This window comes from Theropithecus gelada, chromosome 4 (assembly GCF_003255815.1).
Source record: "Theropithecus gelada isolate Dixy chromosome 4, Tgel_1.0, whole genome shotgun sequence".
Lineage (NCBI taxonomy): Eukaryota > Metazoa > Chordata > Mammalia > Primates > Cercopithecidae > Theropithecus > Theropithecus gelada.
Genome location: NC_037671.1, coordinates 59,934,397 through 60,078,575, shown reverse-complemented (window position 1 = coordinate 60,078,575; position 144,179 = coordinate 59,934,397). Strand labels below are relative to the sequence as shown.

The 144,179-nt window shown below is 37.4% G+C and overlaps 1 pseudogene; it reads left to right on the top strand.

Annotated features, from left to right (window-relative positions):
• The first annotated feature begins 46,349 nt into the window (after positions 1–46,349).
• Positions 46,350–123,346, top strand: LOC112622594 (annotated as a pseudogene).
• The last annotated feature ends 20,833 nt before the right edge of the window (positions 123,347–144,179 follow it).

Here is a 144,179-nt window from a genome sequence, read left to right as displayed (position 1 = left end):
ATAAATTTCAGAATTTTTTTTTAATTTTTTGAAAAATGACATAGGCATTTTGATAAGAATAGCATCGAATCAGTTAATTGTTTTGGGCAGTATGGCCATTTTAACAATATTGATTCTTCCAATCCAAGAGCATGGAATGTTTTTCCATTTGTTTGTGTCATCTCTGATTTCTTTCAGTGGTGTACTGTAGTTCTTGTTGTATTGATCTTTCACCTCCCTGATTAGCCGTATTACTAGGTATCTGATTCTTTTTGTGGTTATTGTGAATGGGATTGCATTCTTGATTTGGCTGTCAGCTTGTATGTTGTTGGTGTATAGATGTGCTACTGATTTTTTATGTCGATTTTCTATCTTGAAACCTTACTAAAGTTGTTTATCAGTTCTAGGAGCCTTTGGACAAAGACTATAGGGTTTGTTAGGTGTAGAATTATATCATCTGTGACAAAAGATATTGTGACTTCCTTTATTCCTACTTGGATGCCTTTTATTTCTTTTTCTTGCCTGATGGTTCTGGCAAGTACTGTGTTGAACAGGAGCGGTGAGAAAGGGCATCCTTTTGTTCCAGTTTTCAGGGGGAATGCTTCCAGTTTTTGTCTGTTCGGTATGATCTTGGCTGTGAGTTTGTCACAGATGACTCATTATTTTGAGGTAACTTCCCTCAATGCCTAGTCTGTTGAGTGTTTTTAACATGAAGGGATGTTGAGTTTTATTGAAAGCTTTCTCTGTTTCTATTGAGACGATCATGTGGTTTTATTTTTAATTCTGTTTATGTGATGAATTGTATTTATCGATTTGCATATGTTGAACCAACCTTGCATCCAGGAACAAAGCCTACTTGATTGTGATGGATTTGTTTTTATGTGCTGCTGGATTTGGTGTGCTAGTATATTGTTGAGGATTTTTGTGTCTATACTCATCGTAGGGATTGGTCTGAAGATTTTTTCTTCAGTGTGTCTCTGCCAGGTTTTGATATCAAGGTGATGCTGGCCTCATAGAATGAGTTAGGGAGGAGTCCCTCCTCCTGAATTTTTTGGAATAATTTCAGTAGGATTGGTACCAGCTCTTCTTTGTATGTCTAGTAGAATTCAGCTGTGAATCTATCTGGTCCAGTGCTGTTTTTTTGTTTTGTTTTGTTTTGTAGGTTTTTTAATTACTGATTCAATTTTGGAACCTATTATTGGTCTATTTGGGATTTCAATGTCTTCCTGGTTCAATCTTGGGAGGTTGTATATTTCCAATAATTTATTTATTATAGATTTTCTAGGTTGTGTGCATGGAATTGTTTGTTAAAGTCTGTGATGGTTTTAGGTATTTTGGTGGGGTTGGTTGTAGTTTCCACTTTGTCATTTCTGATTATGTTTATTTGGATTGTCTTTCTTTTTTTTTTTTATTAATCTAGCTAGCAGTCTGTCAGTCTTGGTTATTCTTTTGAAGAACCAATTTTTTATTTCATTAACTTTTTTGTAGATTTTTGCATCTCAATTTCATTCAGTTCAGCTCTAATTTTGGTTATTACTTTTCTTCTCAGAGCTTTTAGGCTGATTTGCTCTTATTTATCTAGTCCCTCTTGTGTGATGTTAAGCTGGTAATTTGAGAACTTTCTAACTTCTTGATGTGAGCATTTAGTGCTATAAACTTTCCTCTGAACACTTGTTTAGCTGTGTCCCAGAGATTCTGGCAGGTTGTATCTTTATTTTCACTAGTTCTGAAGAGTTTTTAAATTTCCATCTTAATTTTATCGTTTACCCCAAAGTCATTCAGGTGCAAGAAGTTTAATTTTGGAGAACTTCTTGATATTGATTTTCATTTTTATTGTGCTATGGTCTGAGACTGTGATTGGTATGGGGTTTTTTTTGGTTTTTTGTTGTTGTTGTTGTTGAAAATTGTTTTATGGATGAGGATGTGGTTGATTTTAGAGTATGTGCCATATGCAGATGAGAAAAATGTATATTCTGTTGTTTTGGGGTGGGAGAATTCGGTAGATGTCTGTTAGGTCCATCTGGTCCAGTGTCAAGTCCCAAATATCTTTGTTAGTTTTCCACCTTCATGATCTGTCGAATGCTTTCAGTGGTATGTTGAAGTCTCTCAGTATTATTGTGTGGTTATTTAAGAATTTTCATAGGTCTCTAAGAATTTATTTTATGAATCTTGGTGTGGTTGGGTGCATATATATTTAGGATAGTTAAGTCTTCTTGTTGAATTGACCCTTTATCATTATATAATGCCTTTCTTTGTCCTTTTTGATCATCACTGGTTTAAAGTCTGTTTCGTCTGACATAAGAATAGTAACCCTACTCTTTTTTGTCTACCGTTTGCATGATAGGTATTTCTCCATTCCTTTATTTTGAGCCTATGTTGTCATTGCATGTGAGATAGGTCTCTTAAAGACAATGTAAAATTGGGTCTTGCCTCTTTATCCAACTTGCCACTCTGCCTTTTAAGTGGGGTGTTTAGCCCATTTATGTTCCAGGTAAGTATTGATATGTGAGGATTTGACCTTATCATCATGTTTTTGGCTGGTTGTTATGTAGACTTGATTGTGCAGTTGCTTTATACTGTCAGTGGGCTATGTTCTTAAGTGTGTCTTTGTGGTGACAGGCATCAGTCTTTCATTTCCATGTTTAGCACTCCCTGAAGGACCTTTTGTAAGGCAGGTCTAGTGGTAATGAATTCTCTTAGCATTTGCTTGTCTGAAAAGGATTTTAATTCTCCTCCACTCATGAATCTAGTTTGGGTGAAAGTGAGATTCTTGGATGGAAATTCTTTTCTTTAAGTATGCTGGTTATAGATCCCCAGCCTCTTCTGCCTTGTAAGGTTTCTGCTGATAGCCTGATAGGGTTCCCTTTGTATGTGACCTACCCCTCTCTGTAGCTGCCCTTTTTTTTCTTTTGTGTTGACCTCGGAGAATCTGATGATTGTGTTTTGGCAACAGTCATCTTGTATAGGATCTTACAGGGGTTCTCTGAATTTTCGGGTCAATTTTCCTATCGAGGTTGGGGAAATTTCTGTAGACTACATCCTCAAATACATTTACCATGTTGTTTGTGCTCTCTCTATTTCTTTGAGTAATGCCAGTGAGTCATAGGTTTGGTCTCTTTACATAATCCAATATTTCTTGGAGGTTTTATTCATTTAAAATTAAAAAAAAAAATTTTTTTGTCTGCCTGTGTTGATTGGAAGAAGTGGTCTTTGAGCTCTGAGAGTCCTTCCTCAGCTTGGTCTATTCTGCTATTCATGTTTCCATTTGTATTATGAGATCCCTATAGGGAATTTTTTATTTCCAGATGTTAAGTGTGCTTCTTTCTTAAAATGGCTATGATATCTTTCAGCTCTTGATCATTTTACTGGTTTCCTCGGATTGGGTTTCAACCTTATCTTGGATCTTACTGAGTCCTTGCCATCCAGATTCTGAATTCTATATCTGTCATTTCACCCATTTCAATCTGGTTAAGAACTACTGCTGGGAAGTTAGTGTGGTTATTTGGAGGCAAGAAGACACTCTGGCTTTTAGAGTTGCCAGAATGCTTGCATTGGTTCTTTCTCATCTGTGTGTGTTAGTGTTCCTTTAATCTCTGAAGTTGCTGACCTTGTGAATGGGGCTTTTTGCTTTTCAATTGTTTGTCGTCCTTGAGGGTTTGACTGTGGTATAAGTTGGGTTTAGTCAATTGGCTTCATTTCTGAAGACATTTATCTCATGTCTTCAGGGGGCCAGTGTTTAATTCAGCATTCCTGGGCTGCATGTTCTAACACTGGAGCCTGGGACCAGGACCCAGGCTTTGCTTTCTGGTTCCTCAAGGCCAAGCAGCAATTGCACTGGAGGGGAAGAGATGTTCCCAGTCCACTGACAATAACATTCTGATAGGAGTTGTCAGTAAAAGTGTTCTGGCAGGACGGCAGGTGTGCCACGGGAGAGTGCATTTCAGCAGAGGTCCTGGATGAGTGTGTACCATAGAGGCAGCTGCAGGCAACTGTGCACTAGTGCAGCGGTGGGATGGGAAGAGTGTGGGTGAATGCACACCAACAGGGTGGTCGATGAGACCCAGACATGTGCACGTGGGTGGAGTAGCAGGGGGCCCTGTGTGTGTGTGAGCCAGTGGGGCAGCGGTATTTCTGTATGCATGTGTGCACACACTGACAAGGTGATGAGGGGAGGTTGCCAGTGTGTGCGCGCCGGCAGGGTTCCATCTGCAAAAGTACTCTGATGGGATAATGGGGGCTGCTGGCAAAAGAGCTATGGCGGTGACCACAGGCAAGCATTTTGGCAGGGCACCTGAGGCTGTACTGTAAGCAGGTGCATCCAGACAGGGACCCTGGGAGAAGCCAGCAGATAGAGGGGGCATTCAGATCAGACTGGCTATGTCCACTGGGCAAGACAGCCCTGCTCTCTCCAGGTCTGACAGCTAATGAAAGCTAAAGCCAACTAAAGGAGTATGGTGAAATTTGGGGGATGAGGAACGGCTATGCTCCACCATAGCCATTCCCGCACCAAACCCTCTGGGCTCTGTACATATTGAAGTTCTCTTTCTGCCAACTCACCAGGCAATTCTCCCTCCAAAACTCAAAATGTCCATGGGGGTTGTTGGGTCTCCACAGCTAGAATCCTGGAGGTCTGTGGTAAGAGTGGGCTGTTCCACATCTATTTCACTTACCCCTTCCCCAGGATCCGCTCACCGCAAGGAATGAATTCTGTTACTCTGCAGCCCTGTGTGGCCTTTCTAGCTTTTTCCTCTTTCAGCCTAGGATCTGTATCCTCCCTCTATCCAATCTCAATGGCTTTCCTTCTGAAGACCTGTTTAGAGTATGCTGGTCTACTTGATGGGCTAATCTCTCTCAATGGGAGAAACTCTTCCTGGCTGCATCTAGTCAGGCATCTTGGCTCTTCCCTCAGTAATTTTAAAATGCTAAAATATCCATCTATATTATTTTTAACTTTTCAAGACTGAGCATTGGCAATGAGTTCAAATGAATTTCAGTTTTTCATGACATTCATTCATTCCAGAATTTTATTCTGATATTCATTCAGGATTTCCAGCTAGATCTTTATCCCACTTTTAATTTTAAAATATTACTCTGGATTTTTCTACATTCAAAGTAATGAAAACATTATGAAATGAAATGAAAACATTACATTACTTTGAATGTAGAAACTCTTCAGATTCACTTTAGAACTCTTTAGATTCACTAAGAAATATCTGCAAACATCTTAGTGTTTATTTCCTACAGCTAACATAGTAAAGTATCACAAACTGGGTGGCTTAGAACAATGAAATTTTTTGTCTCATTTTTGGAAGCTAGAAGTCTGAAATTAAGGTGTTGACAGGGTCATGCTTCCTCTGAAATCTGAAACAAAATTTGTCTAGTCCCACCGCCTTAACTTTCCTGTTTACTCTTGATAATGTGGAATTTTATAATTTTTCTGCTTTATGTTATATCTGGACTGGCTGTAGGTCAATAATATTGATCTAAAGATAAATCATAAAAATCATACACACAAGAGAAAACATATTCTTTTCAAGCATACGTTGATCATGTACTAGTTCACAAGTAATCTCAACAAATTTCATAAAATAGACATCATATGGAACATTTTTCCTCTCTTAAAACAATTTTATTAGAAAACAAAATTATTAGAAGCAATTTTATTATCTTACAACAAACTTATCTTAAAACATTACTAGAGAACTAACAGTGAAATGAAAATAGAATAAAATATGTTTGAAACTAAAAACACATTCTCAAATAACTCATGGGTTGCACACTTTTTAGAGCTGAACAATAATCAAAAATATATATCAAAACTTGTGATACATAGATGAAGTGGTATTTAGAAAAATATCTATATTGTTAAGTTTATAAAGAAATATTTTTCTGATCTTTGTCAGTGACAAGGAAAAAAAAGAAATATTTTATGTGTTTCATGTTGGCTCTTTTCTCTGTACTAATTTTTGAAAGAGAGTCTATCTGTCTAAACTGTATTTTTCCATAGCCAAGATGTTACATTGTCTTTTTTCAGTCTCTTTTTCCATTTGAGTCATGACTGAATCCACTTCTCAGATTTATACTTGGAAGTCAGGTTGAGGAAAAAAAAAATGTACTTAGGGTTCCATTTGAAGGTAAACTGAATTAATCTGTCTTGCGCTTTGTGGAGATTCTTTCCAGATGTTTGCTTTAAGTTGTCCCTAGATCTTAATATTAGGTGTGGTGTATTTTCATGTTTTCCTATGTTTGTATAAGTACTTTAGTTAAAAGATAGGAAAGGCAACATTATGAAATGTTAACAAGTGCCATTTTAAAAAAGAAATCTTGTTGGTTCTTCATTAGCTTTTGAAGTGATGAATATATGAGTAAGGTATACTATGAATATACCTATGCTGTATTTTGACAAAATTTAGACAGAATTCAGGCAAAGGTAAGGTTAGTTGAAGTCCATAATCACTGCTTTACTTGCTTTTGTGCTGGTTTCGTAATTTGCTTACAGAAAGAACCTTCCTTATTCTTTGTGCGCCTAAGTGACTGATACTCCAACAATACAATTTCCTGCTCCCATTTTACCTTAAACAAATATCCTTTAATCTACTTCCACTCCTAAGTTTGCAGATTTTTAAATATGCTTATTCAGTAAAAGCTTGAGCAGACCAGACAACCTCAAATAACATGCTAAAGAAAAACTGAAAGTTTAACCCAGGAGTTTCCCACATTAAAAACTAATATAAGGATTAACAAACCTTGTCTCAGACTTTTGAATCAGAATTCCAAGACTGGAATTTTGAGATCTATAGTTTCAAAAAGTGATTCCGATCTATATCCCTAGTTGAAAAAAAAAAAAATCACTGCTTTAATCTGTTACATGCAAATTAACTAATTAGTTAGGTGAGTAGTTTCTAAATGACATTCTATCTGGCTTGATTTCTTAAACACAGATTACTGCAGTGCAACTGAAACACTTTAGAGGTTCAACAGAACATGGTGAAAATCTTTCACTGTCATTTGTTAGACTTGTGCCTGGAGCAAGTCACTGACTCTCCCTGAACCTCAGTTTTCTCATGGAGATAGTATCTTCTATGACCAAGGGTTTATTTAATGGGTTACCATCTTGTTGTCTAGGAGTTCTGGATGGAAACTCAATGCTGAACAAAATAGATTACAAGATCCCAAACATTCTAAATGGAATGACTTGCTAACTAGCCAAAGCTACTTGAGACATAAAAGGCCACACACAAGACAGCATCCATGAGTTACTCTGACAAGAAAGAGGATTTATTTGAAGAGATTTTTTAGACTAGTAGGTATGACCCCAACTTCCCATACAGCTTCTCCCTGATGCTATGGCCTCACCCCCACAGTCCTTGAAGGAGAGGATCCTATTAAGATGTTTTTGTCCATGCTCCTTAAAAGTCAGTTCTGGTTATTAGGAAACACCCTTGTTCTACTGTTTGTGAAACAGGAGCATGCCCCCATTGCAACCCACCAAAGAGATGTGAGATACAATAGAACAGACTGGAAATATAGCAGTAAGAACAAAAAAGTATTTTTAGATTATACCCTACTGAGTAAGCTACTTTATATACTAATTATATATTTAACCCATATGACCCATTCTGTCAGCTTTGGGTACGCTTACGATCATATTTCACTTGAGCACCCTTCTGCCCTAGTAAACAAAATCTAGCATCTTCTCGAGGCTTCCACATCCCAGAATTGGCAAAGAGCCCTGGGATCTTATTTAGTTCAAAGTGGGAGATGGAAGCGATCAATCTTCTACATGCTGAATGGAGAGATACTGAGTGTGACACACCTGCTGACCTTGTTTCTTTCTGTTAGAGTGTTACTGACACTGTTGCCTGGTACCAAAGTTGTAGATCTTTCGAAAAAGCTTTGGACCCTATGCTTAGCCATTGTTCTCCAAAGCCCAGTATCTTCTAATACATACAAAGTACAGAGAGTAATACAGTTATAATAATCAGTCAGTAACTGGTAACTCCTCCTTGAACTGCATGTTTCGGACTATGATGCACATGAGATATAAATGTATCTGTTGACATGATGGAACACAACACTAGACAGTTTACAGTTTGTCAAACTGTACAATGGCAAATCTCAATCATCTCATCTGTTAATTGACTGCTTAGCATGGCTCACTTATGTTAAGTTTCTTGGGATTAGTTACATAGAAGTGGCTTTTTTCCCCCATAAACTTCTGATCTTAGCTTTCCTTTTTTTTTTAGGTGCACACCGCCTTTTGATAATCTCATATAATCCCACGGCTTTTAGTAGCACTTTTAGGCAAATAACTCAAATTCATATCTCCAGATCAGTCCACAGTTCTTTGCTCTTGATACCTATCTTATGCTGCCTATATTTTCCATGTTTGTTAAAATAATCTCAAATATAATGTGTCCAGGTTTAAATTTCTGAGTTTCATCCTACAAACCTGCTCTACCTCTATTGTTTTCATTTAGTAATTGGTGCCCTGTTTCTACTAAGCTTCTCACACAAGCAAACACTTTTATATAAACTACATCATCCTTTGCCTAGAATACTCACTTTATTTCCTTTCTTGACTACCTTCATCCATTTTCCACATTAGTACCCAGAGTGATTTTTTTAAAAAGAGATTAACTGTCCTGGCTTAAAACCTTTTATTGACTTTCCATGACACTTAAAATAAATCTCAAAATCTTGACAATGTTTTTAAGGCTCTGTGTTATTTGACTTCTGAATATTCAACATAATATCTTTTCATCTTTCTCTTTGTTCATTTTTTGCAACTACTGTATCTCTCAGACAGTAAGGCACTAATCTTGTTTCCACCTCATGGCCTTTGCACTTGCTTTCTGTTGTGCCTACAGCTATTTTCCCCGGCACCCTGAGCTCCTCTCTCCTTACTCTTCACCTAGTTCACGCTAATCTAGCAAGTCTGTTTAAGTGTTGCTTTTCCATTGAGACCTTCCCTTTCACCTTCCCATTATTCTCTCTCATCACTCATGCATACCTTTTAGAACTTATTGCACTTTTAAAATTTTCAGTGTTTGCTTCTTTAGTGCTTATCTCCCTTACCAGATAGTGAGTTCCATAATGATAGTGATCATGTCTGTTTTTGTTCATTGTTGAATACACAGAACCTGACACAGTGCCTGGCATAACCTTCTAAATTAATGAATTAATAAAGAGACCATGCATGGAAGTAGGAGCAAGATATGCAAAGGTTTTTTCTACGTAAGTGCTTGCACGGGTGAAGGGACTGATCGACAAGATAGTAGTTTGCCTCTACTCTGCAATTTATGAATCTACACCTTTCCTTCTCCTTGTTGCTAACTTTCCTGTTTTGCAAAAAAAGTCTATAATTCGCTGTTGCTGTTTCTGATAGCTGTCCCACCACCAAGCCATGATTTCTGCTGCTTGTCTATTCTTCCTCTTCTTTCAAATTGCATAAAAAATTCTTGCTGAAGCCACAGAAATAGAAAGCATAATTGCAATAATGTAATATTGTTTTATGTTGATGAAATGGGAAAAGAGACAATGGTAAAGTGATTAAAGCCTCGGGCAGTGATTCTCAAACTTTAATATCTAAGTGTTTCATGGAGAGCTTGTTAAAAGAAATAGCTATTCCTGAACTCCTTCTCAAAAGTTTGATTCAGTAGATCTGATTTGGGAGAATTATAAAAAGGTCCCCTGAAATGGGTGAGATTTGGTGGAAAATGAGAGTGAAAATCCTCCAGAGATCAACTTTACATTAGTTTTATTTTCTTCAGTGAGGAAAGCTTCCTGTGTGTCACAGTAAAGTTGGGAACCTGAAATTCTGTTAGGATTATGGAGCACTGTCTCTTTTAAGGTGATGGCTGGAGGACACCTTGCAAACATATAAATGGAGAAACCCTGACTATCTTGGGAGAAAGCAGTTTCCAGACCTGGAGTGAAGTGTGGTTTACTTGGCAAGTTAGGGGAAGTGAGGTTTTGTAGCCCCTAGATGCAGGATACTAGAGGGCATCTGGACCCGAGGCTTTGGGTACTGGCTTGTATCCCCAAATATATCTGGGGGATAAACTGAAAGGCTACACACCCTCTGGGGATGTGTAGGTTGCAACATGTGCTACGTTGGGGTGCTCTAGTTACAGGCTGGCAGGCTTAGCAGGTGTCTACCTATTATGATTTGAGGCAAAATGTGAAGGTCTCACTGTAAAACAATATGTTTTTCAGAGAATATCTGACATACCACCTTTGTTAACACATACAGGCAGAAGTTTAGAGTTTCAGGAACCTTAGAAATTATGTGGGACAGCTTATGGCCCAGTAAAAAGATTTCATTATACCCTTTCTATTACATCTTTCAGTTGAATACCCCCAGTGATAGGAAATTGAGAATCTACTAGGTTATTTAATTAATTTACTCTTAATCTTATATTTTAATATCTGGTATTTAACATTTTTTTCTCATGATTTTTGTATTCAAATTGTTCTTGGCCATTTTTTTCTGGGTCATATAATCTTTCTGATAAGCTTCAACATTATTTTGTTAAGTTCTAAATTTATACATTAATTTAGGGAGCTTTGAAATATTTGCAATATCTCCATTTTCATTAAAGGACATGCTTATATCTGTTCATTTGCTTATCTTCTCTCTCTATATATATATGGTTTTATAGTTTTTTATTTGCCCTAGAGATTTATTGCTAACTTTTTATTCCATTCTGTTAGTAGGATCTTCTATTTTGTTTTCTAGTTGGTTACTGCAAGAATATATATGAAAGCTGTTGGATTTTGTTTTTTGGGGATTAGTAATTTATTCTGAATTCCAATGATATTTCATTTAATCTTCATATACTTATTATCCAGGTGAAATAAAAAAAATACTTTAAAACAGATTTTATCATTTTCAAACATGCATTTCCAGCTTTGTCACATTGGCTAGAACTTCTGAAACATTTAAAATAAGGATTTACCTTTTCGGTAATTATACCATTCATTTCTGATTCCTGCATTTTTGCATTGATTAAAACATTTTCAAACTGTACATCAAGTTTTTGTTTTGAGGTAGATGAATTTGGGAATATTTTAAACTGTGCTATTGACTCTACCTATTTTATCTCTCCTACATTGTCTAAAATTACATGATTTATTAATATTATTGTTGTTATTCCTATTCACAAAATAATAAGATGACAGCAAATCAAATTTCAAAAAGCGAATAAACAAACTACAATTCCATTGCTCATACATATTAACTATTAGAGTTGGGGGGATATTTCTTTTCTGGTTTTGATTGAATGAATACCTATTTTAGTTTTACATATGGTATTGTTGAAATCTTAATGGCCTTAACATTATAATTGCAAAAATGTCTTCCAAATATAAAAGTTCTTGTGTTAGACAAGGGTATCTAATTTTGAAAACTGCAGTTAATTAAGGGTACACAAAAAAGGATAATATATGATAGATATATTACATTTGTATCTAAAAATTAAGTGACATAGGCAATAATACCTAATTTATATTTAATAAAACCACACTGCTACTTCAAAGTAGCTTTATTTGTATTTTAAAATATGCTTTTCATAAATATTATATTCTCTATGATAGAATAGGCTAACCTTACATTCTCTGTTCTCATAAAAGATTCACAATTCATAGTGAAGACTCTCGCGGCTCGGGGAAGCTTCCCCACAGTAAGGAGTGGATGCAGTGTCAGGGGCACAGTGGAACCGGGCCAGTGAGAAGCAGTCGCTGTCACTGTTGTTCATGCCCTACAAGGCCCTGAAGAGCTCCCCAGGCCACCATTCTCTGCTCCCCCGAACGACGGACAGGCCTGGAGGCTTCGGTCCTGCCTTGGTGTAGGACGTTTGGATGTGGGAACACCTGCCTGAGGCCTACAACGCTGTGGCAGCCTCCCTCCTGCGGAGTGGCCCCGCATCCTGGAGAGCCACTGGCCTTTTGGGCCACAGATTAAGAACTCGAGGCTGCGGGGGAGTATGGAAGATGGCTGCCTGCAGTGCGAGGAAGGCACTGGGGAAATGACTTCTCTGAACATTAAATTGTAGATCCAAAATTGTTAGTGATTCTGGTGATTTTGTCTTGAAGTGTAAAACGAAGCAAAGCTCGATATTTTAAACTTTGGAAAGCCACAAAATTGGGCTTAACATGTTGAGCAACAATTAGAAACGAAGTGAAAATACATAAAATGCATAATTACTTTCTGGAACCTTCATAGTAGGTGTTTTTATCATGCTAAGCACAGATAAGAAGAGTAAAAACAGCAGACCAAAGAAAAGAATACCCATCTCATGTCTAAACAATTGAAATTAACCCTTTAAGATTAAACTGGCCTCAAGGTGTTCAATGCATAATAACAAAAACAAAAGTCTGTATCACAAACTGGAGCCTGAAATTAAGGGGAAAGTGGAACAGAAATGTCGCTATAGTACATATTAGTCTGCCTCTCCTGTGTCTCCTTTGTCTTCTGCTTCAAAAGTCTGTTGGACTGAAATAATGCAACCAGTGTGTTCGGTGGTGATGATGCTGATGATAACAATGACCACGATGAGGACAACAATAGTAACAGGACTAACAGCGAAAGGATATCTCCTAACCCAGACAATTTAGCATGTTCTTCCCTAGCACCATTCTCTGGAAAAGAGAAGCAGTACTAAATAAAAAGAACCTGAAAAGCAGAGCATAAAGCATTCCCACAGGTTCAGAGTTAAAGACAGTTACATTTCACAGGAAAGCAAGAATCAAATGACCAGTCTGCCAATTCTATTGCCAACACACCTCTAAAAGGTCATAAAGTTATTTCTCCAGAAATTTTAGTTGATCCAGAAGTTCCTTTGAAGATGTCATTTTAAACTGCAGAAGTACACTAGTAGGAACATTCTTCTATTATAGAGTCTATAATTTTTTTTATTTAGACTTTATCAGGATTCAGCTAGAAGAACCAAAAAATGATCCTGCAGATATTACTTTAAATGTCTCTGGCCAAACTAAATGTGAATGATGTAATGTCTGAAAATTACCAGTAGTGTTTCTGCAGATGGTACCAGCAGTTTTCAAAGGCTGGGACTAAGTCTGCAAATGAATAGGGATAGAGTTTAGAATAATTGCAAAGGAATAAATAGGTTAACAATTCAGGAAGAACAAAATATTATTTTAACTTTTCAAACTAGCTTTAATCCTCTAGCAAATATAGTATTTGAAAGTATTACTAACATTAGTATAATGAGGAATATGTCTAATTTTTCTGGGAAAATTCTCTTTCAATAAGCCAATAGCAGATGTGTTGCCTGTGAAGGAAGCATCAAAAGAAGGCGTATGCAAAACAAAAATTTGAAATGTGTACTTTGAATCTAAAATACCACTTTGAAACAAATGAGAATCCAATGTTTTGATAATGACAAATCAACGAGAGAGCCAGGCTGTTTCCATTAATCCTATAAAAATATTTGATAGTATACTTACTACCTCCAGCTAAGGGAGACATCTGTTACTAAAGAGGACCTACACTGCCTAAATGAAGGAAAATTTCTTAATGATATTATCACAGATTTTTATTTGAAGTAAGTTAATTTGCCACTAAGCTCTTAGCAAATATAGATAGATAGAGAGAGAGAGAGAGAGAGAGAGAGAGAGAGAGAGAGATGGGGTTTCCCTATGTTACTCAGGCCGGTCTTGAACTCCTGGCCTCAAGCAATCTGCCTGCCTTGGCCTCCCAAAGTGTAGGATTATAGGTGTGAGCCACCGCACCAGGCAGTTAGCAATCTTTAACTTTCTATCATATTATGTATATTTGCTTTCTGGTGTCAAACTGGATTTTGAATTCTAATACTGCCACTTACTGTGTGACATTAGGGAAATTGATCTGTCTCTACCTGTGTTTCCTCATTTTAAAAATGCAGATAAGAATAATAGTATTTACCTAAGAGGGTTATTGTGTGAATTAAATATGATCATACATGTAAAGTCCTAGGGAAAGTACCTGGCACACATCAAGCATTCAAAAAATGCTAGTTTATTATGTTATTGTAATATTGTAAGACTTTAGAAAATTGTTACCGCCCTAGCTTAGGTAATAATTTGTTAAGCATGTACAAAAGTATGATTTCATTAATTTCCTTCAATAAAAAATATTCTAAAGTGCCAAGAAAAAAAATCATATCATCACCATCATCATCACATCTAAAAATATACTTACTATCTTATGTGGGAAGTATGCTTGCAGCTAATCAAAAACAGCTATTAACAGTTATTAAGCCACGGTACAAGTTATAAAAAAGAAGAATCAGAACTCTGTCCTTGCACAAAAGTAATTGTTATCTGATTAATCAAAAGATCATTACTAATAACCTCAGCACTCCCCATAATATTTAAGGCACAATTTAATACAAACATGAATAACTGGGGAATGCAAATTTAGTTTTGTTATAATTAAGTTCTGCTTACAAATTTAAGGTCAATTAATTCTTGTCTACATTGTCAAAACTGCCAACAATTTCACAGGTTTCTATGAGGCGAAGACAGGTTTCTATGAGGTGACAGAGTATGGTAAGTCAATAATGGAATAGCTATGCTGAAATCTTGCCTGTTTGGTAGGGGAGACATTAACATAAAAAAATCAAATTTGCAATTCACCAAGAAGAACATGGTTTGTATTGTAAAAGGAATTTATTATATTATACTCTAATAGATCTGTAATTTTTCCTTTAAAAAGAAAAGATGAACTACATTTTAGGGAAAATGTGGCATTAATTAACAAAGAAATTGAAAGAAATTGTAACACACCAGGTGAAGTCTGAAAAATTCAAAAGATAAATCTGTCCACAAATAACTTAAACTCTTAAGTCAATGACAGAAGACAAGGAAGCATAGGGAAGCAATTCATTATAAAGTTCACAGCAAATTTTTTTTTTGTAAAGCTAGGAAATATAAATAACCAGTTCTCTCCCTCAATTTCTAAAATCGTACTCAAGCAGTTATATCTCAAAATCTATTCTTACTAGCTTGTTGGAGCTTTCCACATAGTTTTATTTTACCAGTTTAAAAACACTGATAATGTTTTTGGAGGCCTAGGGAATATTTCCCCTTTGCCCTCTGAAGGTTCACTGAAAAATCAACTCACAAAAAGGCTATCAAGTTACGGTACATGTTTTAAAGAAGGAGATTAATTGGAGTCTCCGCCTTTTGTGAGTTGAGTTTTCAGTGAACCTTCAGAGGGTGAAGGGGAAATAGTCCCTTTGCCCCAACTATTGGGCACTGTGAACACGATGACCAAAGCTCTGCTCTTCTGGAAGCCTCAGTGAAGACAATCCAGGACCCAACGAGTTAGCATAAGAGTAGGAATTTCTTACCAGACAGGCTCCCACTCTCTCTGTGTAATCCAGCTGAGAGGATGGCGAAAATCACCTTTCCTCTGCAAAATTTTGATTAATAAGAGAAAAACAATTGTGTAACTAGTCTTGGTGTAGCGATTCTGATGTACTTTTTGGTACTTGCAATGTTAATATTTGTATTGTTTGATCCTTTTCCTCCCAGAAATACTCATTGTATTTGTTTTTTTGTGTTGTTATGCCATAAAGAGGGGTACCAAATGAGGGTCCCTCTCATCGTATTTTACATTTTTGAGAGTTTGACTTGTAACCTTGTGGGAGCACTCTCTCTTGGTCTTGCCATCCAAGGAGTGTCATTTTCAGGTCATGTCAGGTGGCCAGTCTGAGAATGGCCCAGAACCCGAGACTTTTTGTTCCAAGTGTGTCAAGCTCTTAGGAGAGTCTGTCTATTTTAGCCTATTTGGGGAAAATTTTGAAATTGCTTCTTCACTGAAGAGGCTATTGGATTGAGTCATTATTGGAATAAGTGCACTGTTGGAAAGTCTAATTAATCAGTGGAGAAAAGATGGATCCTTTAAATTAGAAAGCTTCCTGAATTAAAAAAAAAAGAAGAAGAAGAATTTTAGAGATCGCTTATTCTAAACAATTGACGGGAAGATTTAATTAGAAGAAAGGCACATAATAGTAGAATGGCTAGCCTTTGAAATTCTCTTGACTAAATTAAAGAGCAAAAATCTGACCTAAAACAAAGTTAAAATCCTTTGTATTCTCAAACCACCTCCTTTAGTTTCCCCATGGGAGTAACAATAAAGGCCACTCCACTTTGTGACATAATAGTTAAAATTCTGTGCTCTAACTGCCATGGCCTGGGTTCAATTCCTGTTCAGGAAACCATTCTCTCTTGATTTTTGATATTTGTGTGGCTTTTAAGTTTTCAGGGTACCGATTTGTTATTGATCCTTTTCCCATCCATGGACAGCTTTTGATTTTATGTCCTTTTCTATCTGTGGAAGGCACACAAGGTTTTTTGGCCTTTTTTGTGTAGATAGGCATCTGAGAAGCTGAGACCCTAAAAAGGATTCTAGAGAAAGTTTCCTATCTTTGAGCTGTCTTTAGGATGATTCTGGATAGTTAAGGCTTGACTTTAAAAGGTACCTTTGGTTTAAAAAAAAAAAAGTTCATAAGCCAGAAATATCAGTAGTTTTTCCTGTATAAAACCTGACAATAAGAGACTTAAAAGGAATTTTTAAGAGCTCTGTGATTAAAAGTTAATTAAGTGAAAACCTAACATTCAACATATATATATACACACACACATAATGTATATGCACACATAAATATACATACATAAATATATACATATATACACATACATATATACATACAAGGCCTTTCTGTTCTTTCTCTTTGAATTCTGTTTTTGGAAATTTTATTTTCAGTGGACTAAAACCTTTTTTTTTTTCCTTAATTATGTGCTTGGTCCCTCTGTTTGCTTCCTTTCTTAAAAATTGTTCTTCCTCTTCCTTACTCCTCCTTTCTCTTTGCCACCTTTGGTACAAATGAAAAGATCCAGAGAATTCTAATGACTTATACTCCTTAAGGAACTCAGAAAAAAGCACCACCCAGCCCCTTTGGAGGGCTCTTCTACTTTCTTTATTATAGAGTTTTAGAAGTCATAGACAGTCTCCTGTCAGGTCTAAAACTCTGCTCTTTTGCACTGCATTAGCTGATCTCTTTGACTATGGAGAGTACCAGAAAATTACTTTGTACTGTGAAAAAAATAAACCTTGACCCTTGTGTGTGTGGTGGCTGGCAGGTTACTGGTAAGGGCTGCAGTTGTTTACAGTAGTTTCTACTACTGGGGTTACTCTTATCTTTGCACATTTAGATAAGAAAGGATGCAGTTTAAACACTTAGAGAAATGTCTTTGTAGCCAAGTACACTGTGAAAGCTTTGTACGGCTGGGTCACGTGGCACTTCCCTCTTTGAGGGGTTCTGGGTTCAGTGTAAAAGTAAAATTCTTGATTTTTAAAGTTTAGATGTTCTGCCTTCCAATTCTGCCTGCTTTTCACATATTTAAATTACTAGGTCCTAAAAACTGCAAATGTTTTGTTTGCCCTGTTTCTTAATGGGCTCAGCCCTGAGTTCAGTGGTTTAGTTGGAAAATATTAAATTAAAAGCTACCTATCTAAATGAAATTGATCTCTTTATGCAATCCTCTGGTAAATTCCTATGACTTTGTGTTACTTTGGCATTCATTTTTAATCTTCCTCAAACTAACACAACTAAACACTTTCTTGAAAAAGTTCAAATTCTCTCTCTTTGCCTTGAGATGTAAATGTACTGCCCCTTTACTCTAAACTTGCTAAGGTCTTCAGCCACAACTTGTTCATTTACAGAGGCACAATTTAATCCCACTGTCCTTTTAAAGTGGTGAGTTTTACCTGTCTCTTGGCTAAAATTTTAAAAGCAAAACTATAATATCTTTATTTATGTTTGTCTCTATCTGTGTGAACAGGGGTATATGTCTGTCTATATACTGTCTATGTGATATTAAATTGACTTATAAATAAACAAGTTATCACAAACTAAGTAAAAATATTAGTTACTTTTTCAAGTTCATGTGACTTTACTAATCTTTGGTAAATAAAGATAGTTTTTAAGTTGTTGGTAAAATAAAAGCATCTTAAGAATCTAGGCCAGGCGCGGTGGCGCATGCCTGTAATCCTAGCACTTTCGGAGGCCAAGGCGGGTGAATCATGAGGGCAGGAGATCAAGACCATCCTGGCTAACACAGTGAAATCCCATCTCTACTAAAAAAGAAAATACAAAAAATTAGCCGGGTGTGGTAGTGGGCGCCTGCAGTTCCAGCTACTTGGCAGGCTGAGAAGGGCATGAACCCGGGAGGCCCAGCTTGCAGTGAGCCGAGATTGCGCCACTGTACTCTAGCCTGGGCAACAGAGCAAGATGTGGTCTCAAAAAAAAAAAAAAAAAGAATCTAATATAGACATTTTTGCTTGAATCTACTGGTTAGACAGGTTTATACTGTCTCTACTAGATATTTTAAGGTAATAAAACTGTTGCTTTTATTATATATATAACAAATTACACATATATATATTTTTAAATCTGTGAACTTGTATTTTGGAGTTCAACCATGGGTCATGGTGAGGCCTAGGGATGACACCCAGTCTGTCCTCTGGTCTGACTGTGCTTCCTGCCATGCTGGGATAATTAGATCCCCTGAGCATTGTCCTTTGTCCTGGGTTCTGCATCTGATACACGTAATTAAAACTGCTTACTTCCTAGATTTTTCAATGAAAATAAGGGTTACCAAGAATTAACACTGTATTTCATATATGTAATTAAACCTACTTGATATGAGAGAAATAATTCTACATGTAAGTGCATTTTAAAAGTTGGATGTGTTTTTTAAAATAAAAAGATAAGAAGACATATGAATGTGGTTTTTGTTAAAAGAAAAATAATTTTCTCTAATTAAAAAATTATAATTAAAAAATGTTTTGTTTTAAATTTAAAAATGAAAAATAAAACTAAATATATATTAAAAGTTCAGGAAATTAAAAGTGAGAAGAATTATAAGAGGTTTTAAAGGCTTATAAAAATCTTACATAGTCAAAGTTGATTGGGATTAGATGGATTTGTTTATAAGATTTTAAAATTAGCTTAACATTAACAATATGCTGATACAAAGGTAAAATTTGTTTTTCTTTTTTGAACAAGTTTTTTTTGTAGTATTAGTAATAGTTATTAAAAGATATTTGTTTACCTTTTGAGTAAACTACAAAAAAAGAGGGCAAAGAAAGAGAGATAGATTCAGTGTTTGCCTCATGGTATCTTTATTAGGTCTTATGATTGTTTGGGAAACTGAGTCTTCTATCAAAGACTAAAGATTGCTGTTTTTTGAAATCTTTGAGTTATTGCTTTGACTAAATGAATGCCTTATTTTACAGAGTGACCTGTGACTCTATACTGAGCAACTGTCTTAAACCTTTGATATTTGACTTGATAAAGTCAAAATCTCAATTTCTAAATACAGTCTTTTTGATCTCAAGCTAATTTTTTGGATATTACGGCCCCTGGAAGTCCAAGAGAGTAATACAAGATTTGGTATATTAAAAATCATATAGGAATGTCAAATAAGAAATAGTATCTAACTTTTGGGGAGGTTATATTTGTATAAATATGTTCTCAATATGTGTTCTAAAATTGTATGTGATTCCTAAAATTCTGATAATATGCATTAATATGTTATCAATAATTATTATATTAAATTGTTGTATGCCACAAAAATAGCCAAATTTTCCTGTCAATTGTGTTTTTAACCATAGCTATTCTAAGACTTTTGTCATCCACAGACAATTATTGTTTTATTTGGATTCTCCTCAAAAAGTAGTGTATAATCAGATACAGACAAAAACTTGCTTCTTTTTTAAGGAAATTCATGAAAGGACTTTTAGGAGTACTCTTAAATACAGTTTTCTGATAATCTTGGAGATCATACCATTGGACTAGCAAAAAACTTCCAGGAGTCTAGTTGAAAAACTGGTGCATTCATGAGGATTGCTAACCCACCATCAAGCTGACAAGAGTTAATTACCTGGGACTGAAGTGATAAAGACCTGAAATAATTTTTTGTGAGCTTTTTGTTTGAAACATTGCTGATTCTTTTCATGCTTTGTTTAACCAAGTCCAGAAAAATTTCCTTTTTCCTTTTGAACTGTTTATAGCTTACAACCAATTGGGTAAAGTATACTTTCGTAAGCAAAATCTGAAGAATTTATCTTTCTCTCTACTTTATTTCTCCAGAATTTGGAAACTATTTGTAAATATTCTTAATTTATTGGCTGGGCACAGTGGCTCACACCTGTAATTCCAGCACTTTGGGAGGCCAAGGTGAGTGGCACATCTAAGGTCAGGAGTTCCAGACCAGCCTGGTCAACATAGTGAAACCCCATCTCTACTAAAAAAGTACAAAAATTAGCTGGGCATGGTGGCAGGTGCCTATAATCCCAGCTACTCAGGAGGCTGAGGCAGGAGAATCGCCTCAGGAGGTGAAGGTTGCAGTGAGCCGAGATTGCACCATTGTACTCCAGCCTGGGCAACAAGAGTGAAACTCCATCTCAAAAAAATAAAAATTACGGCAATAATTATCTGCTTTATAACAAGATACAAATGGAGACACTGGTTATTTCACCAGTGCATAACTAAAATGACATATTTTCAAATATGCTCAGACTGCTCTGAGAAATTGATATTGACTTTATAGGGCCAGTAAGAAGTTCCTTGGAAAGACTGTTCTGGTACCTTGTCTACATGGTTTCTTTACAAGGTAAATACGGAACGTCACTTTCTGACAGGCTCAAATTATTTTGGCACCTTGAGAGGGAGGAATTAAACCAATTTATATCGGTATTTATAGGTACAGTCTGGCAAATCTTTGGCTTGGCTTTTTAGCCTTGAGGCCTGTAAAAGACTAATCTGAGATTTCTTTTGAAAAAGTTCCAGTAAAGCCAACTTAAAAAGAGCCTATATTGTCTAATCACTATTCTCAGTGAACTTCACATATACTATCAAGCCAAATAAATAACTAAAACTTATTTTCCAAATAAATTTGTCCTACTATTTGTCTTGGGTAGAAACGGGGGACTAGAGAGAGAAAAATTGTGTTTTCAGCAGAAAACTATAGTACACCCATTATTAGAGTCTAGCCTTGTCCATGGCTTTTTAATGTTTATTATTTGCCTACAAATTTGGACTGGACCTTGAATTCATTCATGTCTACAAGTATTTAAACTAATATTACTAATATTTCAAAATTTCTTTCCATTTTTCTGACTTGGAATCACTAAAATTAAAAACACTTATTCCTGAAGCCCTGGAAACTGAAGCCAGAAAATTTGATATAAACTTTGAAAAAAAATCATCACAGGAACTTAATATATGAACAGACTCTGTGCTAGTTGATATACAGACTGCTGAGAAAGCTCACTGGAACACCTGATGCAAACTACAAACCAGGAAAAATGTGTCAGGTTGCCACTATCTGCTCTCACTTCCTGAAGATGCTTCAAGCCCAACATCTAAAAACCTTCATGGTTGGCTGCCATCTGGACTCAAAAAAAGAAAATGAGTTTATAGTTTGTTCTAACCACTAATATTTGCTTTTCTTTTATTTCCATAAAAATATCTCTTAATAAATACCTGGTTGCTCAGATCATATAGAGGCCTTACTTTGGTGGACGCCCATCTACAACATTACTGCCTGAAATGAAACACAGATGTTAACTGTTTAATTGGACTGGCCTATTCATGGGATTGAAAGATTGATTCAGCTGCTTATAAGACGGTCCACCAACTCAATTTCTGGACTGTAAACTTCTTGGAGAAGTTTCAGACTGGGTAGTCTTGGGACTCAGAAAGCAATACCCCGAAATGAAGGCCTCAGAATCACCCTCAAAAGAAAAAATTTTTCCCTGTCCTTCCCCTGCTGTCCTGTCTCTAAGTCCCATTCTCCCCCAAAGCTAGACATGGAAATTAGAATCCTTCTTCCCCAAGGTGGGTTACGGAAACCAGAATCCCTTTTCCTCAAAGCCAGCCAGAGAACCTAAATACATTACTCTAACTTTCCCTCTACCTTTCTGTGTAAAAACTGGTCATAAAAATTTATCTGACCTACCTTATTTGACTGTAGGTCATAAGACGCTCCCACTCAAGAGAGGTACAGATCTACACTCAGAGGAAAAAGTGCATGTTCAGAGAGGCCAAGAACAAACTGGACAGACAGGCCTTCCTGAGTTTCCCCACTCAGTATATTAGCATTAGATCACACACATTTTGTTCAATTACATTTCTACATGGATGTGCATATTTTGTTGAACCTAAGCATAAAAATGAACAATTTTCCCTGTATGTTTGGGTCTTCATTCTGAAGACTTCTATGCGTATACATTAAATGAATTCGGATGCCTTTTCTCCAATTAATATGCCTTTTTTGAGTTGATTTTTCAATGAATCATCAGAGGGCCAAGGGGGAACTTTCCTTTTGGCCCCTATAGTTTAAATTTGGTAAAAATCACAGGTGGAGATTTTTTTTATTTTTGTTTCATATGTCAAGCACTAACTAGTCTCTTTTTGTTGTTTAATTTTGTTTTGTTTTGTAGCGTTTTGTTTCATTTGCTACCTAAAAGGCTTTGTCAAACCAAGCATTAGAAGGTGATTTCTACATTTTCTAGGATACCACATGTATCAAACCATTTTTAAGTTATCAAAACTGTTAAGAGGAAATAAGAGGTGAAATCTCCTTTTAAGCTACCATCATAAGTTGTGACCACAACCAAAAACCAATGTATCTTAAAGTCCCTTTGGTCATCATAGTCTTCTCTGTCCCCTATATCTTTATTCTCACCATAGGTAGTATTGGCTATGGTTTACCTTTTTTCCAATGATAAAAATACTTACTTCAAGGCATCTATCTTGAGACGGTATAAGCAAAAAAGGCTTAATATTCAGTGGTCTAGATTGCTGGTCTCCAGAGAAGAAACATGCCTAAAGTCTTCACTAATGTTAATGCATCTGCCTCTAAGGGAGAAGGCTCACAGAGATAGGACCTACTGCAATCACTCTAGAAAATGCCTCCTTGAATTTGAAATCAGTTCTGTTCATCAGTGACCAACAATAATAAGCTCAATCACAGCGGGTGTAGAATAAATAGAAACTAAAGTATCACCAAAAAGAGAACAGACCTGTGTCCAGAATACAGAGTCTACCTTGACTATAATGGTTCATTGTTAAGAAAAATCATTGTCATATGAACAAGGAACTTAACAGCAAGCCTAAACCTAATCTCAACCAACCTTTTTAACCTATAATCAGGAACAATAAAAAAAAAAAAAAAAAAAAAAAAAGCCTAAAACATGAATATGGCAAAGTGAATATTCTGACTTCTCTTGCAGGTGTATGTATAAAAAACCAAGTAAAGCTACTACATCAGTGTCCTTTGTTTAATGACCCCAACTGGCCACATTCCATAGTATAGGGAAGATAATGGATCTCAAAGGTACAACCAAAGGTAGCTTAAACCATCAAATTCACTACTCAAAGCGTAGAAACCTGTCCCAGATCTTTTATTTATTTATTTATTTATTTATTTATTTTTTTTTTGAGACGGAGTCTCGCTCTGTCGCCCAGGCTGGAGTGCAGCGGCGTGATCTCAGCTCACTGCAAGCTCCGCCTCCCGGGTTCACGCCATTCTCCTGCCTCAGCCTCCCGAGTATCTCGGACTACAGGCGCCCGACACCTTGCCCGACAAGTTCTTTGTATTTTTTAGTAGAGACGGGGTTTTACCGTGTTAGCCAGGATGGTCTTGATCCCCTGACCTCGTGATCCACCCGTCTCAGCCTCCCAAAGTGCTGGGATTACAGGCTTGAGCCACCGCGCCCGGCCCCAGATCTTTTAAAAGCCAAGCACATCCAGTTCAAGGTAGAAGATTACAGGCTTGTAAAGTCTTACACACTAGATGATGTTACTTATGAGAGAGACAAATTAGGAAGATTATCAGGAACTCTCACCATGAAAGACTAGAAGTAACTGAAAAGATTCAAAATATACTAAGAATAAAATACCAAAAAAAAGGAAAAATGAATTTTTAAAAACTAAGAAAAAAACCAATTTCCGAGTAAGAATAAAATAATGAGTTAAAAATAATGAAATACAAGATGAGATTTAAGTTGGGAAATCTCCATACCAATAGAACTTTTAAAACTGAAAACAGGAATGCAAAAGATGTCATGAATTTTTTAAAATTTGAGTTTAAAAGTGGAAAATTATGTGGAATTAAGGTTTAGAAACAATTAAAGGCTTGAAAAGAAAAGTGAGTAATAGTAAAACAATAAAAAAGGAGTGGAAGATTCTTTTGAAACAATGAAAATAATATGTTAGAAAATCAGAAAAAAGTGAAATAAAAAGAAATTATACAAAATTAACATAGAAATAACATATTTGAAATGCTGTTAATAATAACCAACATTTCTTGAGTGCTTTCTGTGGATAAAGTTTCTATTTCTTCTTGTATATACTATAATTTCTACTCTCTGAATGTTGTTCTTAAGTAACCTTTGGCTTATTACCTTTATTGTCTCCTCATTTTTAGAATGGGGATAATAATGGTATCTCCTCATATGGCTCTTGTAAGGCTCAAATGAGTTAACTGCTATAAAGAGCTTAGAACACTGAGCAGCCCAGATTCAAGAGAAGGGAAAATAGATTCTATCTCTTAATGGGGGAAGTGGCAAAGTCACACTGCAAAAGAGCAGGTGGGATGGGAGATGTTGTGGCCATCTTTGGAAACACAATCTGCCACAGCAAGAACATATAAGAAATGTATAGCAGTGGTTACCAGCAGGAGTGGGTGAACAGAGTGTGAGATGGGTAAGAGGAAGATAGAGGAAGAAATACGTAACTTTTTGTGTACTTAAAAAACTTTTTTTGAGCTAACTTTAAAAACCTGTTTAAAATAAGCCATTTTTTTAAGTACAACAAATGCTTATTAAATGGACATGTTTTTCCTTGAGTTTATTGGCTTCATTTTTTATGCTCCCTAATCTCCATGCCCAGAGAAAACCTCCCTTCACCTTCAAGTTTACATGTCCAATACGATAACTAAAATCCCACCAAGATATTCTTGCATGGTTGGCCCATTCTTTTGGAATTACATCATAGTTCAATTATCAATACCACAGTGTGTCTTCATCCTAATATACTTGGTACATTTCCTATATAAGTTGAGACAGAAATTTAGGAGCTTATAATCATCTTCTTTATAAAATAATGTCATATATTTTTATAAATAATATGTATAATTTTAAGATAAAATATCTTCATGCTTAAATGAAACATATTCTACAACAAACATATTGCCACTATATGTTATTAGTGTCTGGGAAGATTGATGCCTATCTACCTTTTGCTCAGGTAAAACTTTAAAAAGAGCCCCCTTTTACATTTACAGAGCTTCCTAACACATTTTTCGTACTTTTAACCTGTAGAATTCAGGGTAATCCTAGCCTTCCTCTGCTCCCAAAACTTATGAAACAAAACATCAAATAGAAAAACACAACAGTTCTCACATTCCTTTCAGGGTAACAGAGTGGCTGAGCTTTGTTATTACTCCCTAGATAGTACTAGCTTCTGTCCTCCCAAAGCCACTTAATCCTGCTCAATTCAAAAATCAAGTCCTCCGGGACAGCGAGCAGAGCCTGTGAGCTCATTCCAAGGCCTGTCATTGTCTTTTCCAGCCCTGCCTCCCAACAACCTCTGCTGATTCCAGTGCAGGGTTGGATGACACACGTTTTGATAGCTGGATCTCTGAGTCATACTTTTTTTTTTTTTGTCAGAAATCCCCTTAACAGGCTTCCTAAGGATGCCATGGAGAAAAGTAAGCAAGTAGAAAATCAGGCTGAATAAGCAACTATTGCATAACAGAGTATGTTCCATAGGATCCATATCCAGAAAAATCAGGGTTTGCAATGAAAGCCCACTTTCACTTTTTAAATAATATCTGAAGTCACACATATGCATTCTGACTTTAGCGACATCATGTTATCCTATTTCAGAACATAATGAATTGGTATATTAAATGTTAACATAAATCTTCCAGTTCAAGTAGATGTACAATGTCATTAGTATGTACAATGTCAATAAGTATGCTGAGGAAAAGTTTGGGGGACTTGGGGGGTTTTTTTTGAGACGGAGTCTTGCTCTGTCCCCCAGGCTGAAGTGCAGTGGTATGGTCTTGGCTCACTGCAACCTCTGCCTCCAGGGTTCAAGCAATTTTCCTGACTCAGCCTGCTGAGTAGCTGGGATTACAGCCATGTGCCACCATGCCTGGCTAATTTTTGTATTTTTAGTAGAGATGGGGTTTCACCATGTTGGCCAGGCTGGTCTCAAACTCTTGATCTCAGGTGATTTGCCTGCTTCAGCTTCCCAAAGTGCTGGGATTACAGGCATGAGCCACTATGCCTGGCTGGGGTTTTTTGTAAAAGAAAAATAACTCATTAAGAGTGATCGCTCAACCTAAAGATGTAAGGAAAAGTCATTAATATATGCAAAGTGTGATCATTCAATAAGGAAAATGACCTCTATGTGTGGCCTAAGAAATTCTATGCTTCACTTTGTGGTCATATCTACCACAGCTGAACTACTGTCCCATCTACAGTATCTATCCCTTTGAATACTTTTCTTTAAGTGAATCTCATTATGTTCAATACCTAGGCCAAATCAACCACTGAAATGTAAAACAATTTTCCCACATTTTCTGATTGGTGCATTTTACTGTGACAAATATTGCATCCAGTGTTCAGTTGCAGCAACCAGTAATGTAAAAATCTTTATCCATGTTCCACACTAATCAGGATGCTTAATGGCTTTTAAATATATGCTGATGCAAGATCATGAAGTCCCAAAAAGTTCATAAAGTAATTTTTCCCTTTTCTTTTTCTTCTTTTTTTAAAAATAATACTAACCCTCCAAGTTCAAACAAACAAAATTCCATCAAAACATTCTCGAAAAAAAGCCATGTTATCAACCATTTGTTAGGTCTAAATCATATGCCTATATTATCCTCGCCACCTTGAAAATAGACTCTTTAATAAACACAAGATGAAAAATAAATAGGTTAACCAGGAGAAAGGTCATGCCTTGTCTGTTGTAATACGGTCTGATCACCCAAGATGATTGATTTCTTAAAAGAATCCATATCCATGACTCTTATAGACATTCTGCCATCCTGCAGCCATCTACAAGGTAGCTTGTACTTCTAAAGTTATTGAATCCTTGTGGTCCTCTGAAGAAATCAAGAAGTTCAGTAGTCTCACTTTTTTTTTTGGAAAATAAATTTTCTCAGTCTCTCTTTTTTAAATAAAAGCTGTAAAATGGAAGTGTTAAATCAGTATAATTGAACAATACCACCTAATTTTGCGTATCTTCAATACCATTAGCTCCATTCTGGAAATAAAATCAAGGAAAAAAAAAAATCAAGGCAAAGGCCGGACGCGGTGGCTCATGCCTGTAATCCCAGCACTTTGGGAGGCCAAGGTGGGCAGCTCACGAGGTCAGGAGATCGAGACCATCCTGGCTAACACAGTGAAACCCTGTCTCTACTAAAAATACAAAAATTAGCCGGGAGTAATGGCAGGCACCTGTAGTACCAGCTACTCGGGAGGCTGAGGCAGGAGAATGGTGTGAACCTGGGAGGCGGAACTTGCAGTGAGCTGAGATCACACCACTGCACTCCAGCCTGGGCAACAGAGCGAGAGTCCGTCTCAAAAAAAAAAAAAAAAATGCTGATTTCTGCATGCCCCTTTCCTCCACCCTCACTATCTGCCCCCAGATCATTGACTCAATTACAGGGCTGGAGGTCTTGTTTCCTAACTACCATGATTTTAATGGTTAACTATGTTTGGCAGCCATTATTCTTTACCATTAAAACTGAAAAGTCTCTGCAGAGACAACAAGCTACAAATACAGAGAAATATGAAGTATAGGCAATAAGAATCTGCTATAAGACTTTTAATTTTAATTTCCTCTATATTTCTAGCAACTTCCAGAATATGAGGATTCATGGACATCTCTAAAGTTTTGCTACTAATCAATAGTCAATATAAACCTATTATTTAAGCCTTAATTTTAGGAAAGTCAAATATATGCCCTTATTGCACAACAGTTCACTCAGAAATTTTATAATAATAATTTAAATTGATTTCTGGGAAAAAAATTTTTGCTTTGTCTTCATCTATAAAAGGTCATAGAAAGCATTAATAGATTTTGATACCATTTTCGTAATGCTAAAGGAACAAAAGCTGAATAGCACTTTGACAAAAAAAAAAAGATGTGATGCTCGCACTACAAGAGAATTCAAAATCTGCTTGATGGCCAAAGGATACATAATATGTGAATGGAATACATCCAACATTTTAAATGTCTAAGCCTCACAACATAAGTTGGAAAGAAGAAAATATTATCAAGAAGCTTTTGAGCATAAGAAAGAGTCTTTATTTTACCTATTCCCAAATACACTTGCTGATTTTACACAATGACACAAAAAGAGACTTAGGATAAAAATGTTAACACACTTCTAGCTTAAGAAGTCACACCTACTGATAATAGCCTTTGTAAAAATAAACTTGAATAGCTCAGATACATTTCAAAAAATTGATAAATCCTATCCTAAAGATGGTGTTACCATCAATTGCTCCTGCAAATAACATCAGGGGGCCCTTTGGTGTCTCTAAAACATACAGGCACTGCTTCTACCCATGGCATATGGCTTCAAAAGTTAGAAGGCAAATACAAAATACTTAGAGAAAAAAATAGAGAAAACAAACTGTTCCATATTTATTCCTGGATTGGGGGAAACCATTGCTATCTTTCCCAGAGTTAAATATATTACACCCTAAGGTTTTAAAAAAGTACTTACAAAGAAATTAATTCTAATCCTGTAACTGTAGAATAGTGATTTCCAAATTTATGTAATAAACAAATCTTTTTAATTATCTAAAATAAAGGAGAAGTAATCATAATTTTTGTTTTAGATGTTCTCCCTCTCCAAAACAACATCCCTAATCTCTTTTATGCCCATTTTTCTTGAATCAGTTTTTTTCTAGGATCAATTACATTAGTAAACATTTCCACTTTCCAACAGCATCAGAGCATTTGTAGCTGCATCTTCATTAGAACCATCTTGCAGTTTACACGCTAAGTTCTAAGGTATTTTATCAGAATTCATTAGATCCACAAGAGACTGATAGAATTTCTCATAAATGTTACCTAATGGGTTCAACACTATACCTCAGTAAACGCATATTTGAGTTAGCCTATACTTTAAGCAGCTTAACTAGAACTTAATTGCTGGACTTCTCTTCCCCAAAAAGTAATCCTTAACAGAATTCATACAGAGTAGCAGAGTTAAATGAAGTGATTCTGAAAAGTCATTGGGAATCATAGATACCTTATTTAATTGAAGACCTATTAGGATTTCTTGACTATGACACTTTGTCTTTGTATCTATTACCATAAAATAAAATAGTACTCACCTTAAATAGATACATAGATTTTTCGGATTATTAATTCATACTATTTAAAAAAAGAGTTGTCTCCAAGATGGCATTCTGTCTCTCAGGGGGTATACAAGACAATCCATATGAGTTGAAAAGAAAATATTTAAATTTTTATTCACTTTATCTTCAAAAAAAGACAATTAAGCTTTACTAATTTTCTAGCATTTAATATTCAGATGAACACTCACATCCTTGCCCATCCATGTATCACACAGTCACCATCACATATGGGAGATGAGGTGTACTGGGGGAAAAAGTTGCTCCACAATATGGAGGAGTTAAAAGTCGTGTCTCACTCGTGCATTTCCTTTTGGTGTAGTAGACATATTGTGCTTGAAATGTGACTGGCTATTCAGATTTATAGATAATTTTCTAGTTCTAGCTAAAGGACTCTCCTAAACTAGACAAGTAGTTTAAAAACATTCCTCCAAAGACCACAGATTGAATATGATACTAATAATGTAAACATGAATTAACAGTAAATGATAAAGCTGACACTTGTCTTTACATAAAATTTTCCTTGTAAGAGAAAAACAATAATAATTTGGTAGCCAAAAATAATTTTAAGGTATCAAGAGGACTATTTAAAATAGGAATTTAACTGTTAAAATGACCCTACCACCCAAAGCAATCTACAGATTCAATGCAATAACTACCAAAATACCATTGACTTTCTTCACTGAAATAGAAAAAAAATACCGACATTTGTATGACACCACAAAAAACCCAAAGAGCTAAAACAAGCCTGAGCAAAAAGAACAAAGCTGGAAGCATCACACTACCAGACTTTAAAATACACTACAAAGCTACAGTGACAAAAACAGCATGCTACTAGCATAAAAACAGGCTCATAGACCAATGGAACAGAACGGAGAACCTAGAAATTAATCCACACACCTACAGTCAACTATTTTTTTACAAAAGCAACAAGAACATTCATTGAGGAAAGGACAGTCACTTCAATAAATGATGCTAGGAAAACTGGATATTCCTATACAGAAGAATAACATTAGGCCCCTACCTCTTACCCTATACAAAAATCAACTAAAAATAGATTACAAACCTAAATGTAAGATGGAAACTATAAAACTACTAGAAGAAAACACAGGAGAAACTCTTCAGGACATAGATGTGGGGAAAGATTCTATGAGTAAGACGCAAACACATAAGCAAAAAAAAAAAGAAAGTCAACAAATGGGATTATATCAAACTAAAAAATTTCTGCACTGCAAAGAAATCAACAGAATGGAAAGATAACCTACAGAATGAGAGAAAATATTTGGAAACTATTCATTTTACAGGAGATTAATATCCAGAATATAAAGGAACTCAAACATCTCAACAGCCAACAAAAAAAAAAAAAAAAAAAAAGCCAGTGTAAAAACATAGGCAAATGATCTGAACAAACATTTTTCAAAAGAAGACATACAAGTAGCCAACAAGTATACGAGAAAACATTCAACATCACTAATCATCAGGGAAATGCAAATCAAAACCACAATGAGATATCATCTCACCTCAGTTAGAATGACTATTATCAAAAAGACAAAAAATAACAAATGCTGGGAAGGATGTGGAGAAAAGGAAATGCTTGTACACTGTTGGTGGGAATATAAACAACTACAGAGAACAGTATGGAGGTTCCTCAAAAAACTACAGGTAGAACTACCATTTAATCCGGCAATCCCATTACTGGGCACTTATCCAAAGGAAAGGAAATTAGTATTTCAAAGAGACATCTACAACCCCATGTTTATTGCAGCACTATTCACAATAGCTAAGATAGGAATCAACCCAAGTGTCCAACAACAGATGAACAGGTAAAGAATATGTGAGGACAGGCACATTGCTCATACTTGTAATCTCAGCACTTTGGGAAGCCAAGGTGGGCAGATCACTTGAGGTCAGGAGTTCGAGACCAGCCTGACCAACATGGTAAAACCCTGTCTCTATCAAAAAGTAAAAAAATTAGCCAGGTATAGTGGCATATGCCTGTAGTCCCTGCTACTCAGGAGAGGCTGAGGTGGGAGAATTGCAAACTGGGAGGCAGAGGTTGCAGTGAGCCAAGATCGCACCACTGCACTCCAGGCTGGGTGATAGAGTGAGACCTTGTCTCAAAAAAAAAAAAAAAGAAAAGAAAAAATGTGGTATATATATACCCAATGGAATATTATGCAGCCATCAAAAAGAATGAAACTCTGTCATTGACAGTAACATAGATGGAACTAGAAAATGTTATATTAAGTAAAATAAGTCAAGCAAAGAAAGACAAATATTGTATTGTTCTAACTCACATGTGGGAATTTAAAAAGTGAATCTCATGAAGATAGTGAAAGATTGGCGGTTATCAGAGGCCAGGAAGGGTAGTGAGAGGAAATTATTTAAAAAGGCTGATTAAGGAGTACAAATATATAGTTAGATATAAGAAATGATGCCTAGTGTTTGGTAGAACAGTACAGTGACTAGAGTTAACAATAATCTATGGAATATTTCAAAATAGAAGAGAATAATTTGAATGTTCCTAGCATAAAGCAAAGATAAATATTTCATTTAAATATCAAAAAAATTGGATATCCCAGTCTCCATGATTTGATCTTTACACATTATATGAATGTATAAAATTATCACATGTACTCAGAAAATATGTGCATCTATTATGTATCAATAAAAAAACATATAGGCCGGGCGCGGTGGCTCAAGCCTGTAATCCCAGCACTTTGGGAGGCCGAGACGGGCGGATCACGAGGTCAGGAGATCGAGACCATCCTGGCTAACACGGTGAAACCCCGTCTCTACTAAAAATTACAAAAAACTAGCCGGGCGAGGTGGCGGGTGCCTGTAGTCCCAGCTACTCGGGAGGCTGAGGCAGGAGAATGGCGTGAACCCGGGAGGCGGAGCTTGCAGTGAGCCGACATCCGGCCACTGCACTCCAGCCTGGGTGACAGAGCAAGACTCCGTCTCAAAAAAAAAAAAAAAACATATAAAACACTAAAGTTGACGTCATAAAAGTAGAATAGAGTATACTAGAGACTAAGAAGGGTGTGGGGAATAGGGAGAGACTTTTTAAAGATATGAAAGTACAGCTAGAAAGGAGGAATAAGTTCTAGTGTTCTATAGCACTGTAGGATGACTACAGTTAATAATATATACTTTCAAACAGCTAGAAGAAAGATACTGAATATTTCCAACACAAAGAAGTGGCAAATGTTTGAGAGGATGGATATGCTAATTATCCTGATGTGATTACTATACATTGTATGTGCTGAAACATCACTATGTACCCCATAAATATGTATAATTATTATGTGTCAATTACAAACCATTTGTAAAGGAAAAAATAAAATATGAATTTATATTTACTATGGTTAACAATTGCCCTTGTCTTAACTCTTTGTCATGCCATAAGCTATTAATAAATGATACTGTCAAGATATTTAAAACAAGGCCAGGTACACTGGTTCATGCCTGTAATCCCAGTGCTTTGAGAGGCCAAAGCAGGAGGATCACTTGAGGCCTGGAGTTCAAGACTGCAGTGAGCTATGATTGTGCCACTGCACTCTAGCTTGGGTAACAGAGGTAGACTCCCATCCCTTAAAAAAAAAATACACACACACACATATACATAGGCAAGATGTTTAAAATACATTTTTAAGCTTATTTTTAAATTATTGTACATATTTAATGTACATATATTAGCATAATGGTAAGTATATTTAATGTATAAATACATATATATATAAAGATATTTGGAGAGTGCATGCTAAAAGTATTTTACCAATACATGAGTTAATAAAATAGTTTATAGATGATTAACCTAACAAGTGGCAGAAAAAGAGATATGATAGAAAACATCAAGTAACTCACAAATAAAGTATATATACCATTGGGATGTGTTTTCTTGTTTTCACAATTATTCTGAATACAAGTGTGGTTTATGTTTTGGGAGTATACACAAAGCAAAAATTAATAACAAAATCCCATACTGAAGATTTGATTTAGAGAAAACTTTAAAGCTCTAAATACCCTTTTTATCTTTCCTTCTTCAACACATTTCATCATTGTTCAGTTCAGACTGAATTAGAATTTGCTTCTGAGATCTAGAAAAAACAGCAATTTGAGTTGTAATCCAATGAAGTTCTTCTATCTGTTTCTGGTTTAAGGGAAGCTAGGGCTATTTATTCCAAAGTAAAATATGCCCTGAGAAACCAGGGACATAACAGAAGGAAAATATCTCTGCACTAATTTTACTAGCCATGCTTGAAATCTGCCCACAGTGCCTGGGGTGGGGTAAAAGAGTTTTCACTAACATTAGCACCTCAAAGGAAGATTCAACTGATAGTTGCCATCACCTGTGAGCAGAAAAGAGCGAACTTTCCTCATAAGTTAAAGATGTAACTAAAAGACCAAACGCTGTAACTCTACTGTTAACAAAAACTCCTTGAGATTATCATGAAATTCAAAACCAAGACACCTGTGAGCCACCTAGCACCTGATTGAATATCTCATTCTTTCACAGAAGTTTAAATATTCTGTGAGCTGACCTTTTCACTTTCCTGTGAGTTTTCCCTAAGGGTAAATCTTCAGTGGAAATAATATGATGGAAGGTTCCTACTTCAAGAGTGGCAAAAGCCTCAGAGAACTTCCCTAGCATATGAAAGCTTTCTTTTCTTGTCTTCTATGATTTTAGAAGGTATTTTAAAGATGTTCCTGGGATCAGACTTTATGTGCAACATGTCATGAAAGAGTGAATACTGATGATCAAACTGCTCTTCTAAAATGTATCATAAAATCAGGTTTATAGTAAATGTTCTTCAGACCATTAGCTACCATAATTCTTCAGTCCTTTTCTTAGCTATTTTATTAACAGTGTACAATCCTCATTACTACTAACTGTTACTTGTTAAAAACAGACCCATCTACCATAAGCCACATCTCCTCCCACTCCTTGTTTTATAAGATACCCATAAATACCCTTGAAACCCATCTGTCTGGGATGCTCAAGGAAGAAAAAGGAGTTCAAGGGCCTCTTCTGGACTTTTCCATTACTAGAGTTTAGTATGCCTTAAGACACAGCCTGGAATTATAATTAATTTGGTTAAATTTTTGAAATTAATCCCCTGGTAATGTGCTGTGCAGAAGGAGGAAATTCACATTCACAAAGAACAGAGAAAGTGGAAGAAGAAAACTCCAGAAAAAAGGAAGTCTTTTCCCTCCTTCATGATTACTTTTGAAGTCAATGTCATCTCATAAAGTCCACTGAGTAAAACTGACAGCAAAGAGTATGTTTTGCCTTGAGGCTCTGTCTTGTGCTATCAGGAGTAAATGGAGGTACCTTCTAAAGGTCTCTGACAATCCCAGAGGAAATTTTTCTGCTTCCTCTCTGAAGCCCAGTGGGAAAGGCTCAGGCAGTTCAGCCGCACCATATTGCTTATGTGATGAGGATGGACAGCAGGAGGAGCGTGAAGCCGTTCTGCAGAGTTGATGGCAAATAATCAAAGAGAAGACAGATATAGCAGGAACTCTAAGGACGCAGGGGACACCATCTAAGGCAAAGTGACACTGATATCAACACCTAGGAAATGATAGAGGCAGATAAATTGCTCAGGCAAGAAAAAAGAGATGGGATGACCCAGTTTAAGCAAAAAGTAATTTGCTAATCACAAAGCCAAGAAATAATACAATAGGCTCCTCTCTCCACTCACACACAGCAGGTATAGCCATTATCCAGATAGAGCAGCAGACAGAAAAGGAGATCAACTGCAATGTGACTGGTACTCAAACCACAGAGGGCTGCTTCCGAACAAGAGCTCACCCCAAAGAAAAATTGGCAGCCAGTGCCACCTGCAGAGGAAAGATATATCTTCCGCAGGCACTAGCTCTCCAAAGCTGACAGGCTGATATATTCTGCTGAATAAATCGAAAAACTTTCAAGTGGTCTAAAAAAGGTAGTCTAAAGTAGACTGCACTGCAGGGATCCAATCAAGTTAAGAATGTCAGGAGCCTGTGGCAACATCCACACCAGGAAAAAAGACTCGTAACCTCTGAGTTAAGTGCAAATGAGAAAATAGCATGGTGGGTTTTGTTTCTTTACATGTTATGTGTGTGTGTGTGTGTGTGTCCGTTCACGTGTGTGTGGCTGTATGTTGTGATTTTTTAAAGGACACAAAACTGCAAAACTGTTCTTTCCATATAAGGAGTAAATCAGGCATGAGAAGTATTTTTTCCTGGAACAGAAAACAAGTGTGTTATTTTCTCCCAGAATTTTTAGGCTTTTTGACTCCACGTGGAACTGACTTTCCCTTCCTCCAGGTTCTGCTCAAGTCCTGCCTCCCCCACAAATCTCTCCCAATGGATATAGCCCTAATTGTTCATGGCTCTCTCTCTACTGGTAACTTACTTATTGCTTGAACCATTGAATGTGGAACTTAATTGAATACTACTTACTTTCTTCTAATTGCTTACTATGTGTAAATTTAACCTCCCAAAAAAGACTACAAGATCCTTGAGAGCAAGGATTATGTCCAACATGTATATCCTGTTCCCCTCAGCTAGGCTGAGTGTGTATATATATATATACACACACACAGAGAGACAGAGAGAGAGAGAGAGAATTTATCTCTTGTCATCTTATCTGAGGAGGGTGGGAAAGGCCTCCTGGTGCACAAAGGTCCCTCTACCCTGTGTTCATTTTCTTTAAACCAAAGAATTCACTCATTTAGATTAAGAAATTAGCCCAATTATAGTACTAACAATCCCTGGGATGTTTCCTCCACTTAGCTACTCTGTAGTGATATGCAAAATAATAGTTTGGGACTTCAAGGCCTGGATTTGATTCTCAACTCCATCACTTCCTAATGACATGATCTTGACAAGTTATTAACATCTCCATAAAATTTGCTTATCTATAAAGTGAGGAAATAACATTCTACTCATAGTTATGTGACAACTAAAAGAAAAAAAAATACATGTAAAATTAGCCCATAGTAAGCACTTAGTAAATGCTAGCTTTTTAAAACAATAATAATAATGATAGTAACAATATGTACTGAGATATGCACTGAAAAGTGTGAGATTCAACCCTATTTGCAAGCTGACAAGGGAGCCTGCCACAGTTTCATGGATGCTGGGAAAAGACACTAGACTATTAAGTCAGACAATGGGCTTTGTTAGAGAAGAGCCAGTAGCATGAGCACAGTTCCATTCATCCCCCAAAGTCCCACAAGGGTTGGATCAGAGTTAAGGCACTCTGAGCCCAGGACACTCAAATCTTATATAATGGGCTGCAAGCAAACTTGCCCAACGTTTGTACTGAAGGTAAACATTATCCTTATTATACTAGTTAGTAAGCATGCATGCTCTCTGATTCAGAGGAAGATACTATAACTTCTAGGGCTATTTACTATGCAAACATCCTTAAAAAAATAGTCCAGAACAAAGACTATCAGTCTCTGTTCTCAACATGTGCAGGAAACAATCAATCCAGAGAATTACCTTCCAACAAAACTCAGCTCCTACTAGCAAGGACCTTACAATCTGCAGGAAAAGCTAGATAAGTAAATTTTAAAACTGAGAGATGGGGAAATAGTGCTGTTTTAAAAATCACTAATATAATAAATGCATACAATTTTAAAATACCATATAACTATAAAAGACAGTGAAGCCATATATTTACTAACATGAAAATTGTTTATGATACATTGTTTGTTGCAGAAAGTGGTCTAAAAAGTAAGTATAGTATACTTCCATTCATCTGTACCGGTAAATGGGACAAATCGTTGACATGGGATATTGCAAATAATCAACAGATAATTTCATTTATATAAAATATTAAACTTATAATATGTAATATTTATCAATACTGTCCTGGAATGATATAAAGTCCAACATGCTGTGCACTTAAGAACTGTGCACAAAAAGTTATCTTAAAAAGACAGGGAATCCAGGCAGGCTTCCTAGAGAAAGTAGTTATTAAGTGGAATTTCAATGAGATATAAAAAGTGGGAAGAGAATTTAAAGCAGAAGACAGTTGTGAACACACTGAACTTGGAATAGCATGATGGATTCATAAAATAGTATAAAACTATCCATAAAACTACACATTGTCTGGAGTAACCAGGATAAAAGAGAAATACCAAAAAAAAACAGTAGAAAGGGCTAAAAGGGTAGATATGGGTCAGATAAAAGTAGTAGCCAATAATGTATTCTAAAAGGTGAGGAGGTGGTAGAAGGCATCTACCTCAGAGTTCTGCCTACAGCAGGTTCCACTCTAAGACCCAAATTCATTGCTGTGTACATGCAGCTGCTTGATGAAAAGGGATTGGACATAGAGCCTTTTCCGCACCCTCCATCCCTGAACTACATTCATCCAACAGGTACAGGATGCCTCCACTAGGATTACCCCTGGCACAACAGACTTGTCATGTCCAAAATGATATACATTACCTCCTCCGTCACTCAAATCAAAACCCAAAAGGGTCTTTCTAGGGTTCTTCCTAGAACTCCACTACTAGTTCTTCCTATTAGTGGAAGAGTTCTTCTTACCACTTCTCCCCTCCCCACCCCTCACCCCACACACAGGTCAGTCAGACACATTTTCTCTCCTCCATATCCACCACCACTGCCCTCTAGTCTATATTCCACACTGCCACCAGAGTGGAAGTGCTAATTTGTTTGTTTCTCTCTTAAAAATCCTGTAATGGTTCACCAACATCCACAAGGTAAAGTCTATATTCTTTATCATGCCATACAAGTTCATTCATAATCTGGCCCTTCCTACCTTTCTAGCCTTGCCCTGACTGCCACCCTTAAGCACTCCACAGTCATGACATTTGAAACTGTGGAGGTTCCTCAGAATACACCATGTTCTTCTGATCTTTTTATTTTCTCACAGGCACAGCGTCTGCCAAGAATGTCCTCTTTCCTTATGACACCCCCAGTTCTTTCCGTGGCCATCTAAGAAACTATTCACTTTTCAAGGCCTAGATGAAGCATCAACCCCTTAGGAATCCTCTCCTGTTCAGTTAAGTGCTTCTTCCTGTGCAAGCATCTAGTGTCATAAGCAGCTAATAACTGATACATTACAAATATAGCAACTGAAACACTGCTTTAATTATATTTATATGTCTCTTTGATATAAATCTTTATTAGATTGTGAAACCCTTAAAGGTAGGGTAAGATCTTATTCTTTGCATTTTTATTGCTCACCACATAATGAAGACTTTATAAATGTTGGAAAAATAATTGGCTAGATATATGGATGGATGGTTTCTAGTTATTTGTCTATATTAACACAACTCAAGTTGCTAAAAGAAATTTTACAATAGAAGAGGCTTTCAAAATGGAAATATACTTTCTTAGTTCTAGTGCCTCAGTGGCTTAATCTCTTCTTTTTAAACACACACACACACACACACAGAGTAAGTTGTCTTAAAGGGAAGGTCTTGTTAGACAATATGCTTAGCACTCACCAAAGACACTAATCCTAATAAAGATTTAAAGAATATTTAGCTAACAACAATTCCATTTATCAAGTGCTTACAATGAGCCTTATGTATCTTACCTTACACATAACAGCACCCTGTGAATTTGATACTACTCCCATTTTACAGATGAGGGAACTGCCTCTTAGAGCATATGAAGGACACACAGCTAAGGAAAGGACAAACTGGAATCTAAAACCACGAATCCCTGACACAAAGTCAATGCTTTGATCCACTGATAGAATTAAATTAAAATTTCCATTGTGCCAAACAGATAAGATGTGACTTTCTCTTTAATAATTATGTAAACAGTTTCAGTATTTTCTTGGATGTGTTACAGATAGGATTTGACCAAGAGCTCTGCTATGAAAACAGCAGGAAGCAACAGCCAAAGTGGTCAATATGAAAATTCATTTTCATACAACACACAGTTTATACTGCCCCATTTATAGTTTTTTTTTTTAAAGATGAGTTTGCCAACAATAATCTGTAATATTTCTGCAGTGAATATGAATACGACAGCAATGTTTCTGTTTTGGGGCATGTTTTCTTAAATGTTTTCAAACAATCCAAAAACATTTCTACTAGGTTAGAGAACAGAATTGTCAGTTAATATTGTCATAACAGTTTTTCACTTTTAAGAAACGATTTTTTTCTGTTTCCCTATCATAAGAAGAAAGCATACAAAAAATTGGAGCTTAGCTACACTGTGGAGAACCTTTTATATAGAATTTGGTCTGCTCAGCTTTGTCTCACATAACTGCTTAGAATATTGAAAAATATTCAAAACTCAAACTAAGAAGAAACATCTACACCTTACCTTTAAGACGCTGTAATAGGCAGTCCCAGGATGGCCCCCAGTGCTCCTTGCCTCCTGGTATGTATAGTTCCTTCCCAATCCTCAGGGTTGATCTGTGTGACCAAAGGAATACAGAAGTTATAATATGCAACTTCAAAGTCTAGGTCATAAAACACATTTTGGTTCCTTTCTCTTTTTCTTTCTCTTAACTCACTCACTCTGGGAGAAGCTAGCTTCCATGACATGAGGCCAGCTGCCTCTCAAGCAACCCTACAGAGAGATCAACATGGTAAGGGACTGAGGCTTCCTCCCAATTGCCAGTGAGGCACTGAGACTTCCAGCCAACAGTCATGCAAGTGAGCCACTATGCAATTGATCCTGTAGACCCAGTCAACATCTCAATAACTACGGCACTTCTGGATATCTTGCCCGCAATCACACAAGACGCTAAACCAAAGTTACCCAGCTTAGATACTCCCAAAACCTGACTCTTGAAAACTGTGTGAGAAAATAAAGATTTTTTTCTTTTAAGCTGCCAGATTTGGTGAAAGTTTGACAGCAATACATGCATAATAAAGACACTATTCAGAAGTCCCATATGACACTTCTGCTTGAATCCTACTGGTCAAAGATATAGCTTCCCAGCCACAATTTGATAAATGTTATTAATAGAATGGGAAAGTAGTCTTTATTCTAGATGGCCATGCATGATGTTAAAAATAAGGACTTTTACTACCAAGGAAAAGGGGCAGAGGACAAGAGATATTAAAAGAGAAGTAGCAGCCTTTGGGAGATACACTGATAGCCCCCAATTAACCACACCTCCCAATATTCACACCCAATTAAAGTTCCCTCCTATGTGGGCTTGGCCATGTATTTGCCTTGATCAATGGAATCTTTCCAAACATGATACAAGCAGAGGCTTATACATCAGCTCACTCCCTCTTAAGAGTCTTACTGCCATCTGTAAAGAGGTACTAGCTATCCTGCTAAAGAAAGAGGCCATGTGACAAACCAAGGTGTCCCAACGAAGCTCTCAGCTGAATATGGCTGCATGAGTGATCCTAGTCAACCCCATGTGTGATAAAAAGAATCACTGTAGAACCACAAGAAAGAATCAACGTTGTTTGAAGACCCCAAATTTGGAGGTAGCTTGACACAAAATAAATAACTGAAATGCAACCCTATCACATACAAAATACTTTACCTGGAAACTTGAAAAACTGTAAAGTGTTTCTAAAATAAAGGGCATTTTGATTCTGTCAGACAATAGGGTATCTGGTATCCTTGATTTCAATCAGATAAAGCCATTGACATCTAATTGAATCATACAATTAATGATTCTTGCAATAGACTGCATTTTACAGATTGTGGAAATTATCATTCTTATACCATGGCTAACTAATGTTTGGACTTCCTCTAAAACGTCATTTCTTAAACTATAGCTTGAGGTCCACTGATTGATTTCAGGGGCCACATGAAACAGATGCCTAACTATTTTGTCTTTAATTTTTTCTGAATAGTTTAAAACATAACTTTGTAATAAGTTTTTAATTTACAAGACATTAAGTTAAAGTATTGTTAACTCTAGATAACTTAGAATATCAGTACACTATTTGTACTATACATGGTCAGTTCATATACAATTCATCATTGTTTCCATGCTAAGATATCTAGACTAATTTTTATTTTAAAATAACTCAAGAGGGCCGGGCGTGGTGGCTCACACCTTTAATCCCAGCACTTTGGAAGGCAGAGGTGGGCAGATCACAAGGTCAGAAGATCGAGACCATCCTGGCTAACATGGTGAAACCCCCATCTCTACTAAAAGAATACAAAAAATTAGCCAGGCGTGGTAGCGGGCACCTGTAGTCCCAGCTACTCAGGAGGCTGAAGCAGAAGAATGGCGTGAACCCGGGAGGCGAAGCTTGCAGTGAGCCAAGATCACGCCACTGCACTCCAGCTTGGGCGACAGAGCAAGACACCATTTCAAAAAATAATAATAAATAAACAAATAAATAAAGAGAACCTAAACTATCATTATATTTATGGACAGATGATTTTTACAAATTTATGTTACAGACGCTAGCTGTAAATTGACAAGAAAAAAATGTATAAAACCTCCATATTCTTAGATTTTACTTACATAGTTCAACATAAATTGAAAAAAGTCTCAGTTGTTTTGGTGTTAAGAGACTTGTTTTCTAATAAAAATATGGGGCCAACAAAATTCAAAGGAGTACCTAATGTATGTCCATAATATATTAGAAAATGTGAATCTTTGTGAAAAGAAGGCTGGATTTTACTAAATCTTGGATTTCCCCAACGCAAAAATCTTGTCTTGAAGTATTTGAAATGAGGCCCACGTGACTGAAAAGCTCTCTTTGAAATCATGTATTCTGTTTTGTTATGTGGAGCAGAAAAATGTTAATGAAACAGTGTCCTTGTCAAATAATGTCCCTGACTCCACGAAGCAGGTCATGAATTATAGGCAGCTATGCCGTTTGCCTACACCTGAATGAAACCATCCAGAGCTTTTAGTGCAGAAAAATCCTTGGTTCCTTACATAATACACACTGATTCAGTAAGATTCTTTTGGATGTTGTAAAGCCTATATTCAAAACAGCAAAATAGTTTTTTGCCAAGAAAATATCTGACTGGAAAAAAATCATGATAATCTGTCAGAGGCTGAGCCATTATTCCAATTTTCCTCCTTTGTTAAACAAAGCAGCTTCACACATTACTGGGGTTTGTTTCTTCCAATAGCATCATACCCTGGTATCAAAGACTGCTAATATCCCTTAAAAAATCCTCATGTCGATCTCACTGAAAATCTTTAATATGAACAAATACAAGGCTTCTACTACACAGAAGTTCATTGATACTTAAGAGGATATAAGTGTAAAGAGGCAACAGAACTGGATTTCAATCCCAAATTGCTCATTTACTAGTTGGGTGATCTTGAACAACTTCTGTAACTCCTCGTGAGTCTAGAGTTTTCCTATCCGTACAGTGATAATTACATCTACCTAAAAATGCATGGTAACAACCAAATATGATAATATACAAATTGATCTAGCAATGTCTAGTATTCAGTAAATGTTGGATTGCTTTAAACTGAATAAGCATCTCAAAACCTTTCTTGTTCCTTCTAAGCCTCCAACTCTAAATTTTCCCAGTGGGCAAAGAGCTTTTTTCCTTAGGCCTCATTTCTAGTATCTACGGTGCTTCCAAGACTAGCAAAACAAACTTTCTCCTAGAACCACCTGACAAGAGGACCACTTCTCTCAAGGTCAGCCTATGGCTTCCGCCAAAAAACTACCAGTTACCTCTCTCCCCATCCAGAACAGAGCACTATTTCCACTCACAGCCCAGTCTATGCTCTTAACTCCTCCCTCATAGTATATTAGAAAGCCTATTCACTTAACAAGGCAAAGGTTTTCTCTGAGTTATGAACAGTTGTCTCCTCTAATGGGCAGAAATATTCCAACTCTACATCTGTCATTCTAATTTTTATTCAGTTAGCATCTGACATCTACTAATCTAATCATCCTCTATGCGTATGGATATTGGGTTATTATTACATTTAAGAAATGCAATGCTCATTTGAACGCTTACTTTAATAAGTGTTTTAAGGTAATTCATTACTCCATGTGCAGATTTTGCAACCTATCATTTGACTATTGAGTAATTCTGTTGTTTTTCATTAGCATTCATTGAGTGTTTTATACTTTACCAAACACTTTCTAATATTGATTTGATCTTCACAAAAATCCTATGTGGCAGGTAAGCCAGATATTATTAGTCTCACTTTTTTTAGATGAGGGACAGAAAGTTTAAGTCAACTGGCTAAAGCCATGTGGCAATTCCATTGACAAATAAACTAAATTCTATGTCTTTTGGCTTAAAACCTGTAACTTTTCCACTGTAATATGCTGTCTTCCAGTGTCACTGAGTACTATCTTTTATCTAATTGGCAATAAAAATAGTCAAAACAAAAGGAAGCTTCTGAAGTTAGCATCAGGGTAAGCGTATCAAACCAAATGATTCAGCCCGGTGTAGCAGCTCACATCTGTAATTCCAGCACTTTGCGAAGCCAAGGTGGGAGGATTGCTTGAGACCAGGAGTTTGAGATCAACCTGGGCAACACAGTGAGACCCTGTCTCTACAAAACATAAATGAAGAAAATAGCTGGGTGTGGTGGTGCACACCTGCGATCCTAGGCTACTCTGAAGACAGAAGTGGTCGGATAGCTTGAGCCTGGAAGGTCAAGGCTGCAGTGAGCTATGATTGTACCACTGCACTTTAGCCTGGGAATCAGTGTGAGACTGTTTCAAAACAAAAAAAGTTATTAAAGAAAGCAAGCCTGTACCAAGAAATACTTTCTTTAATTTGTATTTAAAATGTTACATCCTTTATAAAAGTAAAAATGTAAAAAAAAATGTTTTTTAGGTTATAAAAATTATACATGGTAATTATAGGAAATATAAGAAAAACACAAATCACCTGGATGTTATTTTGAGTGTACTGCATACTTATTGAGCATTTTGAATATGCAAAAGATGTGAGGTGATTTATGTTTTTAAACCACCCGGGTGGCTGCTCTGTGGAGAATGGTGAAGAGCCTGAGTGGCAGAGAGAACCAGTTAGGAGACTACTGCAGATCCAGGAGAGAAATGAGGGAGGCTTGGACCAGGTAGGGGCACTATGGGTGCTAAAATATGACATCTAGAACTGGGGCATCGTTTGAAGGTACAGCTGATGAAGCAGCTATGGGATGTGAGCAAAAGAAAGAAGCCAAGAATAATTTAGGATTTTGACCTGAGAAAAGGTTGGACAATGGATATCATTTGGTCCAACAGAATACAGGAAGAGTAGCAGATTTTTCAGAAAGAAGTTGAGAATTGTTTTGAATGTGTTAAAGTGGTGTATTAGTCCATTTTCACGCTGCTGATAAAGACATACCTGAGATCGGGCAATTTACAAAAGAAAAACGTTTACTTGGACTTACAGTTCTACGTGGCTGGGGAAGCCTCACAATCATGGACGAGGGTAAGGAGGAGCAAATCCCACCTTACGTGGATGGCAGCAAGCAAAGAAAGAATGACGAAGACGGAAAAAGCGAAAACCCGTGATAAAACCATCAGTTCTCGCGAGATTTATTTACTACCACGAGAACAGTATGGGGAACCCGCTCCCTTGATTCAGTTATCTCCCACCGGGTTTCTCCCTTAACACGTGGGAATTATGAAAGTACAATTCAAGATGCGATTTACACGGGGACACATAGTCAAACCATATCAGGTGGCTATTCATGTGGACTGTCCAGTGGCCAGTTGGATGTATAAGCCAAGAAGGGAGAGGAGGGGTGGGGCGCAAGATAGAAATGTGGACGTTTATATCACACTGTCTCACTGCACTAATGCAGCTTGAAATTTGTCTCAAACAGTGTGTGTGTGATCCAAATAGCTGAACAATCAACACAGTTATTTCAGTCACTCAGGTCAGTTTAAATCAACTCATTTAAATTAGTAGCCTGTGTGACTGAAAGTATCAAATTGATAATGCTACACTTGACGAAGCTTGGCAAAACTCATATGAATCCATTTGCCTCCCTAATAACAATTTTTCCATTGATTATTGTAGGAAACCTTTCTTGACATTACTTGCTCCCACATGCTTTTTTGGTTTTTGTTTTGTTCTCTTTTGTTTTTGATAATTGAGTACATCCCCATATCTTTGTATTTATGAGGCAGAGATAGTTGTTTAGACACATAAAACAATTATGTTCTATTTTTATCTCTAAATTGTTCATTTGAAATAGCAATTGCATAATCATTAGCTGTCTGGTTTGATAATTGAAAATAATTTCTGAAGAACTAAGTACTTTTATCCTCTCAAGTCTGCAGCAATGATGGCTAAATCAAACAACCTGGAGAAAGGGTGTCCTCTTACATACATTTACTGATAGATCGCCAAGACATCTATTTTTTTTTTTTTTTTTTTTTTTTTTGAGATGGAGTCTCGCTCTGGCTGGAGTGCAGGGGTGCAATATCCGCTCACTGCAACCTCCGCCTCCCGGGTTGCAGCGATTCTGTTGCCTCAGCCTCCGGAGTAGCTGGGACTACAGGGATGTGCGCCACCACACCCAGCTAATATTTTGTTTTGTTGTTGTTGTTGTTTCTTTTTTGAGATGGAGTCTCGTTCTTTTGCCCAGGCTGGAGTGGAGTGGCGTGAGCTCGGCTCACTGCAAGCTCCGCCTCCCGGATTCCGCCATTCTCCTGGCTCAGCCTTCCAAGTAGCTGGGACTACAGGCACCCGCCACCACGCCCGGTTTTCTTTGTATTTTTAGTAGGGACGGGGTTTCACCCTGATAGCCAGGATGGTCTCAATCTCCTGACCTCGTGATCCACCAGCCTCAGCCTCCCAAAGTGCTGGGATTACAGGTATGAGCCACTGTGCCCGGCCCAAGACACCTTCGGATTGTAATTTAGCTTCCTATCTCATGCCTCAAAAGAATACACTGGCCTGCAGGAGAGTTATAATTGTTACTGAAAATTATTACACTGATCTTCTGAAATATAATAAATAAATAACAAGACTTTTCACATGAGAAGCCAACATGCAAAAGAGATATAATACGATTTGGAAGAAACAAAACAAAAAGAAAAAACTGAGAGAAGATAGACTCAAATGTGTAGCTTCCACATCACCAATTAGAAATAAGGACGCCAATTCAACAACAGATAGTGGAGAAGAACAGCAAGGGTGCCTAACAGAAGATGAAGAGAAAATCAAATCACTTTTAAGTCTAAATGGACACCTTCCCCCACAGACACCTGCACTAAGGTAATGTCTTTGAAGAAGTGATGCACTGCCATTGTGGGTTAATAGCTACCTCCCTATGCCTTGTTGGGTTTTGACAGTATCGGGGTATCAGAAAAAGGGAAAAACAAACGGCATAGTAAAGTAGTAAAAGAGGCTCAGAGAGAAGTTGCTATACACAACACAGATTAGTGATAAGCTAGGCTATTAATGATCCAATATTGCGTCCGTGACAATTTTTTGTGATATGTACTATATGGTACGTACTTTACGGTAGGTAGCTAAGTGCTTTACACACATTTCCTCATTCCTCCTCAATCTTATGAGACAAGTACCACCACCCTTTTAGGTTAATTTTCTAAATGGTGTAGAAAAAGGGCACACAACAGAGCTGCTTTTAGGCACCAATCATCGGCAAAACCAACTTGAACACGAGGGGAAAAGAAAGTATGTTTGATTCATACAAGCAACCTGTATTCACACAGGGTGATGGTGTAGCTGTCTCAGGGCAACTGGAAATAGGACTGGGAAGCTGGAGAACTCTGCCACTTCTCTCTGCTTTTCTCACTATGTGGGCTGCGCTCCCTCTTTCTTCGAAGTGACTTCCTCCTCATGGTGGGAAACAGAGCTGCCAGCACCTGCTAGCTCACGTGTCCCAACTTTGCTACCTGAGGGAGATACTCTCTTCCTAAACCTGGACAACTTCACTAGCCAGGGTATGCCGCCCTGATTGGCTCAACCCTTTAGACGTCTCTAACCTCTCTATCCATCATGGCCTGAAGGGCAAGAGAGAAGCACACACAGGCCCCCTGGGTGACCTTGGTGCTCTAGACCACCACAGATGGTGTGCAATACATCATCCTAAGAAATGAAATCTCCTTCCAGGCAAAGCGAAAGGGAAGAAGCAGAACATTCAAGGGAAAAAAATAGAACCTCACTGCCTAATTGCATAAGTTTAGTTCCAGAACATCCATAAGAGATTAATCTGTTCTATGTGATACCAGAATCCAGAAAATAAAACAGTTCAGATTTTGATTTATCTTCACCTGTGAAGCAGTGCCTCCATGCATAAAACAATCCTTTTCCCCAAATATTAGGAAATGTAAGGTAGAGGTTTTAACCTTTGGGGTCTCAGTTCTCCTTAAGAATTTGAAAGGGCCACTGGGCCAGTGATTGAACTATTATCTCTGAACTTTAAAACCCCTAGCTTTGTGATGCTGCACATCACACTTCTGCTTCACTAGCTGTCACCTGTTAGGGTTCATCAAGAGGTGGCACTTTGGGGTAACGGCAAGACTGGAGGAGGAAGAAGGGTCCTGTTTCTTCCTGTAGGTGAACTGTCTGCTGTGGCTCCTGTACTTCCATCCTCAAAATGCCAGTGTGTTTTGGAGGCTTCAGTTGAGTCCAGTGTGAAGAGACTCCAGCACTCGTAACAAGCACCGGCACGTCCCCTCAGAGCCCTTCGCATCAGCTGCCTGGCATTCTTTCTAAGAAGTCCCAACACCATATGAGCAGGGGCTCCTTAGAGAGCTGAGTTTCAGGTCTATGGGGCCCCCTCCCCATGTTTTTAAATTGTAATGATTCCAGACCCCCTTTTGTGTTTTTTTCAACTCTGGGAGTAGCAGTAGCTTCCTGCAAATACTACCTTTGTGACCACTTAGAAGTCACACCAGCTATTTTTCCAGAAATAATTTAATAGAAAGAATTGTTAAGTAAGGTCAAAATTGTAACAAGGTAACTGAACAAGCAAAAAGAGAATTCTGTCTCCTAAATAGACGTTATGGACATATCCCCAGAAATATGCACCTATTACATACATACACTCCACATAAAAATTGTAATGTGTTCATTAGTATGCTAAAATTTACCTAGAGCCAACTATAAACTCCATGAATCCAAAACTAAGAACCTTAGTTTAATCTCTTGACCTAATGCAGAGGTTAGAGACACCTACAGGGTTGAGCCAATCAGGGCAGCATACCCTGGCCAGTGAAGTGGTCCAGGTTTAGGAAGAGAGTATCTCTCTCAGGTGATGAAGTTGGGACACGTGAACTAGCAGCTGCTGGCAGCCCTGCTTCCCACCATGAGGAGGAGGCCACTTTGCAGGAAGAGGGAGTGGAGCCCACATAGTGAGAAAAGCAGAGAGAAGTGGCAGAGTTCTCCAACTTCCCAGTCCTATTTTCAGTTGCCCTGAAACAGCTGCACTATCACCCTATGTGAACACAGGTTGCTTGTATGAATCAAACATCCTTTCTTTTCCCCTCACACTTGTTCAAGTTGGTTTTGCCAACGATTAGTACCTAAAAGCAGCTCTGTTATGCACTCTTTTTCTGTGCCATTTGGAAAATTAGCCTAAAAAGGTGGTGGTACTTATCTCTTAAGATTGAGGAGGAATGAGGAAATGTGTGTAAAGCACTTAGCGTGGTACCTACCATGCTGGGTCTGATGCAGGGCACTTCAATAATGGTTCTTAGAAAACAATTTGAGAGTGCCCTGAGTTCTAGGTACTGGTCACTTAACAGTCCGGTTTCATAAGTAAATGCATTTACCTGGATTCCATGCTGTTTCCCAAAAGGTAGCCTTGGCATTGCAAGTGAGATATCACATTAAAAGACTGTACATTCGCCAGTGAAAAAAGTGAAATGGTTAATAAATTATGATCCTGAAGGAGACTTTTATGATCTTGAAGAGCTTATTTTCTATCACAGTCTATTTTCTGAATAGCTTTGAGAACTACTTTTTTTAAGTCTATTCTTGTAATGTTTTTCAACCTTTATTTTGGCAGGTCCAAATGAATTAAGTTCCCTTGGGTTTAAGTAGACTCAAGACAAGGGCTGATAGTAAGATCTTCTAGAAAATTGTGGGCCAGTGTCATGTGACAAGCATTATCTTTTTCTTCCAACAGGGAGAACTCCAAGATGAAATGCAGATTGCCCAAAAAGTAGGCAAGATGATCTCCTGGGGCACAGAAAGAACTTTTAGAACTTCTATTTATATTCACATTTCATCTCATGCTTTTTAAATTTATATTTTTGAGCATGTTTTATAATGTACATAATTTATTAGTTTGATAAAAAACATGTAATATTTTATAAATAAAAATAAATATTTTGATATCTAGGCTGTGAGTACATTCTCGAAGCTTTTTTAAGAGGGATACACTTTAAAAAATTTTTGGAGACCACTGCTGTAGTGATAAAGAACCATATGCTTTGGAACGAGAGTCAGTGAACTTCGCCTACAGGCCAAATCTGACCTGTCTACGTATGGCCCTTCAAGCTGCAAATGAAAAAATAAAAAAGTATATATAACAGAGACTGTATGTGGTCCACAAAGACTAAAATATTTACTGTCTTTCCTTTACAGAAAATGTTTGCTGAGTTGTGCTTTGGAATAAGCCCACACAAAACACATTCAAAATTCTTTGAAAGGATGAGGGAGATTCCCCTTCCACTTTGTTAATGACATTTGTACAAATGAGAAGGGAAAGTGGGTGTAAGTTCATAGGTTGGTACTTGTGATCCAACTATGGATGTTACAGATACCAAAAATAATTATTTAAACAGGGATGAAAAGTCAAGGGCAAGAGCAACAGTGAATGCATTGAAAACTTCTTTAAGAATGATGATGACTCTTGAGGGTGGCCTATTACACTGACCCAAAGGGTCTCACAAATCAGCTTCATTTTATGAAAAAGAAGCAAATAAACAAGGAATAAGTTGACTCTAGGAGTTTTATGTCAATAGCTATGGCTATAAAATTTCATAATAACTGATGCTTAACAGATGATTCTGAATCACCAAAATTAGGAAAAATTGTTTTCAGTTTTCTCCTATTAAGGAGTGAGAAATACATTTTAGTAGCATTTATGCCACCGAAAGTGGCTGAAATAAATATTCCTAAACTTACAGGTTAATTCACATCCAAGAAACTAGACTCCATAGAATGACTTGATACCCAACTGACCAACTCTTGGTAATATAAAGATGGAAACAGAAGCTTAAAGCCAAAATGCTGATAGCCAATTCATTGAAAATGCCCCCCATAGTACCTGTTAATGAAGAAGAAGAAATTAAAATATATGGTAATTAGGCTACCTGTGTTAGGGCTGATAAGGCTTTTCAGTAGGCCTATTAACTATGACATGTTAATTCTGTTCTATTTTAGAGTTCTCTAAATATGTTATTCACATTGTCTGAAATCTGGAAGCTGAGAATGTATCTGTCCTTTGACCACTGGATCAAGTAGAATTAACCTTTTTAAGTTTAAATATAAATGTCTAATGAAAAGCAAACACCAACTAGAGTCTGTTACTGCCAGGACAGAAAGTTTTTATTGCTCACAGAAGTACCATATTAGAACATGAACAGCCTGAACAAGTATAATGTCTGTGGCGGACACTGCCAGTCAACTAGCCAGTGTCTATTCCACCTTCTTCCTTTTTAGCAGAATTTTAATTTTGTTTGGGGAAACTGTGTACCTAACTAAAAATGTCCAATCTCCCAGCTAAGAGTAGCTATGTAACCCAGAATTTGCCAGTTAGTATATGAATGAAGTCCCTGAGAAGGGCTTTCACTCCAAAATAATAGCAAAGACTTGGAATCAACCCAAATGTCCATCAGTGACAGACTGGATTAAGAAAATGTGGCACATATACACCATGGAATACTATGCAGCCATAAAAAAGGATGAGTTCGTGTCCTTTGTAAGGACATGGATGCAGCTGGAAACCATCATTCTCAGCAAACTATCGCAAGAATAGAAAACCAAATACCACATGTTCTCACTCATAGGTGGGAATTGAACAATGAGATCACTTAAACACAGGAAGGGTAGCATCATACACTGGGGCCTGTTGTGGGGTGGGGGGAGTGGGGAGGGATAGCATTAGGAGATATACCTAATGTAAATGACGAGTTAATGGGTGCAGCACACCAACATGGCACATGTATACATATGTAACAAACCTGCACATTGTGCACATGTACCCTAGAACTTAAAGTATAAAAAATAAAAATAAAAAATTACAAAGCTTGCAAGTAGAGGGTTTTTGGGTGCGTCCACTCTCTTCCTCCCTGGAAAGTAGATTTAGGCCTAGAGGAACAGCAACCATTTGCAACTGTAATGACAAGAGCCACATGTTAAGGAAGGCAGAGCAAGCCTATCTCTGGCAGCATTAGTAAGCAACCAAACCGGCTCTTGGGTATCTATTTCTGGCCTTTTACTTATGCAAGGGGGGAAAAGTCTTCTTTTAAGCTACTGATAGCCAAGTTTTCTGGCACTCTCAGCCTAATGCCATCCTAACTTTTACAATGTGATTATTTCTGTTTAGTGCTAAGTGCTTGAAGTACACTATGTAACTTAATTATTTCAATAGCTCTACAAAGAGGAAAATACTATTCTCCACTTTACAGGGAATAATAGTTAAATAACTCACCCAAGATGACCCAATTAGTATGCAGCAAAATTCAAATTCAAATTCAGATCTGATGGTCTCTATCATTTCTTCCTCAGTGTTAAACCCAGTGCATTATACATCAATGATTGCTCAATAACAATTTTGTTCAAGGATATTTGCATAACAGACAGCTATAGAAGCTAGAGAGAATGTCACTCTCCTGATCCGAGAGCAGATTTCTTTAGTCTCTTCAGGATAATGAAGTCTCCCTGCCTTCTTCAGGGGGGATTTGCTTACATTCCAAGGTAAGACAGATAATGTTTTCCTAGAGAGCAAAGACTGGACAGGTTTACCAGCAGCCCCTTACCAGCTTGAGGGTTTTCTAAACTCGGGGTTTCTCAACAGTGATGCATATCCTCTGTGTACAATATTTTCCTGGGCCCATGTGTGCACCAACCCTATGTGACTTACAGAGCAAAGGAAACTGATGCAAACATTAAGCTCCTGCATAAACTATCTAAATCCATTTGGGCTAATTGTCTCTTTTCCAAAGAAATGCATGGAAGCCTTAGAAGTCATACCAGATCTCTTTGTCCTTGCTGCTTAAAATCTCCTTGACCACTGGACAATAAGCAGGAGGCAATCCAGCTGAAATAACTCTTTTTGGCCCCAAAAGATGCTGTTGAAAGAATCAACTACCTAATATTTAAGTGCCTCAAACTATTTTTTAAAAGATATAATTATTCCAAAACGGTAATTCTTAACCTTTTAGTATTTGTCACACTTTTTTGAATTCTAGAATTTTGGCAGTGTACTTGAAAGAGACTAAATACCAAAATCATCATCAAAGTCATTAACAATAACATGAAAATCATGTGACATCTCACAATTTCCATAAAAGCTTCCCTAGTTATGGCTTCATGCATTCCCTTGCCGCCTTTCTGCACTGTGTGGCTGTTTGAATACAGCTGTCTTCTGCTCTGACCTTAGTCGCTTATATTTTGGTACAAATGTTCTCACATGCTCTTTCTTTAATGATAGTTATATATTAACTAAAGTGCATCACACAATCCATTTAATCTATGTCATATGTTACAGAGTTCTGAGTGACAATATTCAATTGATACAAAGAAAAAACTGTCATATATTGATGAAAGTTTTGTATTATGTGACTTGGTGAAGGGATATGGTTATACCTCTGTACCCCAGTACGCTGGTTATGAACCGTATCCTGGGACCCTGTATAGAACATCAATATTGACTAAACACTCGCTGTGTGCAGAGTGATATTCGTGATATTCTGACACAGTGGAGGATTATGACAGATATTTTTACATGGTCCCTACTATCAAAGATATATTTTGAAAAATGGGACATATGTATGTGAAACATCCAAGAACACATCTATAAAAAATAATTACAAAAGCCAATTAACACAACGGGTATAAATCTTAGTCTACGATCCAGGTACACAAAAAACATTGAATTTCTTTATTACCTTTGAACAAACCTAAATTCAACTCCACGTACCCAGCCTACTAAGTTTTCTTTCCCTTAAAAATGTACAGAGATTGTGTGTGTTACAGAATCAAAGGTAGAGAAGAACAGACTCATCCCACCCTACCCCCGGTCTATAGTCATGGGTCTTCACTAATCACTGTTGAGATTCTCATAGTCATGACTGAGATTAGTCCTCATGTCTGGGGCTCTGCAGATCCCAGGGACACGGGAATCTTTGGCAAGGCTGAAAAGACCCTGTGCCCAAAGGGAAGCCTCCCTCCATGAACCTCCACCCACTTAGAAAGTTAGTTTCCAAAAGAGAATGCCAAGGAACATGCCAGCTGTCACCACCAACTCCTTTTCCCTTCCTTGTCAGGAAGAAGATCCTCTCTCTCTCTCTCTCTCTCTCTCTCTCTCTCTCCCCCCTCCCCCTCACACTTTCTCCTTCTCTCTTACATTCTCTTTATTCATCTTTTTACTTGTACAATTAGCATCATCTCAGTTATAACTGCAACACCTAATGTAGTGTTTATGATGTATGTGGCACTGTTCTAGTGCTTTATTGTATTTATTATTTTCATCCTTATGCAATGCTCTAAGATATCACTACTATTATTCCCATATCACAGTTGAGAAAACTAAGTCATGGAAAGGTGATTTTGTTCAAGGTCACATAACTGGCAAAACTAGCTGATTGCTAGTAAAAGCATGAGGAGACACTGACCTCAAGAAGCTTCTTTTTTCAGTATCCCTTGTTAGCACAATGCTGTGGAGACCATTTCACAGAATGTCAACCATATACAAAGGTAGGGCATGAATATATTCTGGCTTTCCTCTTTTTTAAAGCCATAAATTAGGTTCGGCCAAATTTTAAACGTCATTCTAAAAACCTTACAGAGTTGAAGTTTTCTTGCGCTGGTTTTTAAACTTAGAACTGGTTTAGGTTTTGAATAACAGCATCAGGCATAAAAGGTTTAACTTGATACTTCAAAAACAAAGAACTTTCAACTTTGTGAATTTATTACTCAGTTCCATCTGGATTTGAGACAGCTGGATAGTAATCCTGTGGTGATGAGTTCTACCTATATTAATTTGTGGTTTTTTTAGAAGGTACGGTCAAGAATCCTTAGATCACAAATCCTTCATCCTGACCCTAAGATTTCAGATCCACAGTCCACAGGAAATTTCAAATAACATTCAAGTGAGAAGCAATCTCCTGGATTCTCACAAAGTACTTCTTAGAGGGTTCCTGCCCTCCTAGGACAGTGAAAAGCTGGAAATAATAAAGTCTCACTCTTTCTTTTTCTTTGTCTTTCTCTTTCTCTTTCTTTCCTTTTCTCTCTCTCTCTCTCTCTCTCCCCCCTCCTCCGCCCTTTTTCTTCTTTGTCTCCCTCTCTCTCTCTCTCTAAGGAGTTTTAAAAGCCAAGGCCAAATCAGTATACTCCTAATGCTATATTTCTAGAAACTGAGATTTCTGAGAAATCTAGAATTTGTTCCCACTTAAATGAACATTGTGAAAAATCAAGGCTTAGTTTTCTTCTGACCAGTTACCCAATATAATCAAATGTGAAAGTGATGTAAATTTTCTGTGACTTATTTTTCTTTTTCCTGATAGTAACATGAAGCAGCCTTCATTTTTAAAGGGGAATCACAAAGTCTGATGGGTATTTCAAAAAGAAAAACAATAACAATTGATTCACTCTCTCAAAGCTGGTCATGAAACAGCTGAGTCCTGGCACCACCACCAACAAACAACAAATGTGCCAAAGACAGCAAGATGCATTTGGGAGATAAAGCACAGCTTCCTTCATGCCAAAGCACCCACTTGAACAGATGAAAAGAGGGCATGAATACTGCTGGAAGAAGACAGATGCTGAGAAGGAGTAGTGATGCCCCAGCACTGGGCAGTAATTGAGAATGTGGTTTCGTTCCACGCCCTCTGAGACAGGGCAGCTGCGATGTATCTTTTGACATTGCCACTTGGAGCCAAGTCATCTTTCTCATTAGGCTCTTTAAATGCCACCTGGCCATGCTGAGAAATCTTCTGCAACACAAAGAAGCATTTTAGTGTTCCCTGAAGAAACACGTAGAAAAAGCTAAACAAAGACAACATACATTAACACATTGCAAAACCCTAAACTGCCACTAGTACATTATCCTTCAGTGTTATCACAAATTATGGTAGCTATATTTTAAAATCTAATTGCAAATCACAGAATACGTTGGCAGTTTTTCTCTTACATCATTTCTTGGAAAATTATTCATGGGCTGAGCCTGACTATGCCTGAAACTGTGTCCTGAATGACATCTTTTAACTCAAATCGAGAATTTGGTGGCAGGCCTCTCGGTACCCAGATGTGGAGCAGCCGGAATGTTTCAATCCATCTCCAATTTATTACCATAAGTCATTCAGAAAGCTTCTAAGAGAAGCTATCCAGAGCAATGGTGTGAGCTTCTTAGGCCATGAAAGGTTACTTACTACAGAGTCCCTGACCCCTCTCTACCTCCTTGGCCACCTTATTTCACTATTCTAGATAAGAGAGAAGAGAACAGAAGAGGAAAAAAAAATTAAGACCAGAGATAACAAAGGTTGAAGTGATTGCTGTTAATGCATCCACTGACAGTGAAAAGCAGAGAAATGCTAATTATTTAACAATTAGCAATGCTGTCTCCTTAATTAGACGTATACCACATTAAGGAGAAACTTGGCAAAGTGGCTCATGTCTACAATCCCAGAACTCTGGGAGGCCAAGGCAGGTGGATTTCTTAAGCCCAGGAGTTTGGGACCAGCCCGGGCAACATAGTGAGACCCTATTTCTACAAAAAAACTTTAAAATATGCTGGGCGTGGTGACACACTTCTGTAACCCCAGCTACTTGGGAAGCTAAGATGAGAGGATTGCTTGAGCCCAGAGGTTGAGGCTGCAGTGAGCTGTGACTATTCCACTATACTCCAGCTTGGATAACAAAGTGAGACCCTGTCTTTAAAAAAAAAAAGAAAAGAAAAGAAAAGAAATTTGACCAAATAATTTCCACCTTGATTGCAATGATTATCAATACTAAAAGCAAGGACCACTTGCGCACAACCTAATATCGAATACCAGGGAGATCTGTAAACACATTCTGAACCTTTGTTATAAGGCTTCTGTGATTTTATATCACTTAGGACAGCAGCGCTCACATTGTGGTCTACAGATCTGCATGGATTCCTTGAGATCCTTTCAGGGTAATCATTTGGTCAAAACTAATTTCATGCTAAGAAGAAGCTATCTGCCTTTTTCACTAAAGTGATATTACACTATTGCAAAAGCAATAATGAGGACACCTGCTGGCACCCAAACCTGAATCAGTCATTTCATTCATTACCCTGTACCACACACTAGCAGTGGCTGGGGCAAAGGAGGAGGGACAGCCAGTGTTAGTTAAGGGTGTTCTTGATGAATGACTTAAAAGTATTAATTTTATTAAATCTCAACCCTTGAATTCATTCCTTTTTAAAATATTTCACATACTATACATAAAGCCCTTCTGCTTCTTACCAAACTACAACAGTCAACCCAAGGAAAGCATGTATGTGAGTGCTTGAGTTTGAAGTGAAATAGCTGACTGGACATTTCAGTCAACACAGAATGTAGTAGTCTTGGGAAGATAATAGGCTATTCACTCATTCAATCAGTATTTCTTGAGTTTAATGTTCTCCTTAATCTATGTTAGACATCAGTTCTCTTTCAAGGTTGAATGATACATTGGTTGATTTTCAATCATTCTTTTTTAATAACAGCTTTATTGACATACAACACATATACTGTACAATTTACAAATTGTGCACCATTTAATAGTTTTTAATATATTCACAGAATTGTGCAACCATTACAATAATCAGCTTTATAACATTGTCATCACCTCAGAATGAAACCCCCATACTCAGCAGTCACTCCCCATTTCTTCCAACTTTCTCCGCTCTGGAAAATCACTAATGTATGTTTTCATTTCTCATGAATACATACATGGAGGTGAAATTGCTAGGTCCTACAGTAACTCTATGTTTGACCTTTTGAGGAACTACTAGGCTGTTTTCCAAAGCTGCCATACAATCACTCTTAAAAGTTTTAGGTAGTAATCCATTCACTAATTCAGGAAATATTTATTGAACACCTAGTATGCCTGAATTCATATGCTAGTTATTAGTGAAATAAAAGAAAACAAAGTAGAGACTCTACTATAGTGGAGAGTATAACCTAGTAGAGAGAGAGACAAAATCATAACTTTGTGGATGAGTGCAATGATAGGGAAAGTTCAGGTGCCAAGGAGTAGGTGGTAAAGGGACCTAACCTATTTAGAAGGCTGGTGAGATCTCCCTGAGAAAACAATGTTTATGCTGAGACCCAAGTAAAGGGATAACCAGAATTAACTTGGCAAAGAAAGTGGAAAGTGTTTAGTACCAAGGAACAAACTCATATAAGACCTGAGGGAGCATGTCTGTTTGAGAAACCAAGAGAAATTCAGTGTGACTGGAAACTGTATAGTGTGCAAGGCAAGAGGGTAAAAACTGAGTCTGGAGAAGTACAGATACCACTGAAGGGGTTTTAATAGGACAATAACACTATTTGATTTGTGTTCTAAAAGAAGACACTTGTTTCTGCCTGGACACAGGACTAGAAAGAAGCAAAACTAGAGCTTGAAACTAGCCCAGAGTCTATAGACAAAGCTAGTCAAGAAGTTATGGTAGCCTGAACTACAGTGTCAGTACAGTTGTGAATCCAAAGGAAATTAAAAAATGCTTAGAGTAGAATTAATGGGACTTCGTGATTGATTGGATATAAAGGGTAGTAAAAGGGAAAGGACCAAAATAGATTTTCTATTCAGGTACTGGGTGGATGTTAATGCTATTTGCTAAGCCCAGGCCACAGGGGAATATGCCAAATCACGGTCCACAGGAAAATTTCCCGTGTCCTCACTAAATGCAAGACACTGGGCTAGAGGTCTGAGCATACAAAAAAAATAAGGACACTGTAGGCAGAATAATGTCTCCCCTTAAAACGTCCCTGAAACCTGCAAATAAATGATCTTATATGATGTGAAGAAACGAGTTAACACAGCAGTCTTAAATGCTATCCTTGAAAAGGCCTACTTCTAGGATTGGCCCTTGGATATTATCTGGGAAATTAGACTTTAGAGGGTTCCCACTATTAATGGATAAGGGTTGCTCACTATGCCTAAAATGTTTTGGCAAACAATACAGTTTATGCTGAATGCCTCCTTTGCTTTTGGGAGTCTGGAATTTTAGCACATGATAGGTAGAAGTTGCCTATATGACCAGCCCTGGTAAAAACCATGGACACTAAGTCTCTAATGACTTGCTTCAGTTAACATTTTACATGTGTTGTCACAACCCATTGCTGAGAGAATTAAGCACATCCTTGGTGACTCCATTGAGAGAGGACCTTAGAAACCTTGTGCACAATTTCTTCCAGACTTTGCCCAAGGGCCTTTCTCTTGATTGGCTTCTATTTGTTTTGGGTGTTTTTTGCCATAATAAATCATAGCTGTGAGTATGACTATATGCTGAATCCTGTGAGTCCTCCCAGCAAAGAATTAAACTTGGGAGTGTTCTTGGGGATCCCCAACACACAGAGCAAAAGGGATTTTGCAGACATGATTAAATGCTTTAAGATGGGGAGATTATCTTGGATTATGTGGGCAGCCCAATGTAATCAAAGTAAAGGTCAGAGTGATGTGGTTGCTGATTTTGAAGATGGAGGACTATGTCATGAGCCAAGGGTTGCAGGTGGCCTCCAGAAGCTGGAAAAGCTAAGGAGATAGATTCTTTGCTCAAGCCTCCAGAATGAATCCTGCTGACACTATGATTATAGCTTAGTGAAACCCATTTTTGGACTGAGGTAAGCTAGTAAATTTGTGGTATTTTAAGACACTAAGTTTGTGGTAATTTCTTTCTTTTTTTATTTTTCTTAGCAACAGAATTTTGTTCTATCACTCAGGCTGAAGTGCGGCAGTGCAATAATAGTTCACTGCAACCTCTAACTCCTGGGCTTAAGCGATCTTCCCACCTGAACCTCCCGAGTAGTTAGGATTACAGGTGTGTGCCATCACACTCCACTAATTTTTTATTTTTTGTAGAGATGAGATCTCATTATGTAGCCCAAGCTGGTCTCAAACTCCTGGGCTCAAGTGAACCTCCTGCCTTGGCCTCCTAAAGTGCTGGGACTATGGGAATGAGCCACCACTCCTGGCCTGTGATAATTTCTTATAGTAGCAATAGGAAAGTAATACAGGTGACCTCATGAACCATTAATTTTGGGGATGAGGCAAATACATAAACATGCAATACTTTCCAACGATTTCAGTGACAAACTGACTATTGTGTACTTTTCTTTCTTTCTCTTTTTTTTTTTTTTTTTTTTTTAGAGGGAGTTGTGTTCTGTCACCCAGGCTGGAGTGCAGTGGTGTGATCTTGACTTACTGCAACCTCCGCCTCCCAGGTTCAAGCAATTCTCCTGCCTCAGCCTCTCGAGTGGCTGGGATTACAGGCACCCACCACCATGCCTGGCTAATTTTTTGTATTTTTAGTAGAGATGGGGTTTCACCATGTCGGTCAGGCTGGTCTCAAACTCCTGACCTCAGATAATCCACCCTCCTTGGCCTCCCAAAGTGCTGGGATTACAGGTGTGAGCCACCGTGCCTGGCCTATTGTGCACTTTTCATTTTCCCTTTTGTAAGAACAGTGACAATACTTATGAATAATCAGAAAGCAAATTTCAAGGGGCAGCTTGCTATAGATTGACAGAATCAGAGTAAAACTGGCTTACTGGATATTTTCCACCCCTTCTCATTCATGACAACTCTGTGTAATATGTAATGACAAATTGGATTGCCAAATCATGAGCCAGAAAACATAATATACCTCTTTCATGACACCTTTAAACATTTTGGGGAAGTGGGAAAAACTCTAGTTGGCAGTTTATCAGATTAGAAAACTCTGGTAGGTTTTCCTGATATAAACTAAAAGGTAACATGATGTTAATTATTGTGAGACAGTCAATTAATGGACTGGTCAATAATACATATAAAACAAGGTTTCCACTACCAAGAAAACAGGTGTCTGCTTGATGGACAGGCAAAATTAGACAATTCAACTGCCTTTAATTTCACAGTCTGTGATTCTTCATAAAACTTTTAAAGATCAATTATGTCCTATCAATGTTAAATCCAAGCCAGACTAAGTGATTTATGTACAAATACCCTCACACATGGAATAATTGTTGATTGAGTAACTTATCTTTATTAAATATGAACTCAAGAGATTATATTGGGAAGCAATTTACACTTACGACTTTTCCCTTTCTGTTTAAAAAACTAGAGGACAAAAGATACTGCTTTTATTTTAGAACTAAATTAAACACAGTAATTTAGTGTAGTGATTCAGATGTGTCCATATGTAGGTGATAATATGTTTAATTCAGCTTTCAAAATAAGAGTTTTCAATAGTGCTTCACAGCAATGAACATTCTAGTATTTGAGAGTTGGCTTCATGTATTTGTTCTACAGACACTTGTACAGCATTTACTACTAGATTGAAAACATAGCGTGAAGCATTTGTGAATAAAGAACAACCTCTAATTTCAAGGATCTCATAGTCTAATAGTAGGAACTGACAAGTGAAAAGGCAATTGTAAAAATGGGATGGAAAAATACACTGATAGACATACGTAAAAAAGAGGCACCTATCCCAGCCTGAGAGTAACAAGAAGACATCTTGTAATCAGTGTCACCTGCTATGAGCCTTAACGACTGAGCAGAAGTTATGTACACTCTAGCAGATGGGACTAAATCAGTAAAGACAAAACAGGAATGAAAACACCTAGTATGTGCAAGGAACCACAGACAGTTGCAAGCTGCTGGAGTGGAGATCATTTATCCAATGGCTATAGATCTGTTTAATTTGCCTCACAAATTATGCAGTAATTAATGCATAATAGCTGAAGTGTGATAACAGCACACACTTAGTAGGGGAAATGAGTATTTAAAATTCATTTTTGTTTTAATTGTACCATTTTGGATAGGTCCCTCTACAACTTGGAACCACTCAATCCACTATAAAAAGTTAATGTTTGGAGTCAGTTTAACACTTTTCCCAATTTTTATTTCCATTCTATACTATAGCCTGAGTGCTTTTATATTTAAATGTTTAGTCAAGGAGAATCTTGTCTATTCTTTCTATGCATCTTAACAATCTTAGATGAAACTCATTGAAAAGAAAAATCTCTCAGAAATAACACTAAATCCAAGAAGAATCTGGAAAAATACAAATACCCACATGCAGCCAAATACACCAATAACGTTACTAAATCTTTATTATCCCCCTGCTCTCATGCTGTCCTGAACTGTAAATGAGTTGAAGTGTATCTGCAAAATCTACCCTGTGGAGACAATCAGATTAGTAGGAATGTATTCCTGGAGCACACTGCAACAATTACAAACTTACTCACATACCATGTTACAATACCTGGAATTGAAAGGAAAACACGTAACAACTGGACTCAATAATCCTACCATGGAAAATGGTGATAATAGGTACATAACCCATTTATGAATGAATAAATAGAATAAATGGAATTAACTATATGCTTTCCTATCATTTATATCCCTACTAACCCATGAAGGAAGAAAAAGAAATCAGATTATTATTCAGTACTTTTCATTTCATTAAAGTATAAAGTACAATATTAAGAACAATATAGGCATAGAATCGAAAGCAGTTATGCTTTGCAAAATCTCAGAATGCTTTCAGTTCCTTCAAACTACCTGCCAAAAATATGTTAGGCAAAGTGGACTATCTTAATTTTTCAGGTGCAACTCCTCTATCGCAATATATTGTAAGAAAGGAAAGTTAGACATATAAAAAAAGAATTCTATTTTTGTACTAAGATGTAATTCTCAGCTAAATGTGAACCCAGCAAGTCAAAGCTCACATCTCACAATGGCACTTAATTAATTAAATATTAAAAATTAAATATATCTGCTGTTCAACAATTCAGTCTTTTACTAAGGCTAAAATAAGTTGTTAAGGATTATATAGATACAGAATCTTAGATATAAAAGTATGACAAATTTTATTTTGCTTATCCAATAGCCATCAAAAAGAGAAAGAAAAAGAAAAAGAATTGTTCATCTATTCTGTTCCAGATATGAAACAAGATCCAGAGAATACAGACTACTGTGTGAAAAGTGTTATAAGAGAAATATAACCAAAGAACTGGAAGATGTGGAAACAGCTGCCTGGGAAATATGGAGACAGCTTCAGAGAAGGACCTGAACTAGCCCTTGGTCACTGAAGTTTATCAAGCAAAGATGTGGAGAAAGGGCACCCAGGCCCAGGGGTCATCAGAGGCACTGAGGCACGGAAAGACATGGGATTGTGCAGGGAATTCTGTGTAGTTCAGTGTTGCCTGGGCACAAGGACACAAGTGAAAGTGATAGAGGATGAAAGAATCGTTAGGACCACGTCGGGAAGGGTTATGTGCTACACTGAAAGTAAGCAAAAAACAACATGCAGAAAAGTATGTGAGTAGAAAAACAATTCTGGGGCCATGTGATAACTGGAAGCATAAACACAATTAGGAGGCTGCTGTACCTGTGCCAGCAAGAGTTGACAGGGGCCTATACTAAGACGGCAGAATTGGAGAAAAGGATATGTACTTGAGAGGCATATCACAGACAAAATAAGCCGGAATTCGTGACTGAGTGGCTACACAGAGGATGACAAGTTTACTAATATGGGAGCTTGGGACAATGTTATTTAATAGAGAAAGGGAACACACACACACAAAGGAGTAGGTTTACAGGGAAAAAGAGTGACTTTGGTATTTTTCTGCATTGGGGATGCACTGCCAACAGGACTTCCAAAAAGAGGGATTTCATTTGCAATTTCAGGTTGGAACTGCAGAGGAGAGGAACTGAATACAAATTGTTAATCTCATCAAATTTGTGAGAGGTTAAAGTCTGAGCCTGTGAGGCCAGAGTCTTTCTTTGACCTTCAAGTCCCTGCCTGCCGCTAGTGCCTTGTACACTGTTCGGCACAGAGTAGGCACTCAATACACATTTGTTATTTAATTACCTTTCTGTAGGAATTAGCAAAAAAAAAAAACTATAGAGCACTAAGAATGGGACCTTATAATTGGGCACAACTATATTTAAGGGACAGGAATGAGGTTCTAAACAAAAAGAATGAGAGAACATCAAAGGAGAGGGAGAGACCGAGGAATGAAAATCATCTTAGAAGTGTAGAGAGCACAGTAATATGTAGGGAAGAGAATAAGAGAGACTTAGTGTTTGTGCTCAAAGCAAATTACAAAGAAGAAAGCTTATACCAAAATGCAAATTAATTAATTTTTAGAACATACAACCTAAGTGGGCATATCATGTGCTATAAATTACTTTAGAGACTACAAAATTTTAGTCTGGTAATTAATTTAACATTTACATTTGCAAATTTTTCAGAAATACCCTTTATATTTAGCACTATAATCATGCAGATGTAGTTTCATTTAATTCTAACTAGCTAATCAGATAATGGGACCTAGAGAGACATGTGACATGCCAGAGTTCCCGCAAAATAGAAATTCCACTAAATTGAAGACACCATCGTTCAATCATTTGTTACACATCTTTTCATTACATCATTTTTCAATGACAAGAGTCTTCTGTCCTAAGGTCTTTATAAAGCCTATTAGAGGACCTACCCCACCAGACTCCCTGTTAGTATAAGTGCCCTCTAACCTGAGGGTTTCCCAATGCCTCCTCATCTGGGAATGTACTTGGAATGTTTTCTCTTCATCTTAACAAGGGCCGTAGTGTTTGTTTGAAATGCTTCTCCAAAATGTGCTATCTTTGGCCAGGAACTAAACTTAAGCAAATAAGTATGCAGATAAAGTGAAACACATCTGCAAGGAACTGTAACTTCAATGCTCATAGAAACAACAGTTTCAAAATTGTTAAAAATCATCTAGCCACAAAGGTCCCGACCTTCACTGTTCATTAGAATCACCTGGAGAGGTATTTAAATATCTATCAGTGCTTCCCAACATTTTCCTACCCCACCTGCATCAGACCCTAAAGAAGCCCGGAAGAGGCTGCTCATGGCTAAGATGCCAGGCCTAGGGGCACTGGCCTCCTGAGAACTGATGGGATCAGTATCTCCAGCCACAACTGTATCTATGTGTACAGTGAAGGGTTAATTCAGCAGGTTAGCATTACTCAAACACTGCACTTTCCAAAAAAAAAAAAAAAAGGGGACTGGCCCTTGACAGACTCCTGGGTGGTAACATTTTAGCCCTCAAAATATCCTGTCTGATAAGAGTGGTTTTGTATGCCCAAAGCTGTGGGCCATGCTATGAATGGCCATGCTATGCATATGAATGGCCAGCTAAGATTGACCTTAGCTATTCAATCTCCAGCACTCCGTTTGAGATCTGGAGTGCTGGAGATTGAATAGCTAAGGCCAGTCACTCAGGTGCTGATTGCCTAAGTGACTGACCGCCAGTGAAAACCCTAGACACCAAGGCTTGAGTGAGTTTATCTGGTTGGCAATACTTTGCACATGTTGTCACACATTGTTGCTGGAAGAATTAAATTCATTCCCATGCAACTTCAACTGAGAGGGGACACCTGGAAGGTTGCACCTGATGTCGTTTTTCCTTTGCTGATACTAATTTGTATCCTTTCACAATAAACCACAACCATAAGTCTAAGAGCTTTCCTGAGTCCTGTGGGTCCTTCTAGTGAATCATAGAGCCCAAGGGTGCTCTTGAGGACACCTGCAGGAGAGAAAAAGTAATATCTTTCCCTCACTCATTATTAGGTTCATGGTGGAAGCACATATAATAAAAGTCAGAATAGCAAGAGAAAAGCATATACATTTATTTAGTATAAATTTTCCATGCCACAAGAGCCTTCAGAAATGAAGACCCAAAGGTAGTTCCACGAAAAAGAGAAAACTATGTATTTTTATGCTCAGGTTTGATGGCAAGTAGACAGTTATGTAGAAGTATGATTGGACAAAAGGAGGTATGATCTAATGATAATAAACTGGGAGGAATTTAGCAAAGCCCATCTGTTTGGATTCTTCTTGGCATCTCTGTGTCTTTGTTCGTTTCCTCCAGGTATAGGGCAGGATACATTTTCATGAGGGTCTTCAGGAGAGAAGGGAAGAAGGCCAGTGAATGACCTTTTGGGCTTTTATGGCCTGCTTCAGAGAGGACTGGCAGGAGGTCATAGAGACTTTCCTGCTTTCACTGTTTTTTCAAATGCCAAGGCATCACATTTTGGGGTAGAGTATCCTGAACTCCATCATCCTCAACACAGGCCCCTCCACGGCATACTATACCCATGTATAGTATGAGAAACTCTGATCCACATATGGGGCTCTCCCAAATCTCACTGGATCAGAATCTCTATCCAGTAATCTTTATATTTTATATATTCCCTGGATTAATCTAACAGCCAATGAGGCCACTAGTTTTGGAAGAGGTTTTTAGGAGCTTCTGATCTAGCCACCAGCAATCTGATGCTTAAAATAACCTTTAAAAAAGTGATTTGGTTGATAAATTTCTAGACATAGAAAATTCACAATCTCCCAAGACAACCCTCTTCAATATTTAAGTGGTTCACACTGTTGGAAAAATTTTCCTCTTATATAAGTAAAATATCTCCACATGACTTCTAGTCTTTGACCTTAGTTACATGAAATGGGGCCACAGAGTAAATCTTATCTGCCTTCCACATAACAGTCCAAATGCTGTAGTTTTCTTGTTTCTCCCAATTCTTCTCTTGACTTATTATAAGTGTTTCTTTAACAGTTCTCAATGAGGCTGATGAGAAAGGAACTTTCCCGCAGTCACCGATATTAACACCTTCAAGACAATCACCACAATGAAATATAAGGATGTAATACATTTCTTAGAGACAGAGGTCACAATTTTACATCATACAATCTTTATTCTAAAGCTTTATTTTTATAGTTACAATGCTGTATCAAACACAGAAAAACTAGTTTAATGAGAAGAAAACACTAGATAGACATTCAATATATATAAATATTGTCAGCACGAAAACACAGATTTAGAGAAAAATAATGGTGGCAGTGTTTATTTGTTCATTTGGTTTCTGCACAGATTTCAATTCACAGAGTCAATTAAAAATAGCATAAACTCCAGGCAATGATAGCAGGTAGGCAGATGGGAAGAGGTTGTATTTCCAGGGAGGAGAAATGGCTTTTCTGATTGGTGAGCTTTGAAGAAAGTGCTAAGCCAGCATGAAGTAATCTAATATCCACTGGACTTTCTGTGTTCACTTTCCTAGATGCCTGCCTACAGACAGGGTGCATTTGTTCTGCTCTTTGCCATGCAGTAAGGCCGCCTTTGTGGAATGGCCTGTGGTTGTCCAGTTCTTCCAGTGATTAGATAGATAATTCTGTCTAAGTTAGCAGTAAAGTATTAAAAAAATGCATGCAGCCATCCATCACTCATGCTGTCTTGGCCCCTCTAGACTAAAGAGAAGAATCTTCCCCTTATTGGTTTAGAGCCTTCAACTTACCTCTGCTAAATTTTATTTTCTTTCATGTAGATGTGTGTATATTGTAAGTTCTTTGGAGGAAAGGACCTAGGTTTTATACTTCTTTTTGTCCCTCAGCTGCTTTCACAGTGCTGTACACAGAGGAGGCAATCAATAATTGTGGATGGCTGAGCAGTTCTTCCAAGCAGTTTGGACATCCACGATTGAAATCGTTTGTGAGTCACATTAATCTCACAGTCTACAAATAACTAGCCTTTCCCCTTTTCCAATTTGATCCATGGCAGGATATAAGGCTTATTGCTGCTGTGAATTCCTGCCTCTCAACAGGGCTGCTCTGCTACTTTAAGTTAGGTGCCAGTGTGCCCTTGTAGCATTTCTTCTGTCCATTTCACATACAATTACATTCCTTCAATTTGCCACACACCAAGGGCCCTGGCATCCTGTTGTCATCCATTCTCATTGCATTATTGGCCAAGCATCATGGAACTGTGACAAGCTTGGCATGAATGCCTACGGAAAATTTCTGTTTCCAAACCTCTTAACTAAAGACCATTTAATGTGAAATAAAGCAACCAGGTGTGGTGATGAGCTCTTTCCTAAAGCCAATAGAATGTTGGATGCTAAGAGGTCCAAATGTCACACCCATACCATAAATAGAGAAATTTTGCTTTGTTGACCTTTGCATTGTTTAAAAGCCAAGCTCTCTTCTCTGCTATAAAATCTCTGTTAGAAAATTGCCTCTTGGAGACAACTGTAAAAATCCAGTGTTTCTGTGCAGTGTGGAGCCTAGGAGGGAAGTGTTAAATAATCCCAACTCTTTTATTTCTCCTAATATATTCCTAATGTTCTCCTTACTTTGATCAGGAAGGGCAATTGGTCCTAGAACCTTCCAACTAAGCAGCGACAATATCAGGATGCAGTGTATAATTCAGGACATCAAATAAAGCTGACAGGCAAAGACAATAATGGAGACTTGGGGTTAAATTAGCTGACTGGAGTCAGAAAAACTGGGATCTGCATACAAAGTAAACGTTCAACATTGGGATGCAGTCCAGGCATGGTGGTTCACCCCTGTAATCCCAGCACTTTGGAAGTCTGAGGTGGGTGGATCAGGAGTTCAAGACCAGCCTGGCCAACATGGTGAAAGCCCATCTCTACTAAAAATATAAAAATTAGCCAGGTGTGGTGGCAGGTGCCTGTAGTCCCAGTTACTTGGGAAGCTGAGGCAGGAGAATTGTTTGAACCCAGGAGGTGGAGGTTGCAGTGAGCCGAGGTTGCACCAGTGCACTCCAGCCTGGGTGACAGAGTGAGAATCCGTCTCGGAAAAAAAAAAAAAAAAAAAAAAGATTGGGATGCAGGTTGAGGATGATACCGAAGGCAGGTTCAAAAGTGTGCAGTCCACTCTTTGCCATGATGTCAGGATAATCAGAGACCAGTGTCAGAGAGGAAAAAGTCTCTCCTTTGAGCTCAGAGCCTGGAAGGAAAATGCAAATCAGCAGGAGTGCCTCTCTCACCCTGACAACATAAGCTAGTTAAAGCCAATCTGAAATAGCAACACCAACATTTACATAGCGATGCTTCTCAGATGTTTAATGTCAATAGAAATTTTGCTGAAATTCAGACTCTGATGTAGTCAGTCTGGGACAGGGTCTGGAGAAGTGCATTTTTGATAAGTTCCGGGATGATGCAGACGCTGCTGATCTACAGATCACACTTCGAATAGCACCTACTATGTGCCAGATACTACTTTATATTCTTTGCATAAATTTACTCACTTAATCCTCACTATAGTTATCATCATCACCTTTCTCATCTCAGAGGATACGGAGAGGTTACAAATGTGGTCAAATTTTCATCACTGGTAAATGGTAGAGCAGGCTTTGAGCCCAGGCAGCCTGATCCCAGAGGCTGTACTGGTCTAACTACCAGGCTGTACTGCTTTTCCTAGGTTATGTGGTTGGTATTACTTCCCAGATTTGTGTAATAACTAGTGCTAAGACAAATTTGCATGACCCGGCAGAGTTAAATCACTATTAACTATCAATGATTTAGTGTCCAACCTAATCCAACAAGGAGATCAAGTGACTCTAATAATATTTACTCGGAGGAAAAAAACAGTCATATGATCTGCAGTGTGCCGGCCACAGGCTCCTTGTACAAAAATGGTTTGTGTGTGCATTTACTTTCACTCACAATTTATTTATTATATCATTTCCTACCTGAATACGTCCTTGAAACGTCAAAATATACAACAGATTAACACAATGAAGTCTGGGCATGGTGGCTCACCATGTATGTGAATGTACATACACATACATTTGCTCTCAATTTTTTCCCATGAGAGAATCTGGCTCAATTTCCTCCTCAAAATTTTGTATGTTACCAGCCTCTGTTTGTACAGTTTTGCTTGTCTTTGGGATGCAGAGAAATGCTGGCATCTCCCGTGGATTAAAATAACTGTAAAAACCCTGATTTGAAAGGGCCTCTGGGCTTGCTGCCTGGCTGCTCTAGGCAGCTAAAGATTTGAGTTCTATTGAATTACAATCTACTGTGGTCAGAGGCAGTGGCGGCCAGGGAGGGAGTGCCAGGCTGGCCGCCTGAGAGCACAGCTGCTGTGAGCCTTTGTACAAGGTCCCAGCAGCTCTCCAGACTTCAGCTGCAACTACAGCAAGCAGCCAGGCAAGAGCTTCATCTCAGAAATGGCAACTCTCATCAGGGAGACTTAGCTCGCTTCACGCATTCCCAAATGCCCAGAGAGGCTCGTCTAAGTCAAACACATGCATGGAGACAGAGGGACAGAGTGGGGCTGCAAGAAACAGTTGAATGACTCTGTTTGCATGCTACCCTGGAGAAAGAGTAAGAAATGAATAAAATATTCCTTTTTAAACAAGTGGAAACAAAAAGTGCTCCCCACCTCTGCCATGAGAATGCTTCCTGTCTTTAATATGCATTGAATTTATTTATGATAAATTTCCATCTTTGGTGCAAAGTAATAACGTGTAGAATAGGCAGGAAGCTTAAGGGTAGAAAATGGCTTGTGATTTCAGTCAATATTAATGACAGGCAAATGTGTAGTGATTTGCCTTTTTCTGTGATGCTATCAATTGCATAAGAAGAAAAGTAACTTTCCTGTAACAATATATATTTTTAAAAGACAGTTGTATATTTAAAGGAAACTACTGTAGTTACATAAAGTCAGCCTATGAAGTATATTATTCTTTTAAAAATTTTTTGAGGTATACTATTATAAAGCTTAGAGTACATTCAATTTTCCTCTCTGCCAAATGTTAAGAGAAAGTGCTTTTACTTATCGTACTTGATTCTTTCAGGTTAAATGGATGTAAGTATATATGTTTAGATAATACAAATATTTTCCGATTAGCTGAGAGCTTGAAATACAATAAAAATTTTACCTGATTTTCTTTTTAAATTTTCTTTTAATTTTAATTCATTAACCAGTGTAACAGGATAGCAAATATTTAACTCACAACTCAATTCAGATGTGGTGAGAAAATGTAACTTCTTGATTTATCCAATCAGCCCTTCTCCTGAGATGGTTAGCAAGAAAAAAAATTACCTAAATGTCCAATATGTTTACTTGAGGTCTGACTCTATGGTTTAATAGTACCTTTAAGTTTTACTCAATTTCTCTTAGATAAAAGTGCTTCTCAGAGGCATTCCTTCCCTCTGTTTCTATCCTTTAATTTGTTTCTAGGTGTCTGAGGGTAACGGGAAGACAGGTGAAAGGGAACATGAATTTGAAGCTAAATGCGGTCCTTGGATCCACACTGAGTGTAGGTATCACATCATTATCTTGGTATCACATCACATCACACCTGAAGTCAACGACAGGTGTAGGTTGTAGTTTGCTTTCTCTTGGCTACATCAGAGCCTGTTAGTATTCCCTGGGTGACTCTGCCTCGTGTCAGTTGGCACTGGTGGTGTAGACACCTTTAAGTTCCAAAAATGGACCTCCCATGTGGACTCTGTTCAGATTATCCCCTCTATAACTTTTAAAATAATCTCATATGGGATCTCAAGACCCATTGAAAAATCCCATTTTGCATGTTAAAAGTTGATCATTATCTTATTCCTTCTCTTTTCATTCTGTCTGTAACAAACACTGCACTTCTCATACAGACTGTATTAGTCTGTTCTTACACTGCTATAAAGAAATACCGGAGACTGAGTAATTTATAAAGGAAAGAGGTTTAATTGACTCACAGTTCCATATGGCTGGGGAGGCCTCAGGAAACTTACAATCACAGCGGAAGGGGAAGCAAACATGTCCTTCCTCACATGATGACAGGAGAGAGCAGTGCTGAGCAAAAGCGGGGAAAGCCCCTTATAAAACCATCAAATCTTATGAGAACTCACTCACTATCATGGGAACAGTATGAGGTTAACTGCCCTAATTGAATTACCTCCCACTGGGTTCCTCCCACAACACATGGGGATTATAGGAACTACAATTCAAGATGAGATTTGGGTAGGGACACAGCCAAACCATATCGGACAACTTAGTTTTGGGTTAACTTGGGGAAAGGTCTAGTCCTCAGAAAGGTAAAAGAGCACATTATCAAAACATCCCATTAATGGCTCAAGACAAACTTAGATTGCATTTGAAAAACATTGGGCTTATATTCTCTGTCTTACTTGATCATTAGCTTATTAAGTTCAAAATGCATCTATTACTAGTCACTTGATGGAGAATGATGTGGCTGAAAGAAAAATCAGAAGAAGAGAAAATTCTTTTCAGAGAAATAAAATGTATTCTTTAGCAGCTTATTTATTATATGGAATAAAAATAATATAAACAGTGATCTTCCAACCCTGTCCAAAAAGTCACAGGAAAGCAGACTGCTGAGGACTAACCACCTTCCTGTAGGCTTTCTTAGGTTGAGTCTCTGCTAAAACCTACAACTATGGAAGGTCTCCTGCTGCACCTTCAGCCAGGGAGGATTCAGGCAGCACCCATTTACTTCCATTTAAATACAGGCAACTTTCCTCCAGTTCTCTGAAGCATCAGTACCAAAATCAGAAAAGCAGTGAAATTTTCAATGTACCTTGTAAAATAACTTTTTTGGAGCTTTGTCATAGTGGTGCTTTTTTAGACAAAAACCACAGTAGGAAGTAGTATCACTTGAAGTGATCTAACATACTAACCACAGAACTGCAGTATTAGAAACTTCTGGTTTGCCAGGGAGAGTCAATTCACATTAAGCTGTTGAAAAGTATAGAAAATATCCCTGGGGCCCATGATATCCTTTACTCTTCTTCTAGACACCCCACTAAACTACATATCTGGCTGTCTTGCAGTTAGGCTAAAACTGAATCATTGATTTCTGGCCAACAGAATGAGTGAAAGTAATATATGCTATTTCTATATCTGAATTATAAATACATCCCACACAAAATTAGTCCAGGCATCAGCAAACCATAGCTGACAGCTAACACTAGCCTACTGTATGTTTTTGTAAATAAAGTTTTAACAGAACAAAACTACAACTACAACTGCTCTTCCATTACAATGGCAGATTTGAATAATTGCAACAAAACCACATGGCTCACAAAATTAAGGAAATATTTGCCACCTAGAAATTCACGGAAAAATTTTGTCAACCTCTGCTTATTACAGCAATAAGCAATATCCATTTGCAACAACCTTTGAAGCCATATTTAAAGATGATGTCCTATATGAAAGAAGCTTGAATTCTTAAATGACAGTATGGAACAAAGCTTCTCCCACCCTCACTTTATGTGAGTAAAAAAATGATATTTTGTCATGCAATGCCATAGAGATTTTAGAATTGTCTGCTATAGCAGCAAGTATCACTTTCCCCAGAAGATCCCAAGGCTATATGAATATGCCTACGTGCTCTTGACTAACATTCTGATTGTTAATTGGCCTGCAAACTGGAACTATGTCTCCTTATAATGGAATCATTCCAAAAACATCTTCCTTATCAATGCCCATGAAAGTATACACACTCCCATAATCTTTAACTACACAGGACCTAAACTAGCAAGTGATTCAAAAAATACAGTCACATCTGTATTCTCTGTCCCTGCAAAGGCCAAAAATTCTACTGGCCTAAGGCAGGACTAAGAGAACTAGTGACTATCAAACTCTGTAATTGTCAGTGTGGACTCATAGTTTGTGTACATTGAACAAGACTGTGGAAGTGAATAGCTTCAAACAGGAACATTTGACACCACATTTCCCAGAACAACTGTTGACCTAGAAAGACCACACAGGAAAAGATGTTGACGGCTGTAAGCAGGCCATAACCCATTACTGCCTGCATAAAGCTCAGATGTGATAGGTAAGGACAGGACCTTTGCCACTGTGCATATGGATTTCCCTATTCAGAAGAACACCTGTTCCCCTTCAACAAGGCAAGAATTCCAAGATAGTTAAACACATGGGTTGTTGTACACTTTAAAACTGTATTGCGGATTCTAAGGGTAGAGAAGAGAACATTTTAATCAAGAGCCAGAGATTTCTTGACTTGGGGAATATGGAAGGGTAAAACACATAAAATGACTTTTAAGACTTTCACTACCGCACTTCTGTGCAGCAACTATAGCAAGAAAAAGCACAAGATCACTTTCAATGCAGCCAAGAAACTCTTCTGACATTGGGGCCCCAACAAGAAGTTATCCCTGAGAATGAGTTCTCAATAGGACCAGTGTGTCTTGATGATGAGAATAAACTTCCTTCTGTAATTTGGTGCCAGGAAGTTGGAAGGGTGAACCAAAGCAGTCAGGAGGATAAACACATTTCAGATTTTAAGTTATCCCTTACTGGGTAGTTTTGGCAAACAAAACAGTACAGAAAAATGGGAAATATGGCAAAACAAACCTGAAATTGTGCAATCCAAAAAAGAAGGAAGCAATTCCAGATGCTCCACAGCCTGTACTATTGAATACTATTAAATTATTTACAAACTCTCTCCAAGCCTGGTTTTCAGCAGGAATGGTATATGTTATGTACACATCGTTATCTCTGAATTGCAGTATAAATGCTAATCCAAGCATATTGGTTTTTAACTAGAATTGTACTTGTTAAAGGACATATGAAATTTTATTCTGTGTACAAGTGTCCTTATAGGAAATCTCTTCAAAATGCATGTTTTGTATAGAGCATACATAGAGAAAAGTAGTATTTTATCTTGACATGGTTTTACAGTGATTCATGTAAGAAATCATTTACAATCTTTTAATCTTACTAAGAGACTGGTCATAAAATCATGGCAACACAGAAAACACACAAATAAACTAGCACTTTACATCAAAGTATGCCCCCATCATAGCCCTCCCCCTTGCATCACTTCCCACTGCTGTACAGGGAAAGAAGAGGTGGGGTTTCTGTGAGTTCTTCCTATACTGCCTGCTCCATGGTCTCTACTTACCAGTAGGGCTCCCCCTGACAGTTAGAGCACCACAGAGGACTGACCCCCTCAGGCTCTTGAGATTGAAGTAGTTCCTTTGTTGTCTCTGGAGAGCGGATGGGGGCCAAGTCACATTCCTCTTTACTCTCACTTTTTTCTTAACAACACTATCACACATGACTGTACAGGAGAACTCAACATTGCCCAAAGGTTGGAGAGATGAAAAGGAATTATGCATATGGGAAAACTGAAAGTACTTAGTAAACAGCTTTTCCCATAATCCAAAGGAAAGACATCTGAAGAAGCAAACCTTCCCAGGACTCCTCACACAGTCACATCCCACTTGTGACCTTTCTCTGCTGCCCTAACATCTCCACCTTACCACCTCCTTCTTTCCATTCTACTCCCAAACCCACACGTGGCTGGAGACCTACCTGGTGGGAAGATCCTTCACTGTATGCCCACAGCCATTGTTTTCAAACCAGATGCACCTATTTCTCCCAAATAGTGTATTAACTCAATCAGATTAATTTGGTCTAGAACAAAGTCTTCGAGGGCCTCAGCTGTATAGTAGGTGGTGGTATCTGGCGTTCCACATCTGAAGAAAAGGTTTGAGGAATCAAGGACTTGGTACAAAGAGGACACTGCAAGCCTGGTGCCCTTCAAAATTTCCCCAGCAAATGAGTTTCAACTACACCTTTTTTATTTTTCCACCTATTTAAGCACTTGCTCACCTACACACACAAACACATACACAATCACAAACCTACACAGACCTCTTTATAAAACAATCATTCACTCTCTGAGAAAGTACATGTCAAACAGTAGAGTCATTTTTTTCTTTCCTTTTTTAAAAATATTTCCCCTTGATGTCAAATTGTGTCTGCTCAGACCTGCTGAGAATATAAAGCAGCCATTGCTCTACTGTCCTTCTCTTAATAGCTGCTTCCTTAATAGTACAAAGACTGGCCCTGGATCAATTTTGAAGTTTGATGGGAAAAAGCAGACTGGGCCTGATCCACCTTCATCTGCCTTCCAATCAAAAGACCTATGAAAACAGAAAAAGATGCGAAGCCGTGACAGAATTTAAATAAAGGATATCAATGAAGGAATTTCCCAGTTTTGGAAAGAGTTTATATCTAAATATAAAGCAGATGAACAGACCTGAGAAATGATTAGCACCTAAGTCACGTCTACAGCACTTTCACATCTAAAGATAAGAGGTGGGAAAAGGCTTCTAGACATCTCTAATTTGTATAGTTGAAATGCAATTATATTCCACACAGCCTGAGAGTCACTCCCACTCCCCACCTCCACTGTATTCTACAAAGAAGCTCTTTGCCCAAAGGAGCTTTTATATCTGATCAGGAAACCACAGCCCCCAGTAATAAAATACAGGGCAGTGTGCAGCATACCTCAGCTATGATGCCAAGAGTACAGCTCTGGTGGTCAAGAACTCTCATTCCATCAGTTGACAATTATAATAAAAGCAGTATGACTTAGCAGTTAAGATTATGAATACTAAAGTCAGAAAGATGAGAGTCCTAGTCCTAACTCTTCTACTTAGTAGTTACGTGATGTTGGGGAGATTAGCTAAACTTCCAGAGGCCCTAAATTTTTATTTGCAATATGTAGATAATACTTCATATGACTGTTTTGCAGATAAAACTATTTAAGAATTTATCACAGTGTCAGAAAATGGTAAACAATAAATAGTAGTCAAGAGCAAGTAGAATGATGAAATAGAGCACAGAATAAAGTAGAATAATGAAATAATGACCACAGAGTCAGAAGCCTGAGTTACCCTTCCAGTGAGGTGTGACTAGGTTTTGGCCAATAGAATGTGAGTAGAAATAATGTGAACATTTGGATCATGTACTCAAAGGAAGGCCCACCTCTTTCCTTTTTCCCTTTCTGCTGGACATGGTAGTGAACGATTATGGATCATTCAGATTAGTGAATCAACAAGATCTCTATCATTCTACTCCAACTTTGATTGCTTTTTAGACCTAATGCTCAGCTGTCATTCTGAGACCACCAGCATTTCTCTCCTTAGTTGATTCCTTTAATTCCTAGATCTCAAGTTCCTTTCTTTAATTCATGCCCTCATTTTATTTCATTAAAAAAGGGTACATGAAAGGTAGGTTTTCTGTAACCTTGTATGTCTAAAAATGTATTTTTTTTCTTTGTGTCAAGTGATAGTTTGGCTAGGTATAAAGACTCTAGCTTGAAATTCATTTTTTGTCAAATTTTTGAATATTATATTTCACTGCTTTCCAGCATTTGATATTTTCATTGAAAAGTGTGATATATTCATTTAATTTAGCATTTAATAGTCCTCTTCCATTAGAAGAGCAATGCTATTCTTTAGCTGTGAGAAACTACATGCTTTTTTTTTTTTTTTTTTTTTTTTTTGAGACAGAGTCTTGCTCTGTCGCCCAGGNGACAGGGTCTTTAACCTCTGCCTCCCAGATTCAAGCAATTCTCCTGCCTCAGCCTCCCGAGTAGCTGGGATTACAGGCACACACCACCATGCCTGATTGATACTTGTTTTTTTTTTTTTTTTTTTTTTTTTTTGAGACAGAGTCTTGCTCTGCTGCCCGGGCTGGAGTGCAGTGGCCGGATCTCAGCTCACTGCAAGCTCCGCCTCCCGGGTTTACGCCATTCTCCTGCCTCAGCCTCCCGAGTAGCTGGGACTACAGGCGCCTGCCACCTCGCCCGGCTAGTTTTTTTTTGTATTTTTTAGTAGAGACGGGGTTTCACCGTGTTAGCCAGGATGGTCTCGATCTCCTGACCTCGTGATCCGCCTGTCTCGGCCTCCCAAAGTGCTGGGATTACAGGCTTGAGCCACCGCGCCCGGCCTTTTTTTTTTTTTTTTTTGTAACGGAGCCTTGCTCTGTCACCCAGGCTGGAATGCAGTAGCATGATCTCGGTTCACTGAAATCTCCACCTCCCAGTTCAATCAATTCTCCTGCCTCAGCCTCCCAAGCAGTTGAGATTAGAGGTGCCCACCACCACGCCAGGCTAATTTTGTGCTTTTAGTAGAGACGGGTTTTCACTATGTTGGCCAGGCTGGCCTTCAAATCCTGACCTCAGGTGATCCGCCCACCTCAGCATCCCAAAATGCTGGGATTACAGGCATGAGCCACCACACCTGACTGCTTTTACTCCTTTTCTAATGTCCTCTGTTGAGTTTCTCTGCTCTCTCTTTCTGAAAGCCTATTATCATAGGAGCTTCTGAAATTATTCTCTATAACTCTGGCCTTTATTATAGCTCATATTTTCCCTTTACTGTCTTTTTATTTTGTTTTACATTGTGATATTTTTTGAACTTTACCTTTCAATTCTTCTTGAAATTTTATATTGATAATATAACTTTATTTCTCAACCATCATTTATTGTCTATAAGTATTATTTTTCATTTTTATGGATTTAATATCTTCTTAAATTACCAAGTTGTGCCAAACTCTTTGTAAGGATATCATATTATTTCCTGCAATCACTCTCTGAGGAATGAAGGATAATTTGCATTATTTTACAAATAAAAAATAAGTTTAGCAAGATTATGTTAATTTCTTAAGATCAAAAAAGCAGAAGTGATAGAATTGGAATTCCTCCTTAGGTAGCCTGACTTCAGAGCTAACAACTTTATCTTTAACCATAACATTATAATACCTCCATTTTCTTCATACAGCCTGTAGCAGGTTGAATAATGGGCTCCAAAAGGTTTTTATTTCCTGATCCCTGGAAACTGTGAATATGTTACCTTACATGGCAAAAGGGACTTTACAGGTGTGATTAAGTTAAGGACTTTGAGATGGGGGGATTCTCCTGGATTATCTGGGTAAGAGCAATGTTACCATAATCCTCAAAAAAATGAAAGACGGAGGTAGAAGTATCTGAGGAGAAGCATAGTTTGAAGTAATGTGATTGCTGGCTTTGAAGGTAGAGGAAAGGACCATGAGTCAAAGAATGCAGGCACCCTCTACAGGCTGGAAGAGGCAATGAGACATATTTTTCCCTAGAGCCTCCAAAAAGAATGCAGACTTATGAACCTATTTTGGACTTCTGACCTCCAGAGCTGTAAGCCAATAAATTTATGTTGCTTTAAGACATAAGTCTGTGCTAATTTCTTTCAGTGGCAATAGGAAACTAATACATAATCTTGCACATATTTTTGTTAGATTTATTGCTAGATGTCCTAAGCTTTTTGGCTATTTTTTTTTTAATCCTTTCATCAATTACATTTCTAAATTCCACCTCTAAAAGTTAATGTTTGAAATAATTTGAGTTTTTATGTTGATTGAATGGCAAGTATCATAGTCCATTTGGGCTGCTATAACAGAATACCATAGACAAGGTAGTTTATAAACAACAGAAATTTATTTCTCACAGTTCTGGATGCTGGGAAGTACAAGATCAAGGTGCCAGTATATTCTGTGTCTGGGGAGTGACTACTTTCTGATGCATACACAGATGGCTGTCTTCTCATTATGTCCTCACAAGGCAGAAGGGGCAAGGGAGCTCTCTGGGGTCTCTTTTATAAGGGCACTAATCCTATTAATAAGTGCACTAATCCCATTTCACCAATATAACCTAATCACTTCCCAAAGGCCACACTTCCAAATACTATCACATTGGGGTTAGAATCTTAATATATACATTTTAGAAGGACATAAACATTCAGTGTATACCAACAGCCCACCTTCCTTCATTCTTTTAGAAGCCCAAATGATTTTTCATTGAAATTTTGTTATTAAAATTAGATCTAATATTACTCATAAATTTTTATTTTTCTAATACCCATACTTTTTTGTTCCTTTGTGTCTTTGATCTATTTATTGATTACTTCTTGTTCTAGTCGTTGGTTAGGATTACCTGTACAATGTTAATAGTGATAACTTCTGATTTTAATAAGAGTGCTCATGATATTTCAACTTTAAGCATATTTGATGGACTGTATTTGCTTATATATGATTTAAGCTATTTGCACTTATGTTCAGAAATAAAATGGGTCTTTCTCTTTTCAAGTTATTCTCAATCAGTTCTATTATTGATATTCAACTCTTACTGAATTTAAAAGCTTTCTATCTCTTTCTATGCTCTAAAAGAGTTTATTAATATAAATTACCTGTTTTCCTATTTTTAGGAAAAACTTATCTTAAATACTTCTGGACCAGGTTCTTTTTATATGAATAAATTTCTGACTACCTTATCAATATTTCTCTTGACATTTTTTATTATTACTATGCTTTAAGATCTAGGGTACACGTGTACAACTTGCAGGTTTGATACTTAGGTATTCATGTGCCATGTTGGTTTGATGCACCCATCAACTCATCATTTACATTAGTATTTCTCCTAATTCTATCCTTCCCCCAGGCCCTACCCCACAACAGGCCCCGGTGTGCAATGTTCCCCACCCTGTGTCCAAGTGATCTCATTGCTCAATTCCCACCTATGAGTGAGAACATGCGGTGTTCGGTTTTCTGTCCTTGTGATAGTTTGCTAAGAATGATAGTTTCCAGCTGCATCCATGTCCCTACAAAGGACATAAACTCATCCTTTTTTATGGCTGCATAGTATTCCATGGTGTATATGTGCCACATTTTCTTAATCCAGTCTGTCACTGATGGACATTTGGGTTGATTCCAAGTCTTTGCTATTGTGAATAGTGCAGCAATAAACATGCGTGTGCATGTGTCTTTATAGCAGCATGATTTATAATCCTTTGGGTATATACCCAGTGGGATCGCTAAGTCAAATGGTAATTCTAGTTCTAGATCCTTGAAGAGTTGCCACACTGTCTTCCACAATGGTTGAACTAGTTTACACTCCCACCAACAGTGTAAAAGTGTTCCTATTTCTCCACATCCTCTCCAGCATCTGCTGTTTCCTGACTTTTAAATGATTGCCATTCTAACTTGTGTGAGATGGTATCTCATTGTGGTTTTGATTTGCATTTCTCTAATAAGCAGTGATGATGAGCATTTTTTCAGGAGTCTATTGGCTGCATAGATGTCTTCTTTTGAGAAGTGTCGGTTCATATCCTTTGCCCACTTTTTGATGGGGTTGTTTTTTTCTTGTAAATTTGTTTGAGTTCTTTGTAGATTCTGGATATTAGCCCTTTGTCAGATGGGTAGACTGCAAAAATTTTCTCCCATTGAGTAGGTTGCCTGTTCACTCTGATGGTAGTTTCTTTTGCCATGCAGAAGCCCTTTAGTTTAATTAGATCCCATTTGTCTATTTTGTCTTTTGTTGCCATTGCTTTTGGTGTTTTAGTCAGGAAGTCCTTGCCTATGCGTATGTCCTGAATGGTATTGCCTCGGTTTTCTTCTAGGGTTTTCATGGTTTTAGGTCTAACATTTAAGTCTTTAATCCATCTTGAATTAATTTTTGCAAAAGGTGTAAGGAAGAGATCCAGTTTCAGCCTTCTACATATGGCTAGTCAGTTTTCCCAGCATCATTTATTAAACAGGGAATCTTTTCCCCATTTCTTGCTTTTGTCAGGTTTGTCAAAGATCAGATGGTTGTAGATGTGTGGTGTTATTTCTGAAGCCTCTGCTCTGTTCCATTGTTCTATACATCTGTTTTGGTAACAGTCACCATGCTGTTTTCATTACTGTGGCCTTCTAGTATAGTTTGAAGTCAGATAGCATGATGCCTCCAACTTTGTTCTTTTGGGTTAGGATTGTCTTGGCAATGTGGGCTCATTTTTGATTCCATATGAACTTTAAAGTAGTTTTGTCTAATTCTGTGAAGAAAGTCATTGGCACATTGATGGGGATGGCATTGAATCTATAAATTAATTTGGGCAGTATGGCCATTTTCACGATATTGATTCTTCCTATCTATGAGCATGGACTATGATTGCCCTGGCCAGAACTTCCAACACTGTGTTGAATAGGAGTAGTGAGAGAGGGCATCCCTGTCTTGTGCCAGTTTTCAAAGTGAATGCTTCCAGTTTTTGCCCATTCAGTATGATATCGGCTGTGAGTTTTTCATAAATAGCTCTTAATATTTTGAGATACGTTCCATCAATACCTTGATGAGAATATTATACTCTTATTGAGAGTTTTTAGCATGAAGGGCTGTTGAATTTTGTCAAAGTCCTTTTCTGCATCTATTGAGATAATTATATTGTTGTCATTGGTTCTGTTTATGTGATGGATTACGTTTATTGATTTGCATATGTTGAACCAGCCTTGCATCCCAGGGATGATGCCAACTTGATCGTGGTGGATAAGCTTTTTCATGTGCTGCTGGATTTTGTTTGCCAGTATTTTACTGAGGATTTTCACATCGATGTTCATCGGGAATATTGGTCTAAAATTGTCTTTTTTGTTGTGTCTCTGCCAGGCTTTTGGATCAGGATGAAGTTGGCCTCAAAAAAATGAGTTAGGGAGGATTCCCTCTTTTTCTATTGATTGGAATAGTTTCAGAAGAAATAGTACCAGCTCCTCTTTGTACCTCTGTTAGAATTTGGCTGTGAATCCATCTGGTCCTAGACCTTTTTGTTGGTAGGCTATTGATTATTGCATCAATTTCAGAGTCTGTTATTGGTCTACTCAGGGATTCAACTTCTTTCTGGTTTAGTCTTGGGAGGGTGTAGGTGTCCAGGAATTTATCCATTTCTTCTAGATTTTCTAGTTTATTTGCATAGAGGTGTTTATAGTATTTGCTGATGGTAGTTTGTATTTCTGTCGGGTCGGTGGTGATATCCCCTTTATCATTTTTATTGCGTCTATTTGATTCTTCTATCTTTTCTTCATTAGTCTTGCTAGTCTATTAATTTTGTTGATCTTTTCAAAAAACCACCTCCTAGATTCATTGATTTTTTTGAAGGGTTTTTTGTGTCTCTATCTCTTTCAGTTCTGCTCTCATCTTAGTTATTTCTTTCCTTCTGCTAGCTTTTGAATTTGTTTGCTCTTGTTCTCTTGTTCTTTTAATTGTGATGTTAGGGTGTCGATTTTAGATCTTTCCTGCTTTCTCTTGTGGGTATTTAGTGCTATAAATTTCCCTCTACACACTGTTTTAAATGTGTCCCAGAGATTCTGGTACGTTATGTCTTTGTTCTCATTGGTTTCAAAAAACATCTTTATTTCTGCCTTCATTTGATTATTTACCCAGTAGTCATTCAGGAGCAAGTTGTTCAGTTTCCACGTAGTTGTGTGGTTTTTAGTGAGTTTCTTAATCCTGAATTCTAATTTGATTGCACTGTGGTCTGAGAGACAGTTTTTTGTGATTTCTGTTCTTTTGCATTTGCTGAGGAGTGCTTTACTTCCAATTATGTGGTCAATTTTAGAATATGTGTGACGTGATGCTGAGAAGAATTTATATTCTGTTGATTCATGGTGGAGAGTTCTGTAGATGTCTATTAGGTCTGCTTGTTGCAGAGCTGAGTTCAGTTCCTGGATATCCTTGTTAACCTTCTGTCTCATTGATCTGTCTAATATTGACAATGGGGTGTAAAAGTCTCCCACTATTATTGTGTGGGAATCTAAGTCTCTTTGTAGGTCTCTAAGGACTTGCTTTATGAATCTGGGTGCTCCTGTAGTGAGTGCATATATATTTAGGATAGTTCTTCTTGTTGAATTGATCCATTTACCATTATGTAACAGCCTTCTTCGTCTCTTTTGATCTTTGTTGGTTTAAAGTCTGTTTTATGAGAGACTAGGATTGCAACCCCTGCTTTTTTTTTTTTTTTTGCTTTCCATTTGCTTGGTAGATCTTCCTCCATCCCTTTATTTTGAACCTATGTGTGTCTCTGCACATGAGATGAGTCTTCTGAATACAGCACACTGATAGGTCTTGACTCTTTATCCAATTTGCCAGTCTGTGCCTTTTAATTGGGGCATTTAGACCATTTACATGTAAGATTAATATTGTTATGTGTGAATCTGATCCTGGCATTATGATGTTCGCTGTTTGTTTTGCCTGTTAATTGGTGCAGTTTCTTCATGGCATCCATGGTCTTTACAATTTGGTCTGTTTTTGCAGTGGCTGGTACTGGTTGTTTCTTTCCATGTTTAGTGCTTCCTTCAGGAGCTCTTGTAAGGCAGGCCTAGTTGTAACAAAATCTCTCAGCATTTGCTTGTCAATAAAGGATTTTATTTCTCCTTAACTTATGAAGCTTAGTCTGACTGGATATGAAATTCTGAGTTGAAAATTCTTTTCTTTAAGAATGTTGAATATTGGCCCCCATTCTCTTCTGGCTGGTAGGGTTTCTGCTGAGAGATCCGCTGTTAGTCTGATGGGCATCCCTTTGTGGGTAACTCAACCTTTCTCTCTGGCTACCCTTAACACTTTTTCCTTCATTTCAACCTTGGTGAATTGGACGATTATGTGTCTTGGGGTTGCTTTTCTCGAGGAGTATCTTTGTGGTGTTCTCTGTATTTCCTGAATTTGAATGTTGACCTGCCTTGGTAGGTTGGGGAAGTTCTCCTGGATAATATCCTGAAGAGTCTTTTCCAACTTGGTTCCATTCTCCCCATCACTTTCAGGTACACCAATCAAACGTAGATTTGGTCTTTTCACATAGTTGCATATTTCTTGGAGGCTTTGTTCATTTCTTTTTACTCTTTTTTCTCTAGACTTGTCTTCTCACTTTATTTCATTAATTTGATCTTCAATCACTGATACCCTTTCTTCCACTTGATCGAATCAACTATTGAAGTTTGTGCGTGCGTCACGAAGTTCTCGTGCCATGGTTTTCAGCTCCAACAGGTCATTTAAGTCTTCTCTACACTGTTTATTCTAGTTAGCCATTCATCTAATCTTTTTTTCAAGGTTTTTAGCTTCCTTGCGATGGGTTTGAACATCTTCCTTTAGCTCAAAGAAGTTTGTTACTACCAACCTTCTGAAGCCTACTTCTGTCAACTCGTCAAAGTCATTCTCCATCCAGCTTTGTTTTGTTGCTGGCGAGAAGCTGCAATCCTTTGGAGGAAAAGAGGCACTTGATTTTTAGAATTTTCAGCTTTTCTGCTCTGGTTTCTCCCCATCTTTATGGTTTTATCTACCTTTGGTCTTTGATGTTGGTGACCTACACATGGGGTTTTTGTGTGGGGGTCCTTTTTGTTGATGTTGATGCTATTCCTTTCTGTTTGTTAGTTTTCCTTCTAACAGTCAGGTCCCTCAGCTGCAGGTCTGTTGGAGTTTGCTGGAGGTCCACTCCAGACCTGTTTGCCTGGGTATCACCAGTGGAGGCTGTAGAACAGCAAATATTGCAGAACAGCAAATATTGCTGCCTGATCCTTCCTCTGGAAACTTCCTCCCAGAGGGCCACCCACCTATATGAGGTGTCTTTTGGCCCCTACTGGGAGGTGTCTCCCAGTTAGGCTACACGGTGGTCAGGGACCCACTTGAGGAGTCAGCCTGTCCATTTTCAGAACTCAAATGCCATGGTGGGAGAAACACTACTCTCTTCAGAGCTGTCAGAAGGGGATGTTTAAGTCTGCAGAAGTTGTCTGCTGCCTTTTGTTCAGCTGTGCCCTGCCCACAGAGGTGGAGTCTAGAGGCAGTAGGCCTTGTTGAGCTGTGGTGGGCTCTGCCCAGTTCAAGCTTCCTGGCAGCTTTGTTTACCTACTCAAGCCTCAGCAATGGTGGACGCCCCTCCCCCATCCCAGCTGCCATCTCACAGATCAATCTCAGACTGCTGCGCTAGCAGTGAGCAAGACTCCATGGGCATGGCAGCCACTGAGCCAGACATGAGAGAGAATCACCCTGTCTGCCAGTTGCTAAGGAAAAGCACAGTATTTGGGCAGGCATGTCCCATTTTTCCTGGTATTCTGTCATGGCTTCCCTTGGCTAGGAAAGGGAAATCCCCTGACCCCTTGCATTCCCAGGTGAGGTGATGCCCCACCCTGCTTCTGCTCATCCTCCGTGGGCTGTACCCATTGTCCAAACAGTTTTAATGAGATGAACCAGGTACCTCAGTTGGAAATGCAGAAATCACCCATCTTCTGCATCTATCACGCTGGGAGCTGCAGACTAGAGCTGTTCTTATTTGGCCATCTTGGAATACCCATTACTTTGAATTCCTGTCAAGACATATTTCTAATAAGAGTTGTCCAATTTATAGATTATAGTTTTATAAGAGTTATAAACTTTTAAGTTTTGGTGACATGTTTTCTTAGAAAATATTTTATTTCATATAGAGATTTATATTTCTTAATATAGCATTATATATTACTGTGACTAATTGGCTTCAGGAAAAATCCCAATATTTTGTCTATTTCAAATGAGTTAAAATTGATCAGTTTAATTTGACACAAAGCAGTCTTCAGGTACTGTGATCACTAAAGACAGAAGAATTAATATTTCCATCATGCCATATCAGTGTGATCCCAAGTTATAAAAGTTACTTTAACCAGTCTACAGTAAAGATATTTGGAGTAAAAATTTAATAATTGAAAACAAAAATAACATTTAAAATACTTTCTCTGAATTACTTTGTTTGTAATGTAAATTAGAATATTCTAAAATATTTTACAGAAGGATAAACACACTGATTTTTACTTTAAAGTGAAAAGTATCTTTGCCTATCAGTATCAATATATTTAAACAACGGTAATATAAATTCCACATTGGACCAACTCCTACATGTCTCTATGTAACACCTACTTTTTGAGGTCCTGCTTGCTAAACTACAAGCATCTCAGTGTCAAGGAGTATGATCCAGTGCCTAGAAATGTGTCTATAGCATAAGAACATAGGATCTCAAGAGATGAAAAGTTAAAGGAAGGAAAGAGCATTTGGTGATCACAAATGCAAGTAGCTTTAAGACAAGGTCTTCCTCTGTTGCTCAGACTGGAGTGCAGTGATGTGATTGCAACCACTGCAGTCTCGACCTCCAGGCTCAAACAATCCTCCCACTTCAGCCTCCTAAGTAGCTAGGACTAGAAGTACATGCCATCAGTCTGGCTAATTTTTTTTTTATATTCTTGTAGAGACAGGGTCTCACTGTGTTGCCCAGGATGGTCTTGAGCTCCTGAACTCAGATAGTCTCCACACTTCAGCCTCCCAAGGTGATGGGATTGTAAGCCTGAACCTCCACACCCAGCCAATGCAAAGATTTTTGATAAAATTATCCCTTTCTCACTTAAGTATTTTAAGTGATTAAATTTAAGACTTTACATTTGTAGCATTACTTTGAATAAAATAATATACATTCCAATAAAACTTTTTAAAAATACATATTCCAATAAAACTTTATTAAAGTTTTAATAAAACTTCTAATTTTGAAATTCATTATAAATTAGAGAATTTTCTTTCATTAAAAACTAAGAATCAAAAAAATGTGATTTTGCCAATTAAAATAAGATTTCACATATTTTATGTCCATCACTTCCTTTTGCAATTGCATCAAATGATTACTCTAATTTTAAAAATTAATATACTTTTCATTAACACAAAGATATTACAAGTGTGAGTAACTGCATATACATGTATGTAAGTATAGTCCATGAACTTCTTCAGAACAAAAATCATGCTTTATTCTTCTTTGTTTCTTTAGCCCTGCTGTCCTGAAAAAATGGGAAGGAGACTGGACGGGAGAAAAATGCAGGAAGGGAGGAAAAACAGCAGAAAGACAGCAAGACAACACCTAGCATTGGCCTGGCACATGGTAAATGCTCAGTAAATATTTAACAACTGAATTATAAGTGAATGAACAAAAACCAGAAAAAAATACGGAAGGAGCTGGAAATCTATGTACCTGGCTGTTTAACTATTGTAGAAATTTTATTAACCAATAAAAATCACAACATTTTAGAATATTGACAGACCACTGTTAAACTATTTTGTTTTTCATGCTTTGCTTTTATAAGGACCTATGAAAGAAACCACTTGGCAAGGAATAAAATGCTATTCCAAAAGGGAATATCTGAGCCTTAAAACACCAGCAAAATAAAACTTTATATTGTTTTAATTAAGACTAAGGAAAAAGATGTCATAAAGCTTTTACTTTGTGTCTCAAAGACAGTCTGCAGGCCTCAGAAATTCATGAAATCCCAAGTAATGAGCTCTCAGAATTCAAAGAGAATTTTCTAAAATTGGAATTTGGAAAATACATTTCACTCCCGTGATTCCTTGGAAGGCATTTTAGCAACTTACATTTCTTCCTTTAAATGTGTGTACTTCAAATTATCATTGATTTGTGATAGGTAAGAGGTGGAGAGGGGAATTGGAGGTGGCAAGAGGATTTCATAAAGTATGGTCTTCAGTTCTATCTATTGAAATTACACTTGTGGTTAATTAATGTGTACAGTGTCTGTGTTTATTTGGGCTGCTACAGCAACATGCCTTAGCCTGGGTGGCCTATAAACAACAGAAATTTATTTCTCACAGTTCTGGACTCTGAGAAGCTCAAGATCAAGATGCCAGCAGATTTGATATCTGGTGAGGACTGGTTCTCTGGTTCTTAGATAGTATCTTCTGTGTCCTCACATGGTAGAAGGGGCAAACAAACTCCCTTGGGCCTCTTTTATAAGAGCACTAATCTCATTTATGAAAGCTCTACCTTCACAACTCAAACACTTCCTGAAAGGCCCACCTTCTAATACCATTGCCCTAGATTTCAACACGTGAATTTGGGGGGGACACATACATTCTCCATAGCACATGTTTAAGTGAACAATTCTATGTAAAGCTAAGTTTAAATGAGATTTAACTTTGACATTAATTTGTTTTATGTGGTTTCAGTATGACACTGGTTATTCCCTTATATTGTTCTTGGAGGTGGGTAAACCAACAAAAAATCTATGGGCATAGACCTTCATGCTAAAAACGCTCAATAAATTCGGTATTGATGGAACGTACCTCAAAATAATAAGAGCTATTTATGGCAAACCCACAGCCAATATCATACTGAAAGGGCAAAAACTGGAAAAATTCCCTTTGAAAACTGGCACAAGACAGGGATGCCCTCTCTCACCACTCCTATTCAACATAGTGTTGGAAGTTCTGGCTAGGGCAATTAGGCAAGAGAAAGAAATAAAGGCTATTCAGTTAGGAAAAGAAGAAGTCAAATTGTCCCTGTTTGCAGATGACATGATTGTATATTTAGAAAACCCCATTGTCTCAGCCCAAAATCTCCTTAAGCTGATAAGCAACTTCAGCAAAGTCTCAGGATACAAAATTAATGTGCAAAAATCACAAGCATTCTTATACACCAGTAACAGACAAACAGAGAGCCAAATCATGAATGAACTTCCATTCACAATTGCTTCAAAGAGAGTAAAATACCTAGGAATCCAACTTACAAGGGATGTAAAGGACCTCTTCAAGGAGAACTACAAACCACTGCTCAGTGAAATAAAAGAGGACACAAACAAATGGAAGAACATACCATGCTCATGGATAGGAAGAATCAATATCGTGAAAATGGCCATACTGCCCAAGGTTATTTATAGATTCAATGCCATCCCCATCAAACTACCAATGAGTTTCTTCACAGAATTGGAAAAAACTGCTTTAAAGTTCATATGAAACCAAAAAAGAGCCCGCATTTCCAAGACAATCCTAAGTCAAAAGAACAAAGCTGGAGGCATCACGCTACCTGATTTCAAACTATACTACAAGGCTACAGTAACCAAAACAGCATGGTACTGGTACCAAAACAGAGATATAGACCAACGGAACAGAACAGAGTCCTCAGAAATAATACCACACATCTACAGCCATCTGATCTTTGACAAACCTGAGAGAAACAAGAAATGGGGAAAGGATTCCCTATTTAATAAATGGTGCTGTGAAAATTGGCTAGCCATAAGTAGAAAGCTGAAACTGGATCCTTTCCTTACTCCTTATACGAAAATTAATTCGAGATGGATTAGAGACTTAAATGTTAGACCTAATACCATAAAAACCCTAGAAGAAAACCTAGGTAGTACCATTCAGGACATAGGCATGGGCAAGGACTTCATGTCTAAAACACCAAAAGCAACGGCAGCAAAAGCCAAAATTGACAAATGGGATCTAATTAAACTAAAGGGCTTCTGCACAGCAAAAGAAACTACCATCAGAGTGAACAGGCAACCTACAGAATGGGAGAAAATTTTTGCAATCTACTCATCTGACAAAGGGCTAATATCCAGAATCTACAAAGAACTCAAACAAATTTACAAGAAAAAAACAACCCCATCAAAAAGTGGGCAAAGGACATGAACAGACATTTCTCAAAAGAAGACATTCATACAGCCAACAGACACATGAAAAAATGCTCATCATCACTGGCCATCAGAGAAATGCAGATCAAAACCACCATGAGATACCATCTCACACCAGTTAGAATGGCAATCATTAAAAAGTCAGGAAACAACAGGTGCTGGAGAGGATGTGGAGAAATAGGAACACTTTTACACTGTTGGTGGGATTGTAAACTAGTTCAACCATTATGGAAAACAGTATGGCGATTCCTCAAGGATCTAGAACTAGATGTACCATATGACCCAGCCATCCCATTACTGGGTATATACCCAAAGGATTCTAAATCATGCTGCTATAAAGACACATGCACACGTATGTTAATTGCGGCACTATTCACAATAGCAAAGACTTGGAACCAACCCAAATGTCCATAAATGATAGCCAGACAGACACAGAGGAAGGAAGCAGAAGGCCTGGGGAGGACTCAGACCTCCCCGCAGACAACAATAAAAGCTCCTGGAACAAATTACTTCTGTCTTCCCTATCCCCAACCTTCCCAGCAATAATTAAGTGCTGTTTAATCTCTGAGTATCACTGGGGAAGTAAGACTCCCAAATTATTACTAAACTTCACTTCAGTTCCAAATGTTTACTTCTAAACATTTGTCAGAGTTGCTGATGTATGAAATGACAAGTTGTCCATCTTCTGAACCTCTGTTTATTAAAAAACAAAAATAAAAACCTGCCTCAGTAAAAAGGAGACCTAAGATAAGATAAATAGCAGGCATTGATTGGGAGAGACAAGGGTTTACAATTTACTCCTTTTTGAGTTGTAGCTCATTATATGATGGGAGATCGAGATGGGTCAACCTCAATACACAAACAGCTATAACATAAGAGAGACCGTAAAGGTTTTAATATAAAAACCATTGTACTAGATTCTCCCCTTGCCGCGCCAAATGGAACACACACATCCTCTCAGAGCTCTCGTGTTAGTCTTCTTGGGCTGCTATAAAATAATACCCAGACTAGGTTGCTTAAACAACAGAAATTTATTTCTGGCAGTTTTGGAGAGTGGGAAGTCCAAGATCAAGGTGTCACAAAGATAGTTTCATTCCGAGGCCCCTTCTCATGGACTGTAGGTGGCTGCCATCTCACTGTGTGCTCAACATGACCGCTTCGTTGTGCATGTGGCAGGGAGAGAAAGACAGCAACTCCCTGGTGTTTCTTCTTGCAAGGGCACTAATCCTATCACAAGGGCTCCACTCTCATGACCTTGTCCAACCCTAATTACCTCCCAAAGTTTCCATGTCCTAATGTCACCACATTGGGGTTTAGAATTTCAACACATTGATGTGAGTGGGACAAAAACAGTCCATAATAGCCCTTAATCTGCAAATAGCATCTACCACCTTACCTGACTTGAGCACTGTGGATCACACATTCTTCACTAAAGTACTTCCACTAGTTGCATTACTTCCCTGAATTTTGAGTATATAAGAAGAGATTAAAGAATTATCTATAGTTCTTTTTCTACAACATATTGTCTTCCCTCCATTTGAACTGTTTATTGGGCCTGTCACACTGCTGCTAGCACAGAAGTTTCCTTCAAATTAAACAATACCACGTCTGACTCCTAGAGACCGGTACACTCTACGTACTCTGTTTATTCACAATTATCAGTATGCTGGTTGAACTGGTTCAAGTGATACAACAGTGGCTATTTCTACCCTGAAAAAGAGAAGCCAAATATTTGCAAACACTCTACATGTAGATATACAAAAAGTCCACCTGTGGTAAAATGCACCATATTCCTGAGTATCACAGAAATACATAGTATTCTTGGCCATTAAAAAGCAAGGTGTCAAAATATTCTTTTGGGAAGCAAAAATGGATTGTTACAGAGATTCTATAGGAATCATGTTTTTATTAGTATTTATATGAAAGTTTTAAATTTCCCAAAGCTGAAAGGTAAATTATGTTTGGCTTATTTTTGGAAAGGAAAAAATATTCTTAGCTCTTGTAACCAGCTGAGAAGAGACAAGATGGAAGGGAAATTGGTGAAAACAGGGATAAACAGAAGTGCAGCCCTCTGAACTAAGCAGAGAAACAAATCCTATAGTACTGCAACATAAAAAGAAAAAATCCATCATTGACAAAAGAGACTGTCTGAGGACACTGGTCTCCTTTGAAAGTCTAGAGGAGCAGTTTAGAATAACAATTATGGCCATTGCAATGACTACAATTTGTGCATTACAAACGGTATGTTTTTAATAAGTTCTTCCATTGATATATCTCTTTGTTAGAAAGATCCCATTTCTTCCCAGGTCATTTTTCATGTTCTTCTCCCTGAACATAGTTCCTTTTTCTAACAAAACAGCCATACCCATATTAATGGTACAAAATGGATCAGAGTAAAAAAACAAATTGTATAACATAGCTATAATAGTTCTATCCCTGTCAACTGAACTACAATTGACCTTGGAGGGAAAAGGGGAGGTGTTACATCCCTAAGGATGATCATTCAAGCTGGAAAATGTCGATGGTAGAGGCGACAATACACTGAGGGAGACAGAAGGAATAACAGCTGCTTATTCTACCAATATAGATGCTGGGTAATTCATGGTTCAAACAGTAATGTCAGCCTCCCAAGACAGCCATGAGACATGGAAAGCCATCCTTTTGCAGAATGAGAGTAAACCATCTTTATTTCCAAAAGCTTTGTAACTGGAAGTCACTGTGACTGGCTCTTTAACAAACCCACAACTTATCTACCCAAACATGTGTTGCTTTTCGGAGGAGTCCATTGGGAGCTTTATATGTCTACTGTATTAGAGACATCATTATTCAAATAACTTTGGGATAAAATGGGCAAGACATTTCAAGTGGAAGGGAGAGCAAGTGCAACACAAGTAGTGTTTGAAGAACGCCAAGGCCAATACAAGCAGAGTGAGTGGGGGGAGATTGGTGAAAGAAAAAGGCACGGCAGCAGCAGCAGCACACCTGTGTGGCCTGTTAGATTATGAAATAGAGTTTAGAACTTATTTTCAGTTCAATGGGAACCCATGAAAATTTTTAACTAGGGAAGTGATAAAACACATTTAAAAATTACTCTGGCTGCTGAGTAGAGAACAGATGGTATGGGCCAAGAGTGGCAGCAGGGAGATCATGTGGTGCAGGTGAAGTCATGGTAGCTTCAAGAAGGGGAGCAGTGGTGGAGAGTGGTTAGATTGAGTTACACTGGAAGAAAAGGAACAGTAGATATGAAAGAAAGTAAAGTGTGTAAAATAATAAATTCATCATTATTCTTTCAAACATTGAAGATATGAGGTTAGAAGACTCTGAATCTTGCCTTTTTAAAAGCAAATATTTGCCTCTACCCCACTTAAAGTAATGAAGTCACAATTAAAAAAAAATACTGTTTTACTTTCAAAGTTAGTATGCTTAGCTCCAATTCTTCTAAAATTCAGGGTATCCCTTAATTCATTTATTCCACAATTACTGGCCACTTACTATATGTATGATGCTATGCTGAATAATAGAAATTCAAAGATGGATAAGATATAGTACAGTTCTGCTGCAGTGTCAAAACCACACAATTGTTATACTGCTCAAAAGTTTAAACATACATAAACTCACAAAGATCTCTTCATGTCAAGTTGTATCCCTCCAAACATACATATTTTCCATGTAACAAATCTACATACATTGTAGTAAGGAAGATAATCATGTGAACTATTGGTTCAGGTTCAGTGTGATCCCATAGCCTTATGAGAAAGGAACAATCAGGGGCACCAGAGCAGGTATGATCAGCTGCACTTGAGTGGCTGGCAGACGTATGTCTTTGAAGCATCCATTATGTTTCTCCCAAGACTTCAGTGTTCTCATCTTTAAAACTGAGATAATACCTGCCTGACTACCTCAGGAGGTTGTTATATGGTGCATGCCATCTTTTCTATTTCTGTATGATCATCCAATAGTATTCCAATTGTGGAAATTCACCTAATTTATCTCCTCTCATAACTCTCAATAATTATTCCTTTCATTATTACTTTGTAGCTTGACTCCCCATTTAAAGAAAGGTTGAAAAGGGAAGATTAAAGTTTCAACCTAGTGCATTTCCACATTAGCTATCCTTGTTCACTTACATTTTAATTCTATTTAATTCTATATTTGAGTTCCAATATTAAATATTATTTATATATGTATATGTAATGCCATTAGATTTCAAGTTCCTCAAAGTAGGAATTTGATTAATTACAATACAGCAATGGAGTCCATATCTAGAAGGCTTAGTATATATTAAATAATAAAAATTTCAATATCAGAACAAATTAAAAAGGGAAGCCCATACTATTAACACCACACCTCAGGATAAATTTTCTATATAAACAGAAATGTTGCATTCACTTTTCTCCTCACTTACATCTTTAAAATATTACTTATTCCTCTCTTAAAAAAAATATAAATGTTTGGAGAATTAGTCTTTGGAGACCTCCACTTCCGGACAAGATGAAGTAATGCTTGTCTGAAACAACCCCCCGAAAAAATTCTAGATTAAATAAATGAAACAAGATTTTGAAAACACTGGACAGGAAGGAACAAAGGGCAGGGATCCCCAAGAGACAAGAAATAAATTAAGCCCTGCCATTGCCTCCAGTTTACTGACTGAAAGAGTTTTCAGGCCTCAGTAGAGGGAGGGGGAACCTAGCTTGAGCCTGAGGTACTCCGAGTTGAAGAGACATAGTTGACAGTCCAGGGAGACCAAAGAGGCAAGAGTTCACAGGACAGAATACCAGAAAGGAGAGAGCTATATGGAAAGAGAAATACAGACATCCACAGAGGGTCTCCTGGAGTATTTAGCTAAGTATTGATCAGCACTTGTGTTTGAGAAGACTACGCAAGACTGGGGAATGAACCATTTGAAATGATTTGAAAGAATATGCCAGGTGCTAACATAGGACTGGGAATAGTGCCTGATCACAACAGCCAGATCCCAAAATCCTCATAATTCATGGAGCATTAGGTAGAATATTCAGAAAGGCCTTGATTCAGTAGTGGGAAATAGCCCTAGGTTGAACATTAATCCAGATCCATTTAACAAATCATAAAAATAAGACTTGAAAAGATCAAACTGTTTCTAAGTAAATTAACTGCATCTCAGAACAAAGTTCAAAAAGAGTTATAAAAACAAAAAATATATATCTCACATCTAAAAAGATAAAATTTACAATGTCTGGCATCTAATTCAAGATTACCATGCAAAGAAGCAAGGAACTACATAACAACGAGAATCAATTGGCCAGAATTGACACAGATGTTAGAATTATTAGACAAGGACACTAAAATAATTATTATAACTATATTCCCTGTGCTCCAAAAGTCAGAGACATTGAAAATGTTATAAAATCAAATCCAAATCAACCTTTTTCCACATATGAAAACTACCATGCTAAAGTTGAAAAATACAGTAGAAGGGATTACAAGAAAATTCAATATTGCAAAACAAAGGCTCAGTGAACATGAAGATATGGCAATAGAAACTTTAGAAAATAAAATATATAGAAAAATATTTTTAAAAAGTAAATGAGTGAACTTGGGACAACTTTAAGTAGCTTAATATATATGTAATTGGAATCATGAAAGAACATCATAGTGAAGGGAAAACAGGACATTTCTTTGAAGAAATAATGTTTGAAATTTTTCCCAATTTTATGAAAATCATAAACCCACAGATTAAGGATCTTAACAAGCTTCAAGAACAAGAAACATAAAGAAGACTACAGGCACATCATAATAAAATTGCTCAAACCCAAGAATAAATAGGAAATCCTAAAAGCTGCTAAAAGAAAAATACACATTACTTATAGGGGAACAAAAATAAGGATAACAGCAGATTCCTCTTCTCATAATGAATGAAATGCAGAGAACGAAAATGCGAACTACCAACCAGGAGAAGTTATTTGCAAAGCAGCTCTCTGACAAAGAACTTGTATCCACTATATATGTGTATATTCAAATCCAAAAAATATATTTTTTTAACTCTTGAAACTCAATAATAAGGTAGTAAACTCAACCTAAATGTGAAAGAGGATTTTTGCATACACTTCACCAAAAAAGATATATGGATGGCAAATAAGCAAATGCAAAGATGCCCAACATCATTAGTCATAGGAAAATGCAAATTAAAACCACAATTGGAGACTACAACCCACTTATTAGAATGTCTAAGAATTAAAAAGACTTCTTGTACCAAGTGTTGGCAAACATTTAGAGGAACTGGAACTCTCTATTATCACACTATTGGTAGTAACATATAATGATACCACCATTTTGGAAAGAGCTTGGCACTTTGTTAAAAATACATGTACCATATAGTCCAGCCATTTTACTCCTACGTATTTTTTCAAGAGAAAAGACAGCATATGTCCATACAAAGATTTACACACAAATGTTCATAACAGCTTCATTTGTAATAGCCAGAACAATCCAGACAACCCGAATGTCTATCAACAGGTAAATGGGTAAACAAACTGTGGTATATCTATACAATGAAATAATATTCAGCAATAGAAGAGAAATAAACTATTGTAAATGCAACATGGATGATTTTCAAAATAATTTTGCTAAGTGAAAGAAGGCAAAAAGGTTACATACTGTATGATTCCATTTATATAGGCTCTAGAAAATGCCAACTTAACTACAGTAACAGCAGGATAGCAGTTGTCTGGAGAATGAAATAGGATGGGGCAGGAGAAGGGATTTCAAAGGGGTACAAAAAGTTTTGGAAAATAATGAAAATGTTCACTATTTTGATTGTGCTGATACTTCCATGAGTGTACATGTATGGGAAAATGTACCAAAATGTTTACTATAAATATGTGCAGCTTATTATGTTCAGTTGTACCTCAAAAAAGCTATTGCTTAATATAAACATAAATAAAATAATTAGTTTTTTATTTAACTTATTTTAATACTTTAATTTTATGTGTATCTGATGTGATGATGATTCTAAAATAACATTTTAATCTTTTTGATTAACTCAACTCTTTTGGAAAATAAGTAAATGATTATATATATATAGGTATACTTGAGACATCTATATTTAAATAATATATGCTTAAATATGTTATATATAAAACTTTATATACAAGAACTCAGGAGTTTGTGTTTCTTTTTAAGAATTTTGTCGTTGCTTAGTTGATCTGCATGCTTTAGGGTTTTTGACTTGTGTTAAAATTATTCTTGATGTGAAAAGGTTTCATACTGAGACTCCCTGGTGGACATAATAATGAAGTTTGTTTAGTTGATATGTTTACTTTTTTCCAACTTTACCACTGCACTGACCCCCAAGTATTAAATCTCAGCATGAAGATATTTCTAAGTTACATTTATACAACATAGTCATCCATAACACTTCAGGGATTTTATATTATAGTGTCAAGGTTATTTTCTGTTAGCCACTGTAGTTTTTCATAATCACTGAGCCCTAACATTATGGTTGCTGCTTATAAAAATTTTCTCATCAAGGTTGTATGCAACATGAATATTATTAGTGCAAAATATGTCTTCTAACAATCCTTTGTTACCTTGTCTTTCCTTGACCAGTGAAAATCTATACATGATCTGTTTCTAGCTCATAAAATTTCCAAATATTTATAGATTTTAAAACTTTAGCAAGAAATTTTAGAAAAAAATATTTCTCTGAATTTTCAGTTATGTATTAATCAATATATTACTAACTTCATTTAAAAATTAGATCTTATTAGTATGACTTATATTTGTTAAACAATGGCTCTTCATAATGCCTCACCTAATTTAAAAAAGGAATGAAGGTATTATTTAACAAACATCATATAACAAATTATAAGTATAAGCCACATTAAAATTCAGAGGATCCTAGACAAACACTCAAAAATAGAAAATCGCATGCTATAATGCTTTTTATTTCTTGTTAGAAATCAGACAACACAAGTTTTCAGGAGTCCTGAAAATTGATGTCTTTGCCTCAGTGTTCTTATCATAGTTCCATGTATTAAAGTTTTGGTACAGTACCTAAAAGGTAAATGATCCACGTCTTTTTGTCAGTGGCGGGGGAGGGTATATAAAAGTATTGGTATGATTAGAGTTGCAGTGGCAAGAGGTTCTAGTGTTGAAGATCATCTTTGTGACATTATTTTATTCTTGCTACGAGGATTCTGAATTTTGTGCATTTAGATTTCATCTAACAATTCAAATAATTAATTCTAACAGGAAATGTCTATTTTGCTTTCCAGCAAAACCATGATAGTTCAAACACATGAGTTTAGTATATGTAAACATTTTTAAAGGGGGAGTTAAAAGAATTCCTGAAATATGGTTAACTAGGAAATATCACAATGGATTGATATTACTTTTTTTTTTTTTTCTTATGGCAGAGACTCACTCTGTCACCCAGGCTGGAGAGCCGTGGTGCAATCTCAGCTCACTGTAACCTCCACCTCCTGGGTTCAAGAGCTTCTCTTGCCTCAGTCTCCTGAGCAGCTGGGACTACAGGCATGTGCCACCACGTCCAGCTAATTTTTATAATTTTAGAGAGGGTTTCACCATGTTGGCCAGGCTGGTCTCGAACTTCTGACCTTAAGTGATGCGTCCACCTCAGTCTCCCAAAATGCTGAGATTATATGCATGAGCCACCATGCCTAGCCAATATCACTTTTTAAATTAGACCCCATTATATCAAAGCCCTGGTAATTTTAACTTCATTATGGTAAGATATACTACTTGGTGTTAATATTCCAGGTGGCATAGACTGAGGTCCCAAATATAACCTAGGAGTAGGAGAATATTAAATTCATAAGATAAGTGGCTCAAGCCTGTAATCCCAGCACTTTGGGAGGCCGAGACGGGCGGATCACGAGGTCAGGAGTTCGAGACCATCCTGGCTAACACGGTGAAACCCCGTCTCTACTAAAAAATACGAAAAACTAGCCGGGCGAGGTGGCAGGCGCCTGTAGTCCCGGCTACTCGGGAGGCTGAGGCAGGAGAATGGCGTAAAAACCCGGGAGGCGGAGCTTGCAGTGAGCTGAGATCCGGCCACTGCACTCCAGCCTGGGCGACACAGCGAGACTCCGTCTCAAAAAAACAAAAAAAAAGGAAGATTAGATAGATTTCATTGCCTAAGAAATCTAGAAGTCAAAAGCAACTACAAAAATCCCTGATTTTATCAGTCAGTGTTCAACACAGATAAATTATGACTCCTACAGAGTCAAGGAGGGCAGATATTAGGCAACTTCTGGTATAAGAGCATGAGTGTCAGGAAGATCTTTTGGTCTCTGAAAAAGATCGAATGAAAATACTTCATACATGTTTAGTCATCATAAACAGTTAAAGAGTTTTGGTAGTGTATGTACATCACTCATAATAGAGAAATACAAATTATACCTAAAATGAGATACCATTGGTTATATCAACTGATAACAAGTTTGATGCTGGTGAAGGTGTAGGTATACTGCTGATAAAAATATAAATTTCTACAACTTCTAGGGAAAGCTATTTGGCAACTTGTGTCTAAATTAAAAATGCCCACACCCTTTAACAGAGCAATTCCACTTCTAGTAATTTTTCCTACAAATCTACTCACAAATGTGTAAAACGAGCTATTCATTTAATAAATACTTAGTGAACACCAACGGCACACCAGCTGTTGTTTTAGACACTGGAGAGTGAGCAGCAAACACAGTAGAGAGACTCATGAAGCTTACGTTTGTTGGGGAAAGAGCCTTTAAACAAATAAATACATAATATGTCAACTAATGGCAAGTGCTATGAAGAAAAATAGAATAAGAGGAGTAGGGAGTAATGAGGAAGGGATTCTGCTTTACGTAAGTTAGCAAGGAGGTGACATTTAAACTGAAACCTGAAGGAAATAAGGAAAGAAGCTCCATAGATACCTATTAGAAGAGGTATTCTAAACACATCATCATCACAGCATTGTTGGTAAAAGATTGAAAACAATCCAAAATTATCAATAGATACTTGATTAAATAAATTATATATTATATACATCACATGTACATATAGGGATATCATATACAATATGATATATGCATTATGTATATTTATGTATAAACATAGAGAATAAAATGACAAAATGGTGATGGAGATGCACTGACTGGGTAGCTGGGGGCCCTGAATAAAGGCTGACTTTTCACTGAATCCTCTTTGTACCTTTCAAATTTTGTACATCATGCACATTCTCAGTTTCATATACAAAACACCATCTGGCATGGTTCATGTTAAATAAATGCCTAATATGATTGAGGTAAAAACATCTATCCTGCTTAAAATATTTCCAGGAGTTGTGGAAATACCAAATGATAATATTCTACGACCAAAAAATGCCTGGGGAAATTTACATACAAATACATGTCACATGTATTACACTAAAAATGTATCTGGACTTTCTGATAAAGACAGACCTTCTGATAAAGACAGACCCTTAATAAGAAAATAAAATGTACATTTGGAAAGAGCAATTCAAATAACACATCATCATCCATGTCACTAAAAGGGACTGAATCTCACAGATCCATTGTATTTTGTCAAATTTTGATGAATTCATATTACCACTCTCTCACAAGAAAAATTTTATGTATTCCCTTTTTCTATGTTTTAATGTAAAAATGCTTATAAAACAAAGGCCTAAAACTGAAAACAAATTCAGTTTGTTTTGTTTCACCATGTGTACCTATATCTGCACAGAAAACAGAAAGACCCAGCTCTGCATCAGCTTCCAAATCCTGAAACATTTTGTGAGACGCCATAGAAACAATGTTCTTGCAATCCAGCTAGATCTGTTTTTGGTGCTGTCATTTCCAGGAGCAACAAGCAAGACCAGGGATCTCCTTGACCTTGCTCTCTCATGTTCAGATCTGTTAACTGTGGTGCAAGCTGGGAAGGAATTTTGAGGATGAAAATTTTGAGTATAATGTTGATTTCATCGTTGAAACTGTCAGGATAACAGAGGGATGCTTTCAGAAAGTCAAAAAATAGCACAACAAATCAAAACAAAGACACCGACACTGAAATCAGGGTCCTCATGAAAACCAATGCTAAAATAAACTCACAACATTCAGCCTGTTAAGTTTAGCCTAAAGCTACTCCTTACATATTTTATGTTTGGCCTAAAGTTTTTCCATATTTAGTGAACTGTAACCTAATTGGATGTGTAAACAGACTGTAACCTACTCTTGTGCCAATCACCAAGTTTCCTACAACCAAAGGCAACCAACTGTTCAAACCATGTTCAAATATGACAAATGCCAAGCTGTAACCAATCCAGCAGTTTCTATACTTCACTTTTGTCATTTTCCTTTTTCTGTTCATAAATTCTCTTAGACCACGAGACAATGCCAGAGTTATTCTGAGCCTCTTCTGGTTCGTGGGGGTTGCCTGATTCACTGATCATTCTTTGTTCAATTAAACTCTGTTGAATTTAATATATGTAAAGTTTTCCTTTTAACAAGTTTCTCTGCCTTTTTCTTGATTTTCTGTAGAAATGTGAATTTATAGGGAAATCATGAATTTGCTATAGACAGATAAACAACACAACAGAATATAGCTTTAGTTATAGGACAAATTTTCAATATTTAACTGATAGAGTTTGCTCTGGCTGACTTCCTAATGAATGGACACACCACATCCTGATGGCTGTGATCAAGATGGCAACACAACCAGAGGCCCAAGATGGGGAAAAATGACAGCCTTCTCAATAAATGCACCCTAGTGGTAGCTACAAACTAATGGACTTGGATGCCACTACACTCCCCAGCTCCCTTTACCAGTGTCTGGCTCATAGGTCCCCCTCCACCGCCAATAAATCCATATAACTCTGTATTTATCTACTCTGAACATCTGTAGTAAACAGAATTTCTGAGATTCTATTCATCTTAGTTATTTTCATGTCTCAATGTAAAGAACTGTAAAATGTTTGAAGGATATCATGGCTGGGGTGGTGGTAAGGGGATGATTTTGCCAAGATATGCTACTGCAGTTTGGAGCAGCATTATCCCCGAAGTTATTCCTTGTAATGCTTAAGGGTGATATTAAGTTTAGACTCATGAGACAAGCATTTGGAGGCAACCTCAGAATGTTCTGCCTTTACCGCTTTTATGCTGTTGTTATGTATATGTTCATCTTTCCTGGTGTTTTAGCAAACAAAACATGCCTACAGAGTCTTCAAATCCATCTAATGAGACATATGCAGTAGCTACCCTCCCTGTAATCAACAGGAATGTCATTTGTACAGGTCTGCTCATCTTAAAACATGTTCATCTTCCTTCAGTTACTGCAAGTCACATGAAAATAAACCACCAAAATCAATCTAATATTTAAAAAACAGTGTACCTTCCATCTGTTTTTCAGAGAACAAAGCATAGTCATGTGATACAATTTTCTACAGCCTGGTAACTGGAGAATCTAGTCACATGACTAATATGTTCTAGTCCAGATCCAATCCCGAGTCCTTTGCAGATATCAGAAAAGTCAGTGAATTTTGAATGGCATATATCACTGTCAACTTGTACAGATAATGAACATTACTTCATAATAATATTAGCCAAAACTGCTATAATATTTTTATTTCATTGAATCACTGCATAAATATACAGTTATATGGGATTTGTATGTGAAGGGAGTGAGGGGACAGAGAAACTAACAGGAATGAGGGGATACTTTGCCTAGAAACAAATAGCTGAAGATTTAAAAGGCTTTATGAAAGTATTCCTCTGTTATCCTGACAGTTTCAATGATGAAATCAACATTATATTCAAAATTTTCATCCTCAAAATTCCTTACCACCTTGCACTGCAGTTAGCAGATCTGAACATGAGAGAGCAACGACAAAGAAACCCCTGGTCTTGCTTGTTGCTCCTGAAAATGGCTGCACAAAAAGCAGATATAGATGGAGAGAAAGAATATCATTGCTTTTATGGAGTCTCAAAAATGTTTTTCAGGATTTGGAAGCTGATGCTATATTATTTTTGCTTTCTGTGCAGATGTCGGTACACATGGTGAATAGTAATAATCCCCATGCTGTAAAACTGAAGTTGTAGCTTTTTCCAGACTGTACTCTGTACAATTTGTTTCCAAAACAAGTGGAGTTTCATACTGTAAAAGTCAAGAAGATGTAGTGGAATCTTATAGATGATGATTCGTCTTGGGTGCAAACTTTGAGATCCTAGGAAGCAATTGTAGGATACTTAATAATGAAAGATCAGGATAAGCTTGCTGGATAAAATTGGAATATATTTGTATTAAGATCTAAGCATGCTTATATCCTTATTTTCAATTACAAACTACCTGGAGGTGGGCGGAATGGTCAAGCCTGGTTTAAAGCTGCTAAATACAATGTCAGTTTTTACTTAATGTCTAAATGCTCAAATTTTAGGGTAAATCTGTTGAGACGATGTGGAGAAGAGAAAGGTGGTCCCATCTCTTTATTTGAGAACATGAATAGTTATTTTAAAAAGCATTAAGATGTAATAATTAAATGTAACAATAATAATGGCTATCATTTAAAATTACTATGTGCCAGGCATTAAAAGAAACTTTATATACTTGATCTCATTGAATTATGCAAGATGTATATTATTAACCTTGTGTTACATGTGAAAAAAAATGCCTTTTAAATGTTAACTAGCCCAAATCCATGTAACTTCTAAATGACAGAGGTAGATTTAAACAAGGTCTTCTCTTTAAGCACTCTGTAGGTGTCAGTGAGTACAATTATTAGGATGCATGGCATTTGGTAAATGAGTCCAGGCACTATTTTGGCTATTTAAAGAATTAGTATTACATCTTGGAGGAAATAAGCCACTTATTCAGTATTATCTGTATCAGTCCTATTTCTTCATCTCCAAAATAAACACGAACAACTTCCTGGATGCATATTAATGTTAATTTAAGGAGATTCTCTGTCTCTATAATGACACCATCTGGAAGTCATACCGACCTCACCCCATGTTTAATTAGGCCATCAAGTTCAGTTATTTTCCCACGCAAATAGTTCTCATAATCATCTTTTTATTTCTATCTCACTGACACTCATCAGTTCAAATTCTTATCATTCCTCATCTAAATTATTCTTACCATTCTTTCATCCATTATTTTCACTGCTGTGAGAAAGTCTTTCTGAAAGCCTAATTTTATTACTTTTTAAAAATTCTACAATCAAGCATATACATAATCTAGCAACTCCACTCATAGAGGTATGCATACATATGTTCCTCAAGCGGCATTTACTAGAATGTAACAACTTTCTTCATACTAGCTAAACATTACAGACTGTGTAAATACCCAATCCTAGAATGGATGAAAAAAAAAAAAAAAGTGACAATTTACATAAAAGGATATTATATAGCAATGAAAATAAACACACTAAACTACATGCAAGAAAAATGTTTGTACATACAAACATTTAAATAAAGTTCAGAAACATGCAAAGCTAAGCTAAGCTCTTAGAAACCAAACCTGTGGTTATCTATGGTAGTTGGGGATAGAATCTGAAGGTGGTGCTGGCAATACTGCATTTTTCTATCTGGGTCCTGGTTACCTGGGTGTGTTCATTTTAATTTTTAGATAGAGTATTCACACTTATAATACATTCATTTTTCTTTATGCATGTAATAGGTAAAGAAATAGTAAACAATAAAATTTTTAAAATTATTTTTAAAAAAGATCTAAGCTTGCTCTCTTTATATCCAGAAGTTTACAATGGTCATATAGGAAAGGACAATTGACAATAAAAAGGATGTGAAACTATGACAAAGAACAGTGGCTACCGGTGAGAGATCATCAGCTGGGTAACTATGGACACTGCCGTGAATGTGGCTACTGTGGATTAAAAAGCCAGACACAATAGAGACAGTGGCTGTCATCAACAATTAACTGTTGAGTGTCTGCAAGGAATGCAATGAAAAATCATTATGTTGTGTTCAAACAGAACACAGTAAATTCTGACCTTATACAAAAGAGCCTGCTTTTACAAAGCAGAAATAACATGTGGCCATGTGCAGAGAAGAAAAGTACAAGGATCTGTCAGAACCTAGATTACACAATGCCCATTATAAATTCAAAACCCGTTTATTGTTCAGGAAAAAAATCCTTCAGAATTGTTTAAATACTCAGGATCCAACTCAAACAATGGTGCTTAGGGATGTGGGTTACAGAAGCAGGCAATTCTCACTTTATTAGTAAATCATTACAGAAAAAGTATCAGTCTGTTCTTCTAGGTTATGATACCTGTTTTGTGCCAGACAAACACAAAAATATTTTAAAAGCAATCAAAACAGTTAATGCCAAATATTTCACCTTGCACCTTCTCAGAGAACAATTTTGAAATAAGATTTACCTGCTGTTACTATATCGCAAAAGGCCATTACTACTTCAAGATTTTCCTGAACAGAGCAGCAAAAGAAAGGCATCCACAGAGCAAGATGTGCCTTATTGTCCTCCCAACACATTCTCTGGGCTTCTCACTTTTCTGTCCATGTGAAGTTTTCATTGATTTGTCATTGAGTGCTCCCTGGAGTCCCATGAAAGCATGGAAAATGTGACCATATGTTTCAGCCGTGCCCTTGGTCGGGGAGCTGCTGACACCTTCATTGTCCAGCCTTCAAGATTCTTTAGTACATTTTATATCTTAGAGACAGAAGTTATTTTAAAGTGATTGACTGAAGCAGAGCTTCTGGAACTAGAACAGGTGTGATTTGCGTACACATCTGCTTGGTCATAAAATATTGGCAAGTGAGTGGGATATCCAGGTTCGCAGCTGCTTCCCAAAAGCTCTACATTGCATTTAGTACCCTTCCAAGACAGCAAGATCAGGGAATGAAATATTCTCCCATTGAAGACAACAAAAATTAAATCATCCATGTTCTGCTTACAATTTATCCTATATCCTGAATTTTTAATAGGATTAAGTCATCTAAATTCATTGATTCTAATTTATTCATTTCTTTAAACATGCTCGTTCTGTTTTCTTCTGGAACCCATAGGCAGGGATGTAAATATTTAACAAAATTAACAACTCAAACCACACATAAATATTCCCATTTGCTTTCATCATTCCCTTAGAATAAGCCTCTGAGGAATAAGTATAACATTTCTTCTTAGGGAGGAAGGGTATATCCAGAGAAGGCGCACACATGCACACACTTGGAAACAATGAGAAGTCCATCCTGTTGATACTTGTTTCTCTTTGCACTTCAGTATAAAGATATGTTTTAATAAATATTGACCAGTTTTGAGGTGGGGTTCCAGGAATACTTTAGTATTGTATTCAGACAACCAGATCTTTGCATTTCAATAGTATTATATTAACACGTACTCAGAGAAAATACATTTTAGCTCCATTTCTATAATTTTCCTTATGTATTTATATGCAAATATTTTATCAGGCCAGGAAACAAATTACCAAAAGAAAAATCACCATGACTTTTATACTGAGATGTAAGTTCTCCTCAGTTTCTCTCTCAACAAGGACAATATTTCCATTGAGATAGGTTGTTTATGGAAAGACTTCATACTCATTAGAAAATCACTCCTTGGATGTTATCTTCATATTTGGCACCTCCAAGAAAAGCCTACATATAAATCATTTGATTTTAAGAAGTTTAAGGCAAAGAAAATGGCCTAGCTATCACCAAATTCCTCAAATGTTATTCTTTCCCTAGACTCACTGTAAAGCTTTGTTCCCCAACTGTCAGCCAAATCCCCAGTGGCCTTCAAGATTCTAAGTGAAATTACCAGGTATTTCACATTGTAATTCCCTAGCAGTTTTGAAACGTATATAAAGCACTGAGCACAGTAATGGATGTAAGTTAAGCCAAGAAAACGTTGTGGACCAATGCCCAAACAGAACTATTGAAAGATAAGGCCCTCCCCTGCCCTCTCCCAAGGGCAACATAGTATTGTCGCCCAAGAGAAGAGGATGCCTTAAAGGATCACAGGTAAGAAGGTAGGAATATGAAGGCTAGGGAGAAGCTGTTATGCTCAGATCTCCATCTCAGACTTCAAATGGTTTTAGGATCAAGAAGCTGCTGAAGATTAAGAGTATCATCTCTGGCGCTTCCCCAGAGGTCCAGTGAGTATTCTGACCAGGATTGTGTTAAGATTCACTGTCCAGGCTGTCACAAGAAAACTAACTGGGTCAGGTTGGCTACCAAATCAGGTGGCAATCATATCCCTCTCTCCCCAGCCAACTGAGAAGAGTCACCCTTCCCTTTATGTCCCCGTTTCCATGTGCCCCTGTGGGTGATCATTTGCTTTTGACTAAGCCACTGATCCATGCCTGTTCACAGCTGCAATACACTTGGTGAACCAGACTTTCTCAGTCTTTACCTGGATCCAACAATGTGTATTCTCAGTCTTTACCTGGATCCAAGAATGTGTAGCCCTAAGCTTGGATTGCAGGACATTTTGCCTAACGCATAGTTGGCCTGTGAAAAGTCAAGCTCCTTTATAATCTACTCCCTCTCCTATACTAACTTTGGTATGATCAAAGTTTACCCACAAAAGTTCACATGACTCTCCACCAAACCTTCTGCTTTCACTATTTTCCCCCATTGACTTCCTGATTGATCCACCTGTCAGAAATAAAGAGATTCTGTGGTCTTTCCATTTGAATCTAGAATATTCTTTATGATCATAAATTCCCATAGTATTCATTCCAAAGGTTAAAAACAGCATGTTGCAAGGACATTGAACATAAACCCCTTTAAGTCACTTAGGCAGTACATTTAATGCCTTATCAAATGTTTTCCAATCCAGAGTCATTAGGCAAAACCGATGATGCTATGATCCTTCACAAAACTATGTCTGGCATTTGGGCCCACTGAGATAGTTATATCAGGCAGCTTAACCTCGAATAATAACTCAGGCTCTATCTGAAGCCCTGAATTCCCATGTGTGTGTTCTACTATTCTGGCAAATGCAACATGTCCAGCATCATCTTCTTTGGGAAAACTAAATGCAGAGCATATTTTTATCAGTTTTCTCTGCTTCCAGCTTCTTTTGCTCCATCCTTCTAATTATACCAACACATTTTAAATTTCCATAAAATATTCTTTCATCAAGTTATCCCACTGCTGAATATCCTCTAAAGCTTTCTGTTTTCTTCAGGGCAAATTACATGATTTCTCTAGCTAAGATGCTCTGTAGTCTCTCTCTCCACTACATATCTCTGATTTCTCCCGAAAACCTATCCTACACTCTAGATTGCTTATTATTTCATTATTTTGACAACATGTTGAGCTAAGTCTCCATTTTAAGTCTTTGATTATGCAGCTCCCCTCACATAGAAATGCCTCTCCCTTCTTGTCCAGCTAATTCTTGCTCATTCTTTAAAAAGTAACTCATTTAACATAAGCCCAAGGGGGTCTCTTCCCAACCATTTCTGGGTCTTTTGACCTTCACCCACCTACACTCCTCATTTTGGCCATTTATATATTATCATCCATTCTTATATACATGGTTATATGTATAATTTATATTTCTAATTATATTGGTTACTCCTAGAGAAGAGGTACTATTCCTTACATTTTTCCCCTTAACACTGAACATAGTAGCCACTTGACAAATACGTATAGAAGAATGAGCAAATTAACCAATGTGCAGTTTGATTTTATATGAAGTAAAGAAATAGGAAGAAGTCAGATTAATAGTGATTCTTGTTGAACCCTAAATCTTTATTGCTGAATGTCCACGTTTAACTCTAAATCCTTAAACATATTGTAAAATCCAATCAAATATGAAATTACTCCACAGAAAAAATGTGAGAATAAAAGCATTACCAGCACCAGTTTCTGGCTAAAGGTCTGAAAAAAGCCCCTAACTCTGGCTTATATATCACAGTAATATTTCCTATGTATTTTATACAGAAATTAGATTCAAGTAAATATAGAAAGTATATAATAAATTTGTATATTAAATTACTGTGAACAAAATAGACAAAATGATATGGGAACAACTGGGTAATTTTGGAAAAAGAAAGAGTCCATATTCATAGCATACACTATAAGAAACTCCAAATGGATCATCTATTTTTTTTTTTTTTTTTTTTTTTTTGAGATGGAGTCTCGCTCTGTTGCCCAGGCTGGAGTGCAGTGGCTGGGTCTTGGCTCACTGCATGCTCTGCCTTCCGGGTTCATGCCATTCTCCTGCCTCAGTCTCCCAAGTAGCTGGGACTACAGGCGCCCACCACCACGCCCAGCTCATTTTTTTGTATTTTTTAGTAGAGACGGGTTTTCACCATGTTAGCCAGGATGGTCTCGATCTCCTGACCTCATGATCTGCCTGACTCGGCCTCCCAAAGTGCTGGGATTACAGGCGTAAGCCACCATGCCTAGCCAGGATCATCTATTTCAATGAACTCATGACTTTCATAGATTCTCTCTATATAAGAAGAAACATACATTAAACAATTGCATATGACCAAAATAAAAATTCTGGAAGCATGGCAGACAGATTATTTTGTTAAATGTATTTTCATGTCAAAAATATAGTTTCAGCAGGGCATGGCGGCTCATGCCTATAATCCCAGCACCTTGGGAGGCCAAGGTAGGCAGATTGCTTGAGGTCAGGAGTTCAAGACCAGCCCGGCCAACCGGTGAAACCCCGTCTCTACTAAAATTACAAAAAAAAAAAAAAAAAATAGTCTGGCGCAGTGGCGTGCACCTGTAATCCCAGCTACTTGGGAGGCTGAGGCAGGGGAAATTGCTTGAACCAGGGAGGTGGAGGTTGCAGTGAGCCAAGATTGCGCCACTGCACTCCAGCCTGGGTGACAGAGTGAGTCTCCACCTCTAAATAAAGAAATGAAATGAAATAAAATAAAATAAAATGTTTCTAGTTTTAATGGGCAACGATTTCTAGTTAAGTCATCATAAAATGTAAATGTGAAAATAGAAAGCTCAGAGAGATCTGTAAAACAGAAGCCATTTAAATTTTTTTCTAGTCATTTGAGAAGTATCTAATAATATACAGCTTAATAAAAAAACACTACATTTACTCTATACAAGGCCCTGTGCTATGACCATTCTCATTTAATCTTCTCAACAAATCTATCAGTTAGATACTGTTATTTCCATTCAGGTTCCCCGGAAGAAACTGAAGCTAGAGAAGCTAAGTAACTTGCTCCAAGTCACACTGCCAGTAAGAGGCAGAGCAAGAAATGGAGCCAGCACTCCAACTGCACTGCTGGAACAATCAGTAGTGTCACACAGTTTCCTTTGTCCAGGCAGGTGGTAGCGATAATGATATATGACATCATGATCCGTGACGATCCATGGTTGGAAAGTGAATCCTTTGCTTAACTCAGAGGAACAGAGGACCGTGTACATTTTCAAAATATTAAGTTTTGACTAGAATCTATTTTAACATCCTGGCTTTATTGTTCGTTTCAGCATCTCTATTACTTTATTCCACAGATCTAATGGACTTCCAACTACCTATGAAGAAATGGGTTAAGAACCAGTCTATAAAGAAGTGGGTTAAGAAACAGAAAGCATCCCTACTGATATTTCAATCCCTACTGAAATGTGAGTTAAAAATAGCAGCTACAAAAACAAAATCCTCAAAAGGTCTGTTCTCTTTGATAAGGTGTAATACAATGAGCTTCCTCAAACCAACAGATTGGAAAGAAAATTTCAAGTATTCAAAGAACCATATTTGATGTTCAGTTGCCATATAAAGCTCACAGAAATGGAATCTTATATGTATTAGAATGTGACCTTAGGGGAGATAATTTATTCAAGGATCTGTGTCTTCATCTACCAAGTAAAGAGACAGTTTCTACTTACATCATTTATTATTTTATATACTCGCACATTTATTTCTTACATTTGCCTTAATTTGTAAAGAATTTGACATAATTGCATGATCTATGAATATTATTTACATATAAATGGTAATTTAATTATTTAATATTATTTATTTTTATTGTCTACTTTTTATTTTGAAGAATTGCAAAGCTATAGGAAATTGAAAGAATCCTTCACTTAGATCCACCAGTTGTCAACATCTTCTCACATTGCTTTATCTCTTTGTATCCCTCTCTCTCACAGACATGTACACTTCATGACAAAACCACTTGAAAGTAAATTAAAGATATTATAACACCTCACCACTACTTACATCTCATGAAAATCTCCAGAACATTATTTTACATAAACACAATACCATTATCATACCCAAGAAATTTAACATTGATACGATACTTTCTAATACACAGTCCATACTCAGATTTTCCTGATTATCTACAAAGATATCCTTTATAGCCATGTTTTGTAATTCAAGATCCAATCAAGGTTCACACATGCCATTTAGTTTCTATGTCTCTTTATTCCTCTTTAACTTAAATAGTGTCTTGCCTTTTTGTTCATTTCAGTGTTTCACGATATTGACATTTTTTGAAGAGTTCAGATCAATTGTCTTAGGAAATGTCCTACAATCTGGATCAGTCTGAGGGCCCTTGTCATTATTTTCTGGATATTCAATGTTCTATAATGTGTTATTGCTGTTTTTTTTTTTATTTTCACATTGCCTCAAATTTAGCCAGTCAGGTGGTCATTCCCATGTTCTTTTGACTCTTCCCGTTACTCTTTCAGCAATTCCTTGCTTTCTGGCACAAGATGTTTCATGCTAATCTAATACAAGACCTGGAATCATGTAATACTTCAGGGAGTCCTGCCCTTTTGGCAGGAATAGTATTTGGAAACTAATATAACCTTGTTTGCAATGTGTCACAGCATCTTGGCCCTTTCAGTGGACAGAGCTAGGAAAGAGAATCAAAGTCATGAGTTCATTAAAATTGACGATCCATTTGGAGTTTATTTAATTGCATACTATGAATATGGACTCTATTTTTTCCAAAATTATCCAGTTTTTCCAAAACCATTTTATCTATCCTGTTCACAGTAATTTAATATACAAATTTAATATAAATTTACTTTCTATATTTAATTTCTATATATACTGTTTTCTATATATACTGTCTCTGTTTCTGAACTTTCTATCCTTTTTTTTTTGAGACAGAGTCTCGCTCTGTTGCCAGGCTGGAGTGCAGTGGCGCAATCTCAGCTCACTGCAACCTCCGGTTCCCTGGTTCAAGCAATTCTCCTGCTTCAGCCTCCCGGGTAGCTGGAATTACAGGCACGCACCACCACGCCCAGCTAATTTTTGTATTTTTAGTAGAGACAAGGTTTCACCATGTTGGCCAGGATGGTCTCAATCTCTTGATCTCATGATCCGCCTGCCTCTGCCTCCCAAAGTTCTGGGATTACAGGTGTGAGCCACCGTGCCCAGCCCTGAACTTTCTGTTATTTACAAAGGTCTATCTATTCATGTGCCAGTATGCTCTGTTTTTCAATTTACATAAACTTGCTCAAAAAATATAAAATTACTACTAATTTATACTGTACTTTTGCTACCAACTTTCAATCTGACGTTAAGACTGAACTTGTGAAAACTTGAATTTGTGAATTTGTGAAAAACAGCTATTACAGAAGGAAATATGTATGGTCTGAGTAGTTCAATGATTCTCAGGATGTGAGCCTAGGATTGTCATTATCAAGAGTACCTGGGACTCTATGAGAACTGTAGAATCATCTGCCCCACCCCAGGACTCCTGCATCAGAAACTACAAGGAGCTGGGGCCAAACAATCTTGGCTTCAACAAACCCTCTAGGTGATTTCAATGCACATTCAAGTTTGAGCCCCCTTAGTCTAGTTTCTCTTGACTTTTCTCTTCATTCAATTCTATGCCGTCTTTCAGTCCAAGCCTTGGTGTCCCTTTGTGGACACCCTTTAGAAGAATAGTCATTTCCTGAGTCAGGAGTTAAATGGCCATCTATATTCTTGATTGACCAGCAAATTTAAACATCTCCTCGATATCTTGGTAGTTTCACATATTGTATGTCCCACTCTCCCAAAGTAGATTTATAAATACTAAATTTCTCACACTTTCTTCTCCCTAGTAAGTGGGTAATGTGGCCCAGGTCATGCCAACTAGATGCATTCAAATGAGAACTACATGTGGAAAGGGCAGCCTGAAGCAATGACCACTTGGGATAGGACAGTGGTGGGATGTCCAGGACTTAGGGAGCTGTGGCAGAGCTTCTGTAGCTTGTCAATGCCAAGTGATTTTTAGTCATTTTTTAGATTCACCTAAGAATAAAATAAAAATAACTCCAAAGACTATAAGTATTAATCTGATAACTCAATCAAAATCGGAATAAACTGTCATTCAGAACTTTTACAGCTCAGAGCCACTAAACTATGTGAAAGATCTGAAGCACCTGACTTGAACCACCTTGAGACTCATAGTCTCACCAAATGGTTGGGTATAGCTCCTGATTCCATTGTTCCCAACTGAGTAGCAAGCATCAAGTCTAGTTATTTGCCTCCAGTATCATATTCTTCTGATGATAGAAGCTTTAAATTATGTTTTAATATACATTTTGATAATTCTCACTGCTCCTATTTTTTAGAATCTTTACTCTGTATTTACTCTTTCCACATGAATATTTTAGCATTTTATTTTTAAATTTCAAATTGATATAAAAGTTGCTTAAATAATACAAACTGCCATATATACTTTATCCATAACAAAAATTACAGGTGCTTCAGTTAGCTCCTTCAGACCTTTTGCATATTTTAGTGGCTCTGAGCTGTCAAAGTTCTGAATGACAGATTATTTCTATTTTGATTGAGTTATCAGATTAATAGTTATAGTGTTTGGAAGTTTTTTTCTGATTCTTAACTGAATCTAAAAAAATATTAAGAATTGAAAATATATCAAAATTAAGGATAATTTTTATTAATCAGACTACTCTAATTATTTCCATTTTTGCTAGATACCTTTCAACCTTCATCTACATGCACTTGCATTTTTTTTAATGTAGTATAATATACATACCTCTAGTTTGTATTGTTTTCATTAAATGCATCAAAATTTTTCTCCACATTGATATGTAATCTACATAATTGTCATTTGGAAAGATTGAAAAGATTCTGAAATGTGTCAACATTTATTATATTCTTACCTATCACTAGTCACTAAATTTTGTTCCACGTTGTGTATCCCACAACAACCTGACCTTCCCATGGCCCCACCCAAGATAATAATTTTTCTAAATGTGTCTATCAAGCCCATCCATTTCTATTTTTTTCCTACAAATAGAAATGTATATACTTCTGAGCTGAATTCAGTATTATTCTGCATATTTTGAAACTTTATCCCTATCCAGTATCAAAGTGTATGTATTTCACTACAACTTAAATTTTTCACTCAATATTGTGTTTTAAGGATCATCTGGGCACTCTAGTTTCCTAATTTTCGCTGCAATATGTCATCTACTATTTGACTATATCATAATTTATACATTATTTTACTTTGTTTGTTTATAATTTTTTGCTATTACAAATGCTATTATTATTCTTGTAAATACATCATTGTGTGCTTGTATAGGAGTTTCTCTAAGGTATTAATGTAGAAATAGATTGATGATTCATAGGATATTGTATCTTTAATTTTCTAGTTATTGCCGTATTATTTTGCAAGGTAGTTGTTCCTTTGTATTCTCCCACCATAAGTTCTGATACTCTACTAAGAGGTATCCTCTGACCTGTAATGGTTTGCCAATCTGATGGATATCTCATTTTTATTTTACATTGCAATTTCCTAATCACTAGGGGATTGAAGCCTCTTTTGTATACTATTGGCTCTTCAGGTTTCCTCTTCTGAAAATTGCATGTACTTTTTCCCGTTTTTCTGTAGGACAGTATCAGGGTTTTCTGATTAATGTGAAGAAGTTTACAAATATTTAATTTTTCCCCCTCAGGGCCAGTCTGAGACAAACAAGTGTCTTTTTCATCTTCCTTAGCTATCGGTTGCAGATGTTTAGCACACTCTTTCACAGAAGATCTTCCATAAGGAATCACTTATCCTGAAGCCTCAGTTCCAGCTCCCCATCCCAGACAGGCCCAAGAATTTGTCACCTATTCACCATCTCCAATTTCCACTCTAAACAAATGTCTTCAGAACATTCTGGGCTTGCTGAACATTCTGGTTTTCTAATTCCTCTTTTTGGCCCCTGTGAAAATGTCCTACTTTCTTCCAAGTTCAACTATGCCTCTCAATGGTTAGTGGTATTTTATCTAGCAAAGGGTCTCTCATGATATCTGATTTTCATTTTGCTGGAATTTCAAGTCCTGCCTTTTACCTGTGTATCCCATAGTGTGGATATACCATAACATAATTGTTAATGCACACTTAGATTGTTTGTTATTTTTTAGTATTAACAGAAATGCCTCAGGAATTCCTGTGAATATATTATTGTGCCTACATAAAAAATCTTTCTATTGCATATATTTCTAGAAGTGGACTGGCTGTTTCAAAGGATATGTGCACATTTAGTTTTCTCATCAAAAAGCTGGATAAATTTACATTTCCAGGAACACTGAATGATAGTGACAGGGTTTGCATAACCTTAACAGTACTAAATCTTACCAATCTTTATCTGGCATTTCTATTAATATTATTATTTCTTCTTCTTCCTCTTCCTCTTCCTTTTCTTCTGAATTGACTATTGATATGCTTTACTTGTATTTTTATTGTATTGTATGTATTTTATTGCTTTGATAAGGTAGTTTTATTATCCAGGTATTAATCCTTTTCCATAACCTGATGGAAATATTTTCTTCCAATCTATTTTGTCTTTCAAATTTATCCATAATAAACACCTTTTTCATACAGAAATTTCAAATTTCTGTCACTTCAAATCTAACATTTTTACCTTTATTTCCTTTTACTCCCCAATATAATAGAAATATTACACTATATTTTCTTTTGATTTTTTTAAGCTTTAAAAACCAATCCAGAAGTTGATTTTGTGTGATATAAGGCAAATATCAAAGTTGTTTTCAAATCAATAATTGCCCCAATATCATTAACACTCTGTATTTCCCTCACTAGCCTGAAATCATATTCATATATATATACACACACACATACACACACACACACACATTTATATATACTCATATACATATATATATATGAGTATGTGTGTGTGCCTGCATGTTGTTACCGGCGGGTCTTTGTCCTTAGAGCTCCCGGGATGGTGGCAGGCCGCTCCCAAGATGGTGGCAAACTTTTGTTCTCTGACCTGGAGTTCTTGGCCTCACGGAGTCCAAGGAATGGAACCTTGGGCCATGCAGTGAGTGTTATAACTCTATTAGAAGCTGTGGGTCATGGAAGAGAACCATGAAATCCAGCGACTAGTGTTCAGCTCCATTAGGACAAACCAGGGCACTTGGCCACGCAGGAGCAACCGCAAGCCTTTAGCCGGATCGGGAGCGGCAATGGGTGCCTCACTGAATCAGGATCTCAATGGACATCCTGTTGGATCCCTAGGGGTGGAAATCAGCCGACTGGGGCAAACAGCAGTGGTGGACGGTGAGCGAAAGCTCAGCTCGAGCGGGTAACACAGACCAGAAGAGTGCGCAGTTGTAAGATTTAATAGAGTGAAAACAGAACTCCCATACAATGGGAGGGGACCCAAAGGGGGTTGCCCCTCCCTGCTGGAATGCCTGGGTTTATATCCCGATCATTGTCCCTCCCACTGTGCTCTCAGGTGATATATGATTTGACTATTTCTTTACCTCCTGCTTTTAGCCTAATTAGTATTTTAGTGAGCCCTCTTTCCTACCTGATTGGTTGGGTGTGAACTAAGTTAGAAGCCCCCTGTTTAAAAGTAGATGTGGTCACCTTCCCCAGCTAGGCTTAGGAATTCTTAGTTGACCTAGGAAATCCAGCTAGTCCTGTCTCTCAATGTGATATAAAATTGTTTACTCTGCTCATTTAATTGATTTACATTTTCCTAAGCCAATACCATGCTATTTTGATTTTTGTGACTTTATAATATATTTTGATTTCTTGTGACTGTGTTTTGATTGTGGTAAAACCCCAATCAAAAGAGGTGCCTCCTCTCAAAATTCTGTTGACTATTGTTGAGCATGAGATTTTAGAATCATTATCTGGTCAAGATCCTCCCAAAAGGATTTCATTTTCTTATTTTCTAAACAGACACACAATTCCTTAACCAAATTGGATGCTCGAAGGATCCTTTATGATTCAATTAGAAGTCCTAAAAGTTGAGTCCTCAGGAAGAAATAAAAAGTAATAACAACAAAACACCCACCATGATCACTTTTCTTTCAAAGGCTTAATAAACATTATCTAATTTCTTCCTTTAAACAATCCTGCTAAGGCTGTTTTAACAAACTCATTTTAAGAGTGAAGAAACTGAACTTGGGGGAGCTTTATCAGCTGAGAGACTACCCAGCTAGAAGGGTAGTGAAGCAGGGATTACAACTGACCCTGAAGCTAAAACACTTAACTTCTAGTTTCTCTTCTCTCTAGAGCAGCGGTTCCCAAAGTGCTGTCCCTGGACCAGCAGCCGCAGAATCACCTGAGAATATGTTAGAAATGCAAATTCCCTGGCCCACCTGGACCTACCACATCAGAAACTCTGGGAATGAGATCCAGCAATCAGTATTGTAAAAGCCCTTTAGGTGTTCTGATGCAGGCAAAGCTTGAGAACCACTGATCTAGAATCCAAAGACTGAGGCATAATAAGAGGGTGCAAGAAATATTGCATGGAAAAAAAATAAAAAATAAACACAGAAAAGAACAGCACTCACTGAAACGAATGAGAAGAAATGCTACATTCGGGGTTTATTAAATGACTACTGTGTTGGCAATAACAGCCACTACATGGCTTTATAAGAAATAAAACAGAAAGTGCTTAGCTGAAAGGGGTCCTTTATTCTTTTCAGATCAGAAGAACTGAGAAACCAGTGAACCAGAATGTATAAAAATCTAAGATCTTTCATCCCATTTCTCTGAGACTTATAATCAAGTAATGCATTAGCAACTCTTGGCTAATACACAAATGCCTGCCCATATGAATTTTGATCTCCTTCACAACCCAGACCATAAACAGGTCTGAGCACCTGAGTGTGGAAGAAGCTTGGAAAACCCCTGAGAAGAAGAAAACATCCTGAGACATCACAGAAAACACAAGGAGATTGTCGAGAAAGAGCAGCATACAATAGCAGTGCAGCTGGAAGGCTGAGGAGACGGGGTGAGGGCCAAGGAAATGAGGAAAGCCTGCCAGGGTGGACGCTGGGGAGGCTGGGCCAGCAGCACCATCTGGGGTGGTGAGGTGAGCCATATGCCCTGTGCATTTGGGGCCTACCACAGCCGCCTCTGTGATTAAAAGGGGAACAAAAAAAATACTTTTTTATTACTGTTTTTGAATTGGATACATTTACCATTATTTGCAGTAACATACAGTTTGTCCAAATTTCATTTAGTGAAATTAGTGCATCAAACCAGCTGGATTTTGCCCATGCAAAGAGGACTTAGTGGGTTCAGGTGTTGGGCTCTTTGTAAGAATTACCTATTAATTAAGTGATTAAAAATAATTAGCCTTTCGGTTGGGTATCCTGTCAAGATTAGGGATAAATTCTTGGAGAAAACTGATTGTGAAAGGCACAGGCTTCGATTGAATGCATTTAAAATAGTCCTTGGGTCTTTCATTGGGTAGTGAGATGCCTGCTTGGCTTGGAAAAATTCAGCCCACAAGATTTTCAAAATCACTCTATGAATAGGAAGACTGTTACTGTCGCAGATCTTCGCCATCCTCTTGGAATTTAAAGCAGCATTTTCAAGGTTTATTATTTGTATTGGTTTTAATAGGATTCTTTTATGAACCTTTTTAATGAGGAGTGTTCAATTATTGCTTCCTGAAAACATTGCTGTGATATCAGATTCCATGCTGTGAGGCCTCGTTTGGTTAATGTGTATGTGATCTGAATGGAAAATAAAAGAACTATTAAATAGCCGTTTCTTTCCCTTACTGTATCAAGCTTTCTTTCTGTTAATGTTGGTGAATGGTGGATGTATGCAAACACTCCATCTTTCTAGTTTGGGAAAGCCACCAGATTTAAAAAGAAAATGTACTTAAATGTAAAAATCCATATAATGTGATGTTTATCAGATAAGGCCTTTTTCAGACTAAAACCTTCTCTCTTTCTTTTAACAAATCAGAAAGGACTGGGCAGAAGTTTCCTAAGCCCGCGGGATGATTAATTAGAGAGGGCGCCCCTGGCAAAGCTCAAAAATGTGAGAACAAATGTGCACGTTTAATATGTAAAGCTCAATCTGGAGTTTAAAACTGGATGCAGCAACTTGAAGTATGTGCCTCAAGGCATGGCTCAAATACTCTGCTGAAGAATCTGATAACCCTGAAGAAAGAAACTCAAATTGTTAATCCACTTTTAATCACCAATCAGGAGAACTTTTGCGAATAGTTGATAAAACAGACCAGCATGTGACTTGAGTTGAAAGTGTTACATGCCTTTTATGCATCTTTAATTACAGCTATGAAAGCTCTCATGAGCTCATGTACTAGTAGAAAATATTTCAATTTTAAGAATGATGACTAGGAATGTTCAAAACGGAATTTGGAGGTTCTAGAATAAGGCCATCCTTGGCATAATGGTTGGAGCAGGGAGAACACATTTATCCTGACAAAATCAAAACTACTGTCATCCACCCTGGTATGCAATGCATAATAATCAAACTTTGAACTTTTATGTAGATGGAAGCATATTAACCCCTTGTCACCCAAATATGTGCTAGTTGCTACCAAACAACTTCCTATATAACATAAAGTGTAGTCACAGAAGTTCATTAACTTCCATGGAGGCCTTTGGTGTTTCAGTCTTATATATGCTAGCACCATCCTGTGAGAGAATGACATAACAGAAATTAAAGAACAAATAATATTTTCTTTGAACAAAGACTATACAGGAATTATATCTGCAATAGGCATATTGATGTGAATAAACTATTTCAAGTTCTGAAATGGCAAAGCACCATGCATCAGCCACAAAGAAGTAGTTTGTGGGGAGTGAGAAGAGGGTTCAGGTGTTAAACTTCTTGTAAGAATTAATTAATTAAGTGACCAAAGATAATTAGTTGGGTATCCTGTCAACATTAGGGATAAGTTCTTAGAGAAAACTGACTGTCAAAGGCACAGGCTTGGATTGAATGCATTTAAAATCATCACTGGGTCTTTCATTTGGTAGTGAGGTGCCTGCTTGGCTTAGAACAGTTCAGCCCACAAGATTGAGACAGCCTGATATGTGTCACCCCCATCCTGATTCCTCACCTCCACTCACCTGCCCCATCCCCATTCTTTTTTTTTTTTTTTTTTTTTTTTTTTTTTTTTTTGAGACAGAGTTTCACTCTTGTGGCCAGGCTGAAGTGTGCAATGGCATAGTCTTGGCTCACTGCAACCTCCACCTCTCGTGTTCAAGTGATTCTCTTGCCTCAGGCTCCCAAGTAGCTGTACAGGTGCCTGCAAACATGTCCAGCTAATTTTTGTATTTTTAGTAGAGACGGCGTTTCACCATGTTGGCCAGGCTGGTCTCAAACTCCTGACCTCAGGTGATCCGCCCATCTTGGTCTCCCAAAGTGCTGGGATTACATGCGTGAGCCACCGCGCGCGGCCCATATCCATTCTTTGATCCTAACAGTTGTCATCTTCTCAGTCGAAGGTAAAGTGCTATACCAATTCAACCTCAAGGTGTCTCCTAGCCTCGCTACCTCCTTCCAACTAGGGTGCCACCCTCCCTCTGTGTAGAATTTCTGGCTCTAGTGTAATATAAATGGCAAGTACTCTTGGGTTTTTTGCTATTGTTATTATGATTATTATTGTAATTGTTCCCTGATGGGGTTGAAGAATCTTAATACTTCCCATTGTAGTTCCCTCCCTCCTACTGAGCTGGAGATTACAACCTCATTATACCAACTTTTTGTTAATCACCAAAGGGATTCTTTGGTATGGGGATATTTTTATTAAAATATATTTTATAACAGCCTGATGATTTGGTTAATATGATTATCCTACTTAAATTGAAGGAGAGGGATCTCATGCCATATACTCTCCTACCGTGAAAACCAAGTTAGAATTTATATGCCCTAAGTTTATTGCTAGTAGTCGAGACAACTATAAAATAAAAAAACACTGCCAGCCAAAAAATACTTATTCTGGAGTAAGGCAAATTTATATCAATAAACTTTCCTTATTAGTTTGCCAGAATTTGCACCTAAGCACTCATTCTTCAGCTACTAGACAATTCTATTGCCATTGAAAAGCCTAAACAGGAAGGGAAATGCTCCATCATCAAGAATGTGGCCCAGTTTAACCAGCCTTTATTGAACACAGTAAAATGGTACCAAGCCCCTTTTACTCAGTAAAAAGGTACCAAGCCCATGGATGTGCATTTTTTTCAAAGATTAACAAAGCTTATCTCTGCTCTTAAAAACTTTCCAAGTGGGCCTCATGTTTTCATTTTTCCCAATATTGGAGCAAGTCCCTCAAATTACTCACCCAGTCTGTTAACACCTGGTACAAGCACCCTTTCAGGTAAACAGGCTAATTGGTTCCTACGATCCACCCATCAGCCTCTAGGACACTGATCTTTATCATATTCAAATCCCTGAGCTCATCCTTTATTTTTCCCACTCTGTCTAGTGACAATAGGAGCAACCAGCCAATCTCATTACACTCATTAGTTTGCCAAAAATGTTAGAAAGTATCACATAAACAGTCATTCAGATCTTTACTTCCTATAAGTGGTTAAGAGTATCAAATGGTGCTATTTTGTGTATCACTATCACCAGAGCACAACATGTACTATCAATGCTCTTTTTACTACTGGAAATAGAGTTATGAGCATCTCTAAATCCAATTACATTAGAGAGCCAATTCCAAAACCCCAGAACCAATTCAGAAAGCTCATTCTTAAGATTCTGTTCCTCTAGACTCCATACCAAAATGTGTATTAGATGCCATACAAAATATGTATTAGACTCCATACAAAATGTGTCCAGAGAACAGAACCACTAGTGTGTGTGTTGGGGGTGGGGGAGAGAGAGAGATTTATTATAAAGAATTGGCTCATGCAGTATGAGGGATGACAAGTCCTAAGATCTGCAAGCTAGGAGAGTCAGCAGGCTCAGAGAGAGCTGATGGTATAGCTCCAGTCCAAGTGTGAGGCCCAAGAAGCAAGAGAGCTGATGGTGTAAGTTTCAGTCTCAGTCCAAGTCCAAAGGCAGGAGGAGACTGATGTCCCAACTCAAAGGAAGTCAAGCAGAGAGAGCAAATTCTTCCTTACTCAGCCTTCTGTTTTTATTCAGTGTTCAACTGATTGGATGAGGCCTGGGGACATTGTGCAGGGCAATCGGCTATACTCAGTTTACTAATTCAAATGTTGATCTTATCCAGAAATACTCTCACACACACACACAGAAAAAATGTTTAACCAAATTATCTGGGCACCCTGTGACACAAAATCAACCATTACAAAAGATTCAGCCACATTAGTTTACAGTTTATCAATTCTACCATCTCTGTGTTCTATTCTATGAAGAGCAGTTGAGCAGAAATCCCCCCAAATGTTAATATTACAAAAAAACACAAAGTTTTAGATTGAAATGCAATTAAATCAAGCAATAGTTTTAGATGCCAAATATGCAAGATGCATACTAGGCACCAACAGTTCTTCCGTGCTGATGCAATTATATAAAAATCATAAATAGAGGCTTTCTGCTCCTCCCATTCTACAGACAGTCACATCTTGTCCAGTGCCAGCCATGTCCCTGAGACACGAAGGTTGAAGTGAAGGCCAGAGTAAATGGATTTGGCCTTACTGGGTGCCTGGTCACTAGGACTAGTTTTAACTCTAGCAAAGTGGTTATTGTCACCATCAATGACCTCTTCATTGACCTCAACTACATGGTCCACATGTTCCAGTATGATTCCACCCATGGCAAGTTCCACGCACCATCAAGGCTGAGAATGGGAAGCTTGTCATCAATGACAATCCCATTACTATCTTCCAGGAGAAAGATCCCATCCAAATCAAACAGGGGGATACCAATACTGATTATGTTGTGGAATCCACAAGCATCATCACTACCTTGGAAAAGCCTAGGGCTCACTTAGAGAGGTCATGATTTCCGTCCCTTTTGCTGATGGCCCATGTTTGTGTTGGGTGTGAATCACGAGGAAAACAAAAACAACCTCACAATCATCAGTAATGCTTCCTGTTCCACCTACTGCTTAGCACACCCAGCCAAGGTCATCCATGACAACTTTGGCATCATGGAGGGATTCATGACCACAGTCCATGCCATCACTGCCACCCAGAAGACGAAGACAGCCCCTCTGGAAACTGGGATGACAGCTATGGAGCTCTACAGAACATCATCCCTGCAATTAATTAGTGCTGCCAAGGCAAGGTCATCCCCACACTGAATGAGAAGCTCACTGGCATGGCCTTCTGTGTCCCCACTGCCAATATGTTGGTTGTGGACCTGACCTGCCATCTAAAGAAACCTGCCAGATATGGTAACACCAAGAAGGTAATGAAGGAGGCATGGAAGGGTCCCCTCAAAAGCATGGTGGGGCTACACTGAGCACCAAGTTATCTCCTTCAACTTTAACAGTGACATTGACCCTTCGATCTTTGACCCTGGGGCTGGCATTATCCTGCACGATCACTCTGTCAAGCTCATATTCTGGTATGACAATGAATTTGGCTACAGCAACAGGGTGGTAGACTTTATGGTACACATGGCCTCCAAGGAGTAAGAGCCCCCTAGACCATCAGTTCCTGTGGGAACACAACAAGAAAACAGAGGCCCTCAGCTGCAGGCAAGTCCGTGCCACACTGTCCTAGACCATCATCCCCAGTGAGAAAACAACAGGAAAAGAGGCCCTCGGCTGCTAGCAAGTCCCTGCCACATTCTGTCCCTGACATGCTGAGACTCTCCCTTCAACACCGTTTCAATGCCAGACCCCTGAAGAATGGGAGAAGCCTAGGGAGCCCCACCTTGTCATGTACCATCAATAAAGTCCCCTGTACTCAACAAAAGAAAAAAATCATAAACATAGTGACACTTTACCTTCAGTCTGAGGTTTTACATCCTTTCTGTTTAACTGTGTATCTACTCAAATAACACACTGAGGTAGCATCAATATATGCCCTTTCCAGGGAGTCTATACTATCCAGTTTTACTCCAGATGCATTTTCTTATGACTGATTCTTTCTCACTGTTCTATAAACTCTTTGAGTTCCTCACTCAATTTTAATCACTTTTAGATAGGTATTCAATATCCTAAACAGAGATGGGCAAACACTAAATGCAAAAGTAAATAAATAAGTAGTTTTATGACTTTGATGTATATTAAGTGTGTATAGATATTAGTTTTTTACTTCTAGCATGAAACATCTATCTCATTGCTTTACAGACATGGCTTATGTGTATCCTGCCCTAAAATTGGCTCTCCAGCTATTTTTATAATTTTTATAGATTTCTTATCTCCAACCAGATAGTAAATTCCTTAAATGTCAGGGATCATAACCTTCTCTTCTTTTGAATAGTGTTTATAAGCAAAAATGTAACTGCTCAATAAAAGTTAGGTGAATCATACACCTTTGTATTCTTGGTTGAATAAATGAAAGAATAAATGACTGCCAAACCCTCTGATGTCTCTGTTGTATCTGATCTTCTAAGGGAGAGATGGGATAGGGCATCTCTTATCTAGCAATAAATAAGTTGCTCCACATACAAAAGCTGAAACAAAAATCGATTTTGAAAAATTTACATTTTGAAACAGTGTAAATAACAGTGTTCTTGGAAATGGTGTTCTTTAAAATGCTATGTTATTCAAATCAACTTTCAGTTATTCAGGAGCTAATTATTCAAGGGTTGTAACCCAAGAATTCAATACTTATCCAAGTGGCCTCTTACCGAAGGTGATCAAATACAAGGTCTCTAGAAAGATGCCACCTTTGTAACCCTCTTGAAAAAAATTATTTGAAGACAAACAGAAGAAGAGATACAATTAACAACTCAGGAACAGAAAAGTCAGCATAAAAGAACAGGCAGTGAACATGGAGACCAATTAAAATCAGATATCTAAATAATTGCAAATCTAGTTATATAACTAGAGGTAAATGTCAAAAAGAAAGGTTTCTTAATGAAACAAAGTCTTAGTTATAAAATAGATCTGAATCCCAAGATCTGATTAACAAAGACAAGTAATAAGGGAAGAATAGAAGCCCTCTTGAATAAAGAGGTTTCAAAATCAACTATTTCACTCTTAATTTTGATAATTACAGAAAATATCAATAATGGTTTAAGAACATTTACAAATAACCACATATAAAATAAAATCAGGATGTATAACTTCTAAAAGATTTAAGAAAATTAAAGAAAGTAGTTGATTTGTATTTGCTTATCGAATACATTTTGAGCAGCCTCTGTTTATTGGCACTGCTCCAGTTTGTGTTTATACACAGTGATTTGCAACCTAGAGACCCAAGGGGTTGATAATGTCTCTTAAAGTAAGTCTAAAAACAACTCAGAAAAAAAATATGTTGTTTATAAGAAATAGTCATAAAACAAAGCCAAAAGACTAAAAAGTTAAAAGTTTATGCAACGACCCATGAGACCTTGAAGGAGGGGCCCGCAACTCTGACCAGCCTGCTGGGTTGTAGACTTTCTGGATGACCCAGCCCTGCCCATTCTCCAGCCTTGCCTTGAGTATCTCTTCCAATTAGTCATAAGGCTTAACTCCAGGGACTCTTAAGGATGTAGCACATTCCCTGGGAAGTACATTCTTGTTTATCAGAGTGACTGGAGGTCACTATTAACATTTAATGGGTTGAGCTAGCATGGTGAAGAAACTACCTTCATTCCACACAACTTTAGAATATCCCACTCAATATTCATGTAAGTTAAAACATTTCTTCCAAACTTATTACCTGAATGTGATTATATTTTTATATTTAAGAAATAACTTTTACAAGGATTTAATATAAATGACTTCTGTGTTAATCAAGGGAAGTGGATTTCATTTTATTCAGAAAATTACCAAATATTTGTTCCTCATGTAGGAATATCATGTCATCAATAGCAACCTAACTCATGAAATGTGAGTTACCAAGCAACCTAACTATGCTGTATTTCATTCATAGTGATTTGATGTTTGGATTACAAACATCTAACAACTTCATTATACCTTCTAGAATATTTGTGGTCAAGAATTCACACATTAAAACTCTTACTAACTTGCAATATATTTATTGACTTTTGTTTCTTTATTGTATTCCAGTTAAGGCATTATATTGATTTTATTTTATTTTTTGAAATGATGAATGTAAGTACATGCGAATTTCACTTCAGGATAGTAAAAGGGGTACTGTAAAATACTTGTTATAAACAGATTTCACATTGGCTTCCCTTAAAATATTCCAAAATGCCAAATTTTTCCCAGCTCAGGGTTTGACAGAAAAAATTCACTGCCCTTCACCCTTACTTCAAATCCTAAAGATCTCAAAACCCTTACTTCCCTGTCTGGGGACTGACTTCTTTGGCTTTTTACCTCAGCTGTCCCATCATGGACAAAATGTCACCTCTGCTGAGAAGCCTTCCCTACCTCCTCTAGCAATTGTGTTTCCTCTGTAGCCTTCCATATTTTCACTTGCTTTCAGAACTCTTATCACCAATGCAAATTATTATTATGCTCATTTATATACTTAATATCAATTTCCCCCAATAAAAGCAAAAGCAAGTATTTTTCATTATTCACCACTGTATAGCCAGAGACTAGCACATGGCCTAAAACATGATGAGAGATCAATAATAATTGGTCGATTGAATGAAAGCTGATAGAAATTCAAGGAAAAGATGGAAAAGGAAAAAATTTCTCAATTATATAGGATGAATCTAAACACAGCTCCTAATCTTGGAGGAAACCAGTAGGCAATAAATAAGTGCAAAATCTGAGTATGATTAATAAGATTGCTTTCAGAGACAAACACTACATTTTTAAAAAAATGCATGTGTTTATTTAATAACTTCAACTTATTTTACGTTCGTGGGGTACATGTGCAGGTTTATTACCTGGGTATTTTGCATGATGCTGAAGCTTGGTATACAATTGATACCATCACCCAGGTACTGAGCGTAGTACCCAATAGTTAGTTTTTCAACACATACACCCCTTCCTCCCTCCTCCTTCTAGTAGTCCCAATGTGTATTGTTGCTGTCTTTATGTCCACGAGTGTTTAGTTTCCACTTACACGTGAAAACATGCACTGTTTGGTTTTCCCTTCCTGCATTGATTCACTTAGGATAATGGCCTCCAGCTTCATCCATGTTGCAGCAAAGGGCATGATTTCATTCTTTTTATGGCTGTATAGTATCCCATGGTATATATGTACCACATTTTCTTCATCCAGTCTGTTTATGGGCGCTTAAGTTGTTTGCATGTCTTTGCTATCACAAATAGTGCTGTGATTAACATACAAGTGCATGTGACATTTGGTAGAACAATTTATTTTTCTTTGGATATATACCCAGTAATGGGATTACTGGGTTGATTGGTAACTCTGTTTTAAGTTATTTGAGAAATCTCCTAAGTACTTTCCACAGTCATTGAACTAATGTGCATCCCACCAATAGTGTATAAGCATTCCCTTGCTCCACAGCTCCGCCAGCATCTATTGTTTTTTGACTTTTTAATAATTGCAAACCACCATGGCACATGTTTACCTATGTAACAAACCTCCATGTCCTGCACATGTATCCTGGAACTTAAAATTATATTTCAAAAAATTAAATTCAATTAAATTAAAAGGCTACATTGTAAATTGCAACAGAAGGAACTAAGAAGTCTAGAGAGGAAGGTGTGGTGTCTACATTGATTTTTAACATCAGCAGAACTTCATCATCTGAGGAAAGCCTGGAGGATTTGAGGAAAGGCTGAAGGATTTGAATCTTGCTCTTTATGACTCATGTGGTAATAACAGGAGAAGACATAGTATAGAGGACCCCTAGTTCCAGTGACAGACATAAATATTGGTTGATGATGTATTCTTAAAGTCTGTTTTCCTACAATGATACATAATAAGTGAGTGTGCTCTACAGAGGATTCAAGACAAACAACCATGGAAATGTGGGGATACAAACAGTATGTTCTTTGAGATTACTGAGTTGGCATTACAAGTACCCTTCTAAGTGATCAGTCACTAGCAATTGAAGTCAAAGAGTGTGTTGAGCTGTCGAAATTTACTTTTGCAATTGGGTGAATATTCCACTAACTTTTGTTTTTTGGTTGGAAATAATAAAACCCACTTAATTCAAAAAGGACAAACGACAAGTAAAAGGGACAAAATGTTATGATGACCCTGAGGTTTGCCATGGAATCAAGGGCCTATCAATGGCATTAGCAAAGTCTAGGAACATCAGAGGAAACCCATCCAAAATCAAGACAATGGCTCTTCTGGTCTCCCTTTCACACTCTTGCTCTCATTCTGTCCATCTATGTGGTCGCCTCACTTTGTCTATCAGCATGTGTTTTTCTAGTAGAATGATTTCTATTCCTTCGGGCATATACCCAGCATGTTGGCTTCCTATTTCTCTTTCTTTGAAACCAATGTGACTCAAAATGACCACCACAATAGAAAATTCCTTCCTCTCTTCAGAAATTTGTGTTACTCAACTAAGACAACTGAATAAATCAACTAGAATTTCTGAATCTCAACTTCAAATTCCTGGAAACAAGACTAAATTGACTCATCATATTTAGAAGTTTACCTCTAGTCTGATTGGCTATGGCCCCAGAGGAAGAGTTGTATGTACTGTTGTTAGGCCTGCCCATGTGGGTGGGTAGTGACAGTTCAGCTCTAAGGGAAAGAGGGCTGTGACCGGGCATACGCCCTAAAAATGCATCTACTAGGCTGGAGTTTTTTAAGTAAAAGACTATAAAGTTAGAGAATAGATCAATCTTGTGTTCATTTTTATGAAGAAAGCCTGGGTGTAATTAAAGGAAAAGCTCCCAAACCATTCCTAGAAAACTCCAAATGGCCCAAAAAAAGAAAAAGGAAAGGAAAAGAAAAAAGATTTCTACATTTCCTTTTCTACTATTGACTTTTTTACAAGTAGTCAGCTGAGTTCACCTAGAAAACCTTTTGCATTACTCAATGTCTGAAAATAGCAGCAGAGAAGAACTTTTCAAAATAAGAGACTTCTCCAGTCTCTGAAAGGTATTTCTCAAAGAATTTGTTATCAGTTTCTGCTTCTGATGAGCAGTTAGACTGTTACCTTGACACTGATTCTGGAAAGTTGTGCCAATTAGAATTCTTTCATATCTTTATATCTACTGTCTACATATTTTAGTTGAGAATTAATCAGATAAGCTCTTGGAATTAAAATATGGTCCACAGCATGAGAAAAGATTATTTCCTCATTATCGGTGGATGATATCTCTCCCTCAACAAGGTAGTAGGTTTTCTGAAATGAGATACAGCTTCCAACTTTTGTCCACATTTCTGAAAGCTAGAAAAATACGTTAGTAGCTAAATCCATATGTTATCTGTCGAGGTGAGGCCAGGAAATTGTGTGGAATAATGTGGCAATTTATATCAGCTTCAGCCAAAAGTAACTTGTAAAATAAGGTGAGGGGGGGAAGAAAAGAACTGATAAGCATGGACAATAAAAAAACATTATATAGCATATTTTTTAGTCCTAATTTTGTAGCTATCACAACTTTTATAATTAAGTCAAACAAAATTCTTCTATTGAAAAACTTTTTTTTGAACAATTCTTGTGGTTACAAATGTTTTCTTAGAAATAAGCCTGCAACTTCCACCCCTAGGTTCTAACACAAGCATCTGTACAATCATTGCATTGAACAAGTTAAGACCCCAAAAGTGCAACAGAAAATAAATTTATTTTTACTGCCACTGCCATTAAAGCTTGCTCTGAGGAGCTGATTCTTTTGTTTTCATGCCCCTATAAACACTTGGAAAGTCCCTATGACTTTTTTCTTTATACTTGTATGAGATATATATCTTTTTCCCCACCTGGCACTTTTGCTCCCAGTTACTCACTAGGCTACCTCTGCTGCCTCCAGGTTGAGGATAGAGAGAGAGTGGAGGCAAAGATCAAGAAAGATTTCATTTTCATTGGTACTGTCATGGCAATATAAGTTTGATGCTGTCTGGTCTTAGCAGAAATTTAAAGTTGGGCTTTCTTTCAAGCCCCTTGACATCCCACCATTGTTGGATTTCTTGCAAGTACTTCCCTTAACATCCCAGATTCCTTCTTATGTGACACTCTGGGGCAAGATCCAAGACAACTCCTCCTGTGTGACCTTACCCAGCCCAGAGGAGATAACCATGCACCCTTAGCTAGACTAACTCTAAAGGAGCAAGTACCAATGGTCTGGTCAAATGGCATTAAGATCCCAGTGTCTGAGCAGGTTAGTGCCACTGTATCTACCTCTTTTCTCACCACAGTCACAGCCAGATAACCACAGTCTTCAGCCACGTAGATATATTTTTTGAATAAGCCAGACGGCAACTTTAAGAAAAGCAGGTCTAGCTCTCAACAGTGGTTCAGTCCACTAAAACCTCTTTCCCTGAACTTACAAAGAGAAAAAAAGTACCTTCTTTATTCCTGCCACACATGACTGGGGACAGTCAAAACACCCTAACGGTCCTCTCCAAAAAAAATCATCTTCAGGACGCCAGGTGAACCCATCTATTCCTTTGAAGAGGAAGAGTTGCTAATGGTTGCCTGACTGGATTTTGAATACCCCCTTGGAAGTCTTTCATGATGTTTTAATGCGTCACTCTCAAATGCAGAGTAGCTGGCTGCCCACACTTGGGGTGTGCAGTTGAAAGTGAAGCTTATTTCGTGTTATTTTAAATTGTGCTACCTGTGGGAGCACAGACAACATGGATAATGCTTCTTCCACGGGAAAGCCTTTTCCACAGGAAAGCCTTTCAAAGGCCCTTTGAAATGATGCTCAAGGCTCTTTAGAGTTTTCAGGTACTTCCAATCCATTATAGTATTTGAAACTCCTCTGTAAGGTAGGAAGGATGGGCACTAAATGAGGCCCACAAAGACGTAGAACTTACTTGTTCGGCGCTCTCTGCTATAAAATTCTGACCATGAATCAAGTGCCCAACCATGAGATGAAAAAATTGTAAAGCAAGCAGAATTGTTTGATAAAATAGAATTAAAAGCCCAATTATTGAAGAAGATACCATCAGGCTGTGAAGAGCCCTTAGAAAACAACCCCCACCTCTCTTATGATTCCTACTGGGAAGTCCAGGTATGTGTATTTTAAATAAGCTTTCCAGGTGATTTTTTTCTGATATGTATGCTTCCTTTCTCTCTCCTTCCATTTCCTTCATCTCTAACATTCCCATTCTGCTACCTCCCCAAGAATAACTGCCCTGATAGGTCTGAGAAAATAGTGGTAGTGAATTAAGACAGTTAACCAAAAACCAGTTGACACAAAACAGTATTTGCAACCCAGAAACAACTAGTTGTTTGTATACACAGCCCACACTCACCTGCCAACCTCTCAGCTTTGCCACTCTATTAGGTTGAAGATGTGTAGTGAATTCAAGAATGGAGAAGCAAAAACAGGAAAAAAGGGCCAGAGTCCATGCTACGGCCATTTATCATGATACACTTAACTAACAAGCATTTCTTAAGTTATTTCCTCAACTCCTAAACTCCACCAAAAATAAAGAGGTAGCTGCCTATGACCTTTCTCCTGTCCTTATATTTAATTTCCTTCGGTTTTTCTCCTTCAAATTTTTTTTCCTGCCAAGTTGCAGCATTAAAAGAGATTGAGGAAAGCAATCCTAGGAAATAATTTAGGTGTAAACAATTATGTTTGACTTAGGGATTCCTTGACACACAAATCTTCACTCTTTCAGAATATTCAGAACACATAGTCATTGTAGCAAAAGACCTAGAGAAAGAATAAGAAAGAGTAGTTTAATTTGGTGTGTGTGCAATAGACAGAATATATCAAGTTATAGGAGAGGGTAGGTAAAAGATAATGATGTCAGTAATTATGCAATAAATACATAAGAATTTGGTACCTGGAAATGCAATGATGCCCAAACAAAAAATCTAAACTATGAGCCATTGGTTCTGGGACTGGGCAACAAGAAGAAACTCAAAGGGCCTAGGGAGTTTGTTGGTGGGAGTTTGAAGAGGGTAAAAAAAAAAGTGTCGTGGGAAGTTTGGCAACACTGACACCTGTGGTCATGTGGAAAATAGAAAGGATGCCTAATGAATTCAGGAATCTCTTCTGCGGAGATTGCCCTGCAGAAGGTAGAAGGAGCCAACTTGCTTCTAGATGCCTATGACAACAGACTAGAGAAGACTGACAGGTTTAAAAAGAAACTATTCAGTATTCCAGAAGAATTTAGAGAAAACATGAAGAAGCTAGGACTTGCTTAGTTTGAAAGTAAAAATTATTCCTCATTCCCAGTCTCTCCCAGCAAAATATTCTCAATGAAATAGCTTCAAGGAAAAGCTCAAATCCCGAGTGCCATCAGTAAAGCATGACTCCAAGTTAAGGATCTCAAGGCATGGCTGTAAGACCATTCTGAAATATTTAAGTCCCAGTAGGATTTCTAAGAATTTCTGGGGTATGCTTCATAGACCTTCTCAGTTAAGCAGCTGGGCTTTTCAGAATCATCAGGGTATTATCCCATAGCAGGTTCACAGCTGGCAAAGGTAGAGAAGGGCATATCTAATAAAGAAATATTGGTTGGCTTTTGTCTAAAGAAGTTTATTATAAAATGATACCTAACAAACTAATAAAGTTTATAAAACAATTTCATTCACTTTAACTGAAAGAGACAGAAACAGTTCAGAATGAAAAGACATCACTGGATCCCAACCTTCTATGGGCAGGAAGCAGGCTGAGAAAACTACTCAGCTCTAAACACAGGTCACATAGAAAAGGAAGGTTAATTTTGGCAGAATCAAAAGCCCAGAGGATTGAGCCACGAGCCATGGAAAAGTCTTCCCAAGGAGCAGGACAGGGCCATAATCAAGGAACTGGCAAAACATGCTTGATTAGACTTTAGAATTGCTAGGGACTAGTGACTGCTATGTGCCTACCATTTCTTTCTGAAATGGAGTGTCCACTGGGGTTCCCCTATCTCTGAGCTACCATTGTGTATTGTGGGGGTTAGTCTTTCCAGTTTACAGTTCTTCAGATAGGAAGAAACTGTACTTGAACTGTGCTTAAGGATCCTTATCTGTACCTTGCCTTAATTTAAAAGATGAGATCCTGGACTTTGAGCTGATAGCAGGAGGTGGCCAGATAGTAAATATTTTAGACTTGCAGGCCATAAGGCCTCTAGTCACAATTATTCAACTCTACTGTTATAGCATGAAAGCAGCAATAGACAACATATAAATTAAAAGGCATGTCTGTGTTCCTGTAAAACTTTATGAAAATAAGTGGAAGACCATAATTTGCCAATCCCCGATGTAATGGGATGAGGTTTTGGTGATCTAGAACAAGCGTATTTTGCATATGAGTGAAATATAAATCATTTGTGACCAAAGGGTAAATTATAGAAAATTAAAGATGGACATAAATCCTTTGACACTCCTGTCTGAGAAACTAGACAGACTCTGCAACTGCTTTGACGAATTAAATACAGCAGAAGTGACATCATGCTCGCTTCCTCACCCCTAAAACACTGGCAGCTTCCACTTCCTATCTCTTGAAACTCACTCTTGGAGCCCCAAGGCCTGAGTGTAAAGCTTCTAACTACCAGCTGAAGAGACCATATGGAGAGACCTTCAGCTCATCTGGCGAGGGAAAAGGGCCCAGCAGGGTCATTGTGGTCAAGATACCAGGCAGGTGAGTAAAGCTGCCTTGAAATCTCTAGACCCTGGTAGCTACCAGTTAAAAACTACCAAGTGACCTCAGTCAACACAACGTGGAGTAGAAGAATCACCCAGCCAAGATCTGTTCAAATTATCAAGCCACAAAGTCATAAGAGATGTGAAAGCAGTTGTATTTTAAGCCACTAAGTTTTGGAGATTTTTATTGCAAGAAATAGGTCAAACATATGTATACACATACATATACATCCACCCTAATAATAGGAACAGTTTAGGGATTATGATGAAGTTAAGTTTGGAGTTTTCTCTTGTTTTGTTTTTCACGATTTACTGTGTTCAACTTCAAAAAAACAAGCTTGAAAGTTTTCTTCCTGACCAAAAAAAAGGGGAAAAAAAAGCAATTGAGAGGAAACAGTTAAATAAAGAGATACAGCATGGCCAAAACGACCCTTAAGAGAGGGCAATTATTTTTTCAGCTCTAATAGAAGGGCCAGGCAAGGAGGCTGACACAGTAACTTTATCAGAGCCCAGAGGAAAGTTGATTAGGATCTGGCTGTGAAAATGGAGGAAAAGAGGTAGTTTTTTAAATGTTATCCAAGAATAGATGAAACTTACTCCTCTCACCTTCTGCATTTCATCATAGAGATGTGAAAAGGTCACAAGAATTGTACTCAATAGCAGCAAGATTGTATCTCCATTTTGCTGTTTCCATCCTAAATCTTAGGAAGGAATAAGTGAATATAAGAGCAAGCACATTTTCGAATTTCATCAGACTCATAGAAATAACACTTGTGTTTTGTTTTTTTCAAAATCAATTCCTTTATTTTAATAGTCTTTAAACATTGGAGTATCCCAAAAAGTAGGCCACCTGCTCTTGATCTACAAAAGGTCCCACCTCCTACCCCCAGTTTACCATTGTTTCAAAACACAAATGCCAAACTGGAATTTCTTAGCAGACATTAAGTATTTCTCCTGTACATTATCAAGGGACACAGGCTGCCTCCTAATACATATTCTAGGGATATACTGACCGTATCCAAAGTGATTTTTTTGGCAAGAGAGGCAAGCTGTTCTCTTCAGCAAAATGTCCAGGCAATCTGTACCCCACTTACTGTATTCTAATAAACCATCTAGGACACTTGTCAAATAAGTGATTTGTATTCTAAGAGATTAAAATTTAAAAGCAAGTATTTGACCCAATTTGCAGCACCCCAATTTTTTCAAATGTTGCATTTCTTTCTTCTTTTTTTTTTTTTTTCTGTCTGCACTCGCACAACAACAACATGAAGAATCTGTACAACAGGTGGCTTATTGATATGCCCTGGAAGTTCAAATTTCTGGTTTAATTCTCCAGAAAGAGAGAGAGGAGACATCTTAATGAAGGACAGCAGAACACATGAGAAACTAATGCAGAGAACACAATGATGCCCCAGAGGTGTCTAATACATTGTGAATTTCATTATAAATAAAATCTGATCATTTTTAGTTTCTTGTCAGATGTATCCTCTAAGCTTGTCCTTCATTCCTGCTGCAGGAAATTCTTTACTGACACTGAATTGGAGAAATGATTATTTTTCCCCAACTCACGGCTTTGTGTTTCTGGAAAGATGATTTTCAGCTTGCAAATTGGATGCACCCAAAATCATTCTGATGCAAGACCAGAGCTTCACAACTCTTTACAATTTCAAAATGAGTTTGCTGCCCAAAGGAAAACACAAAACACACCAAAGCTAGAGAAAGACAGTAACATCTCTAAATAGCTTGGAAATTTCTCCCTGCCTGATGAACTGCTTTTATTATTAAAGAGTTTACTGTTTCTCCTCAAATTTGAACGGATGTTTTCTAAAATGGAGTAAATGGTGAAAAGACAAAAGTAAAGAAGCTGACAAACTGTAACCACAATAGCATTCAGCCTCAACCAACAGGAATAGAACAATAAACCTGGAAAGATGTTATTTATATAATAATAATAGTTACAATATATAATTTATATAATGATATAATGATAATAATTATTATATAATAATGATAGCTTACTACATGCCAGGCACTACTGTAAACCCATAGCATACAGTGACTCATTTAATCTTCACAACAGAAGTAACTTTTATTTCCATTCTGTAGATAAAGAAATTGAGCCACAAAAAAGTTAAGCAAATTGCCCAAAGTGTGGAGCCAGGATTTAAACACAGGCAGCTCTGGCTCTGGATTCTAGGCCCTAACCACAATACAAGAGTGCCTAAAACATCCAGTTTAGGACAACTGAGAATATCCTATGGATCTGGAAGAGATTGCTAGGAATCTAGCAATCTAGATTCTGTTTCTTGGAACAGCGAGGCCAGAGAGAGACAGAATAGATACTCTGTCTTTTCTTATCTCTTCAAAACTCTTCACAGTTTCTTAAGGGCAGTGGAAAAAAAATGTTTCTCAGGGTAGGTTGGTGTCAGGGGAATGATAAAAACAGCAGCACTACCCAAAGTTCCATAAATTACTGCTGGGAATTCCACAAGAAAGCCTAATAGTCTGGTTTCAACCATCTCTCCTGCTACTTTAATAGACCAAGATGTTTAGATGTATTTCTTTCAAGTTTTTATAGAAAAACTAGGGTTACAAACTATGTGTTTGCAGGAAAAAAAAAAAACAAGAACATTCCTGTGTTTTGATGGTAAATGTATTTTTGGTTGATACAGGAATTTTTGTCATTGAGAGTCAATAGGGAACTCATGAAAGTTATTCAATGTCCAACAGATCCATTGAGTTATCATATAAAAGCTGTAACTCATCAAGACAGACTAAATGTGCCAAATTGTATACTCTACTTGGGATTTTTGTCAACATGATGAACTTAGGAAGATGTCTGCCTGAATAGATACTGTTTTCATAGTTAAATAGAAATCACAAGTTACTTCAAAAGGAAAGCACGCTCACATCTGTCTTTTCACATGGCAAATGTTTTTTTCCTGGGATTTCATTTGCTTCAATTTATTATTTTTCTGGGAAGGAGAAATATGAAATCTAATTATGCATTATTAGCAATAACATTTAATTCATTTTATTTAAAAACTTTCAGTTCCTTATTTCTCTGCCTGAACTAAACTTTATTAAAGAATTTTAGAGCCTGATGAAATTTTATATAGATATTATTCATTCACTATTGATTAAGCGTTTATTATGTGTCAGGAACAGTTCTAGGGAATGGAGTCCAAGCTCATCTCAGAGATGAGTAAAAGAGAGCCAGAGAAGGAAATTGCCAGCTACAGGTGAGACCCAAAACTAGCAGAGATGCTTAATTTTGAAGGCAAGTGTTCTCCCTCTCCTGATACTGCCTCACAAGGGTGAGACTGTACTAAGAGCTGTGTGAGACATAGAGCGTACAATAAGAACCTCCCTTCCAAAAATCTTTTAATGTAATTGTAGAAACAGAGGCCTATAAAAAGTAAGACAATACCACCAGAGGTAAGTGCCATCCAAGGCAATAATATAGAGATAAATGGTTGTGTCACAGAGGTTGATCTCACTCATTCTACTTACTCTTCCTAGATTCTTAGGGAAGAAGAGTGCACCTACTTGGGGCTAGGCGCCATGCTAGACATATCACTTATGAGATAATTTTGTTTGCACAAGGATACAGAGAGGAAAATATTATTCTCAGTTTATGTTCAGGAAAATGAGATTCACAAGTAATTATATTATCTAAGGTCGCACAGGTGGTGTCAGAACTGGAATTCGTCCCATGATTCTCTTACAGTCTAGCCCAAGCTCTTTCCATTTCAGGACCCCACATCCCTTTACAACACACCCATGCCAACTGGCAGTTTGCTTTCCTGGTCATAGCAGACAGAAATGGAGGTTGCAAAGCATGCTGGGAAGTGGTACCTGCAGTGCACAGCATCTTTGGCTTCCTCTAGAAGCCACAGCAGTCTGAGAAATGGCATTAGATGCCATGGAATACTGTAGCTGGCACTGTTCTTCTGCATGCTACAATGCACAAGGCAAAAGTAAGTTTTTTGTATTTGTGGTAATTTAAATTATTGTTCAGAAATTTTCAGTCTCCTCCCCCAACTTCCATAGGAAGAGTATCTTCATTTCATTTAGCTTGGGCTTGGCCATGTGACTCACTTTGGCCAATTCTCATTGCAGAGTTGATGTTAGCAGATTTGACACAGATTTGAAATGTGTTCCTGTGATTGGGCTTGTTCTTTTTGGCTTCCACCATCACCATGAGAAGAACATAATTCAGTTCGGAGAAGAGAGATACATAGACACCTGTCACCAGCCCCCCTTCCCACATCAACACGTAGCCAAGATCAAAAGTAAACAATGTTATTTTGAACCACTGAGATTTGGGATGGTTTTGAAGCTGCAAAAACTGATTGATTCCCTAATTTAGGCCAATAGTTTAACTCATTGAGATTTGCCTCTCAATAACTTCTTTCACTTCAGCCATTTTATGAAACTTTGATGTTGTATCATAATTTGAGAGTCTAGGGCAGGGGTCCCCAGGACCGGTACCAGTCAGTGGTCTGTTAGGAACTGGGCTGCACAGCAGGAGGTCAGCAGTGGGTGGGTGAGCATTACAGCCGAGCTCCCCTGTCAGATGAGCGGCCGCATTCAATTCTCATAGGAGCGTGAACCCTATTGTGAACTGTGCATGCGAGGGTGCACTCCTTAGGAGTATCTAACGCCTCATGATCTGAGGTGGAACAGTTTCATAGTGAAGCCATCCCCTGACTCCCAGCACTTTGGGAGGCCAAGGCAGGAGTATTGCTTGAGTCAAAGAGTTCCGTGGAAAAATTGTCTTCCACGAAATCCATCTCGCCACCTTTGGTGCCGAAAAGGTTGGGGAGTGCTGGTTTAAGGTACCTTAGGTTCTAGGCCACTCTTCCCAGATACTAACCTCACCACAAAGGTTGTTTCAAAGTAAATGAAAGAGAGAAAGACAGAGACAGAGACAGGGAGAGAGAGAATAATCAAACTGAAGGTGAGGTCAGTGGTAGGTTTTGTATATATGCTTACACATAGTTTTAACAAAAACTACAGCATCTACACAAATAATGTCAGTCTCGTTTTTGTGATTATGCCCTTTGACCATTTTAGGAACCACATTTGCTGATTTCTAACCTATTTATTATGCTCCTGTGTTGGAAACATTCAATTGATGTAGAGCTTTCTTTGTCTTAAGGAACTCTTGCATTCCTTGCATTTATAAAACCCAATTCTACTAGAGAACTCTCTATTTTTCCCGTGGTCCTTGGATGGATTTTAAAAGAGAAAGAAAGTCACTTACTAGTCAATGCATGATGTAGGGATATCCAGGAAACATCTGGGACAATTATTTTCCTGTTTTGCTTCATTTTATTGTTCTTTTCCAATCTGATGTTATTTCTCCAAAATAGCTACAGAAAATTCCATTTTCCTCACATAATGGTAAATAAAATGAACCACAAAATGTACTTATTTTAATTTTTGTTAGAATTCTATTAGATTTGTCTATGTTTTCAATCCATATTATAATTTTATAATTTTTTAAATCGATGTACATAGAATAAATCATTACTTGACACCTCCCCCTTCCTCTTTTGGATGGAGAACTACTTAAGCGCAGTCTTTATGTGACTTTCATGGTTAGAGCTCATGCTTGTAACTATGAAGAATTAAAAAATCATTTGGGAACCATCTTTTCCAATTATAGCTTTGGTAATTCTCTGAGAGCAAATATTACAAGACAGCAGAAGAACAAGCAAAACATGAAAACAAAAATGTGATGAAGATATTAATAATGTAGGCCCTCTTCACAGCCACTCACCAATTTCTCCTCATCTAACAGTGCACTATTTCCTTTTGTTAGCTATTTCTTCCCATTAATCCTTCTATAATTGCCAATATTTCAGTCCAATCTTTCAACCTTGCCAGGCAACAACTGTAAGTGCTTTAATGCTTGTATTGTGCACAGCCAGCTCAACAGACCAATATCAGCCTGCTTTTTGCACATACAGAACTCCATAGGAGTTATGCTATAGCAACTCTATATTTTCTTAAAAACTATAGGTGTTAAACTATAGGGAAGAAAAAGTTAAAAATTTCCAGAATGCTCCCTCCTTATTCTTTACTTTTTCTTCATACCGAGCAATATTTATCCTTTCTAAACTATAATACCTGGCTCATCATCAAAATGTTTTCTAAATCCTAAAAAATTATTAAATTTGTATAAGATCCTTCAAAAAATTAAAACCTATTAAAAAAACAAACAAAGAAACAAACAAACAACAACAACCAAAAAAACCCAGGCCAGGTACAGTAACTCATGCCTATAATCCCAGCACTTTGAGAGGCCAAGGCAGTAGGATCACTTGAGCCAAGGAGTTCAAGACCAGCCTAGGCAACAAAGCAAGAACCCATGTCTACAAAAAATTGAAAAAAATCAGCCAGGTGTGGTGGCACGTACCTATAGTCCCAGCTACTTGGGAGGCTGGGGTGGGAAGATCAGTTGAGCCCAGGGGTATGAGGTTGCAGTGACCTATGATTGCACCACTGCACTCCAGTATGGGTGACAAAGTGAGATATACACATATGTTTGTGTGTTTAGAAGTCAAAAGACCTTGGCTGGCATCATTGATCTACTCAAAGTTTTAATCTTGGGCAAGGCACTTATCTTTTCTAAACACTAGTTTTCTCATTTATAATAAAAAGATAACATAACTCATGACAAAATCAGAGAATCGCTGGGAATATGAAATTATAGAATGTCAGGATTAATGTAATTGATGTTTAAATGGTATCAGAAATTGTTAAAAATCAGTTTAAAATAACAGTAAAAAATAAAAAGGAATAATAATTAACTCAAATTTAGTGATACTCGATACTGAGATACCCCATTTTTTGACTATTTAATAGCAACAGTGAGGATGGTTTAATAAGTATACTGAGTCTTATTACAGAGTCTTAGAGTGCCTTCTCTGAAATATCTTTATAGGATACTGTGGTAGGCTGAGAAATGACGCTCAAAAAGATACCCATGTCCTAATCCCTGGAAGCTGTGAATGTTACCCTTATGACCAAAATTGGTCTTTGCAGAAATGATTAAGTTAAATATATTGAGATAAGGAGATTATTCTGAATTATCTGGGTGGGTCCTACATATAATCACAAGTATCCTTATAAGAAGGAGGCAAAGGGAGACTTTACACACACGGCAGAGGAACAGGCAATGTGACCTTGGAGACAGAGCTGGGACTGATGCCTCTACAAGCCAAGGAATGTTGACAGTCACCAGAAGCTAGAAGAGGCAAGAAATGAACTCTCCTCTAGAGTACCCAAATGGAGTGTGGCCCTGTTGACACCTTGATTTCAGCCCTGGGAAACTGATTGCAGACTTCTGACATCCATTTGTATAAGAGAATAAATATGTATTCTTTTAAGACACTAAATTTGTGGTAATTTGTTATAGGTGGCTTAGGAAACTAACATAAGCACTTTAGCCTACAGTTACTAGATATTCTTGGATAGGAGGCAAGACAGACATGCTTCATATAACACTTTGTTTCATAATAAATAAGTTATATAAAGCAACAGGCATAGAGTAGCTGCTTATAAAATAAGCATCTTTGTTCTTACATTCTGCTGCAAAGTACAAGTATGTAGTACTGTCAAATGGCAACCTTTTATTGAGAATTTACCATATGCCAAATAACATTTAGATGTCTATTTTTGTACATTAACTTTATTTCATCTTCACAATAACCCTCTAATCACATTTTTCAGATGAAGATACCAAGAAACTGTAGGTTATATAACCTGCCCAGGTTGCACAGTAATTGCCAAACTCAGGACTTCTCCTGCAGGCAGTCTGATCCAGAGTATTTTTTATCCATTAAACAACACTGTGTCTCAATGTAACAGAACAAGACACAAATGTGATTTTCAAGGAAGTTATATTCAAGAAGCACCAAGACAACAATGCAGATATACTATCAACTTATATAATATGCTCAGTTGTCTGCAAATATATAAATAAATATATATATATAGGCAAGCTTCTTTTAGAAACTCATTCTGTCCAGAGCAATGTAACAGTGCAGTGGTGACAGCTTCTAGCCACAAGAAATACTATGTGTCTGCCCTGCCTCTCCCAGGAAGTGCAAAGACAGAGATAGTGGATCTGTCCAGAACTCCACATGACCTATTTTACAGCCCTAATTAATGTGGACTAAAGCCTGTCCCTTGTCAGTGTAGTCAACTATGTCTTTCACTCATCCCATCAACAAATAGTTATTGAGTGTCAACCACACCAAGAGGACAGTCTTAGCATTGCTGCCAGTGGTGCAAAGGTAAAGGACACATACCTCTGGCCCTGAAGGAATTCACAATGTAGCAAGAGATCCAGGCTGCCATTTTTTGTTTCCAAAGCACTCCATGACCCAGTACTGTTCCACTAGGGTCTCACTGCTTGCCATAAACCATAGTAAGATACGTATTTAGTGCTGTTTGAATTAGTATTTGTACGCATTGCTGAAGGTTTTATTTCCATCATAAACAGAGTTTTTCCTTGGAATATTCAGAATGATATTTTAAGGATAGCTGTTCTAGGGCATTCTGTATTCTACAGTCCTATTTTGTATTCTGCCCTATAGGCACTGAGCTATAAAAGTAACCCTGTGAAAATCAAAAATGCATGTCATCCTATTCACACACAAGTCAAGAACTGAGTTCAGAATTCTGTTCCTCCTGAAAGACTTGGGGACATCAGAAGCATCCAAAACAGAATTTTCTCCTGCACTGTCCTAAGTCTTCAGATCCTGAGATAATAACAGAAACTTGCTGTATTTTTCCCATGTAAAAGAGAGAAGACGAACATCTGAATTTTTTCCCCAGACATTCTGATTCCTTTTTCTCTCAGAGCAATGTCAGAAAACCTTAACCTGTTTTTGAAACAGACTGCATCAGTCAAGATCTTGTTTCACTTAATATGTAGAAACAGCCCATCCTAAGCCTGGAGAGAAGAAAAATGCATTTCACCTCTGTAGGTCATCTTTTATTCCAACTTTAGAAACATCACCTAAAAAGCTCTAAAATATTAAGAGAAATTAAGAAAATTACTGCATATAATTTTCATGAAATTTAAGAATCTGTTCTTTGAACTATGGTTCTAATTTTCAAAATATTAAAACATACCAATTTGTGAATGCCAACACAAATGTTTTCACCTCACAAATACTGCACACGCAAACATAAAATTTTTAATTGGGAGATTCTGTCATCTAGACTGCATTGTAGACAAATTCTAGAAGCAGCAGCCTTTCTTGGTGGACTGCTGTGAATTTCTCATATTTAAGGACCAGTATTCACAGTTTCCTATTGTGTGCCACAAGTGGATATACACAACAAATGAATAAAATGCAATTTGTGTATCTGTCCACAAAAACAATTACAGAACACTATATGAAAGACACAGCGCTCAGTGACTTCCATATACAATAGTTCATTTATAAGATGAACACATAAACAAATTTAGGCCTTTATTCAAACTCCTACAATGTGTCAGGCATCATTGTAGGTACTTTAAACATATTATTTTCAACTCCCCCATATTATAGAGATAGATACTATGATCCCCAATTTACAGACAGAATTCTGGAAGGTTACATTGTAAGTATATTGTAGGATTAGAACTTCATTCTACGATTCCAAAGCTCTTGCTTTCTCTCAGTATAAAACCATAGGTAAGATGTGACTAGCAGTGAATGGGTCCTACAATATCTATCTAGAAGTCTCTTCAAAATTTGCCAAAGTCCTACAAACCCAAATGAAACTCGTCGAGTGGAAGGGAAGGCAGTGGAAGTATACCAATTTCAATGTTTATAGATGATAAACAAGATAGACCAGATGTTATGTATACTGAGGCAACACTAACTTTTTCTAAAACTACTTGGGACTGGTTGAGATATATTGTGGTCAATGGGCCAGGATAGTACAAAACCCAAGTCAATTCAAAACCTCATATACATAGCCACACATGCCCATACACATTCTGTACATTGGCACATATAAACATATATATTTATGGCCCATCCTTTTCAAAACTAGACTAGGAATAACTAGCAATAGAGATGACAGGAAATACATGAAAGAAAACATAATAATTTCTTTCTCCACCCTATGGCCCATAGCTACTTATCCTGGAAGAATCCCTTGAAACCTTGAACACAGAGGTACAGAAATCCTTATCTCCTAGTTTACCACAAACTACCACAGAAATGACTGGTGTTTTTCAGGGCCAGTAAGAGAAATACATGGTAACTCTTGTCATGTGAATGGTATGAAAATGAGTTTGTTCACAACTTCTGTGATGTATTCATACAACCTTTTTCACTTCATCTGTAAATACAATTATCTATATCAGAATATAGATATAAAGATTCATTGAGGTACTAATATATGCAAGAGTAACAGGCCCAGTATCTTGTGCATGATAGTTGTTTAATAAATTAAGATATAGTACCTGCAAGTACTTTACAATTCTTCAGTGATTCTCAGTATTTGCCTAAATTTCAAAGGCCTAATCAGCCTTATAAGAAAGAGGCAGTATATCGAAATATGATTTTGGAGGCGATGGAAATGTTACAGGATCTCTGAGGTGTCGATTTTTCTGACTGGAAAACTCTGTGGCCACAGGGCCTTTGCCCAAGTTCTTGTCCTGTGTCCAGGAAGAATGAGGTACACAGACAAGTGAAGGGTGAAGA